The sequence below is a fragment of the Peromyscus eremicus genome, chromosome 6 (genome assembly GCF_949786415.1).
Source record: "Peromyscus eremicus chromosome 6, PerEre_H2_v1, whole genome shotgun sequence".
Classification (NCBI taxonomy): Eukaryota; Metazoa; Chordata; class Mammalia; order Rodentia; family Cricetidae; genus Peromyscus; species Peromyscus eremicus.
Window position 1 is genome coordinate 88,482,350 of NC_081421.1, and position 144,179 is coordinate 88,626,528.

Consider the following 144,179-nt stretch of genomic DNA (forward strand, 5'->3'; position numbering starts at 1 on the left):
GTGGATCTCTGTGAGTTCGAGGCCAGCCTGGGCTACAGAGCGAGATCCAGGACAGGCACCAACACCTACATAGAGAAACCCTGTCTGGAAAAACAAACAAACAAAAAGGCAAGGGGACAGTTTGTCTGGGAAGCCCTGACCTGTCCTGGCATCTTGCAGTGTGCATTCCAGCATCACTTGGTGGGTTTCTTGCTGACTTCTAAGTCAGAGAGAGATGGTGTTCAGCACTGTCCCTACACTGCCAGGAGCACAGACCTTTCCTAGATGTCTTCTAAGCCTTGCTAGCATTCTCCCATAATTAGTTCATTCTAGGTATGTGCGTGGTCAGGGCTCTTTGCAATGGTACCTAGACCAAACAGCAGCTGCGGTGGAGGTACTTAGGTCTCCTCGGGGTGTGTTGTTTCCCTTGGCCAAAGCCACACTGAGCTGTCTCCAGACTGTCTTCAGGCATTCAGTGTCTGCGAGACCTGGGATCTGAGGACCTGGAAGAACGGGGACGGACTACAGTCTACTGCTGCAGACAACTTGACTTCGGTTTCAGTGGACTTTTATCCACGGATGTAACAAAGAAAGCAACGGTCCAGGGAAGGTTGTTTGAGTTCAGGAAAACATGTAAATAAACACCCATAAGCACATACTAAATATGAACAGAGCAGCCCTTTCCCAGAACTTCTCAGGACAGACCAGTTTACACAATTGCCTGCCATGTACTCTAAATTATATCTGGGAAAGCACGAGAGCAAGGCAGAGGCCGTATGCACATTCAGGGCACACTGGGGACATGTCCTTTCACCAGATTGGGTTCTATAGCTGTGTTCCAACATGCAACAAGAATAAACATGCCTTGTAAACCCAATGCAAATGTTTAACGTGGGAGGCACAAAACCACATCCAAGAACAATCCCGGGAACAAAATACACCCTCCGCCTTTTTCCTGGATCCTCTCTCCCAGTTCCCCACGGCGTTGTTCACCACCTGCCATTCCTCTGACCGTGTTCTGACCTGTCGGTAACTTCATCCCCAACGTAAAGTGTTGGGAGGGAGGCCCTGGTAGGCGAGGTGCTTAGGTCACGAGGACGACACCCTTAGGAATGGATGAATGCAGACAGACTGTAGAAGGGTTGGAGCTGCGAGTTCTGTCTCTTGCTTCCTCTCCTAGGTGACATCTTCCACCGTGCTGTGATACAGCATAACGGGCCTCACCAGATGAGGCCCCAGGCGCTTGAGTTTCCCAGTCTCCTGAACTGTAGAGTAAATCTTTGCTCTTTAAAAGTCACCCAGTCTCAAGTATTCTGTTATAGCAACCCCAAACAGAAAGCAATGGTTTTGTTCCTTTCCTACACATGCTTTTTTAAAAACTAAGATCGGATCATTACGTCTTCCCTTAACTCTAGTCTACCTCATAAATCCTACCTTACAAACCATCTGACCTAATATTAGGACCTACTGTGTCCCAAGGCCTCAGAAATCCTCCATCCAAGCTCTTAGGAGATCTTTTTCCACCTTTACTTTTTCCCCCTAAATCCTACCAAAAAAAAAAAAAAAAAAATACAAAAAAAAAAAATTCGGGGTGCCGGAGGAGGGAGAACAGGGGAACCCGTGGCTGATATGTAGAACTGAATTGTATTGCAAAATAAAAATAAATAAATAAAAATTCAAGACAGTCCAAAGAAAAACCAGAAGGCTGGAGAGATTGCTCAGCGGTTAAGAGCACTAACTGCTCTTCCAGAGGACCCAGGTTCAAATCCCAGCACCCACATAACAGCTCTTGTTACTGTTACCACATGGCAGTTACTTTCTGTAACTCTAAGATATGACACCCTCACACAAATGTACATGCAATCAAAACACCACTGCACATAAGATCTAATATATATATTTAATTAAAAACTCCCCTGAAGTGTGACATGAACATGCACAGCTCTGTTAGGGAGGGGTCATCTATATCAGGCTTTTGCATGGTGTCATGAGAAATGTTACAATTCAAAGCACGGGCAGCAGCTGTCCTCGGTGGTAACAAGAGATGGGGAATGGAAGTGGGAGCCAGTGGACTTGCTAAAAGCAACTGCAAAGAAAGTTCTAAGAGCAACTGCAAAGAAAGTTCTCATGAACGAAAGAAGAAAAGTAAGAGGTTATACATGGGGTTCGCACATACTGGGTAGGTTGAGGCAATCTTCCAACAGACAGCATGAGTGGCAAACTATATAACTCAAAGTTTGCTTCAGGACTCTTTCATAATAGGTCTAAAATTACGATAAGCAAAGTCCAGAAAAACCAGGATTATAAAAAGGACTGGCAAGAATGGAATTAAATGGATGGTACCTGCAGGGTGGCAAGCTCTCTTAACCACTGAGCCATGACTCCAGCTCCCAAGAGCGTCATTTTGAAAAAACATTGACTACATCATTTCTCCCACAGTTTTGTGTCTATTACAAATGACCGTAAAAGCCAGGCCCGGTGGCATGCGTCCACAGTCCTGGCTGTGTAGAAGGCTGAGGAAGAGGAATGATTTGAGCCCAGGGGCTTCAGAACAAGCGGGACAACACAGGAGGACCCTCACCTGAAGAAATGAAAACCAGGGGGCTGGAGCAGCCATTCAGCAGTTAAGAGCACTTGTTCCTCTTGCAGAGGACCTGGGTTTGATTCTCAGGATTCACATGGTGTCTCACATCCATCTGCAACTCCAATTCCAGAAATCGGATGCCCTCTTCTGACCCCTGTGGGCACTGCCAACATACATGCACGCGACTCACTCATACACAAGAAAGAAAGAAAGAAAGAAAGAAAGAAAGAAAGAAAGAAAGAAAGAAAGAAAGAAAGAAAGAAAGAGAAAGAGGGAGGGAGGGAGGGAGGGAAGGAAGGAAGAAAGAAAGGAAGAGAAAACTAAATAGAGGAATGAAATGTGCTCCATCTTCAGTAGAATGGTATTTCTGGAACAAATTAAGATAAACTTTATGATGTTGAGTATAAAAATAAAATTCTCCTAACTTCTATTTTTATTAGATAGGAAAGTTCTCCATAGTGTTTTTGGAAATGTGAAACAACAACAACAACAACACTGTAGTTGTTTTTTGAAACTGATCATAAAATTTACTCAAAAGTTGGGTCAGTATCAGAAAGCGGTGTTACATAATTCACGCTGATTTTCTTGTGAAAGATTTTTAATTCCGTGGGGCTTTTATTTCCGTAGAACTGAAAGTAGCCCACTAATATAAAGCAGGATGAACATCCCTTTTGAATTTGCTAATACACGCAATACCTCATCAACATACGGGAAAGGGCAGGGGATGCAGTTCAGCCAATAGATTGCTTGCCTAGCATCCATGAAGCACCAGTAGAACCCAGTATGGTGGTACATGCCTGAATCCTAGCACTCAGGATGGATGCAGGAGGAGCAGACGAAAGGTAATTGATAAGTAAAAATATATACCCTGTTAGTGGGTAACTCCTCCGATTCCATAAGCCAATCAAGCCAAATTAATAAGTCCAGGTTTAATAAACAAAGCAAAACAACTCCAGGTAACTCTTGGAAACGCAGGAGAGAAAATCACATGGCAGATCTGGTGACCAGGTCTTAAATACCCTGTAGACGTGGTCTTGCGCAGCCCCAGGGGCGGGGCTGACCTTTGGCCAGCTTTCTTTGGGCGGGATCTTGAGAAGGCAGCTGCAGGGAACTGCTGCTTGACACACTGAGGGCGGGGCTTGGAATGTCGCCCCACCCCCCACCCCGCCGTTGGGGAGGATATAGAGAACACTGTGCATTAGTACAGCTTTTGGAAAATAATATGGGTATGTCTCAATCTCTCTCTGTCTCTGTCTCCAGGGTCTCATGTAGACTAGCTGGTCTCTAGGGAGGAAATAATGAAACCCATTATTTTGTCAAACAAACAAAGACAATATATGCTAACAAAACATGATAATATGTAGTTCTATAGAGCTATGGATGTAGCTCAGTGGTAGAGTGCTTGCCTAGTATATGCAAAGGCCTCTGCTCTAGCTCAGCACTAAAAAATTGTGCGTGTGTGCACACGTAGATATAATGTAAAATTGAGATTTGTTATCTTTTAAAATTTGTCACTGTATAGATGCATACAAAATTTAAAAACTAAATGTATACTTCTTAAGAACCTGAAATTAAGTCCTGTCTATGACAGCTGAGAGATAAACACTGAAAGCTAGTTAAATTTGAAGCTCCAGGCTTCAAATTACCTGAAAGGTAAGGGGATCAACATGACTTGACTCAGTTGCCAGCATGCTCCCAAACTGAAGCGTGGGTGCAGCATATTGGGGTTCCTCGACATACCTTCCTTGTTCATTTATCTGAAGCATTGGTGCCTTTAGTTCAACGTAGCGGCTTTGTTCTGTTGCACATCAGTGTATTGTGAGGTTGCTTCGCTTCAAACGGATCCATTACATTCTATTGAATACATATAAGCTATAAGTCATGAAAAGTGGGAAGACTTTTAGAAAGGGTGTTTTTCTAGTGCTTAGAAATAGTTCTCCCTCCATGGGGCTGAAGAGATGGTACAGTGGTTAAGAGCACTTGTTCTTCCTGCAGAAGATCCAGGGTCAATTCCCAGCATCCATATGGTGGCACACAACCATTCATAACTCCAGTTCCAGGGGATCCAACACCTTCTTCTGGCCTGCAGGACACTGCATTCATGTGGTGCACAGCCATACATGTACACAAAACACTCAAGCATAAAATTTTAAAATTAAATTTAAAAAAAGAAATAGTTCCCCCTGAAAGTTTCCTAATATTTCTACCACTGTCCACACACCACACTCACATACATTATCAGTTGAACCTTTACACAGAAGCTCCACGTGATTCTTGCTATTCTCAGCCTTGTCCGTGGGCTAAAATTAGAACAAGGCTGACATTGCTTCTCACTTCGTTACAGCCTGACAGAGGAGTTCAGTCATTTGGATCCACACTGGAAAGAAAATCACCTCGTGTTTCTAGCTGAAAATCAGGACCTCTGGGTATGTGTGTTGGCTGCAGCATCCCCCAACGGTGAGTGCTTTTCCAGAACAATTTTCCTCCGTTCCTTATGCATAAGTGAATTGCCAATGATGACTTCACTATGTGTGTAAGTGCACCCATGTAGTACTGGACTTGAGTTTAACTTATGAGTCCTTTAGGGGATTGTCCTCACTCACATATTGTCACTCTCTGGGACATAGGAGATAGGCTTCCCTGCAAGCAAGAATTTAAGATTGTATTTCCCTGACTCTTTTTTTTTTTTTTTTTTTTTAACTTTGGGAAGCAGACTCCCATCGTGGTATCAGCATGCTTACCTCACTGCTAGGCTAAGTGCTTTTCCTCACAAAGCAGTTAGATGCACAAATGTGTTATTATGAGCTTGTTTTCTGAATCTGTCATTTTAGGAAAATTAATATTAGAGATGAGTAGTATTTAATGTCAAACAATGAAATAAGTTAGCAAATGAGTGTTTATATATAATAAAACAATACATATATGGAGACTGGTGGATTCACAACATGCCCCCACGGTTGGGCATGTTTGCGCATGCCCGGCGGATCTAGACACTTCCGCCTAGCCAGTTCCAGGTCAAAATAGCCATTTCTGGGTCAAGGCGTCTCACGTGACCAGGACCCCGTGGCTTTGCATGGTTGCATAAGAGCGCGCAACACAACCATGTGATCTATGCGCATGCGTGGAGTAGCTACATCGACCTGTGTACGCATGTGCCACCCAGCCTTTATAAGCCGGCGCCATATTCCCGGCCTTCTCCTCCTTCTTCTTCCCCACACACGTGTCTCTCCGCAGGCCTGAGTACTCATCTGTCTCTTTCATCTTAATAAAACTCTTGTTAGTGGATTCTGTCGTGTTTTGTGACATTTCCTCGCAGGGTAAGAGCGCCACCAAATAACTAACAGAGACAGCGTGCATTCTTTAAATATTTTTATTTTATATTGTTGAAAGTATTTAGTACTCGCTTCAATTTTATTAACATCTGACACAATAAATTATAGGTCACATGCCCAGGCAATTAGGTCACTAGTCCATGTTCTCTATGGTGTCTTCCCCCACCATCTCTCCCTTTCTTCTTTTATCCATCTGTCCTTTCCTTCCTTCTCTCCCTCCCTCCCTCCCTCCCTCTCTCTCTCTCTCCCTCTCTCCCTCCCTCCCTCCTTCCTTCCTTCCTTCCTTCCCTCCCTCCCTCCCTCCCTCCTTCCTTTCTTCCTTCCTTCCTCCTTTCCTTCCTTCTTATTTTGGCAAGATGTTGTTATATATTCCAAGCTGGTCTCAAACTCACCATCCTCCTGCCTCAGCCCACCAACAGGCATGTACCATTATGCCTAACACCAAGGTTTATTTCCTGTAGAAAGATTTCACACTCAATTCCTGTCTGTGGGCTTCATGCATTCCTGAGAAATAGTACCCTATTAATCCTAGTAATTTTCTGCATATTTCTAATGACATAGCCACCCTAATTTTTTTCTTGTAACAGCTCTTCTCTGCTTCTTTTTCTGTCTACCCCCATGCACCTTGAGTAATTTTAATCCATGGAAAAGTAAATCTCCAGGAGGCATTCGTTATTTATTGTCGTCATCATCATCATTGTCATCATCATCTTGATACTTTGAAAAGTCACTGTTGGGGACTTGTTCACATTGCATAGTGAAGGCCTAGTCTACCTGTTACTGAGAGGGGATGTGTACACCTTGTGTATCACCTATGCTCTTCAGAGTAGTTACAGTCAATTTACATTCCCACCAACGCACAGCACTGGGGGAAATTCCTCACTCAAGCTTGTACCGATACTGGGTAGAGTCAGTCTGTTACTATCAGCCATTCTGACAGGATGTGTGTAGATAGTTTATTTTGGTTTAATCTACAGAATCCTAAAGCTAAGTACAATTTATGATTTTTTTTTTGTCATTTGGATTTCCAGGGTTTTTTTCCATCTTATTGTTCCTCTTTGATTGCTTTTTTTCTTTCCTCTTTTAGTACATGTTAAGTGTGAGCACTGGGTTTCACCACAACACGTTGATGCATACATGTAGCACACTCTGCTCACAGTTACACTTCTGTGGCCTTCTCTTGCTTCTGAACTTTCTATCTTCTCTGTGAGTCACTTTCTACTTCCTAATAGTTCTCCTACTCTTTCTCTTGAATTTTTAGAAAAGTTATTTATTTATTATATTATTTTTGAAACATATGTACATGTACATTTCTGTGAGCGGCCAGAAGATGGCATCAGACCCCCATGAACTAGAGTTACAGACAGTGGGGAGCCTCATGATGTGGGTGCTGAGAACCAAACGTCTGTCTTTGGGAAGAGGAGCAAATGCTCTTAATCACTGAGCTGTCTCTCTAGCCATCTTTAAAAACCATAGGTTTAACTAATCTCCTTGTGTGAAAGGCCTATGTGGTAGACACAGCTGGAGCCTGGACCCTCTGAGGTTGTCAGGCTTGGGGCAAGCACCTTTACCTGCTGGGCCATCTCGAGGGCCCTAGACTTATGTACCCGTTGTTTAATAACTTTCCCATGGTTGGATGCAAGTCTAGTCGTGGGTTTTCGTCCTTATGCATGACATGGTAGCAAAGCTCCTGCTCCTACCATGCGGGCTCTTCTAAGATTTGCTTTCCTCACGGGAATGTCAAAGGCAACAAAAATCCTCACATCGTGTCTTACATGGGTTTAAAATAAGATACGGTGTGCAAACACGGGGAGAACAGCTGGGCACACTGGTGTGCAAATATGGAGAACAGCTGGGCACGCTGGTGTGCAAACATGTGTAAAACTGGTGTGCAAACATGTGTAGAACAGCTGGGCACGCTGGCGTGCAAACACGTGGAGAACAGCTGGGCACGCTGGCGTGCAAACACATGGAGAACAGCTGGGTACGCTGGTGTGCAAACACGTGTAGAACAGCTGGGCATGCTGGTGTGCAAACACGTGTAGAACAGCTGGGCATGCTGGTGTGCAAACATGTGTAAAACTGGTGTGCAAACACGTGTAGAACAGCTGGGCACGCTGGTGTGCAAACATGTGTAGAACAGCTGGACACGCTGGTGTGCAAACACATGTAGAACAGCTGGGCACGCTGGTGTGCAAACACATGTAGAACAGCTGGGCACGCTGGTGTGCAAACACATGTAGAACAGCTGGGCACGCTGGTGTGCAAACACATGTAGAACAGCTGGGCACGCTGGTGTGCAAACACATGTAGAACAGCTGGGCACGCTGGTGTGCAAACACATGTAGAACAGCTGGGCACACTGGTGTGCACCTGTAGTGCCACCTATGTGGAAGCTGAAGTGAGAGGGCTGCTTCAGCCCAAGAGTCTGAGGCCAAACCGGGCAGCACGGTGGGCCTTGTCTGAATAAACTGTGAGTGGAGGAATGAATGAGTGAATGGATAAATAATAAACAGAGTTTGGGGAAGATAGAGGTGCTCAACAAACATTGCCTCTCATGATTGTGGTGGTGCTTGTGAGTATTCTGAAACATGATGCTTCTTCCCCTCTCTCATACTTAGGTCTTTCCTGGGTGGCCTGTGACTCAACTCTTCAGAACTTAAGGAAGTAGATGACTCGACTACAATGTGGAAAAATCATGACAGAAAATGCGGTTTGTACTGGGGCCGTCAATGCTGTCAAGGAAGTCTGGGAAGAAAGAATAAAGAAACACAATGAAGATGTGAAGCGGGAGAAGGAATTTCAGCACAAGTATGCTATGACTTTTTTTTCTTAGATTAGTGGAAACTTATAACTTCATCATTATAAAAAGGTCACTTAGTAAGAGCTCTGCTGAATTTGATAGATTTTTATTTACTGAGAACTCAAAATAATCTTCTTTAAGGTGCTTTATTTTTATTTTATGTATATGAGTGTTTGGCTGCAGGTAGGTCTGTCGACCACATGTGTGCAGTACCCATGGAGACCAGAAGAGGGCACTGGATCCCTAGGAACTGAAGTTACTGACAGCTGTGAGTTGCCATGTGGGTGCTGGGAACTGAATCCGGATCCTGTGGAAGAACATGAAATGCTCTTAACTACTGAACCATCTCCCCAGCCCTCAAAATAGTCTTTAATTTTTTTCTTTTTTTATTATTTTGCATGCATGAGTGTTTTGCCTGCCTGTATGTCTGTATTCCTCTCCCATGAAGTGCCCTCAGAGGCCAGTAGAGGGTGTCAGATCCCTTGGGACTGGAATTACAGATGGTTTCCAGCTGTCTTGTGAGTGCTGAAGAGTCAAACCCTGGTCCTCTGGAGAAGTAGCCAGTGCGCTTAACCACTGAGCCATTGCTCCAGCCCTCTCAAACTCTTCTTAAAGGAAATAATTGACTCAGATGGACTATGTGTTGAGAGTAACAAAAGGATGTTTGTGTGTGGAAACGGAGCCCTCCTTAACACCCATAGAAGTGTGGCTTGTATGACAGTCTAATTTTCAGGATTATATCCACTAGAAACCTAGCGTGCACCTGACAGGAGAAGACGGACATATTCCCCAACCTATCTGAATGGCCATGAGCTGTAGCCAGAGCCCCCCGGATCACATGATTTCTTAATAGAGGAGGGCTGTATTTTAATATTGGGCTCTCAGTGCTTCTGAAATCTTGACATTTGGCCTACTTTCCTGATTGGTTGCCTTCAACCTAATCTTGCAGGAATACCTCCTTTCTTTGTGAATACCAACATGGCTCCCTGCAGTTCTCATTCATGAAGCAAATGGCAAATAGCTAATAGCTACTGTCAATTAAAAAAAAAATAAGAGGAAGTTCAACTCCAGCGGCTCCAACTGGGGGGAAGGCAATTGCAAAAGTGTCCGAAGCACAGACTCCACATTGTTAGACTCTGCGCCCATTCACCTCCCTCTGCCAGTTCCCGTGTGTGGTTTGGCCCTCAGGTTAGCTTCCTTTATATCCTAGGCTACTGTGTGTGTGTGTGTGTGTGTGTGTGTGTGTGTGTGTGTGTGTATGTGTGTAAGAGAAAGAGAGAGAGAGGCACTGGCCTTGGACTCACAGAAGTCCATCTGCTTCTGTCTCCTAAGTGTTCAGATTATCCAGGAAATAAATAGCTAGATCTCAAAAGCAAAACAAAACAAAACAAAACAACAACAACAAAAAGAAAACTATGGGCTGGAGAGATGGCTCAGAGGTTAAGAGTACTGACTGGCTGTTCTTCCAGAGGTCCTGAGTTCAATTCCCAGCAACCACATGGTGACTCACAACCATCAATAATGAGATCTGGTGCCCTCTTTTGGCCTGAAGGGATATATGCAAGCAGAAGCAGAACACTGTATACATAATAAATAAATAAATGTTTAAAAAAAAAAAAGAAAACTACTTTCTATTAACCTTAAAAACAATTTCACTACAAAACCATCTCCTAGCATTATAAAACTCGGTTTTGCCAGGTGTGGTGGCACAGGCCTGTAATCCGAACTGTTGGGAAGCTGAAGCAGGGGGACGATGAGTTTGAGACCAACAAACACAGTGAGAAAGAGCTGTGGAGAGCAGGGAGTCAGACTGTGAAGCTGGGGCCATGCTGTTCTGTTGGTTCATTAGAAAGTTACAACATGAGAGAGAACACGAGGAGAGGAGGGAGGGGGAACTGGGGTTGGTATGTAAAATACATTTTTAAAAATTATAATAAAAAAAGAAAGTTATAATATGACGCCTCAGCAATTCTCCTAAGAATATAGCCCTAGAAATGAAAATATACCACCTGTGAAAGGTCAAATAGCAATTCATTTTAAAGATGTGTGTGTGTGTGTGTGTGTGTGTTTAGGTGTTCAGGTGGGTGTGTACATGGGCAAGTGTACATGTGAACACGCAAGTGGAGGCCAGAGGTAGATGTCAGCTCTCCTCCTCAGACACTCCCCACCTTATACATTTGCGTGTATGTGTGCATGTATGTATGAATGTGAGTGTGAGCATGCAAATGCATGTACAGGTTAGTGCTGGGTGCCTTTCTCAGTTACTGTCCACATTATTATATTATTATTATTATTATTATTATTATTATTATTATTATCATCACAGAATCTTTCACTGAACCCTGGGCATTCTCTCATCATCCCATCTCCCCTCCTCTGGGGTTACAGATGTGTCATGGGCTCACACTGGTGCTGGGGATCTGGACTCGGGTCCCCATTTTACTACCTCAGCTGTCTCCATAGCTCCTGTTTCAAAAGATCTTCAATAGGTGGAATGATGCTCCTAGGGTCAGGCGGCACTCGTTCTAAGAAGCCAAGTAAGAACAGATTTAAGAACAGAAAAGGGAAATAATAGAACATGAGGCAGCTTGGTCATTCCAAACTTACTTTTCTTATAAAACCAAGACAAGAAGACAGAACTATAAACATAAACAGCTATGTCACATCAGACTACCTCACGCTGCCTTTAGGATTAAGTTAGGATTACGTGTTAGGATTATGGCAGAGGGAAATTCATTACTAAACTAATTGGAACTATGTTGGTGGGGAAAGGGGCTGTCACCTGTCATGATTTTTCAGAAGGCCAGAGAACTCTTTTGTTCTTGTGACATGGAACTTGTCTTAGTCACTGTACTATTGCGGTGAAGAGACAACACGACCAAGACAACTCTTATAAGAGAAAGCATGTAATTGGAGCTTGCTTGAAGTTTCAGAGGTTTAGTCCATTATCATCATGGTGGGGAACAGTGTGCAGACAGGCATGGTGCTGGAGAAGGAGCTGAGAGTTCTACATCTGAATCTGCAGGCAGCAGGAAGAGAATGCCACACTGGGCCTGGCTTAAGCATCTGAAACCTCAAAGCCTATCCCCAGTGACACACTTCCTCCAACAAGGCCACCCTTACCTTCTCAAGTAGTGCCAATCCCTGATGACTAAGCATTCAAATATATGAGCTTACGGGGGAGGAGGCTTCTTATTCAGACCACCACAGAACTTTATTTTGATTTTTTCAGTCTGATTTGTTGAGGTCCAGTTTGGTCCAAAAGAATAGCTTTTTTTTGGCCGGGCGGTGGTGGCGCACGCCTTTAATCCCAGCACTCGGGAGGCAGAGCCAGGCGGATCTCTGTGAGTTCGAGGCCAGCCTGGACTACCAAGTGAGTCCCAGGAAAGGTGCAAAGCTACACAGAGAAACCCTGTCTCGGAAAAAAAAAAAAAAAAGAGGCTATTCTTTTTTTTTTTTTTTTTTTTTTTTTTTTTTTTTTGGTTTTTCGAGACAGGGTTTCTCTGTGTAGTTTTGCGCCTTTCCTGGAACTCGCTTTGGAGACCAGGCTGGCCTCGAACTCACAGAGATCCGCCTGGCTCTGCCTCCCGAGTGCTGGGATTAAAGGCGTGCGCCACCACTGCCCGGCAGAATAGCCTTTTATAATCGTTATTTATCAGTTAACAAAGAGACATGTACACAAAGGTTCTTAGCAATGTGATATAGAAGAGCCAAGACATACAATTTTTAGCTGATGGATGACCAAATGAATGTGATAGATTCGTACAGTAGCGCCATCCCACCATCAAAGGAAGTACATTGCTGATTTGTACTATACAATGTGGATGAACTTTGAATTGTGCTAAGGGGCCAGACACACTTATATATTGCCCTATTTGCATGAGACACAGAACAGGCAATTGTATAAGTACAAAAAAATAGTGATGATCAGGGAGGGAAAGAGGGGACGAGGAATGTCTGCTAATGAGGATTGAAGGGGACATTTTTTTTTTTTTTTTGAGCCAGGGTTTCTCCATGTAGTTTTTGGTGCCTGTCCTGGATCTCGCTCTGTAGACCAGGCTGGCCTCGAACTCACAGAGATCCACCTGGCTCTGCCTCCCGAGTGATGGGATTAAAGGTGTGCACCACTGCCACCTGGCTGAAGGGGATTTTTGAGTGATAAAATATTTTGGAATTAGATAGTGGAGACAGTTGCTTGATGTTGTGGATTTACATAGACAATCGTTGACTTGTACACTTGAAAAGGTTGAATTCTATAGCATGTGAATCATATCTTACTAATGCTATTAGAAGCAAAATACAGAGAGAATTGTGATACTTTTTAAAACCTTAGGACTGAGCTTAGTATGTGCAAGGCACTGTGCTAGCCCCAGCACCAAAACAAATAAACCAACCTTGAAGCAATAGTGTTAGTAAATCCAAGACACGGCCCACTCTCAAAGGCCAATACACGTGAGGAGAGCGCTAATGTGAAGAAATGCAGGGTTATTAAAGGGCCAGCACCTTCAGAAGATGGGAGGCTGTCATTGCCTCAAAAAAGACCATCTTAAGCAGCTCGGGGACACAAAAGAGATTTTAGAAGATGTGGTGGTTTGAATGAGAATGACCCCCGTCGGCTCATAAGTTCGAATGAGTGGCCCCAGTTAATAGAACTGATCGGGGGAATTAGGAGCCACTGCCATGCCTGTCTGCTTCCTGCCATGATGAGCACTGAGCCAACGGTACTGGAAATCAGATGAAAGGTTGTTGCACGGGTTAGCATTGGCTCCATGCAACATTTTTTCTTTTATGCAAAATCACATTTAATTACATTGTTTCCCCCTTGTCTATCTTCCCTTCAGCCCTTCCCATTTAGCCTTTGCTCTCTCTCTCAGATTCATGCACGGTCTCTGTTTCCTTCACTGTGTATCAGTGGTTTGGATGGACCTTTTGAACGCTACTTTTGCCATTACCTATGAATAAAAATGTGTCCTGTGTCTTAGGCTGGTGCGGATCTGGGAAGACCGGGTAAGCTTAACTAAGCTGAAAGAAAAGGTCACCAGGGAAGATGGGAGAGTCATTCTGAAGATAGAAAAAGAAGAGTGGAAGGTAAGAGCCCTAGAAGCAGTTCTTGATCACCCACACTCTGGACTGAGTGAAGGCCTGAGAGGATTGGAGACCGTCTTTAAGATCACGGGAGTTAAAAGTTCTATTAATAGCACAAGTGAATTTGGGCAACATGAACAATGGAAAAGAAATGTAAATGCATGATTTTTTTTCCCGAAGAGTTTCTTTGCTCCCACCCCACCTGAACTCAGATCCCTTGTGATATTATTCTCTAGATCCTTCTAATAAGCAGATAGCCCCTGTGCTCTACAACAGTGATGACCAGGCTAACACAAATCACATAGCTAAACTAGCAGTTTAGACTTCAAAATGGAAGGGGGCATTTCTTGTTAGGTATCCCCCTGATCGATATTTTTCTCTCCCTCATATGGGTATGAACACACATGCACAGCTGTGCTCAATTACATCAGATAGACTAATTTTTACAAGGGTTTCAAACCCCTGGATCAGTGTTTGTTTTTCATTCATGGAGGTATTGTTAGCTATGTGGTCAGTTTCCTAGTTCATTTTTTTATTTGGCTTGAAAGGAAAAGGCACAGAGTTCAGAGTTCAGAGTTAAAAAAAAAAAACTTTGAAAAACCTCATAAAATAGGCACACACCTTTAATCCTAGCACTTGGGAGGCAGAGGCAGGTGGATCTCTCTGAGTTCCAGGCCAGCCTGGTCTACATTGTGAGTTCTAGGACATCCAGGGCTCTGTAGAGAGACCCTCCCTCAAAACAAACAAATATCTAAAATACTTAATAAAAGAAGTGGAAGAGAAATTCAAATCACCAAAATGATTTTTTGGAATATTCTCATTTTCAATTATGTATGTGCTCTTGGATAGTCTAATAAGTACAACAGAATCATTCATTAGGACAGACATCTATGTGTGTCCATTACTGGCCAGAATATGATAGTTTTGTTTATTCTGCTATGGTTGAGACTTAAAGATTTAGCAATAATAACTTGTATAAAACTGAGAATAATTTTTGTTTGTTTGTTTCTTGAGACAGGGTTTCTCTGTGTAGCTTTGGAGCCTGTCCTGGAACTCGCTCTGTAGCCCAGGCTGGCCTCGAACTCACAGAGATCTGCCTGCCTCTGCCTCCCGAGTGCTGAGATTAAAGGCGTGCGCCAACACCGCCCGGCGAGAATAAATTTTTAACAATTAAAAAAATAATAAAAGCCAAGGTTTGAGTAGTAGAAGTAGGCCAAAGTGCTTGGAAATGTCACCAATTAAGGGAAAAGTATCCTCAAGTGCTTCTGCAAATCCCATGTCATCACAGCAGAGCAGAACAATGCTATAATACTCTAGGCCATATCATCACAGCAGAGCAGAACAGTGCTATAATACTCCAGGCCATGTCATCACAGCAGAGCAGAACAGTGCTATAATACTCCAGGCCATGTCATCACAGCAGAGCAGAACAGTGCTATAATACTCCAGGCCATGTCATCACAGCAGAGCAGAACAGTGCTATAATACTCCAGGCCATGTCATCACAGCAGAGCAGAACAGTGCTATAATACTCCAGGCCATGTTATCATAGCAGAGCAGAACAATGCTGGAATAACCCAGGCCATGTAATGATTGTACACTCATTTTACTTTAGATTCTCCCTTCTTCTTTACTGAAACTGAGTCAGCTACAAGAGTGGCAACTTCATCGGACGGGCTTGCTGAAAATCCCTGAATTCATTGGAAGATTCCAGAATCTCATTGTGCTAGACTTATCTCGAAACACGATTTCAGAGATCCCCCGAGGAATTGGTAAGTAAAATAATTGCTTTTATTCCTGTGCTATTTTATCTACCTGAAAAATGGACTGTTTTTCCTTTCACTTCCCTCCCCCCCTTAAAATATATAGAATAAAAATCTTATCCCTGAAGCCTCAGAAAGTTTTAAACATTTCATCTAACTCAACGCTTCAGGGGATTGAAACTCACACTGGGCAGTAGATAACATTTCAGTTGATAAAAGCTTTTGGGAATATCCTGTATATTTTGAAAACATTGCTGGTTTAACTATTTATCTTAGAACACACTTGCGGCAATAAAAGGGGAAAAAGATTCATTAGACGGTGGGAAAATGTTCCCAAATGAAAAATTGCTCAGGATGTAGTGTTCCGTTTGGGGGTTTGCGGTTGGAGATCAAGCCCAGTGAAGGGGACTCCCGCACAGCGATGGCTCTCTCCCGGACCCCGGATTAGGTACAAACTACACCCAATCACCTGTTTTCACAGACAGATCCTTCATTAAGTGGGGACTCAGGCAGAAAACAGCAGCAAATGGCCTTACAGGCATAATTTTTAAGAGAAAAAGGGGAGGTCTGTGTTTAGAATGGGCTAGGGTGTGGTGGGAGAGGGCTGAGGGAGAAGGGGAAGGGGGAGAGGGGAGGGGGGCAGGAGTGTTTGTCCTGGAGGAGCGAGGGGAAGGGGGGCAGGGGTGCTTGTCCTGGAGGGGCGAGGGGAGAGGAGCAGGGGTTTTTATCCTAGAGGGGTGAGGGGAATGGGGCAGAGGTGTTTGTCCTGGAGGGACACAGGACTGCCTCTGGATTGAGAGGAGACAGACGTGGCCCATAGGAAAATGGCGATTTGTAGAGGTAAAATGGGAAACCCCGTGTTAGGATGAGGTATTTAATTTTAATTGGGCATGTTAGTTAGGTGAACCAAAGTGGGTTTTTGATAGCTGGATTTCAGTAGTCAGCCTCGGGAAGAGGAAGTGGTCAAATAAGGGAACAGGCCTTGCTGGCTAGTTTTAGGAATGTAATCTGATGGGTTTTAGCAAGGCAGAGGGAATGGGGAGAAGGACAAGGCCTGCCAGAGCCACAAAGTGGGCGAGTGTCCCATTACCCAGGGTCTGGTACATGCTAGGCAGGGTCTGTACCATCCATAGCCACCTTGATCAAGGATATGGAGTCTAGATAAAGCAGAATAAAATACCACTGCCTTTCCTCCTACAACACGATAAACGTGCCCTGGTTTAAAGATGAGAAAAGGGAAGAAGGGAATAACTGAATTTGCCAATATGCAAGTAATTTAAGTATGTAAGCAGCACTTAGTGACAGGAAACACCAAGTCCACCTGCTTCCTATTGTGTATTGTTAGATTTATTGTTGTTGTTTTTAATTATGCAGGACTGCTCACTAGACTGCAGGAACTGATTCTTAGCTATAACAAAATCAAGACTGTCCCCAAAGAGCTGAGCAACTGTGCCAGCTTGGAGAAGCTGGAACTGGCTGTGAACAGAGATATAAGCGACCTCCCTCCGGAGGTCAGAAGGTCTAAATGTCTGTTTGGTTGGCATCTACTAACAGTTTGCTTCTCGGCCATGTGATTGTTGTGGGGAAAAACAGCAAACAAAAAACTTGTGAAGCAGTGTTATGAATTTTATTTTAGGAAAGAAATACGTAGTGAAAAGTAAGTCTTCTCTTAGAACCAACTCTCTACTTGGCATACAAGACTCCTCTCTTGCTGGCACTGTTCTGCATTATTTCTGGACTGGGTTTCTCTCTGTGGAGAGAAGACAGAACTTTATTTAATTTAATATTCCCATAATAAGGAGAAGCCTGGGTTCCTGTAGTGGTTATTCATACATGCTTGATTATTTTGGAACTGCTAGGGATTGAATCCAGGGTCGCATGCATGCTGAGCAGACACTCTGCTACTAAGCTATATCCCCAGCCCTTGAGGCTTTTTGTCTGTCTGTCTGTCTGTCTGTTTGTTGTGAGGCATAGTCTCATAGTGCAGCGTGTTGTGACCTTAAACTCCCTATTTAGTCTAGGCTGGCCTCGATCTCTCAATTCTTACTCCTTAGCTTTTTGAGTGCTGGGATTAGAGGTGTACGTGATGTCCGTGAATTAGAATCCACTTCATGCTTTTTTGAATGAATATGTATGTAATTGCTATGAAGAACAATGAGAGAATAGAAAATCTCTTTTCCTAGTTGATTTTTATAGCATGCTCACTCCTGAAATAGACAAAGAGTATGACATGAATTGTAGGAAGTGTGCTTCATGCTGACATCCTAGGCTTTTCCAAGTAAAAAGTAAGCTAGCAGGTTGGAAAGGCTCCTGCCTTTGACTTAGTGTCTTGTCATTGGTTCAATTAAACTGACAAAGACATCCGTGTTACCTTTCAAACAAACTAATGCTCTTAGAATCAGCAAGAAATGTCTACACTTTTTCTGCCTTGAAAACATGACTTTACAAGACCAAAGTTAAGAAAAATAATAAAATAAAACAGAAGGTACAGTTTCATTTTCTTACTTTATTTTTTGAGTGTATCAGACTTTTCTTTCCCAAACCACTGGGCATGTTACTAGTAATAGTCAGCTCCTCCCAGTTTGCTCTTGAAAACATAGCATATGTGTTTCATCACATTAGAATATTCTAATGAAAACATGAGGGAAATGGTGATAGGAACAATTTATACGTGTAGGAAGGCCAGAATGCATGTTTTCTAGAACATGTGATTTTGTTTCTAGGATAGACTCTGTCACTAACAAGCGATGTGAACTTGGACATGTCATTAACCATTCTCTTCACCTTAGATTCTCCAGGAGACAGGTCACTGTTGTATGACAAGACTTTTCCTGGGGAGACACAACACACATGTCTATTCACCCCAGAAAGGGAGCCCATGACAGACCAAAATATAGATAACACCATAGTCCAACTTGGTGAACCATGAGTTTTATTGGGGTTCCTTACAGGAATATGGATGAAAAGTTACTTACAGGAGCAGAAATGACTCCCAGACAGCTGCACCACCAAAGTTCATCCCTGCATGGGTGACAGCTCACAAAGCTGGGAACCTGGAGCACACTACATAGCCTGTAGGCCGCTCTACAAGTTGGAGTGTCCTTTCCAAGCGACAAATTTAGTCCAAACCTCTTCCAGGCAGCTGGTCTGGTCTCAGAGTCTTCCCTTCCTTGCCTCTTGGCTTGTCTCTGAGTGACTCTCAGCAGTCTCTGTAGTTCACTCTGGGGAAGAAGGACCCTAGTGAATCTGGTCAGTTTCAGGTACTTCCTGGAGCTAATTAGAGTTATTTACCTGGTGGCTTACAGAGCTTCCCTGCAGGATGGAATGTTTCAATTTCAGAGGAAACTGCTACTAAAATATTAGAAATACTATTCCGAGATCTGACCCAAAGACCATTTAATGCCACAGTGTGTCCTCTAAGTAGCTGTGTATCCTTGGACACACCCTCTAATATTGGATTTCTGTTTTCACATCTAAGGCTGTCAGACAGGTTTATTATCTTTCCCATGGTCTATAATGAAAAGAGTCTAGATAGTGTGCACTTGGGGGCAGAGGCAGGTAGAGTTCTTTGAGTTCTCAGCTAGCCTGGTCTACATAGCAAGTTGCAGGCTAGCCAAAGCTACAGAGTTCGAACATGCCTCAGAAAAAACAAAACAACAACAGAAAGGATTTTAGTACTACTGAGGGGTCAGCAACTGAAGATTTTTCTGTCAGACATTAAATTGTACCCACCTCATTCGTATATGTACCTGTTAACACAAACACTTTTTTATACTCCACATTGAATCATCTGAAAGTTTGAAAAGTCTGATAACAGTTTTCAGAAATGCATTTTTTTATTCATGGCTTGAATTAAAAAGCTGGAGAAACAGCATCGCCTACAAGATGGAATCATGCAGCTTCCTGTGTTTGTGTGCACGTGTGTGTGTGTGTGTGTGTGTGTGTGTGTGTGTATGTATGTATGTATGTATATATGTATAGGCCAGATGTCCTCAGGCATCTTTCCCAATCATGAGCCCCATGGACCCTTCTGTTTCTGTTTCCCAGCGCTGGGGTTTCAGATGTGCTACACATACAGCTTTTTACTCAAGTGCTGAGAATCCCAACTCAGGTCCTAACTCTTACCCACTAAGCCATCTCCTCAGCTCCTGCTTTTTTGCACTAACTACAAAACACTGTATTTGTGTACTTCTTGGTGCAGATGGTACAGAAGGAATTCAAAATACAGAACCGCTGGGCGGTGGTGGCTCATGCCTTTAATCCCAGCACTCAGGAGGAAGAGCCAGGCAGATCTCTGTGAGTTCGAGGCCAGCCTGGGCTACAGAGTGAGTTCCAGGAAAGGCGCAAAGCTACACAGAGAAACCCTGTCTCAAAAAACAACAACAACAAAAAAAAACAAAAAAAAAAACCCAAACAAAACAAAACCCAAAATACAGACCCTTGGCAGCCAAGTGGGTAGGCTGTTTAGTGTGTTTTGTAAATGTTAATTAAATTCTTATATCTTAAAGCTTCCAGTAGGATAAAGAGGAAGGAATTTTGTGGCTTTAGGTCTATAACAGCTTGAGTTCATCGAGTTACATGAACTCTCTGAGTGATTTTATTCATAAAACAGAAATAATGACACTGCCTTTGTGTGGTTGCTGTCATAATTATTCATTTATTTAAGTACAACCGGGGGCTAATCACATAATTAGTTTTCTCAAATAAAAGTGGAAAACAGAAATAACTTAATAGATACTATTTTTTACGTGCATTCGTGCTTTGCCTGTATGTATGTCTGTGTGTGAATGTCAGATGCCCTGGAACCGGAGTTACAGACAGTTGTGAGCTGACCTGTGGGTACTAGGAATTGAACCAGGGTCCTCTGGAAGAGCAGCTAGTGCTCTTAACTGCTGAGCCATCTCCAGCCTCAATAATAGATATTTTTAGATTTTTTTTAAAGGAGCTCTAAGCATTACCATGAATACATTTTAAAACTGATGAGAGAATCCAGGCATGGTGGCATACACCTTTAACCCCAGTGCCAGTCCAATATAATCCTCAAATGTGAGAACCATAAAATAATACATTCCATGAAAAAAATATTACTTAGAAAGGCAAATATTTCCATATAGTAACAAAATATAAAAGACGTGCATAGTCATGACAGATACGAAATTTGGGACAGGCACTAGCTCTGAGAAGCAGGGTGACAGGATTGCCACAGTAACACATTCTTCTTCTTCTGCTGAGCACAGTGCTGTGTGGTATAAGATCCGCAGTCACTCATTGCACTTTAAACCAGAATTATTATGGAGTGAGCTCGATGTTTGAGACAGTGAATGCGAGTAAGTCAGTAAGGCAACTGTTATCTTTTTTTTTTTTTTTTTTAGATTTATTTATTTATTATGTATACAGTATTCTGCCTGCATGTGTCCCTGCAGGCCAGAATAGGGCACCATATCTCATTACAGATGGTTGTGAGCCACCATGTGGTTGCTGGGAATTGAACTCAGGACCTCTGGAAGAGCAGTCGGTGCTCTTAACCACTGAGCCATCTCTCCAGCCCGCAACTGTTATCTTAAAGAGCAAGTTTTCCCTTATAATTCTCAGTTGCTGGCTGAAAATAAACATGAGAAATATGAGAAATGCTTCCTGGGGTGGAGGATACTTTTGCCACACAGGTCCTATTAACCCTGGAACTTGGTTATCTTGGAAGACAAATTGTCTTTGAATAAAAGATTTTCATTTCATTTTACTGGGAGCCCAGACTACCTAGTGTGTTGTTGTTTTTTTGAGACAGGGTCTATTGCATAGCTATGGCTGTCTTGGAACACACTGTGTAGACCACGATGGCCTTGAACTCAGAGAAATCCGCTGCCTTTGGCTCTAGTGCTGGGATTGAAGGCATGTACCACCACACCTGCCTTTTTTTTTTTTTTTTTTTTGAGAAAGTGTCTTTGTAGCCCAGGCTGCCCTCAGTCTCTGGGATTATAGGCATGTACCACCATGCCCAGCTTCCATTATCCTTCTATTTTATTTATTGTGGACTCCTGTGTCTAAGCAAAGCTCAAGTGTAATGCCAGAAGTTATTCAGTTTTATGTGTGATTTGTGGACTGCTAGTTATATAAAGCTCGTGCAATATGAACTTTTTATGTGAAATAGTTTACCAGTGTGAGTCTTCTAGTACTCTACATTGTGGACAACTATTTAAAAAGCCCACTTTCCTTTTTAGCTCAGCAAGCTGTTAAAACTCACCCACCTTGATCTGAGTATGAACCACTTCACCACAATCCCTCTTGCTGTGTTGAACATGCCTGCCCTTGAGTGGCTGGATATGGGAAGCAACAGCCTTCAACAACTTCCTGACAGTCTAGAAAGGTAAAATTGATGCTACCGGCAAGTCAAAGCCACCTATGAAAAAATAAGAAACAATATACCCGACAACTAGGAGCCCATAATAATCATAAAAGACCCAATTAGTTCAAAATGTATTCTTTCAGGGAGTTATTTACATTTATTTCAAATATGTAAGAGGATTTAGGGAAGGGAAAACTAATTGCTTTCAAGACATTACCAAGAACATGCCACAGTAATCACACCGCTTAGTGCATGCCAGGCACTTCTGCGTACACTACTAAAGGATGAGGGAACCGATGCAGAGATGTTTGTCACTTAGGCCCAAGGCTCAGTGAGTGACATTAACTGGATTTGAACCTAGGAATCTTGACCCAAGTCCATACTGCCTTGACCAGAATCAAATCAATTCTTGATTTTTAAGATTCATATTATGTGACATTTACAGCTGTTCATTTAGAAAACTATAAAAAACATGCAGTGTAAATGTTTTCATTTCTGCCCCTGCATGAAAGCTAGTCTTTAATCAATTCCCTGATGTAGTTTCCCTGGCAACATCAGGTAATGAGAAAGAATGAAGTCTGTCAAAAGAATAACTACATTTTTATTAAATGTTAAATAATTAATAACTAAATTATTAAATTAATTTTAAAAATTGAAGGTTAAATGATTTTTAACCTTCATAAATTGAAGGTTATGATACGATGAGGCCAGCTTTTCATATTCAAGGTGACTACTGATTGCAGCATTCTATTTTCCAGAATGCAAAGTTTACATACATTGTGGCTACAGAGGAATGAAATAACATGCCTGCCAGAAACAATCAGAAATATGAAAAACTTGGGGACTCTTGTTCTCAGCAACAATAAACTGCAAGATATTCCAGGCTGCATGGAAGAAATGACAAATCTGAGGTACAAGGGTGTGGTTACAGCATGGCACACTTACTCCTGGGAGCAGAATGACTACAGACCCTGACCGACACATTTGGGTTGTGATTTATATGACTGCATATTTGAGTATTTAAATTTTCCTTTTGTGTATGGGTGTTTTACCTGCACACCACTTGTTTGCCAGGTGCCCATGGAGGCCAGAGGAGAGCATTGGATCTCTTGGAACTGGAGTCACAGAGGGTTGGGCTGCCATGTGGGTGCCGGGAATTGAACTTAGGTCCTCTCTAAGAGCAGCCAGTGCTCTTAACTATTGAGCTATTTCTCCAGCTTGAGTGTATATATTTTAAACATATATTCTAATGCAATCCATTTTTGACCAATTTTACCCTGAAACATGGAATATCATACCATGTATTTAGACTTTAAAATTCTCTCAGCAGTGTTTTGTATTTTTCAGTCTGCAGGCTTTGCACATGTTTAAATTCCATGAATATTTCATGTCTTGTGTTATTATATACAGTCTTAAGTCCATTGTCTATGTCTTCATTCTTCATTATATTGCTCATCTCATTGGATAAAAATCCAATTGACTTTGTATATTAACATTATATCTCAGGAATCACCCAGTCCAAGGATCTTTTTTTTTTTTTTTTTTTTTTTTTTTGGCCCTTCAGGATTTTCTATGAATGCAATAACTTTTGCTGTGAATAAAGTCAATTTATTCCTTCATTCAAAAAAAAACCCCATATATTTTAAATTTTTAAACCCCAATGCTTTAAAAATTTCATGAGTGTGACTCACATAACACCAATCTAGCTTATTCAAGAAATAATTCTTGAAACTAAAATGGTACTGGGATTTATCAGTTTAAAGAATGTTCTTTTGTTGGTGACAATATCATGAAAATTCTCTTTATACTGCTAACCAACGCTTTGCAATACAAAAATCAAAAGAATAAAATAGTGACGTTTCCTTCTGAATAACTACAAATAGGCACAGGTAACTGTATTAGCCTATAGAAAGCAGACTTTTTTTTTTGCTACTTATTAGAACATGAATAAAATTCTCTCCAAAATGTAATTTTCTGATGGAATGAGGCAATGGATACCCAAATTGAGAACCTCCACAACAAAAACCATTCATACATTGACTTATCCAGCAACTTTAGCTTTGTACTTGATTAAGGCATCGATCCATAAAAACAGGCACAAACTATGTTCATAGCATTAGTCATAGATTTATGATACAACTTGCTCTCATCGCATTAACTACATGTTATGAACTACTAGTTCTCTTTGTAAGCTCTGGGGAGAAACACTGTCTCTTCTTGGGGTATATTAGATATACCCAGCAAGATAATCAGATATTGAAAGCAGTTGAAAATAGTAATTCTATAGACTGTCTCTTGATCTTTTCCCAGGGAAATAAATGTACATGCACTTCTATGGTACCTATAAAATACTGTTTTCTGGTCGACTGCTAGGTTTGTCAACTTCCGAGACAACCCGCTGAGACTGGAAGTGACGCTTCCTCCCAGTGACTGCGCAGAAGGAGAGGAGGAACAGGAGCTGTTTGGGCTTCAGTTCATGCGTGCATATATCCAAGAGTCACGGCGAACAGGTATGAGATTTATGTGTTGTGGGAGGCCGGCTTCCACCTCTTAAAACAGTTCCTATGAGGAGGAGAGAGGGATAAGAAACTTTTAGGTAGAAAGATATTGAAGAGGAGAAAGACAGAAATACAGGATAGCTTCGGGAGGACCTGGGTCAAAACCCAACGGCCCCTTCTATCTTTTCAAAAGGGACAGGGGCGGGGCAAAAGACCTCCCCCTTGCTAGATCAAAGCACACTGCACAACCAACCCTTCCAAACACCTGGTAACCACACCTGTGGTCAAATCATCCCTTTATGTAGCCCTTCTGGGTAAAGCAAGCTCAGATTCTCTGACTTTGAGTAATTTGGGCCTTCACAATATACAACACAGAGCTGGGTGGTGGTGGCACACGCCTTGTAATCCTAGAGGCAGGCGGATCTCTGTGAGTTCGAGACCATCCTGTTCTACAGAGTGAGTTCCAGGACAGGCTCCAAAGCTACACAGAGAAACCTTGTCTCGAAAAATAAAATATATATACAACACAGATTAAATATTTTGGGAAGAGAATGCATATACAATTAAGTTCTATCTTTCCATTAATTCTTTTATGGATTTCTTATTCTATCTTGTCTTTTCCATCAAACTGGCCAACACTTAAGAGGGGAAAATGAGTTTTGGCTCTGGTCATAATTTTGGTAACTACTAGGAGAGAAGCTGTAAAGATAGTCTTTCAAATGGAATCAAGGAAATACTTCCTCAGCTGCACTCGCTGCATAATCAAGGGAAGGAAACCGTACTTCTCCTTGTTTCCCTCTGTAAACATGATTCTCCAGTGCTGGGGCTCAAATCCACAGCTACACTCCTGGCCTAGATTTTAATTCATTGATTTTATGTGTGGGGGCATTTTGCCTGCATGTATGTCCGTGCAGCATGTGCATGCAGTACCTGCAGAATCCAGAAGAGGGCATCAGATCCCTTGGAACTGGAGTTAGAGAGTTGTTAGCTGCCATGTGGGTGTGGGGGAATTTAACTAGGTCCTGTGGAAAAGCAACCAGTGCTCTTAACCACTGAGCCATCTCTCCAGCCCCCCCAATTTTTTTCTTTATTAAGAACTTTTCTACTCACTCTACATACCACCCACAGATCCCATCTCCTCCCTCCTCCCACTCCCCAGCCCTCCCTCCCAAGCCACCCCACATCCCCACATCCCCACATCCCCGAAATCAAGGTCTCCCATGGGGAGTCAGCAGAGCCCAGCACACTGAGCCTAGGCAGGTCCAAGGCCCTCCCCACTGCACAAGACTGTGCAAGGTGTCACACCACAGGCACTGGGTTCCAGAAGCCTGCCCATGCACCAGGGATGGATCCCGATCCCCATGTCTGGGTGCCCCCCAAACTGTTCGAGCCAAACACCGTCTTCCATATCCAGTCTAGTCCGATTCCATGGGGGCTTCACAGCCACTAGTCTACTGTTCATGGGCTTCCACCAGTGTGGCCTGTCATCTCTGCATGTCTTCCCATTGTGATCTTGATGTCCTCCGCCTGAATCCCTCCTCTCTCTCTCATCGATTGGATTCCCAGAGCTCAGCCTGGTGCCTGACTGTGGATCTCTGCATCTGCCTCCATCAGTCACTGGACAAAGGCTTTATAATAAAGAAAATAGAGCCCCCAGATTCTTAAAGAATCATTACTTTTTTTCTTTTTAATCAAGTGGCAGACATGTCAGCTGGAGCATGAACACACCTTCCTCATCATTCTGTTTTTCTATAATCTACAAGGAATAATTAAAAAAAAATTTGACTTGGGGGTGAAAAACATTGAGAACATGGACTTTATTCCACAGTTGGAATATGAGGCATAATATACAGATTACAAACACTTCATCTCATAATTTAGAATTAAACATTTCTATAATCAAGAAAACCAGAGGAACAAGGCAAAGAACACTATCTTGTTAATAAAGGCAGTGAAATAACAGCATAGAAACAGAAAACCCTGGCTTTGTAATTAGTACAAATGGAAAGAGCTATGGATGCAAAAGGGAGATTTTAACTCACTCCATGTACCAGTCACTTTGAAAAGGAGTGCAACCACAGTGCTAGCCTTTCCTTTAGGGGACCCTCCCCGGTATCCAGAGGCTGCTTAGCAATGTTCTCTTCAGAAGGAGCCACTGGTGCTACTGTAGGTCGTGAAAACTCTATGCTTGGAACCATTCAAATTGGTTTACCTGTGATACCTCATGTGATATACACAACCTTGTGAGGTAGGTTTTATAACTGTTATCATCATCACTATTTTAAGAGGAGAAAATTGAGGCACAAAGAGATGAAGTAACTTGCCAGCTGAGGTGGTAGGGTTGGAATTTAAACCTAATTAAACACGAGATTCAATTAAAACAGAAAGGCCAGGAGGTAAGGGTGTTTGGCTTCTACTTAGTCATAGGCCCACCAAATACAGATAGTGATCCCAGTGTCATTCTAATATCTAAAGTCAGTGATTCTGAATCTTCGTCTTTGCATATTTACTAACAACTAAAATAATGTTTACAAATGTAGAAACAAATCCAAGGTAAGATGTGGAAGAGGAATATTCTTATGACATATATGGTTTAATATTTGCTTGGGCATAGAAACTACTTATCAGTTATGTAAAGCCTAAATGTGAGGTTTTGGTTTCATTATATAATTTGTACTTTAATCCAAATTACTTTTTCTGCTGGCATGGGCACATGATTTTAATCCCAGCACTTGGAAGGAAGAGGCAGGGGTATCTCTGAGTTCCAGGCTGGCCAAGGATTAGTAAATGAGACCCTGTCTCATACAAACAAAAACTAATTATTTTCCCAAACAGGAGAAAACCTACTTATTTTTTTATAGTTACATTTATACATAAGAGGCTGATAAAAGATACTGAATTAACTTTAGAAGCTACGTGCAACTTTCAAATTTGATTGGTGATTTGTTTACAAGCAACCTTCTCTAGAAGTTTGCACTAGCTAATTATCCATCAAAGACCTAAAGTAAGATTATTTTCCCCCTGAAATCATCTCTTCGGTTCTGGAGTCATGGACAGACTCTTGAGAGCACAAATCCAGGTATGGCTCTGGAACTTCAATGGTGATGTCATTTGCCAATTCCTACATTTCTAAATTTGTCTGCATTTGAGAAGATGGCAAGTATTCTTTCTAGACCCATTCTGAAAAAAGTCCCACACTCAGACTGACCCTTGTTGCAAAATGGCATTGGTTATTATAACTGGAGCTCAAAAAATAAAACATATCAAATAAAACCAAAGATAAATTTCCCAGAATACACATAGTTTATACTGTAATTATATGTTGATGTATTATATGTGTTTCAGATGACCAAGTCAACGGTCTGACTCTGCCAGTCTCTATACACTCTGATGGATAAAGTAATTCAAAGGGCCCTGCTGAAAAGGAATACTTGGTGAATCCTCTGTTTGGACTTTGGAAGAAAAAAAAAAAAAACACGCACACACAAAAAAAAGTTATTTATATTTTTGTGAATATAAAAATATAATTTAAAAGGAATGTAAATTTTTTGTTTGAGATGACAAGTGACGTTCACACTTCTTTTCTGTTACTGAGTTGCTTCCTGCGATGACAGATGAGCTGGTACAGCAGTTAGTAATACGTTCTCCAGAGACACCAACGGCTCTGTATAGTACTGTAAGGCAGGATGGAAGCCTTTCTGCTGTAAATACTGGAGTCGGCCTTGGTCAATCAGCAGTTTGCAAAGATGTCCTATATTCTTCTTTTCTTCAGCAGTAAGAGCTCTACGGTGAATAAACACACGGAGAGTTAAAGCTTGTAAAAGTTCCTGAGAAGCTTGGTCACTGCTGTCCCCTAGGAAGCTGCTAAGTAGGCGGCAGTACAGGTGCTGTGTCTGCTGCTTTCCAGACTTGTCAAGACAAGATGATCGCAATTCAAATGTGTTTTAGCCTACTCCAAAATTAGACTGTAAACTGTACTTCCTGGACTAAATTGTTGATAGCAGTCATCTGAAAAAAGAATCCTTCTTCCTAGTCAGTTTCACTTTCTATACTTGATCTTAGCCAAATGACTAAGAAGCAACAATTCAATTTCATTTTCTCTGGTATCTCTTGCCCAAGGCCTACCACAGTCTGAAAATATTAAAAGGAAAATTCCCAGAATGAACCACTGGCAACGCCATCCTTACCCAACTCCTTCCTACCTGGGGAATGATCATGTCTACAATATCCACACTGCATGTTACTCACTCACTAGTCACTGTGGAGCCATCTTGGTTATTAGATCAATGGGGAGGTAACTGCAATGCTAACACGCAGAGTTCTGTTTTATCTAAGGTTCTAGGCCTCTGTGGGAGGTCCTGAAATGCCACCCACAGGAGCCGACAAGGGGGCTCCTTTATGGTAATAAAATACTCACTCCCCTTCAGTGTGGTGCATTAGAAAAGTCGTCACTCACCCAGGCACACTATCAGTGCCGCCATCTGGGAGTCTGTCTCCTCTGTCATCATGCTCTTCGTTGTCATAATTCTGATCATCTTTTCTCTTTGTGGTGATATCTGAGGCTCCCAAAGATGTCCTTCTCATTCCACATGTTGCCCAACTACTCATTCTCTGGAAATAGTAGAACTCCTCCGGCCCAAGGCCCAGAGCCCTGAAATACTCTTTGCCCACATAGTGTCTCCAGTCACACCTGTGGTGACAGCAGAGCGCAATGACAATGCCAGCCACAGGGGCCCACGTCTCCGGGGCATTTGCTTCATTTTCTTCCTTGGACAAAGTGCTACTTTCCTTGTCTCTTTTATCGTTCTTTACGCGTTTGGCTAAAGGCTCTTCATTCCTTTCCTCAAAACTGGCAGCATAGGTTTCAACCAGACATCGTAATGCAAGATCTGCAAACACAATTATGCGGCCCCAAACCACGTCATCTTTAAGTGTTCTTCAGATTTCTTAAGCAGTATGGTTAAAAACAAAACACAACACAACAACAACACAAACCAGCAAAAATCTACTTAGCTATATATTGTAACAATTCTATCATATACTCTAAATTTTTCTCAAATTCGCCTTATCTTAATTTTTCTAGTGATTTATTTTTCATAAAGCCACTTTCTAATAAAATTAAAGCAAGCTTAAGCCTTATGATTTGAAATTTTTCTGTCCAACTATTTGCATTGTCTTTCCTTTCTCCCATCCCAGCTAAAGTTATGAGCTTAACAAACTCCAGAGAAAGAAACGAAGGAAGGGGCTTTCACTTAGAATCCTGACCCAGGTTCGAAAAGCTAGTTGTGTGTGTGTGTGTGTGTGTGTGTGTGTGTGTGTGTGTGTGTGTGTGTCTGTATCTGTTTTGTTTTGAGATAGGTCCTGTATAGCTGATGCTGGTCTCAATCTCCTGATCCTCTGCTTCTATCTCCTGGTGTTGCAGCTACAGGTGTGTGTCAACACACCTGGCTAAGATGCTAGTCTTGAAACGTAGGCTGGTCACAACAAGTAATGATGAATTGGAAGAAGAGCAAAGGAGATTCCAACGTGGAAAGCAGGCCAATAGCTTTCCTGTACAGAGGCATTTGTTCAGCAAATCTCTGCTAACTTCCGTGCATGTACACAACACTGAGGATGCAATGAATAAAACTGCCATACTAGGGGCCGAAGAGCCGGCTCAGTGGTTAAAAGCACTTGCTGCTCTTGCAGGGCATCTAGGTTCGGATTCCAGCACACACAGGGTGGCTTAAAATTGTCCATAACCCTAGTTCCAGGGGATCTAGCACCCTCTTCTGACCTCTGTGGGCACTGGGCATGCATGCATTATACTTTCATACATGCAGACAAATATTCATACACATAAAAATAAATAAAAAAAAAATAAGTCCCCCCCCCAAATTGCCGCACAGATAGCTGGCAATATGGGAAAGATCACAAATGTATGCTGTACAACTTATATTTTATCTGATTAGATTGTCTTATCATACTCTAATTAACTAAAAACAAATGCTATTCTAAAATTTGTTGCCCTGTGATATAAAAATGGATATACTTATGTATCTTTATAGTAAATTTTATTATGCCAATAAACATTACTGGTAACTATTATTTGGAAAAAGTGATAGCTAATTTGGTAGTTTCTGTTTTTTTCGAGACAGGGTTTCTCTGTGTAATAGCCCTGGCTGTCCTGGAACTTGCTGTCGACCAGGCTGGCCTCAAATTCACAGAGGGCCGGGATTAAAGGCATGCACCACCATCGCCCAGCTAACTTGATAATTTCACAGTCAGTCTGTGTCTCTCTGTCTCTGTCTTTCTCTCTTATACAAAAGAATGGGTCTCACTATGTTGCTCAGATCGTGGATGAACTCAAGTGATCATTTAACTCAAGTGATCCTTCTGCCTCAGCTTCCTGAGTACAGGTATGCCACTTCATCCAGGTCTGTCAACTTATTTTCTAACAAAATATATTTGCTGTTTTACTTACATTTGACATAATTTTAAGAATTATAATCAGAAAAATTATTAAAAAGATTAAGGTATTTCAGAAACAAAGAGAACATTAGCAGTCTCAAGCTCTTTCATAGTGACCTTAAGGACCTGCTTCTTAGAAGGAACAAGGAGGCAGCAAGCTGGTGGCCTAAAGATCATTCACTCAAATGTTCAGTGCTTGCTATGGAAGAGTCCTTCATTGTATTAGCATCTGCACTGACCTTGAAAGGAATCCCAGCACAGGGTGTAATTAGATATACAGACAGATAACTAGGAGACAAGGAAAAGCTATGCAGAGCATATCCTGATGACACTAAGGAAGCCCCAGAGACGTGGAGAAAGCTGAGCTCAAGGATGAGCAGACACTGGGCCAGTTCTTTCAAATGGCTGGAGCACAGAGAAAGTAGACATGGTCCATGTTGGTCAACAGTAAACCTAGACACAGACTGACAGAGAGTTCCAGGAAGGGGAAGGACACAGTGTCACAGAGGGTCTAGATATCAATTCTTCAAGCATAGGAGCAGAGAACGACGGGATGGACTGAAGGAACTGGTGAGGGGAAGCACTAAGAGAGAAGGACACTGAGTCTCAGGAAGAGAAGGCAACTGCAACAGTGGAGGATTCAGACCGAGTGAACAAAGGGAGAGCATATGGAAGGTGGGAAGCAGCCTCCACAGGGTTAGGTTTGGAGAAGCACAGGTTAGGTGGGAAGAGGCAGGATGTGTGCTTCCCTCCCACCCCAGGTTGAACTGGGTTACTCTGGAAAGCTTTTCCATGGGCTAAAAGAGAGGCCTAAGTGCCCCGCCCCAGGTGGTGGGGCCATCTAGGCTACAGCTCAGTGTACTAGTTTAGAGGTGACCGTGTGTCCAGCTCACCTGTTGCGACCCCACACAGATGCTTCCCAATTCCTACCACAGGCAGTCTTCCTTCTCTGAGCACAGGAACCCTGTCTGAGATAAAAAGAGTAAGAACTACATTAGCTGCTAATGATACCAAGTATTAATGTATCCTTCCAAAAGGACAGATTGTAGAATCTTTGGATTTTAGGGATGAAGGATGTGAAAACAAACAGTTCTCACAGAATCTAATATATATCCTAAGAATGTGTCTATGTTTAGCACGTGACATAGAAGAATATTCAGCTAAACAAACAAACAAATTTCCTGTCTCATTATGTAGTACTGGCTGGCCTGGAATTCACTTTGAAGTCTGGGTGATCTGCCTGCCTCAGCCTCCCAAGTGCTGGAAATACAGGAGTATATACCATACCTGGTTTCAGTTAAGCAGAAGAAAATACAATGATTTATATTAAACAAATGCTTGGTTGCTTCTCAAGACTAGAATAAAATTAGTGGATGGAAGTAATTGTAAATGTTTGCATTATTTTCTTTTTAAACATGAAAGAGCTAGGTGTGGGGGTGCACACCTTTAATTCCACCACTCAGGAGGTAGAGGTAGGCGGATCTCTTGTGAGTTTCAGGCCAGCCTGGTCTATAGTGAGTTCCAGGATAGCCAGGACTACATAGTAAGACTCTGTCTCAAAACACTAGAAAGAGAGGAAAAAAAAAGAAAAGAAAAATGTTAGAAAAAGTAAAAAGGCACAAAAGAGGATGACTGAAGGGCATGAGCATGTGTATGCATTTGTGTTCATGTGTGTTGGTGTGCATGCATGTGTGTGTGTACATTTGTGTTCGTGTTCGTGTGTGGGTGTGCATGTACGTGTGTCTGTATCGAATGTTAACTCCATAGCAATAAGTTACTTTCTTTGTGACACAATTCTGAGGACCTATCTTCTATATACTAGCTACACAGAGAATTTTCTCATTTCCTGTAATGATTTTGACAGTCATGTTAACTATAGTCCGAAGGCTAGTTCTGTATTTTAAAAATGGAGGGAAGGAGTCACACCATACAACAGGGCCCACTTGGGAGGTTTATTGAGGGGAGCGGAGAGAAGGGGGCAGAGACTGGTCCCCGGGGATGAGAGTGAAGGAAGAGAAAGAGAAAAAGACAGGAGGTGTACAAGGCCCGCCTTTTAGAAGGAAACGTAGCAAATGGGCACAGGGGTTGCTCTTAGTGGCTGTAGCGGAGGTATATCCTGTCAGGACCCTAAGGGCAGGCCAGTACAGATGTCTAAATGCTACCAAGTTTGAACACTCCAAGTCAATATTTTTAAGACAAGGTCTCACTATGCAGCCTTGGCTGGCCTGGACTGTACAGAGATCTGCCTGCCTCTGCATCTTGAGTGCTGGGATTAAAAGAGTGTACCATTAGCCGGGTAGCTGTAGTGCATGCCTTTAATCCCAGCACTCAGGAGGCAGAGCCAGGCGGATCTCTGAGTTTGAGGCCAGCCTGGTCTACAGAGCGAGATCCAGGACAGGACCAAAACCACACAGAGAAACCCTGTCTTGAAAAACAAAACAAAACAACAGCAACAAAAAGGGTGTACCATTATACCTGCCTTACTCAAAATTAATTTTTAAAAGTACAAGGAAGCAATATATAAGGATTTATCAAAAGTTTTGAACTTCCTGCATATCATACTACACTTATAGTTGATATAACAAAATAATTTTTTTTCTTTTTTGATACAGGGTTTCTCTATGTAACAGCCCTGGCTGTCCAGAAAAGAAATTCACTCTGTAGACCAGGCTGGCCTTGAACTCACAAAGATCCGTTTGCCTCTGCCTCCTGAGTGCTGGGATTAAAGGTCTATGCCCCTGCCACCACTGCCCTGCTGGCAACAAAGCAACTTTTAAGGTTTCAATCCTAACTCCATTTCTGTTTCCTTATTTACAAACACTTGTATTAACAAAACACTAGTGTTGTTTCTTCTTCCTGAAGCACGGGTCTGTGGGAACAGAATTCTAAGCGGCCCCAGAGTCTGAATGTCTGACCTATGACAGAGCAGAGGACAGATCTGTGACTTACTCAGACATAAGTGTTGAATATCGATCTGAAGTCTTTCAAACACTGAGCTCTCTTTTCTGTGTTTACCATCTACCTGCATAAACAGAACATTACTGAATCAGTACTCTCAATGTTGAAAAAAGCTTTATGAAAATGTTTCCATTTGTTTTCAAATTTCAGAGTAAATATACCTAATTTTTACAGTTAATGAACTGTAACTGTAAAAATGAATGAACAACAACTTAAAAGGTTTATATTTTGGATGAAAACTCAAAAATAACAACACCCATTTTATAAGGCTAGAAATTCTATCAGTTATTACTATTACATATACATATTATTTCTGTGTGTGTGTGTGTGTGTGTGTGTGTGTGTGTGTGTGTCTGTCTGTCTGTCTCTCTCTCTCTCTCTTTCTCTCCCTCTCTTTCCAGACAGGGTTTCTCTGTGTTGCCCTGGCTCTCCTCAAACTCACTCTAGGCCAGGCTGGCCTTGAACTCAGAGATTCACCTGTTTTTTTTCCTCAGGGCCTTATGAATACTAAACAAAATATCTCCCACTAAGCTACAGCCCCAAGCTCTCAGAAACATTCGGACAGGAAACTAAACAGACAAGAACTGAACTCATAGTTTTCCTCCTCAAGGATACCTTATCTGTGTCTAATTAGGCCAGAAACCATCCCAGAGTACTGTCTCTGAAAAACAATGAATAATAAATCAGCAAGTGCTATGACTCCCGACATTTTACATCTCTCATTCTTTCTTTCCTCTACAGCCCACAGAATGGCCTTTACTCTCCAGTACATTTCTTACTTGTATTATTGAATAAGAATTTTCATATTCTCAATCTTCCTATTTTTAGTCGAAAACTTCTGAAATAGTTTTACAGTGTTGTTAGGACAGCATATGGAATACATTTTTATATGTGTGTGCATGTGCCATCTGTGTGTGAGGAGGGTCAGAGGTGGTGTTGGATCTCCTAGAGCTGGAATTACAGGACGTTGTGAGCAGCCTGATATTGGTGCTGTGAATCAAACTCAGATCTTCTGGAAGTCCAATAAGCACGCTAAACCACTGAGCTCTATGGAAGGTTTTAAAATCATTTTTAAAAAACCTCCTCCATGACGACTCTCGACGACCGAGGTTAGTTCTCTACCTTCCTGCTCCTGCAGCACTGAGTACCGCTCAGTGGTATAACATACTTAGATGGAGAACTAAAATGCTGCATGGGCCGGGCAGTGGTGGCACACACCTTTAATCCCAGCACTCAGGAGGCAGAGGTAGGCGGATCTTTGTAAGTTCGAGGTCAGCCTGGTCTACAGAGCGAGATCCAGGAAAGGCACAAAGCTACACTGAGAAACCCTGTCTCGAAAAACCAAGAAAAAAAAGAAAAAGAAAAAGAAAAAGAAAATGCTGCATGGAAGCCTCTTTGAAGCAAAAACCAAGTCTTCCACTGTATCTCTAACACAGAACAGACAAAACGGACAACTTTCCACACCAGCTTTCTTTCCTGGTTCATATCGCCACATTCTACCTTATGCATTGTATTTCCATCATACAGAAATGCTTCCTGTTATTCTGGCCATGTGGTCACACTGTTCCTATTTCCCAGAACGCTTCTCACACTCTATCTAGCAAATGTTGATTCATTTTTCAAGATGGTCACAAGCACTGCCTTTTCTGCATGCTCGTTCTCCACTGCCTCTCTGTAATAAAGCCTATCAAGCCTTCCTTTGAACGCATACACACTCTGCAAAACGTCCCTTCTTCAACACTTTCCTTAGTATTCACCTAGCTCTCTTCTACACACACGCAAGAGCACAGCTGCCTCATCAGTATCTATCTGCATATACAAAGTGCCTATTGTGGTGTCCAAGAATATGTCTAAGAAGTGTATAATGAAGGAAGAGTCTGTCAGCAGTGGCAAATGTAAGGTTAGGACGTGGCTTAATTCCTAGCTGAAGCCTGGTTCTGCTCAGATTTTCTTGTCTCTGCAAACAATTTTAAGAACTCAGATCATGGACTATCAATATTTAAATTCAAAATTTTATCTTTAGTTTAACCAGTACAATTAGAACCAAACAAATAATAATAGTAAAAATTATAATCAAATATATAAAAAGGAAATTCATTTGAAGAGACAGGTTCCATCATTTTTTCCTACAGGAGACAATATGTTTGGTTATTCTGCTCCTACAGAGGCTTCACTTACCTTGAATCTTGTGGTCACTTTCTCTACCAGGATGAAGTGAACGTTTTCAGCATCTTTTAAGGCAATATCAACCCAGTGAGATAATTTCCCCTTTCCTGCTCCAAACTCAACAAAGCATCTTCTTGGACCAAGTAACTTTAATTTTTCAATGTTACCTAAAATAGAAGCCTGCAAACTCCATAGGATTACTTTATAAACTAAAGCAAAGGGATTTGACTCAAATTTGAAAACAGCAAGGTAATGTCTACACAAGGCAGAAAGTTTTCACTGATTTCTGAATGGTTAAGACATTTTTTTCTTTTTGCTTTAAAATAGTATCTGTTTTCAGGGTTATATCCACGCTGAAATTTTTCCTTTATGTTCACATATAATTTTGAATCAAGGTATTTTGGTCATTTTAAAAAAAACTAAGTAATTATACTCAGAAAAGAAGGTTATTATATATTTTTTAATTGGTGTTTTTCAAGACAAGTTTTCTGTGTTAGCTCTGGCTATTCTGGAACTCACTCTGTAGACCAGGCAGGCCCTGAACTCAGATCTGCCTGTCTCTGTCTCCTGTGTGCTAGGATTAATGGTATGTGCCACCACGCCTAGCTAGAATGTTAGCTTTTTAAAAATGACCTTTATTTGTTGTGAGCATATACACACTTGTATGCTGTAGAAGTCAGAGGACAGTTTGCAAGAACTGATTCTCTCCTGTCACCAGGTAGGTTCAGAAGACTGAACTCAGGTCATCAGACTTGGCAGCAAGTGCCTTTACCTGGTGAGCCATCTCATCAGCCCAGAATGTTAGCATTAAACACATGAACAAGAGTTGAGTTACTGTGGTCTAAGCTTACCTGCTGTTTCAGGTGCTTGACTGCACAGTCACCATTTTTAGGGTCATTAAGGGCATCATGTAATGCTGGATGGGACATAATGTGATCTTCAAGCGTAGAATTCAAGCCTGTGCCAAAAAGAAACATGATAGCTTAAGCAGCCAAACATGAACTATGGGACTCTGAACAACAGAACAGAAGCTTTCAATTCATATAGCACCTAGTGCTTCTCAAATAATTGAACTTGCAACTTTAGGCAAACTTACCTTCACTTGCTTTTCTCAATTTCTTAATTAAGTTTTCCAACTGCTCTTCAGATAGAGAAGAAAATGGAACCTGTATACAAAAATAAAACTAAATAATATAGCCAAAACATGCCTTAAAGTTCCATAACAGCGAATGAGTAGAAATGTAACACTGGGCAGGCCCCATTGCTGTGGAGTATTCCTTTATACTGTGTGAAGATGTGTCAGTGTGATTGGTTTAATAAGGAGCTGAATGGCCATTAGCTAGGCAGGAAGAGGTTAGGGGGACTTCTGGGAATACAGAGATCTGGGAAGAAGGGAGGGCCACCATCCAGATGGAGAGGAAGGAGGATGGGCAAATAGAGATGAGGTAACGAGCGTGTGGAAGAATGCAGATTAAAAATATGGGAGGCTGGAGAGATGGCTCAGAGGTTAAGAGCACTGGCTGCTCTTCCAGAGGACCTGAGTTCAATTCCCAGTACCCAAATGGTGGCTCCTGACCATTTATAATGAGATCTGGTGCCCTCTTCTGTCCTGCAAGCATACATGCAGACAGACTACTGTATATGCAATAAATTAAAAAAAAAAATCTTCAAAAAAAAAAGGGCTAATTTAAGTTATAAGAACTAGTTAGGAGTAAGCCTAAGCTGAGGCCATGCTTTTATAATTAATAAGTCTCTGTGTCATTTTTTAGTGAGCTGGCAGCCCAAAGAAAAATCTGCCAACACCCTATGGCAGTTTAAGACCTTCTTCCTGATAAGTCTTGGTTCCTAGGCTGCTATTGGAACTGCCCAACTGTGAGGGCATCACTCCGTCTCTGCCAATAACTCCCCCATTCCCTCAGAGTCAAGAAGTCGGGGCTCATAACAGAACCACATTGCTGTTTGCTATGGGACATATGCTGGTCTGGGAACTAAAGTCACTAACAACTGTGATTCTATAGAAAATACACCGTAACGTCAAAACAACAGATCTTTCCAAATGAAAGTGGGGAATGGTCAATGTACAAGGAGACAGCTTCGAAATATCACTTGGAGTTAAGTATTAAATAATATACTTACTAATTGCTCAGAAACTTCCATTTCTTCCTTTAATCCTGCATTTACATCTTGAGTAAAGAAATCCTTGACAAAAACAAAGTCATAACATGTTATTAATATGAAGTTCACAACAATTAAGCTAAGAACTGTTTCTTCCCTCATCCTCCTACACCGTCATCCTTGTCTCTCAGTCAGTCCCCCAATGTTACTGCACCAATACCATGGTGACTGGTGTGCTGGGTACCAGAGTTACAACAGAAGAGACCAATCTCTACCTTCATGGAGCTTCAAGAGAGGGAGTTGTACAAAGAAGCATTTACAATCTTTAATTTCAGTAGTTACCTGTTTACAGGACAGACTGAGGATTGTGCTAGTTTTGCCTTATGGCATTAAAATAAAAACAAGATTTTTTTATATATAAATAGTTACACTTTTATATTTGTATATAAACATACACACACATATATGTGTACATATATATTATATATATTGTCCATTGAGGACGCAGCCTAACCCCAAATGGACAAAACACAGCTATTCTAATGGTGTGTCTGATGTATTTTAAAATGTTAAATACCAGAAAAAAAAAATATCCTGTGACATTTAAACTAACCTAATGAGATCTTATTAGTCCACCTGCAAGTACAGGAATTTTAGGTGAAGATCCAGTCAACCCTGTCTACTAGAACTTCCTGTGATGATGGGAATGTTCTACATCTTCCCTGAGTGACATGGCAGTCAGTAGCTATAAAATATGGCTACTGTGGCTGAGAATTACACGTTCAATTTCATTTAGTTTTAATTATCTCAAATTCCAGTAGTCACTAGTAGCTAGTGGCTACCCTACTGGATGGTATGCACACACAGGCATGAAATATTATTATTTCTATAAACCTTGCTTTAAAGCATCTCTTGTGGACACTGTATTCCTAACAGTTACGGACTTTTATTAAAAAGATGGCAGAGGCTAGCATCTTGACTGCGTGAGGATATCTTTTTTTTCTTTCTTTTTTTGGTTTTTTTTCGACACAGGGTTTCTCTGTGCAGTTTTGGTGCCTGTCCTGGATCTCGCTCTGTAGACCAGGCTGGCCTCGAACTCACAGAGATCCACCTGGCTCTGCCTCCTGAGTGCTGGGATTAAAGACGTGTACCACCACCGCCCGACTCATGTTATAAGACTCTAGCAAAAGAACAGGCATTCACTAAATCACTGTTGAAAATGTAAAGGGTTCTAAATATTTCATTTCATAATTTTTTTTTCAAGACAGGGTTTCTCCATGTAGGTCTGACTGTCCTGGAACTTGTTCTGTAGACCAGGCCAGCCTCAAACTCATTGAGATCTACCTGCCTCTGCCTCTGAGTGCTGGGATTAAAGGTGTGCGCCAAAACTGCCCAGCTTTTTTTTTTTTAAAGACAGGGTTTCTCTGTGTAGTCCTTGCTGTCCTGGAACTTGCTCCGTAAACCAGGCTGGCCTCAAAATCCACCTGCCTCTGCCTCTGGGATTAAAGGCGTGCTCCACCACACCGGCCATGTAAGGACCCCTTTACTGGTATGTTTACAAGGGACACTGTTAACTGAGTGAAGAGGTGAAGCTGCAGTTATCACACTGTTTTGTGAGGGACTGACACAAATATAACAGAAAATTACCTCCAAGTATTATACTTTGAGGCACTCTTATCTTAAAAGGGTTTTGAAAAGTGCTAGGGGCAAGCTGTATTGTGGATTGGATTTTTCTTTTCTTTGTTTTTTGAGACAGGGTGGTCTCTCTATGTAGCTCCGACTAGGCTGGAACTTGCTTTGTAGAGCAGGCTGGCTGGAAACTCACAGTGATCTTTCTGCCTCTGCCTCCTGAGTGGTGGGATTAAAGGCCTGTGCCACCGTACCTGGGTTCAGTTTGGCTTTTTATAAGTTAAAATTATCTATACTATGGAGTAATTATCAAAAAACAACTTTTATTTGGTAAACAAAAATTTCATAAGCTAATAAAGAGCTTGCTAAACTCAAGCAAAACAATGCTAAGACCACCTAGACTCTGGGGTTCACATTGTCCAGGTGTACCAGACAGATAGACAACCACTGCTCTGCTACCCAGATCCCGGGGTTCTCATCATCCAGGTGTACCAGACAGACAGACAACCACTGCTCTGCCACCCAGAACCCGGGGTTCACATTATCTGGGTGTACCAGACAGACAGACAACCACTGCTCTGCCACCCAAATCCCGGGGTTCTCATCATCCAGGTGTACCAGACAGACAGACAACCACTGCTCTGCCACCCAGATCCCGGGGTTCTCATCATCCAGGTGTACCAGACAGACAGACAACCACTGCTCTGCCACCCAGACCCCGGGGTTCACATTAGTGAACTGCTCTCCTCTCAGCATTTTCCCAGAACACATACCCCATCCTTGCCTACTGAAACGTGACCCGTAGGTGAGGAATTACTTGAAGTAAAACCTTCTCACGCCCTCCAGGGCTGCTTGGGTGAAAGCACCAGCTCTTCATTGGGTCCACCAGAGGTCTGACGGGAACTGAAGCAGGATAAGACTTGCTGTCTCTGTTGTCTACTGCTCTCTCGGCCTGAGCTACTTTAAACTCTGGTAAGAGCCCTGCTAAACACGGACATGTTAATCATTCCGGGCTTTTTGCGGGCTTTTCAATCTATCTAATGTAAGGTTGCTTTACCTCATCTCTTTTTATTCCCCTCCAAGAATGAAGACACCAAGATAAAGTAAGATACAGTGAAAATCCCAGGAACAGGGAGTCCTGGAGGCAGGTTACTCTAAGGCAGCAAAGGAACATGATCTTACAGGGCCTAGGCTGGTGCCAGAACAGGACTACCAACAGTACTGCCTTCTTCAGGAATAAGATGTCCCCTGAGCCAGTGGGACCCACAGAAGCAGACCATAGGGAAGACCATGGTCCGCCCCGTCTGACTGAGCCTGCTTCTCGTCACTCCTGGTGCTCCTCCCCTATGTAATCCGAATTACCAGTACAGAACACAAGACAGGACCGTAATCTCGCTGCTTTTTTCATTAGGACCATACTAAAAAAAATTATTTTCTAACTTCATCATAACTTGATTGGCCTCTTGAGGTGGTGGATGGTTAGTCTGGTCCATTGGTCTCCCAGAGTTAGGCCTCTGTGATCAGTCTAACGTCTCTTTACTAAAAGAGCTAAGTCCTAAAGCACTGGACGAGGAGGCATTGTTTTTCTTGTATGTTAACTTAATGTTAAAATACCCTGTTTTTCCTTTCATAGAGGATGTCACACTGAAGCTCAATTGGTAGTGGAGGCTGGCCTAAAATTTATTATGTTGTCCAAGCTGGCTCTGAACTCATAGCCTCCCAGGTGCCAGGATTCCAGGTGTGCGCTGTCATCGACGGCTACAACACTTTTAGCTCATAACATGCAGCACAGTGGTTCTCAGCCGGGAGACATGGGACGATGCAGAAGGACAGCTGTTGCCAAATGACTGGGAAGAGGCTGGGAGCAGTGTGCAAGCCTGTGACCCCAGCACTCAGAAGACCCTTATCTGAGGCAGGTGGATCTCTATGAGTTTGAGGCCAGCCTAGTCTACATAGTAAGCTCCAGGTTTACACAGTGAGACCCATTTTGTTTTTGTTTTTTGTCCTCTAAAAAACAAAACAAAACAAAACAACCAAAACAAAACAAAGCTCAAAAGTGCTCCTGGGTGTCACTTCAGCTATGAGTAGTCTTTGGGTTTGCTACAAGTCTCATTGCACTCCAGACTATCCTTTTAAGAACAGCTGTAGACCAAGCACCTTAGAAGACAGAAATGGCATTTCCTTCTAGACCCCATGCAGGCTTACTTACTATACAGTATAATAAAGAAAAATGTCTACCTACGGAACACAGGGGAGGCAGGTTTGCTCACTGCCCCAGTTTTGGGGGGGAAAATTATTTCCTGAAGATGGGGTTCTTCAGCTTTAATATAAGTCACTGCATATGCAGTAGTCCCAGCAGAGCCCCAGAGCTGAGTCCACAGGCTTTGAGAGATAATGATAATTGACATGAGTAAGAAGCCCCTGATGCTTAGTAAGGTGAATATTAAAAATTCCAGACTCTGGTCGTAGCCTAGTGGTAGAGCCCCGGATTACAGGCATTTCAGCCTTTGTCTGTCTCTGACCCAGGAGTCTAATAACTTCTGCCAGCATCCATAAACCTGCGACAACTAACTCGTGACAAATATGGTATGTGCTCTTTGTTATTTACTCCCAATAAAATGAACACACTTTGTCTGACAACTTCTTTATCTTTAGATAGTTATAGATACATATCCATACACATGAATTTTATTGATCAGGTTGATAGCTGATGGCCAAATCATTACTCTATGTGTTCAACATTTCACTTTGTGAGTATCATTAAAATGTTTCTATTCTTATTTTAAATTTCTTTTAAAAAAATCAGTTTTCTATTATATACCTGAGGTTCACAACATGATACTGGGAAGTGCTGGCACATGCCTTTAATCCCAGCACTTGGGAGGCAGAGGGCAGCCTGGTCTACAGAGCGAGTTCTTAGACAGCCAGGGCTGCTACACAGAGAAACCCTGTCTCAAAAAACCAACACAACAACAACAACAAAAACCCAACATGATATCTTGGGGTACTCATTGTAAAATGCTTTGTATTACGAAGTAAATTAACATACTTACCATTCTATGTAGTTATATTCTCACCCTATTCTATTTTGTTACCAAACGGAAATCTATAGTTTTAGCCCTGGCTTGGGTGAACACCATGAAAGACTCATATGGACTGGTGCTAGCTCAAATTCACTATCTCTAAACTGAGTCTGAATCTCAAAGAGGCCCAGCAGTTAGTCTTTACAACCTTAATTCTAAACTTTTTTTTTTTTTTTTTTTTTTTTTGGTTTTTCGAGACAGGGTTTCTCTATGTAGCTTTGTGCCTTTCCTGGAACTCACTTGGTAGCCCAGGCTGGCCTCGAACTCACAAAGAGATCTGCCTGGCTCTGCCTCCCAAGTGCTGGGATTAAAGGCGTGCGCTACCACCGCCCCGCGTAATTCTAAACTTTTACCTCTGATTCCAAATCTCTTGCTGCACCATCACCCCCTGGATTCAGCTATTAAGCTGGGTGTGGTGGCATATACCTATCACCTTAGTACTTGGAAAGTAAGGCACAACAAATGTTTCAGATGGACTGAAGACCAGCCTGGGCAATACACCCCTACCTCAAAAGCAAATACACAACCAAAAATAAAATGTGACAAAATTCTGGGCTGGTCAGGGTGGTACACACCAGTAATCTCAGTACTTGAGAAGCTAAGGGAGGAGGGTCTCAAGTTTGAGGTCGGCCTGGGCTACAAAGTGAAAGCCTGTCTCTAATCTAACCAAAAAAAAAAAAAAAAAAAAAAAAAAACCACCCAAACAAACAAAACGCAAGAACAAAAAAGAAGAAAAGGGAAGGCAGAAGAAGAAGGGAAGAAAAGTACAGCTACCGAATGAGAACTTAATTACATTTGCCAAATTCAACCTGCACCCCATAATACTATGTAGTATGTGTATATAAACATCGCATAACACACATTTCCAACACTTACAGGCTTTGGCTTCTCTCTTGAGTTACATTTTTTTAAATGTTTTGCTAGTTGGTCTTCATATACTGTGCTAAATAAAGAGAAAAATTGAGAGAAGATCTTAAATGAGCCTTGTGAAGTTACTGTTTCTAGTACATCACACACACTCAGGCACACATGCACACACAGGTGCATACACACAACCCCAACAACAACAAAAACACTTGTCGGACCCCATACTTACTGTTTTGGATCTAAAGGACACAAGATTCTTTTCCGAGCATTTTCTTCCTAATAAATTAAAAAGGATACATTGATTTATATCAATGTTTATCACATTCAGATGTTAGATAAACCCACATCTCTATTCCCAAAACAAGGCAAGAAACTTTAAAAGGACATATTGAAAAATAAGCAAGATCAGGTCATGTTGGAAACAATAAAAAAAAAAATCTGTCACAGGTTTCTGTATAAGAGAACAAATACTGTTTTGGCCTACTTATATAATTTTGCATCAGAGATAACACCTGCTAAAAATGGGTGCAGTTATTATATGCACCACTAAGAAAAGATGTTAACCATTTACTTCAGATTAACTAATAAAATACTGTATAATATTCATCACGTACAAAATGATCTTTTGAAATACATATAAAATAGGTATCAATGCTAAATTGTGCTAACTAACATACATATTACTTGAATACTAATTCATTTTGGAAAATGTTGCCCATTTAAATTATGTTGATTTAAAAATGCATATTTACCTCTAGGTTGTTAAAATATGGGGAAAAGCTAGACATGGTGGAACATACTTTGAATCTCAGCACTCCAGAGGAGAGGCAGGCCGACTGCAAGTCAAAGGCCAGCCAGGGTTACATACTGAGACCTTGTCCCAATAAATATAGAAATAAAATATGGGAGAAAGTATGTCAGGAAAAATGAGGCATGGCACTTTAACATTTTAGAATGGGTTATATTCACTGGCTTTGCAACTTTTCAGTATGCTAGTTACAATATTCTGAGTTATACACATCTAACTATAGGTACTAGAAGAAAAGAAAGGAAACCAGTGAACATTGGCAGTTCTACTCTACAAACCCTATGAATGAAACATGATGGTACAATTATTAAAGCCAGAGGCCAGCAGGACTGCTTAGGTATGATTCTCAGTTCTGGCTATTGGCTGCTAGCTCTCCCTACAGGAACTCACTGCCTCATGTGAAAGATGAGAATAATAGTATCATTTACTTCCTAAGGTTTATGAAAATTGAATTTTTAAAAGCAAAATAACAGCCCTGCTTAGTATAGTGCTAGCCACACAGCAAAAGCTGAACAAGTATTTACTCTTATTTTTTCTCAATTTTATTTATTTCAATTAATTTCAGCATGTTCATGAATTTATGCACACTGAATTTTAGGGAAAGTTAAAATTATTCAGTATTTTAAAACTATTATTTCTTCCTCATCTACAGATTTTAAAACTTAATTTCCCTTTTGGTTCTTTGGTGACTAGCTACTTGGGAGGCTGAGGCAGAAGAATCTCTGAGATCAGGAGTTCAAGACCAACATGGGAAATATAGCAAGATTCCTGCCTTAAAAACAAACAGGAAGCCGGGCGGTGGTGGCGCATGCCTTTAATCCCAGCACTCGGGAGGCAGAGGCAGGCGGATCTCTGCGAGTTCCAGGCCAGCCTGGGTTGTAGCAAAGCTACACAGAGAAACCCTGTCTCGAAAAACCAAAAAAAAAAAAAACAACAAACAAACAAACAAAAAAAAAACAAACAGGAAAATTATCATTCAAACAGGAAAATTATCATTCAAAGTAAGTAGGACTCTATTCTAACTTGCAAAGCCCAATCACAGAACACACACACACACACACACACACACACACACACACACACACGCGCACACACACACACACACACACACACACGAGCATTTTTAAAATATATTATTTGAGTTTAGAAACAGTGTATATCATGTACTATTGTTATTGAGATGTTCTCTTTTTTGGTGTAGAGGGGGATGAGACTGTCCTGTGATTTGTAGGTTAGCAATGTCTGTTCTCTATCCACTAGAAGCCACTAATATATTGCACTTACACTCGAAATGTCTGTGACATTACCAAGTGTCTGCTGGGGACCTCCCCTCCACACACACACACACACACACACACACACACACACACACACACACACACGAGCATTTTTAAAATATATTATTTGAGTTTAGAAACAGTGTATATCATGTACTATTGTTATTGAGATGTTCTCTTTTTTGGTGTAGAGGGGGATGAGACTGTCCTGTGATTTGTAGGTTAGCAATATCTGTTCTCTATCCACTAGAAGCCACTAATATATTGCACTTACACTCGAAATGTCTGTGACATTACCAAGTGTCTGCTGGGGACCTCCCCTCCACACACACACACACACACACACACACACACACACACACACTACCAAAAACCAGTGCACTTTGCTTTCAACTTTAAAGTTAATTGTTATGTGCATTATTTTTTTTCCTTCTCCGTCCCAGAAAAATAATTAAGAGTCCATAAGGTACTTCTTGGTGAAGTCTAAATAAGAAAATTTCAAAGTTTCTTCCTGATGCATTCACAAGTGGTTATCGTTCACAAAACAATAACTAAAGCCCAGTTACTAAGACCTAGTGACTTCAAACACTACTCTGTAAAAATAATCACTTCCCAAGAGGACAAGGAAGAATGGGTATACAGATGTCTGGGAGAGCGAGCATCTCAGCGGGCGCCTTAGTTCAAGAAAACAATGCTCCCCAGGAGGGCTCATCACGGCTCCACGCGGAGGTCAGAACTGCCATTTACTTAAGGAAAAGCTGGGGAACCCATGGGACAGAAGCAGGGACCTGTCACAGGGGGGCGAGGCCGGGGTCCAGCACCCGCAGACCCGGAACCTCGCAGGAGGGTAGGGCGATACCGGACCTCCGCGGCTCCAGCGTGTTCACCACAGAACCTTTTCCCCGCGGCCGCCACCATCCTGCAGAAGCGCTTCTTCTTTTCCACAAAGTAGCTGCATCTGCCCTCGGTTGGAAAACCGGTCGCGTGCGAGGTCGGCGCAGGAGCCTCCATACCCCACGATCCTTCTGGCTGGAAGGCGTCCGGCCTTCAGCCCAAAGCTGTCACTTTCCTTTGGTCCCCTTCCCTTAACAAACATGGCCGCCCGAGGAATGTGTGTGGGCTTGTGTGTGTACATCCCACCCTACAGGTTAGTGACCGGAAATACGCCATCACCCTTGCGCGTTCGCTCCCCTGAACCGGAAGAGGTTATGGTGGCTGCCGAGGTCCACACCTCCTTCGTTCTCTGTGTTTATCGTTCCCCTCCTCCTCCTTCTCCGCGGGAGCTGAGCGCCAAACTCAAACTCTGTCAGGACCGGGACTTCTTTCAAGCTGGTACGAGGGCCCAGGCCTGTGGGGCTTTGTCGCACACCCGTCGGGGCAGCCGTCCGACATGAGCCAAGTTCTGTTCCAGCAGCTTGTCCCCTTGCAAGTGAAATGCAAAGACTGCGAGGAGAGGTGAGGTCCGCGTCTCCCGGTGCCGGCGGGTGGCGGTTGGTGTCGAGCCAATGTTGAAGATGGCGGCTGGGTTCAGTGGGGCTCGGGACGCGGGAAGGGACCGCGCTACGTCGGCGGGTCGGCCGTGGCGGAGGGGCCGCAAGGACGGGGAACGAGGAGATGGGAGCCCGACTCCGCTCACGTGATGTCCTGGCTCTGAGCGGGACGGAGCCCAGCCTGCCCTTTCTGGGTGCGAGCTCTGATCCTCTCCAGTCCGTGTCTGCACAGCTTCACGGGGACTCCAGGGAAGGGTCTGCCCAGCCCCTCGCTCATGCTCGCCTTTGAAGGGTATTGAGAGTGAAGCTTTAGAACTTGAACTAAAATAATAATAATAATAATAATAACAACAACAACCAAAACAACAATAATAGTAATTTCAGTGATACACTTCGGCCCATCTGCACATCAGTTAACAAAACAAAGATACATTTAATCAACCCCAAATACTGGAAAGTCAGGAACTCTGTTGATTCAATAAACACTGTGAACCCGTAAAGCACCTTGGACTCCTGGGGATCCCGTGGTCTTCATGGAGTTAACAGTACCATAGAGGACATTAAGTCTCTCTCACAGATAAATGCAAACTTGCAACTTTAATCACAGGTAATGCTATAATGGCTCAAATAGATTTGATTAGAAGTTAGGTCTGGGGCGGCGGTGGTGCACGCCATTAATCCCAGCCCTCAGGAGGCCGAGGCAGGCAGATTTCTGAGTTCGAGGCCAGTCTGGTCTACAGAGCAAGATCCAGGATGGGCACCTAAAGTACACAGAAAAACCCTGTCTCTAAAAACCAAAAAAAAAAAAAAAAAAAAGTTAGGTCTTACTTTTCCGTTTTACCAATACTTTTTTTTAGCTGTTATTTAGTTTCTGTGAATGTTGTTTACTCATTTGTAAAAGTGATTTAACACAGCCATCCATATGATTACAATGAAGACCAGGTGCGAAAGTGTATGTAGAAACTGAAGGGTGAAGAAATGTTGCATGAAAAAAAATGAAGACACTGATTTATTGAGTTGCTGGTACTGTTAAGCCACTGTACACAATTTAGAATTAGGTTCAGAATTAACTGGCAAAGCATTCAGAACGGACTGAGAACATCAGCCATATATGGGGATCTGTAGATGAATTGTCTTGTTGTTGTTGTTGACTTTGGCTGTTGAACTTATGCCCTCACTTAGCATTCTGTACACCGATCTATACCTCCCAGCCTGTAATTGGTGGTTGGTTGGTTTGTGCTGTCCAGTATAGTGGCCATTAGCCACATATAGTTACTGAATGTAGGCTAATCCAAACTTACATCTCTAAGTATAAAAATTTGTATTAGATTTTGAAGACATGCTAGTAACAAGAATGTAAATAATCTCAATTTTATGTTGATTATCTGTTACAGCTATTTTTAGGGTATATTGGGTTAAATGCTTTCAAGTTAATTTTACTTTCAAAGCTAGGGGTTTTCTAATGAGACTTTAGACAATTTAAAATGACATCTATGACTCACATTTATGGCTTTTGTTTTGCTTCTGTTGGGCAATATGGGACATTATTTGTGATTCCAAGCCTGACACTCCCAACTCTCCTCTGACATATTACTTATACTGTAATCAGAGTTAATCATGTTAAAACACAATTTCAACTTTTAAAATTTATTTAGAAGCCCGATATTCCTGTCACCTGTGGCAAGGATCAACCCACTGTTCATAAACCAAGTTTTGCTAGAACACAGCCATCCTTATTTGTTATCAACTGTCTGTGGTTGCTTCTGCACAAGAACATCAATGAGTAATTGTATGGGAGTATTGGCTGCGATGTAGCTCTGCGGTCTTTATGGTAGAGTGCGCGTCTATCCTCAGCACTCAATAGCAACAATGGGGCAGGGCAGTTGTGACAGAAACTCTATAGTCTTCAGAGTGTAAAATGTTTATACTCCCTGGCCCCTTGCGGAATAATTTTGATAACCCCTAACCTATAGGAAGAACAACCGAGATTCTTTAGCTAAGTATTCAAGACCAGTTTACCTCAATAAATACTTGCAAATGCCTACTGTGTACCAAGAACTATCCTAGGTGCTGAGGATGTGAAGCTTCCTTTCCTTTCCCCACCAACAGCAACAACAAAAACAACAGCCTTCACTGTGGTTCTCAGGGACCACACAGCCTCAGAACTGAGATTTCTCTGGGATGAGCAACTTAGCACAGGGTACAAGTTTAGGTCTGGAGTTAGATTGCCTGGGTTTAAGTTGTTCCAATTCTGCCACTGATTGGCTGATCTTGGACAGTTTATTTACTTACTGTGTGTGCCTTTCTGTGGATTGACTCATGTCCTTGCAACATGCTATCATGGACTTTACCACTGTACTGTACATCCAACCCCAAGTTTACACAGCTTATTAAAAAATTTTTGTCTCATCTTTAAATTCAAAATAATAGTACCTGCCTCATGGGATTATTATTGAAGATGAGATTGTTTAATACATACAAAGTGCTTAAAATAGTAACTAGTATAGATTAAATATTCCCTCAACCTTAGTTATTAGTGAGGTGTGATTGCATAAGTAGTATAAGAAAGGCATAGAGGAAGGGAAGGCAGTTGGATAGAGGATAGTGCAACTATCAGGGAACCCTACCTGGAAGAAAATGGTGAGATCTTTAAACCCAGGATTGGATAACCGCCTGCTCTTTTGTTTTGATCCCTAAGCTCTCTGTCCAGTAGTCAGACAAGAACTTAGTTCCTCTAAATGGCTCATATTCTCTGTACCAAAGCTCTACTCCTGCTCCTCCCTCTGCCTCAGATGTCCTTTCTTTCATGACTTCCAAGGTGTGTGTGTCTGTCTCTGGTGTGTGTGCATTGTGCAATGTGTGTGTTGATTTGTGCATGTGAGTATGAATGAGTGATGAGTGTGGAAGCCAGAGGTTGGCTTCAGGTATCTTTTTTTTTTTTTTTTTTTAAATTCTCTGCACTTAAAATCCTTTTCTTTAATGTGTGTGAAGAGGAGGTTATGTGTGTGCCACAGTGTGCTTGTGGAAGTCAGAGGACAACTTGGAGGAGTCTGTTCTCTTTTGGCCATGGGAGTTACGTGATTTCCAGGGATTGAATTTAGCCTATCAGGCTTGGGGGCAAGTGTCTTTCCCACTGAGTCATCTTGCTGACCCTCCACCTTATTTTTTGAGACATGGTCTCATGGAACACAGTGCCTTACAAATTAATTGGCTAGGCTGGCTAGCCTGTGAGCCCTGGGGATCTCCTGACACTACACTGTTCCACCCCCTAGGGTTACAGATGTATACAAATACATTGACCTAAAAATTACTTGTGTGTGTGTGTATGTGCTAGCATATGTAGTGTGTGTCTTAGCATATAGAGTGTGTATGTGTATGGATGTGTGTGTGTGTTTTAGCATATGTGGTGTGTGTCTTAGCGTGTTTGGTGTGTTTATGTCTTAGCATGTGGAGCGTGGTGTTGGGGGGATGTGAGCATACGTGCCCAGAGAGTGTCAGGTCTTTGGGAGCTGGAGTCAGGCCTTTGTGGGTGCTGGGGTACAAACTCTGAGAGAACAAGTATATGCTTTTAACCACTGAACTGTCTCTCTAGTCCCACACACAGCTTTTAATTTGGGTACTGGGGACTCAAATTCAGATGCTCATGCTTGTGTGGCAGGCACTTTACTGACTGTGCCATCTCCCTAGCCCCCCAAGGTATAGCTTAAATCCCTTGCCAATAAGAATCTTTTAAAGCTGCCCAAGAAGGCTAGGTGTGATGGAATTCCAGCACTCAGGCAGGGGTACATGACTCTCTGTGAGTTTGAGGCCAGCCTGGTCTACATAGTGACAACTACAAAAATAGGTGCCTAAGTAGAAATTAATTGTCATTGATCATATATTAGGTAGCATTATATAGGGAAGAGATGAGTTCAAGTTTGGGCATTGTAATATGCCTCAGGTTCTTCCTCTGTAAGAAAAATAACCATTAAGATTATTGTTGGCCAGGAGGTGGTAGCGCACACCTTTAATCTCAGCACTTGGGAGGCAGAACCAGGCGGGTCTCTGTGAGTTCGAGGCCAGCCTGGTCTATAGCGTGAGATCCAGGACAGGCACCAAAACTACACAGAGAAACCTTGTCTCAAAAAACCTAAATAAATAAATTATATATATATATAGTTGACTGGGGTAATATTCCCTCTCTTCCTCTTCCTCTTCCCTCTCCTCTCTCTCTCTCTCTCTCTCTCTCTCTCTCTCTCTCTCTCTCTCTCTCCCCCTCCCCTTTCTCTGTCTCTGTCTCCCCCACCCTCGGGTATCCAGCAGTGTAGGTACTCAGTAGACACTGATAGCTCTTCTTTTCCTTCTCTTGAGCTCTAAAACAATCAGATGCATCTACGTAAGAAGAACTTCGTCTGACTTCAGTTTGAGGAAATGAATCATGTTTACTTCTGTTTGTATCCTTAGCACCCAGCAGAGTACCTGGCTTACAGCAGCTTTTGTTTTTTTGCACTGAGAGGATAATAAGGTCACAGCTTCTAGATGGCAGCATTGGGCTGAAATCCAGCTCTGGTGTCTAAGTTTACTTAAAAATAAATAAATAAACCCACCTGACTGGATCTGACCGGCCTGGAGGGTGTTATCTGGTTACAAACAATGTTTAAGGTGTGACCTCGAGATAAGTAGTGTATTTCATTGGGATTTTGTTTGTTTTAATGCTCTTATCATGAATCTTTCTAATACAGAAAATAAGATTTGTGGTTTGAGATGATGTATCTGCAATCTCAGATTTTCCTACGACATATTTCTAGAGGGTTTTTCAAGACTGGGTTTCTCTGTGTAGCCCTGGCTGTCCTGGAATTTGCTTTGTAGACCAGGCTGGCCTTGAATGCAGAGATCTGCCTCTCTCTGCTGGGATTAAAGGTGTGAGCTACCACCGCCCTAGGGGTGTTTTTAAAGTAAATATAGGGAATATGCTTAGTTTAGGGCCTTGTTTTCTCTCAACATCTAATCCATTGTAGGTACTTTGAATGTGTGCAGCAGTATTATTAATATGAGTGGTGAATTATCATAGTCAAATAATTCTTAGGTAAAGAGCATTTTATTTCTCTCTGTTTTGTGGTGTGTGTGTGTTTCTGTTTTCTTACATATATACATTTTTGTTTTGGGCACTTTATTGAACTGATGATTCTTTAATTTTTCTAAATGAAGTTATGAAGTACAGGACTTTCCAAGCTGTAAGACACAATAAAAAATTAGATGTCAATTTAAATATCATATCACTATAGCAAATACCACTGTATAATTTTTCGATAAATACAAAAACAAGAAGCAAACCTCTATCTATTAGAGCCTATTTATCTCACAAACGAGGAAATTGGGGTGTTTTCTTTCAAAAAGAGCTTAAGTGAAGTTGGTCAGTCTGCTTCACACCCATTGCTCTAGGCACTAGAATCTGAGCATAATCCAGTGGCAGAGTGACTGTCTAGCATGCATAAGCCTCCAGCTTTCATCCCCAGCACCATGAAAACACTTGAACAAGAATAACAAAAGCTTTCCTATGTTTGTTGTATAGACAGCTTCTCCCTTTCAGCAGATGGGGTGATGCATTCAGCTTTCTCATATGAACTGAGATATAGCATCCAATTACATGATCAACAGGAAATTTAACTGAGCTGGGCCTGCTGGACACAACTTTAATCCCAGCACTTGGGAGGTAGAGGCAGTTGGATCTCTGTGAGTTTCAGGCCAGTCTGATCTACATAGAGAGCTCCAGAACAGTCAGGACAACATAAAAAAAGACCCTGCCTCAAAAGACAGACAAACAAATAAATTCACTAAAATGACCCATTTTAAAACAATATAAAATTGCAAGTCATAGCTTAAGAAAAGGATCTTAGCAGTTTAATCTTGTCCAGCTGTTTTCATTTTTCCCATCCATTCTCAGTTTCTGTGTCTATCCCTTTTTCTTCTGGTGTAGATAAGTAGAATATGGAGAAGATTTAAACCAAATCTTTAGAAGAATTTAAACCTGAACAGATTCAATTTAGTTTAGTTACTTTTCTATCGCTGTGATAAGAGACCGTGACTATGGTAACATGTAGAAGAAATGGCCTCTTTCAAGCTTAGAGATCAGAGTTAGGGTCCATGAGAGAGCACAGGCAGAATGGAGGGAGCAGACGACAGTGAAGGACCATTTGAGAGCAAGCAGGAGACCACCACACTGGGAATGGTCCAAGTCCTTTGAAACCTGAAAGCCCACCCCCAGTGACACACCCCTCCCCAAAGGCCACCTCTCCTCTTTCTCAAATTTCCAATTTGGAACTAAGTATTCAAACATAAGTACCCATGGGGGCCATTTGTATTCAAATCACCACAAATTTGTTTAATTCTATCCCCCCCACACATACACACACATATCAGAGAAAGGCCATTGCTACTGAATTTAGCAGAAAAGTTTTGAGATATGTAGACGTTTTCACTAATTTTATCTTTATTAGTTTTGTTCCTCAGTTTAATGTTATTGCTACTTGTAGTCTTTGTTCGTAATGGATACTGCATAGAATGTGGAGGGTTGTAGCTTCATTCTCTCAGTTACTTGTGAATGAGACAGATAATTGTAAACTTGTTGAAAATACTTGTATGAATATATTGCATAGAGAATATTTTATGTAGATTTGGCTTTGGCTTTAAAATACTTTATGTAACAAGATAGTGAGTGTCATTTCCTTGAGTCTAAAAATAATGTAAACATTGTAATATTTTTAAGTTTTAAAGATAGTATCTCTCTGTAAGTCAGTTTGATCATTGCAATGGTAATTTTCAGATTTAAAAGTTGTTACTAAATTGATGGTTTGTCTCTTAGTAGATGCTCTTTAGAATCTGGCAGTAAAGTTACTTACCAGAATACTAGCAATAGGCACCCTGATTGCTCACCCCATTTAGTCTACAGCATCTTCATTTTAAAAGTGACAAAAATTAAGCCTTCCATTAAGGATTACTTGGTTACTTATTAGAGAAACCTAGTCCAGTGTGCATTCTAAAATCTGTTCATAAGCTTGAGGGCACCTGTGGAGAGGCTTGCATTCTAAGATGGAAACTTGAACTAATGTACAGATAGTGTCGCATGTCACTTGAACAGTTCTGAGTTGGTCATGTCTTTTCCTCCAGGAGAGGAAGTGTTAGAGTGAGCATTGAACTACAATCACTTTCTAATCCAGTGCACAGAAAGGTTGGTATTGATTTCCTTTTGAAATACGATCATTTGTGTGTGATGTAATTATTGTTGTGCTCTGTCTGTTTTGTTTTTAGAAGATGAGATCTGTACTTCCCTACCCTCAGTCACACTGTAATCACTAAGGGGCTTTCACCAGGTGAGGCTTCGCCATTATAGTCCACATGCGCTGACTCCTGCAGTGTCCCCACATGGAGAAATTCTACTGTCCAGTTTGTGGTAGTGGTGGACTATTTGTACTCTTCTTGGTCTTTTTGGTACTATAATAAAATTACTGTTGTTGTTGTTTTTTAGGGTGACTCTTGTTAAATCCATTTTTAAAAATTTTGGGTTGTTTTATAACTATTGCAAGCCCAGGGTGTAGAATCAGTCAGCAATTTAAATATAATTATACCATGTATTACTAAGTCCAAGAAGAATTAGGGGTTGATGTAACAATCTGGGTTTGCTCTGAGCATTTAAAAGATTACCTTCACATTTTGATTTAGAGTGTGAATTCCATGTGAACTTCAAAATTAAATTTTATATGATGATACATGCCTTTAATCTCAGTATTCAAGAGGAGGAAGGAGGATTAAGAGTTCTTTGGTGTCCAACCTGGGCTACATAATTGATGCCTTGTCTTAAGAAAACCAAAACAAACAAACAACCAGCATTAAAGATATAGGCCATAGGAGTAAGTGTAGCATCTGTTCTCTGTGTTCAGCTCTCCCTGATCACATGCAAGCATCTTATAGTAGGCAGTAACTTTAGGTTTTGGCCTGTTGTTGGTTTTCAGTGGCACCTGAGGTGAATTCCAAGTACTTATGTAGCTATTACTGGACCACAGGCCCTTCCGAGGTAGAGCAAGACCCCGTTTCCTCGATTTTCCAGAACAGAGTATATAGTCTACATGTTAATCTTACATATGCTACCTCTGCATTTTTTTTTAGCCTCACTAATAAATTGCTTCAATGTTTCCAATCCCCCAGTAGCTCCTTAGAACTGAGTAGACTGTTCAGTTCTTTGTTAGTCCTGGCCCCTCTCACAATGTGCAGGTTTTCCTTGACCAGTGTTCTCTGAAGTCCATCATTGTTGTGAACTACCTGTCAGCTGTGGTGCTCTGTCACACTTTAACAACCTGCCAAGTGTCTTTATGAAGGAACCTATTTCCTTAGAAAATGAAACAGATGGTCCCTTCAGTGGTCAGCTGGAGTGGGAGATCTCCTGGGAAGCCCTGGAAACATGGCACCTGATACTTATCTTCAGTCTGAGCCACAAAAGCCCCTTCCTTTTCTTGAGTAATGAGTGTCAGTTTTGCTGCTTTTGAAATCCCAGAGCAGTTAATTTGAGGGAAACTGAAAATAATCACTGCGTCTTGCCCTGGTGCCACAGAGCACAAAGCTGGTCTGCACAGCTCTGGCCTCATAGAAGATGATGCTGTTGTTAACTTCCAGCATTTTGCTAGCTTCTTCACACATCTCTAACTAACGGAGCCGACTGTCTGCCCCTGTTTCAGGTGCTCACTCTCGCAAGGCTAATAAGCATAAGCAGTGCAGCAAACAGGACTCTGATGTACAACTGATATGTGGGTGTTGTTGAATAATTTCACTTTTACAAAAGATCTACTGGAAACATTTAAAAAAACCTAATCTTTTCTTTAGGATTTAGTCATCCGTCTGACTGATGATACAGATCCATTTTTTCTGTATAACCTTGTTATATCTGAGGAAGATTTTCAAAGGTAAGTACTTTCTTACTTGCTGGCCCTATATGTAGTCTAGGAATTACTTTCTGAATTTTATAATGTGTTTACACTGTCCTTTTTTGAAACATACACCTGTTCAGATGGCGAGTTATTCTGGGAATATTGACTGTCCTGTAATTGTTGACAGGATATTTTAAAAGATAAGGTTTATAGATTATCAGACTTTCACTTAAGCAGTCAGAAATTTGACACTTTGGCTGCATTTCTCAACTTCCATTAGGTAAGGATGATACAAATCAAAAGCTACCTGGTTTAGGTTTTTTGTTTTTGTTTTTTTAAATAATAATGACATTAGTAAGTAAAGAATATTTCAGTCTAAGAATGATAACTAAAGATAGTAATTAAGTTTCTGAAAAACTTTTTCTGTTTTCTGTATAGTTTAAAATTGCAGCAAGGTCTCCTGGTGGACTTCTTAGCTTTTCCACAGAAATTTATAGACCTTCTTCAGCAATGTACGCAGGAGCATGTGAAAGAGACTCCAAGGTGAGGCTTGGGAGTGCCATGGCACTAGACCTCTACACAGACTCCCCTTTGAAAGATGACTGATGACAGAATTATTTTCCATGTGTTACAAATACCCTGGCTTATTGTTGTTAAACTGGGATTAAAGGCTCAGTTAAACCCCAGATTTTAAGAAATCTTGACTCAAGGCTGGAGAGATGGCTCAATGGTTAAGAGCACTGGCTGCTCTTCCAGAGAACCTGAATTCAGTTCCCATCACCCACATGGTGACTCACAACTGTCTGTGACTCCAGTTTCAGGGGATCCAATACCCTCATACATACATATCAGCAGGCAAATCACCAGTGTACATAAAATAACATACAAAAAGAAATCCGCCGGGCGGTGGTGGCACACGCTTTTAATCCCAGCACTCAGGAGGCAGAGCCAGGCAGATCTTTGTGAGTTTGAGGCCAGCCTGGTCTACAGAGCGAGATCCAGGAAAGGCACAAAGCTACACAGAGAAACCCTGTCTCGAAAAACCAAAAAAAAAAAAAAAAAACCAAACAAACAAACAAAAAGAAATCTTGACTAAAATAAGGAATATTTGACCCTTAATTTACATGGTTTGATGTAGCTTTTAAAGTTAGTTGACTTAAAGAAAATGGTTTTCCTAAGATTTATCTCTTACTTATATGTTTGTGTGTGTATGCAGGGCCTTGGAGGCCAGCAGGTGACGCAATGGCAGATGTCGGGTTTGTGTGTGGTAATGTGACTTTTCTCTTCAAAGGTTTCTGCTGCAGCTTATGTCTTCAGCTGCTCTGTTGGATAACTTGCCGGTATTTTTAAATGTCGTGGAGACAAATCCCTTTAAGCACCTTATTCACCTGTCCCTAAAGCTTTTACCTGGAAATGATGTAGAGATAAAGAAATTTCTAGCAGGCTGTTTGAAATGCAGCAAGGTAAGATTCTAAATTTAAGTCACTCTTTTAAAGTATGCACCTAATTACTTTATAAATCGTTGTGGAGCCATACTGCTCTTTCTTCTTTTGTAGGGAACTTTATTGGTTTTCATTTAGCTACTGCCTATAGCTGTAAGTCTAGAACTAGACCAGCAGTTGAGAAACTTAAGGTTCAGATATTTACTACTTTGCTCTGGCCTTAGGCACCTAAATTCCATGTGGCCATTTTATCTTGCCAGCTGTTCTGAATATTGAAAAATGCTGCATAAAGTATGGAACACAAGGACAGTGTAGTGTTGCTGCTTAAGGAAAAAAGTTCAGGAGATGGGTGGTGGTGGCACATGTCCTTAATCCCAGCACTTGGCAGGCAGAGGCAGGTGGAACTCTTTGAGTTTGAGGCCAGCCTAGTCTACAGAATAAGTTCCAGGATAGCCAAGGCTACACAGAGAAACCCTGTATAAAACTCTGTCTCAAAAAACCAAAGATAAATAAATAAAAAGATAAAATTCAGGTAAGTTATTAGATCGTTTCTTAGCAAGTGCTCGTGGTGCATGGATCATCTGGGGTCTCATCCCAATGCAGGTTCTGTTTCAGAAGGCCTGAGTTTTTGCATGTCCAGCAGACTGTTCACATGATGATGATGATGTTGTATTTTGCTATACTTTGAATAGATTGGCTATGGATGATTGTATTAAATTGTAAGCTGCCTAATTTTGTTTTTGTAAATAGGAAGAAAAATTATCATTGACTAAATCACTAGATGATGTTACCAGGCAACTGCACATTACACAGGAGGTAATTCAAGTTTCATTTTGTCTTTGTAAGTCATCCAGATGTTGATTCTGAACTCCTTGAATTAAATCCAAGCCTTTGTGGATCTTCTTTCAAAGTATGTTGCCATGGAATCTCCTCTCTTTATCCTTTCCAACCAGTTAATTATCTTAAGTTGATGCTTTCTTTTAGATATTTAATCCCATCCAAACATCTCTGCCATCCCTAACATATGACACATTTTCTAAGTCATCGTTAAATAAGACAGTGCTTAGCATCTGTTGCTTATTCTTTTTCCTTTAAAGAAATTATTACATTTATTGTGTGTATGTGTGCTTCTGTTTGTGTGTGTAGGCATATGTGTACCATGGCATACAAGTGGAGATCAGAGGACAGCTTGTGGGAGTTGGTTTTTCTCCTCCTGCCATGGGTACCAGGAATCCAACTCAGGTCATCAGGCTTGGTGGACATGCTTGTTGGCCCTTTCATTTAATTCGTCTTGTTTGTCTGGCTTAAATGGCTTTATAGTTCCTATCTTCCTTTCCCTTCTCTTCTGTGTTAAGATTAGAATTAACCCTTTGGTGGACTTAGCATGGTTTTGGTCGGGGCCACTACACTTTTGCCTTTCACCTCTGAAATCTAGGGTGGAAGTACGTGTAAGCAACACGGCTGTAGGCAGAAATACTCCTGTGCAGCCTGGGCCCTTGTGGGGCGGGGCATGCTACTGTACTTATGTATAAGAGGTAAACTTAGGAGAGACTTAATATACCCAGGTTTCTTAATGTTAGAGGAAAGGATTTGGTGCTGAAGAACTAGGTGAAATTTTAAAAAGTGTAAGGCAGTTTAAGCTTGTCTGTAGACCTAAATTTAGCTCTAAAATTGTTTTTATTCTTATCTTTACTTACTTAATCTGTGGGAAGAACTTTGAGTATGTTTTGGAAAGCTGAAATTTTCTTTTCAGTATCCTTGTTAAGTACTTTGTGCTCTGGTCCAAAGTGTAGCATATTCAAGAGACTATCCTAATAACTTGTAATTGACCTCTAATATAGACGTTATCAGAAAAAACACAAGAATTAGATAAACTGCGGAGTGAATGGGCCTCACACACAGCATCGTTGACAAATAAGCATTCTCAGGAGTTAACAAATGAGAAGGAAAAAGCCTTGCAGGTAAGAACATTAAAGGTAATTGGAAAATGTCATTTTAAAAATTATTTTTAGCTATTTCATTAATTATAAAAGTAATAAATGCTTGCTTTAAATTTTTCAAACATTTAACAAGTCCATAAAATCAAAATTAAAAGCTTATTTTTCAGTCTTACTATGCAAAGACTATATAGTAATCCTGGGCATTTTATTCTTCTCGGCTTCCTAGCCGTCAGTCTCGCCCCTTGTGGGTGACCTGGAGGTCCTCCCTTAAGTCATCATATTGATTCTCAGCTCAGTGTAGATAATTTGATACCTTTTTCTAGACATTTCTCTATGTATATATGAGTGCTATGCAGTTTATAAGTATTTGTTTATAAATTCATAGCAATGTAAATTATAATTATAGATGACATTTTGGGTTTTATTCCATGCTAATAAAATTTTATTAGATATGTTGATTATAACTTTTCTTAAAAACTTAACATAAGATGTCACTCTCTATCAATTTAAATACTCCTTTTTAGTGCTACATAGCTATAATTTGTCATTCAGATACAATTTGAATTAACTACTTACCAAACTGGTAGACATTTAAATGCTTTGAAATTTTGGTTACTGTGAGCAATGAGTGAGCTTTCTGTTCACATTGTGACACATTCATATAAAATTTTATTGATACATACTTGTCACCTAAAAGGTTACATCACATGGGAATCCTGAAAGTCCTTATTTCCCTGTGTTCCTGATACTATTAATCATCTTTGTATTTGCCACCTGACAGGCATGAAAACTTTCATCACTTCCTGTCAGATCTTTGTGTGAAGTTAAGCATCTTTTCACATGACTTTTTGCCATTTTCATTTCTTCTGTGGACTATTTTTTGACCTTTACTCCATTTGCTCTTTTGTAGTGAGATTTCTTACCTTCTATTTTATAGCTTTAATAATAAATTTTAATGTACTTAATACTAGTTAGTTTTTTGCTGTTGGATTTTTTTTTTTTTTATAACTTTAACCCAAATTAAAATTTAGAATATTATGACACCCTTCAAGCCTCCTTTATGTGCTTTCCTGTCTGTCTGGTACTCTTATGGAGTGTCTTAGGGTTTCTGTTGCTGTGAAGAGATACCATAACCATAGCAGACTTATAAAGGAAAGCATTTAATTTGGACTGGATCACATTTCAGAGGTTCAGTCCATTATCAGCATGGCAGCATGCAGGCAGACATGGTGCTGGAGAGGTAGCTGAGAGTTCTATATCTGGATCCACAGGCAGCACGAAGAGAGAGTGAACCGCTGGGCATGGCTTGAGCATCTGAAACCTCAAAGTCCATCCCCAGTGACACACTTTCTCCAATAAGGCCACACCTCCTAATCCTTTCAAATGATGCCACTCCCTGTGAGCCTCCGGGGACCATTTTCATTTAAATTAGGACATGGAGTCATCTCCTCTTTGACTGCTGCCATCATTGCTTGGTTTTGTTTGTTCTTCAACGTAAGTTGAATCAAATAGTATGTTTCTGTATCATTTCCTTCCCTCAACATAACAGCTCTGAAATTCAATAGCATGATTCCTTTTATTATTGTATAGTATTCTATTTTATGACTAGACCATGATTTATTTATTTTGTTATATATTAAACTGATATGAGCAACCTACTACATGTCTTTTCGTGTAAGTGTACACTCTCTATTCTTGGGCACAATTTACTGTTGAAATGACTGGGTTCTCATAGAGGCATGTGTTTAGCTTTAGCAGGAACTGCCTGTTTTCCAGTGGAAGTTTACACTGCCACTCAGTGGGTTTATAACACTATCACATAATAATGAACTTTTTTCGTATACATATTGACCAGCTCGATTCTGCAGTGCCCATTCAACATGACCACTATTAAATTGACCTATTAGTATTTTTCGTATTTATTTTTAGGGATTATTTGTATATCCTAAACATAAATTTTTTTGTATAGGTGTCACTCAGTATCTATAAAGAAGTAATTCCAGGGGCTCTTCCTCAGGATACTGAAGTAGACAGAGGCTCAAAAGTCCCTTCTGTAAAGTGGTATACTATTTACATATAACATGCATATCTATACTTTGGATCATCTCTAGATTACTTATAATGTCTAACATAATATATATGCCATGTAAACAATTGTTGGACAGTGTTGTTTAGGGAATAATGGCAAGAAAAATCTGTACATCACAATATAGATAAAACTACATAGTACAGGATTGAACCATAGTGTAAAAGATACTCAAATGATGAGTTCTGAATGACTGAGACCTACTTACTAATGGCAGAGGGTTACAGCAGGGTGTCACTGCATACCTCTCTCTGTCTCTCTATGAGACATGGTTTGTCTGTATAACCCTGACTATCCTGGAATTCAGAGATTGGCTTGCCTTTACCTTCTGAATGCAGGATTAACTGTGTGTACCTCCGCACCTGGGTCCCGCCTTTTCTTTTTTCTTCTGCATTCTTATTAAACAGTATTTGTGACTGGAGATTTTATATTTTTACACTATCTACTTATCTGCCTCCACTACTCTGGTTACTCTGTTTTTTTAGATAGTCTCATGTAGCTATGTAGCAGAGAATGACTACAGGTCCGTCCGTCCCGTCCCGTCCCCCCCCACCCCCACCCCCACAGGGTTTCTCTGTGTACTTTTGGTGCCTGTCCTGGATCTTGCTCTGTAGACCAGGCTGGCTGGCCTCAAACTCACGAGATCCACCTGGCTCTGCCTCCCAAGTGCTGGTATTAAAGGCTAGCGCCACCACCACCCGGCTTGCTTGTTTTTTTTCAAGACGGGGTTTCTCTGTGTAGCTTTGGGGCTTGTCCTGGAACTCTCTCTGTAGACCATGCTGGCCTCAAACTCACAGATATCCCCCTGCCTCTGCCTCCCGAGTGCTGGGATTAGAGGCATATACCACCACCGCCCAGCTGATCCTCCGGTTTATACCTCCTGAATGTTGGGAGATTACTGACAAGACAATAGTGTTAAATATACCTTTGTTTGCTTTACTTGCTCTTTCATGAAATCTGTAATTGAAATAGACTTTTTCTAAATAGGGAAATCTGAAAATGATGAAGAAATGGTTGTTTTTCTTCTGACCTTTCCCTATTTATTTTCTGTTCTTTCTTCTTTGACATACCATTCTGTAATAGGCACAGGTTCAGTACCAGCAGCAGCACGAACAACAGAAAAAGGAGCTGGAAGCTCTCCACCAACGAAATGTCCACCAGCTTCAAAACAGATTGTCTGAATTAGAGGCCGCTAATAAAGACCTGACTGAGAAGAAATATAAAGGAGACGCCACGGCCAGAGAACTGAAAGCGAAGCTTGCTGGTGTGGAAGAGGTAGAGTGCCGGCTGCTTCACCCGTGGCACACTTGGGGACCGCTGGGTCGACTCGCTTGGTTTCCCGGTGGTCACTGCACTGCCGAGTAGATGGTGCTCCCTTGCGTGCTCTGCACTGTAATGATCATCTCAGTGCAAAGAAAACAGGGAATAGAAGATGTGATGAAAAGGAGGAACTGGGGTAGTGTAGTTTGGAGTTTGAATGTAAATATCGAGTAAAAGGGCATCTCTCAGATTCTTTCAGTGTATTTTTTAATATTAGTGCATTGTCCGGGTCTCACAAGGGCAGTGTTGACAAGTTTAGTCTAGCAGCTGTGAAGGTGAATGACCAGTGACAGTACCAGTGCTAGACAATAGCCAATGCTTACTGAGCATGTGCGAGGTGATGGCAGACACTGGAAGTGACTTGCAGAAACTCCCTCGTCCTTGGGTGCCATTATCCTCATTGCAGAGCTAAGTGGGCAGCACAGAGTTTTGTTGTCTGTCCTTTGCTTAAGATCCTACAGGCAACAAGGGGAAGAAGGTGGCTTGTAACCATTTGCTGTTTGCCTGTCTTTCTTTCCAGCACCAGGAATGTTTGTTTTGCATTGCTGGGATTTAACCCAGGGCCTCCTGCATACCTGGCACCTGCTCTGCGGTGAGCTTCATACCCTGCACATCAGAGCAGTTTAAACAGTGTTGGTGTTTGCCCCAGACAGTTGTGGGTGTGGTGGCACTAATGATAGTTTCTACTTAGCATTAGTAGAAGCTATTTTCAGACTTTTCTTTTGAGACAGTGTTTTCTCTGTTCCCCAGGTTGGCATCAGACTCCTGGTCTCAGTCTAGTACCTGACTCTGACTTTACCTTACGTAGTGGCTGGACTACAGGCGAACACACGATTTCTGATTTTTGTTTGTTTGCTTTGTCTTTTGAGATGGGGTTTCTCTGTGTAGCCCAGGCTGGCCTTGAACTCAGATCCACCTGCCTCTGCTTCCCTAGTGCTCAGATTAAAGGATGTGGTACCACGCCCAGCTTATTTCTGATTTTTAAGTTTATATATTTAACATTGGAGATCACCAAAGTTCCATTTCACTAGTGTTTAGAAGCTAAAGCTCCATCCATTTTATGTGTAGATCCTTGAAATATTCTGCATTGACAGTAGATGTGTACATTTATACCCTATACTCTTTGATGGTGGTTAGTGCAACATTTCTGACTTGGCGCATGGAATGGCTTCATAATAATGCTTTATGATATCTTCTATCTAAACCCCCAAATGGGTCAGTTTAACAGCCTTAACTATGTTGAGTTTTCTACAACTTCATTGTGTTAGTTATCTTTGTATCCGTGACAGAATATTGACATCAACAACTTAAGAGAGGGGGATTTATTTTGGCTCAGCATTTCAGAGGCCTTATTCTGGCTATAGTTTGAACTTGATGCAATGGGGTTAAGGGGGCTATTCATTTCACAGTGGACAGGAAGTGGGTAGGGAATGTGATACCACAGGAACATGATACAACACAGCTCTGAGGACGTGGTCCCTGTAACTTCTTCTGGTAAGCCCCACTTCATGTTTCCACAACCTCCCAATGTAGTGCCTTCAGCGGGAGATGAAGCCTCTGGGGACGTTTCATGTTTGAGCCATAACACCAAATTGATTCTTCTTAGATTTGCAGATCACCTGTAGAGTATAACTCCTTTGTTTTATCTCTCTGTGAGTGTTCAGTTTCATAATTACTTGAAGTTAAACACTGTAGGCATCCATGTCCTAAAGTGATTATCATTTATTGGATAGTTACTGTGTGCAGTCAATATGTTAGGCAATTTACATAAGGCTTTTGAAGTTCTTGGGGAACTTATGTTAGATCACAGTCCTTTTTCTAACAGATATCAGGCCACAAATCCCTACAGCTCTGTCTGTGATCAGAATAGATAAGGTGGCTGTGCTGTGGTCTTGCACCCCCGCCTTCCTATCTGTAGCTGTAAGATAAGTCATGATCTTCCCTAGTTCCTGCTTTCATGCACGTTGGCACATAGGCCAGGCCAGACTAGATCACATGGTATGACGTTTGCTCATCCTTTGAAAATCAGTAAGAGTCAGAACCTGCTTTGTTCTTAGAACTAAAGGGTCTGCGTCCTGTCAAGGCACCTATCATGCTGTCCCTGGCAGCCATCTCGTCCCAGCCCAGCTCCCCTCAGACTTCTGTACTGATTTCCTTCAGGACCTTGTTTCCCATGAAAGCTTTTTTGAAGAGTGATCTCATGTCAGCTCCTTCCCAGGAACCTGCATTATTTAAAATTTTATTTATTGGTCTGTGCATGTGTGTTTAAAAATGAGTGCACACATGTCAAGACAACTTTATAAATGAGGACACTAAAAGAAGTTCAGTATTTCCACAGTTGCCCTGTACATCTATTCTAATTTGAAGTCAAGTCTATCTGATATCAAAGTTTGCTCCAAAAACCATTGTTGTGTACTATAAAATTACCTTAAACACTTTTTGTTAAAACATTTCCCTAAGTATTACTTATTGGACTTAGAGCAGTTACATTTTGGTTGCTGTTATCTTACTGAGATGTAATTTATTCTAGATTTTTTTTTTTGAAATCCATTTTTAGTTAATAGTTATTATTTGCCTTTTTTCCTTGCTTTAAATATAATTCAAAGAGAAATTTAGAAATGTTAAGACATTTATTGATGTGGAAAATAATTGTAATATATTATAAGAAGTAGATAATAAAATTACACAGTATGGGGCTAGAGAGATGGTTCAGCAGTTAAGAGCACTTGTTGCTCTTGCAGGGGATCCAGGTTCGATTCCCAGCACCCACATGCTGGATTATAACCATCCATAACTATAGTTCCAAATCTGATGCCCTCTTCTGACCTTTACAAGCACCAGGCATGGATGTGGTGCACATATATACATGAGGCTCATACACATAAAAGAAAAAGTTGGCTTTTATTTTTGTTTTTTTCCATAAATCAGGATTGCTTTGTTTTCTCCTTGGTATAATTGAATTCAAAGTATATTTTAAAGTTGTGTCCAGATCTATAACTTACACACACCACTGGAGAGATTTTCATGGCTTTTAAAAAACATAATAGGACCCCAAATTACTAAAGACTATTTTTTGGCTTCAGATGAGCATTATGTAGCCCAGGCTAGCCTTGAAGTTACGCTGACTCTGCCTCAGCTCTGAGTGCTATGAAGATAGTCACTACTGCACCTGCCTTTGGGGACAGTTTTGGTGTTTAAGACCTCTTGGTTTTTTAGAAAGTTGTTGTTTTTGTTTTTTGGACAGGGTTTCTCTGTGTAACAGCCCTGGCTGTCCTGGAATTCGCTTTGTAGACCAGGCTAGCCTCAAACTCACAGAGATCTGCTTGCCTCTGCCTTCCCAGTGCTGGGATTAAAGGTGTGCGCCACTACCACCCAGCAGAATGTTTTTTTTTTTTTTAAGGTAATTAGTATTTTGTTTGTTTGCTTTTTAAATTTTCATTTATTTTTATGTGTATGGATGTTTTGCCTCTATGTATGCCTTTGCATGTCTGTACCCAGTATCTGTGGTGGCTAGAAGAAGGCATCAGATTTCCTGGGACTCGACAGAAACAGTTGTAAGCTGCCTTGTGGATGCTGGGAATTGAACCTGCCTCCTCTGGAGGGGAGCCAGTTCTTCTATCCATTGAATCATCTCTCTGACCCCTACACCTTAGTTTTAAATAACCAGCTGACTCATTTCCTTTACATATGCATAATAATTCCTTTCTCCAACCCCCCCCCCCCCCCCCCCAGGAGCTGCAGCGGACCAAGCAAGAGGTCCTTTCTCTGAGAAGAGAGAACTGTACTCTGGATGCTGAATGCCACGAGAAAGAAAAGCATATTAACCAGCTACAAACCAAAGTGGCAGTTTTGGAACAGGAAATCAAGGATAAAGACCAGCTTGTTCTGAGAACAAAAGAAGCATTCGATACAATCCAAGAACAAAAGGTCTTTTGTAAAAATTTAAAAATAAATGGATCACATTTCCTAGCGATGCTTCCCCTAAATAAACACAGTGTCTTCCTCATGCTTGTTTTTATGTCAGGTGGCTCTAGAAGAAAATGGTGAGAAGAATCAGGTGCAGCTGGGAAAACTTGAAGCTACAATAAAATCGTTATCAGCAGAGCTTCTGAAGGTTGGCTTTGAACTGTTTAGCAAAATGTTAATATCGCATTGGATTGCATAAATATTCATATGAGGCTCTCTTACAGGCAAATGAAATTATCAAGAAGTTACAAGGGGATCTTAAAACTCTCATGGGCAAAATGAAACTGAAGAATACAGTTACTATTCAGCAAGAAAAGCTATTGGCTGAGAAAGAGGAAATGCTCCAAAGGGAGCGAAAGGAATCGCAGGATGCTGGACAAGCTCTTCGAGCCAAAGAGCAAGAGGTGGTCACTGTCTCCTGCTTCTGGGTTGTGGGTCTTCATGTACATTCGTGAGCTTCCCCACGTACACATGGTGCTAAAACTTCAGCCTGGTTGGATGAAGACAGTTGCTTTGGCCTTTTTTCCTTAAACAAAACCCCACTAGATTAGGTAGATGTTAGTAACCCATTTAAGTCTGCAAAGTTATTTATCAGTACTCCAAAGCCTTGGTTCTCAGGATTACTTATTATGTACAGATAATCCGACTTCAGGGATTAAAGGGGTGCGACATCACCACCTGGCTTCATTTAGTGGTTTTAGTAGTAATCAGTTCATTAATAGTATAGTAGATTTCTTTAGTCTTCAGCTTTTATTGACTTGTGATGATTGACATATTTTAGGTATGCAAATTACAAGAGCAATTAGAAACTACAGTTCAGAAACTTGAAGAAAGTAAACAACTTTTAAAAAATAATGAAAAATGTAAGTAATGTTTTAGTTTTCTGTAAATAAGGCTCATAGTTTTATTGTTAACTTGAATTTTTATTTGAATTAGTAAAAGTGCAGGTAAATGAAAACATTGTTATGTACAAATAATTTCTGCTTTAAGTTTACTTTTTTGTTGTTATTTTGTTTTGGAGATGTGTAGCTCCACCTCCTCCTTGCCTCCTGAGTATTAAAGTCATGTGATGCCATGCCTGGTGAGGTTAAACTTTTCGTTGAACATTTTCTCAGTTCTAAGAACTAGGCATCAGACATAGAATTATGAACTTTAAATATCTAACAGCTACTGTTCTAGAAACAAAAGCTGTCAGATTTTGAGTTGTAGAAGTATGTGCTTCGGAAAGCAATAGGATAAGAAGTCCCATGCAGCAGTTGCTCAAGTAAGCATCTCTAACTACAAACATGTGTCAAGCTTGTATGTGTGCCTGGTGTAAAGCAGCTTAGAAACTGAGTATTACAAAACTATAGTTAGTGTGCACCTGCACACTTGTAATCTGAGCCCTTGAGAGACCGAGGCAGAAAGAGCAACAATTGTGGGCCTGTCTGGCTACAGTGAAACCTGTTTGAAAAAAAGCCAAAGAGAGAAAAGTATTATCATTTAATTGTGTTAAATTATTCAAAAAATTAACACTAAAATGAAATTCTGTTCTGCTTCTTATTCTCCTATTTAAGTAATCACGTGGCTAAACAAAGAATTAAATGAAAACCAGCTGGTAAGAAAGCAAGACACATTGGGCCCCTCTTCCACTCCACCTGTGCATTCCAGCAGCAACCCCATCAGAAGTGGGATCTCTCCCAACCTGAATGTGGTAAGAGTTGAGACGAGATGTGAGTGATGTTCCTAGAGTGCACAGTCACTCAGTAGGAGTCCGGACATACTGCCCTTGGAGGTGCAGCTCAGACATACATGATCTTAACGCAGAGGCTGTATTTCAAGGGCACTCTTCATGCCTCTGTGTGATTGTGAATATGTGGACTATGTGTGTATATACTTACATGTGTGCATGAAGGGCATACTTCATAACCTTTTCTATAGAAATCATTATTCAATGTACTGAAACTTATACACATGAACACACACAGAGAAAGATTGTTTAGAAAACTTCAAGCAGAGAAAGTTGAGGATTTGGACTCAGTTTGGAAGTACTATGGAGAAAAGCCTGCACTGATTTGGTCAGCAAGCAAAGTGGGGAGGCAGCTTTATTAACAGATTTGTTGGTTCTAGAGTCTGAGCATCGTGAGAGACATTTCTAGCTTTTTCCTTACAAGGAATGGGAGGAGAAGAAAGACAGCTCTTAGGATCAGGAGGTGGCCTGGTGTTAGGAAAGAGCAAGGCTGAGAGGACTAGCACTTGCTCATTACAGTTAAAGACTTAGGCTCTCCTCTTGAACATAACAATTACACAGAGTGTCATCATCAGATGTGCTCTCTTGATGAATCAACACAAAACAAGAGCTCTTCAATCATATCTGAACACAGACAGAAGTCTGCTAGGCTACAGAAAGGGCTAGACAGCCTTCTGTCCTGGCTGACGTTCGTAGTTGTGGCCTCTCTAACCACTAACAGTTCTGGCCTTAACACACGCCCCTGGCTTAATCAGTAAGACTCAGACACTTATTTCTACTTCCTAGTAGCTTGTAATCAGTCAATGGTAAAGTTCCACTTTCTTTAATCTTTCCCTCAAATACTCTGACATGACTAAATTCAGCCTGTCTGTCCCTTTAACCACTTGCTGAGACTCCTTAGGGTCCCTCATAGTTTGCAGGCCGCATCACATGGAGCAGTAATCCCAGCTGGACATCAGAGGGATGTTGCTGGCTAAGAGTGGTTGCCACTGATTTTTAATCTACTGTGATAAACTGTAGATAAACATTGTGGAAAACTTGGAAAAGAGTGCTGCTAAGTTGGAATGGGGTACAAAAAGAGAAACAGTTGAATCCTCACTGAGTGCTGTCAAACAGCTGTGTAAAGGGTATCTCTAGTGCCGCCACTGGCTTCAGAGGCAACACAAGTGGCCTCTTTTAAGAAACTTGGTTCTCATGATATTGGTTAATGCTGGTGCCATGATATTAAAATTAGTACAAAGCATTTCTTTCAGCTTGTCTGCTAAAAGACAATAGTCTTAATTTTTATTCAATCTGACAAAATTATTTATCTCTGAATGGACTGTTGATGACCCCAAATCTTCCTTATACCTTCTCTGTCAGTAGGGCTAGGTAAACAAGGTGCCTTGGCAGTCTTTGTTTTAACCCCATTCAAAGGCAAACCCAGTAATTTCTTTGAACCATAATAGCTAGTCTGGAGGACCCTCTAGGTGGACCAAAGAGGTTCCACCCTCTGGTTACTAAAAAGCAACATTTTGTGGTGTCTTCTAGAGAAAATTGGCCCCTGAGATATCGCTGTTAACTAGTAATGATTACTAGCAGACATTTTGCTTTCTGGGTCAGATATTTCTCATCTGCAATCATTTTATATTTTGGTTTTTAGGTTGATAATAGACTAAATTACCCGACCTGTGGAATTGGCTATCCTGTCTCCTCTGCGTTTGCATTCCAGAATGTTTTTCCTCATGTAGTATCTGCCAAAAACACCAGCCATCCAATTTCAGGACCAAAGGTAGCCAAATGAACTGTTCTGGAAAATTACAGAAACTTGTTGGCATATAAATATGTTTCGCCTTTTAAAAGTGTGTTTGTTGCTCAGCTGCTAACTAGTAGGTAATGTATTAGATGATTACTGAATATCTAGCATATGCTTAAAGGAAATACAAGTACCAAGTGTGTGCAGAATCACTGCAGTTTGTAAAGCCTAGATTGTTGTGGACTATTACTTTAACTAGGCAAAGATGTGTTACTTTTGTTTATACTGTGGAATATTTATTACTTTAACTGTGTAAAGGTGTGTTGTATTTGTTTATGCTGCATTTGTATAATTATGTAAAGATGTGTTGCATTTGTTTCACCTTGCCTGTCTAAGGCACCTGATTGGTCTAATAAAAAGCTGAATGGCCAATAGCTAGGCAGGAGAGGGATAGGCGGGGCTGGCAGACAGAGAGAATAAGTGGGAGGAGAAATCTAGGTTTGAGAGGAGGAGGAGGAGGAGGAGGAGGAGGAGGAGGAGGAGGAGGAGGAGGAGGAGGAGGAGGAGGAGGAGGAGAATGAGGGAGAAAGAGAGGGAGATGCCTGCCTGGGGCCAGCCAGCCAGGGAACCACAGCCAGCTAGATGGAGTGGGACATAGATAAAGAAAGGTAAAAAGCCCTGAGGCAAAATGTAGATGAAGAGAAATAGGTTAATTTAAGATAAAGAAAAAAAGCTGACCAGAAACAAGCATACGCTAAGGCTGAGCATTCCTAACTAATTAAAAAGTCTCTGTGTCATGATTTGGGAGCTGGTTGGTGGCCCAAAAAGAAAAAGCCTGGTACACTAGAGATCAGTCTATGGAATCTTGGCTTATTTCTTCTCATCTCTCCATTTTTATTCATTGTTTTACCGAGTCAACAAGCTGAAGAAAGATTGCTAACATCATGCTACTAGCATACTCAGTTTTCTTACTCTCTTGTCAGAGTTTTTATGTCTAGGGCAGGCTGATAGCCAGCAAATTCTGAAATGCAGTTTGGGTGACATTGTCACAAGTGGTGTATGAGAAATAATCAATCTTCTCATACTTGATTTATTAGCAAAGATTTTTTTCTGTCCAGTTTATTTCTTGATCATCATTATTATAACTAATATTTTGGTGCTTATATGGTGTCCTTAAATATATGGGCAGTCTTTGTTTTTGATTTTTCATTATTGCTTTGTTGTTGAGATGGGTCTTACTATGTTGTCCTAGGTAGCATCTTCCTGCTTCTGCTCCAAGTAGCCGGAATTACAGGGACACAACACTGTTCCAGGCTTCTCTCTCTGTCTGTCTGTCTGTCGCTCTCCCTCTGTTGTGTGTGGGGGTCACTTGGGAATGGGAAGGAGGCCTCAGAGTACAGCCTGTAGAAGTCACTTCCCTCCATCTGTTACTTAGGTGCCACTGGCTGAGCTCAGGCCCTCAGCCTTAGCCACAGAGCTTAGTCTGTCCTGTGAGCTGTCTCACTGCCCACCTCTCCTCCATGGTTTGCTTCTCAGAACCCCGTTTCATGATTGCTGTAGTTTCTTTTTTTTTTTTTTTTTTTTTTTTTTTTTGGTTTTTCGAGACAGGGTTTCTCTGTGTAGCTTTGCGCCTTTCCTGGGACTCACTTGGTAGCCCAGGCTGGCCTCGAACTCACAGAGATCCGCCTGGCTCTGCCTCCCGAGTGCTGGGATTAAAGGCGTGCGCCACCACCGCCCGGCTTGTATTTTCTTTTTAAAAGATTCATTGTGGGCCTGGAGAGATGGCTCAGAGGTTAAGAGCACCGACTGCTCTTCCAGAGGTCCTGAGTTCAATTCCCAGCACCCACATGGTGGCTCACAACCATCTGTAATGAGATCTGGTGCCCTCTTCTGTATACATAATAAATAAATAAATCTTAAAAAAAAAAAAAAGATTCATTGTGAGCGTGTGCCACATGTGTGCCAGTGCCTGTGGGGGCCAGAAGAGGGTGTCCCTCCCTAGAGCTAGAGTTAACAGGAGGGTGTGAGCTACCGGACATGGGTGCCAGGAACCAGATTGTGAACCTCTGCAGTAGCATCCAGTGCTGTTAACTGCTGAGCCATTTACTCCAGTCCTTCCATATTTTTTGATCATATTTTACCCTCAGCAGTAAAAACAAACAAGAAAAGCACAGAACTTAAATATTCAGTAAGGGATATATCTTTCTTTGTGAGTTGTACTCATACACTTTGAAGTGACTGTTATTTACAGTATAATTTAGTGGTTTAGGAAAATAGAGCTGAGCGGTGGTGGCCATGCCTTTAATCCCAGCACTCAGGAGGCAGAGGCAGGGGGATTCTCTGAGTTCAAGGCCAGCCTGGTCTACAGAGCAAGTTCCAGGACAGCCAGGGTTACACAGAGAAACCCTGACCCAGAAAACTAAAAGCGAAAATAGGATCTGGGTGGGCATTGCAGCGAATTCCTATAATCCAGAGGCTGAAGCAGAATGCTCAAAGCCAGCTTGGGCTGAGCATCGTGGCACACATCTTTTCTTTTTTCTTTTTTAATTAATTTATTTATTGTGTATGCAGTTGGGAGTTGCTTCTCTCCACCGTTTGAACTTAGGTCATCAGACTAGGCAGTAAGCGCCCCAACCTACTGAGCCCCATTTCCAAATTTATAAACAATTTACTATGAGATGATTCGTGTGTATTCTAGACTACGTCCTCCATCAGATGTATGATCGGGACATGTTTTCTGTCAGTTCGTAGCTTCTCCTTTTCTCTCATCTATTTTCCTTCCTTTCTCCGCCGCCCCCATGCCTTTCTCCCTTCCTTCCTTCCCTCCCTCCCTCCCTCCCCTTTTGTTTTGTGACTGAGTCTCCGTATGTAGCCTGGACGGTCCTTGAACTCGTGTTTCTCGTCCCTTAGTCTTCCTGAGTGCTGGGATTGCAGGTGTGAACCACCTTACCTGCTGGCTCCTTTTTATATTGTTGATAGCTTTTTGAGTCATGGGACTTTGAAAATTAAAAGAAAAAAAAATAGATTTATTTTATGTGTGTGGATATTTTTGCCTGCTAGGCAAGCCCTTTGCCACTGAGCTGCATCCTCAGCACCTTAGTCTGTTTGTAGAGAGGGCCTCGCTCTGTACTCACACTGGCCTTAAGTCCATTCTCCTACCTTCGGCTTTCCAAATGCTAACGTTAGATCTGCATGTACCACTGTGCTCTGCTAAGATTACTGATCTCTCTCTGCTGGCTCCATTCTACTGTAGAACCTATCATTTGTTTGTTTTTTCTTTCTTCAGTTTTTAAATTCTTACTTGTTTCCTTTTCTTTTCTTCTTCCCCTTCCCTCAGTGCCAAGGACAGAATCTAGAGCCTTATGTATGCCAGGTGTTAAGTTTCAGACCCTAGACAAACAGCTGAGGTGCCTATTTAACATAGCAAAGTTAGACCTGGCCACCAGGTTCTCCCAGCATCCCTTAGTCCCTACCTGTTACAGGGTATGGCTGGCATACCCAACCCTTACCCTGAACTTTCCAGCCCAGGGGCTGAGCTGCCCTGCCCCCAGAGGCTCTTCCCTATATAATGCAGATATTTGGGTTCCCCGCCTCTTCTCTCTTGGACCTCTGGCCTCCTGGCTGCTGCACCTAGTCTCCTCTCCCTTTCTCCCTTCCCCTCCCACGCTCCCACACGGCCCAGCTCAGCCTGCTCATGTCCACTCTGGACTCTCCCTCTGCCTATGCTCTTCCACACATCTACAATAAACTTTCTCCTCCACCATACCTAGGAGCAGTCATGCCCTTTCCTCTTTATTTCTTTTTTCATTCACCAGGCAGGTGACCTACCACCAAGTTATATACCCTCAAGCCCTACGTTTTTTTAATATTTGTTTCATGAGTGTTCTGCTTAAAGCATGGTTATAATGGGTGCTTTAAAGCGTTTTCCTGCAATCTGATGTTCGTTAGCCTATGGCGGTGTCTTTTGAGTTCTTTTTTCAATACACCTAGTTGCTTCGATTTTCCTGGTTCTTTGTTAAATAGTTAGGACTGTATTCTGGATAGTGTATTGTGAGATTCTAGAGTCTGTTTAAATTGTAAAGAAGAAACTTTTTAAAAAAGATTCTTACTCAGGCTGGAGAGATGGCTGCCCACCCAGAGCACCCAGATTGATTTCCCAGCACCCACATGGCAGCTCACAACTGTCTGTAACTCTATTTCCAGGGGATCTGACATCCTCACACAGACATACATGCAAGCAAAATACCAATGCACATAAAAAAATAAATAAAAGGAATCATCAAAATAATTAAAAAAGATTCTTTGCTGTGGGATGTCATGTATGCTGTGAATATATGTTGCTATGATTGATTGATAAATAAAACGTTGATTGGCCAGTAGCCAGGCAGGAAATATAGTATAGGCGGGACAAGCAGGGAAGAGAATGCTGGAAGCCGAGGAGAGACACCAGCCTGCCGTCCAGGGAGCAACATGTAAAGCCACGGAACACGTGGTGACATATCAATGAACAGAAATGGGCTGAGTTTAAGTGTAAGAGCTAGACAATGGTAGGCCTGAGCTAATGGCTGAGTAGTTTAATATGAGCTTCTGAGTGATTATTTTATAAGTGGTTGTGGGGTCCGAGGGGCTGGGCAGGACTGGAGAAAACTCCAGCTACAGATTCTTAGTTGAAGTTTCAAGGTCTGATCTGTTTCTATAGACTGTGTTTTCTGTGTCAGCTGTTTTTATAGGATTTGCTGTACCATTTGTATCTATCCCAAATGTGCAACATCCAGCGACCATTCTGTGACCTGTCAGCAGAACCCCTTTGATTCTTTGGTTGGAGTCAGATTGTGCATGTGTTGCTCCTAAGATAGTTTTGTAATTTGTATTTGGTGCTGAGAATCATAGCTTGTTTCTTAAATGTGCTCTGCCCACAGGCTGGCAGTTTTAACATCATTGTGTTTGATCTCAAGGTTTGCCTGTTCCTATTTGCTTCCTGTATTTTGTATCTTTTCCTTGTCTTGATTTTGGGGACTGTTGGTGATACTTTCACAAATGAGAGAAAATGTGCAATAGGATACTTGTATTTGGCTATTTTGTTTAATGTGATGCCCTCCATTTCCATCAATATTGCTGCAAATGATTTGAATACTTCAGTGTGTAGTGTGTATATGTGTATGTACACACACTGTATTTTCCTTTTATATTTTAATGGGCATCCAGGCTGATTCTGTGTTAGCTGCAGTGAACTGTGATGTGGCGAACATGGGTGTACATTTATCTCCTTTGTATTCTGGCTTTTATTCCTTTGGGTGTACACCCAAGAGTGAAGTGAATTCATACAAAACCCATGGATAGTGTTTTGAGGACCATCTGTATCGATCTTTACAGTAACTGTGTTTATTTACATCCTCACCAACAGGGTATGACTCCTTTTTGCCAAATCCTCACCAGCATTTGCTAATTTGTTTTTATTTTGATAATTCTACCTGGGGCAAGAAGTTACTTCATTGTAATTTTGTTTTCTATTTCCCTGGTGGCTAAAATCATTGAGCAGTTTTTCCATATTTTTATTTTTTTGGGAAAGTATCCATTTAAATCATTGGCATATTTTAAAATAGATTCCTTGTTTTGTGAATTTTTTTGGTTTGTGTATTCTGGACATGAATTCTCTGTTGGATATGTGATCGCAGATATTCTCTCCCATTCTGTAGATTGTCTCTTCGATGATTGTGTCTTTTTCCATTTGTTATTTTTTGCTTTTCTTTCCCATGCTTTTGTGGTTCTGTCCAGAAATCATCGCCAGTCTACTGTCTTTTTGAAATGTTTTCCCTTTAGTAGTTTCAGAGTTGCTGGTCTTCCATTAAGGACTTTTCATCCATTTTGAGTTGATTTTTATACAAGGCAAGAGGGTAAGTTCAGTCTTTGGCGAGTAGATATCCACATGCCCAGCCCTGTTTGCTGACAAGGCTGTTCTTTCTCTAATGTATGTTTTTGGTACCTTTGCAAGAGGTGGTTGACTGTAGTATCATGGGTTTACCTCTGGGTTCTGCCCTCTGTTCCATCGGAATGTGCATCTATCTCCATTCGAGCCAGCCTACCGATACGTTGGTTATGGTGGCTCTGGAGTGTACCTTGGAATCAAGTATAATGACACCTCCAGCTTTGCTCTGGGCTCCAGATTGCATTCTCTGCTGGGTCTTTTGTGCTTCTGTATACATTTTAGAATTTTTTTTTTTTCTATTTCTTGGAAGAATGTCTTTGGGCTTTTGATGGGAAATTCATTGAGTTTGCCAATGAATGAGTAGAATGGATATCTTAACTATATTAACTTGTTCAATACTTTTCATGTTTTAATTTCTTTCTTCAGTGCTTTCAAGTTTCACTGTAATTTTGTACTTCTTAAGTATTATTCCTTGGTAGTGTTTGTTTTTTCGTATTTATTATTTTTGGTTATTTTAAAATCTAAATTCAAATGCTTTACTTAGAATTTTTAAGTAAGTGTAGCAGTCCTTTGAAAGCCTTTTAAAAGGCATGGTTTTCAGAATACACAAGGTAAATCTATTGTTGTGGTAATAGGTTTTTTTTGTTTTGTTTTGTTTTTTGTGTATTTTTGAGACAGAGCCTTGCTGTGTAGCCCAAGCTCTCTTCAAAGTCTTGATCGTTCCAGCACATGGGGTATGGGCACTTGCTACCAGGCCAGCCAAGCGTTGGCTGTTCAGTCCTGCAGTTGACCTGAGTGTGTTAGTGTCCATGTTCAAGTTCCCGTCGGCAGTCACTCTTACTCACTCTTCTCTCACTTCCGTCATGTGAGCTTTTTTTGTGAGGAAAAGTCAGGTTCTCTTAAGTATCAACAGAGTGTAAAATATAGGCAAAACCTTTCATTTTATTGTTGAGACTAACCAAGAAGTAAAACCTAAGCTCTCAGCTCAGCCTGGAACTGCCTCAGTTCCGAGTTCATGAGCTATGTTCTCCCCACAGGTTCAGTTTAACTTGCAGCTTACAAAACCAAGCACATCAATAGACGCACAGCCAGGAACAGCTGCTAGCAGGCCTTGTTCAACTGATAAGGAAAAGTAAGTACTCAGTGAGCTACTCTTGGCTGTGAAAAAGGAACTCTCTTGTATATGCTTTTAAATTATAGGATCCTGCTTAGATGTATGGTATAAGACTTTGTTAAACGTAGACTGTTCTTGTAAACATTTGGATATGTGTATAGACATCCTTTTTAAAGCTAGGTATAGCGGCACATGCCTTTAATTCTGCCACTCAAGTGGTAGAGATGGGCAGATCTCTGAGTGCAAAAGCCAAGACCTTGTCTCAGAAAGAGAGGGTTACAGAGATGGTTCAGTGATGCTCTTCCTGGGTTTGATTCCCACACCCACATGGCTGCCCACAACGCTTTGTAACTCCAAGGGAGATCTGAAGCCTTTTCCTGGCCTCCAGGGCCACTGCACACATGTGCAGACATAAATGCAGGCAAAGCACCCATACACATAAAAGTAAACAAAATACATGCACAGAACTTTTTGGATTAATGATATTCTCAAGTCAATTACATATTTTTTTTATCATGTGTCACTTACATACTTTTGTTCTAGTAGTATATTTTATTGTCTTCAATAAACTGAAGATAATATTCTCAGTGTATATTGTTTCTCTTGTGTTTTCTCATCCCTCTGTGTGTGTTTGCCATGATATAAAATCTTATGGTACTTAGAGAGTTTTCATTTCTTGTATAGTCCTTATCCCAGTTTTTAGTATAAGTTTAATACTTGTTTAGAAGGAATTTATTTTATATATAGATACATTTATTTGCTTAAAAAACCAGTGAGGAGTACACAGGTTAAGTGTCCTTTATTCGAAACATTTGAGACCAGCGGTACTTCAAGTTTTTGGAATATTTGCATATATATACTCAGTTATCTTAGGATGGCACCTAAGCCGGAAAGAAAAGATGGCTGCTTCTCCTACACAGCCTGCAGGGATATTATGTACTTGGTTCGTCGTCGTTGTTTCTGGTGCACTTTCTCATCTGAGCCATCCATCAAATGGGGTCAACAGATGTTGGAGTTGACAACTTGTGGTTATCATGTGGGTGGTCAAAAAAATATAGAACATTTTGAATTTGTCGACTAGGGACATTCAACACACACACATAGAAAATGAACAATAAAATGAAATTTAAGACCTAAAGATTACTTTTTTTTTTTTAAGTAGTGAAAATTTAGGACTGGAATCCAAATACTTGAAGAAAAGAGAAGATAGCATTCCTTTACGTGGACTCAGCCAGAATCTATTTAGTACTTCAGGTGAGAAGACGCTACACTGGGTATGGTAAAGTTTCATTAACTGTGTCTAAGACAGCAGTAGTAACAGGCTGTGTGTTTGTTCTCTTTTGCAGACCATCAGAAAGAAGGCATGCTGGGAGCATCGCAGACATCCTCCAAACCCACAGTTCTCCCCTCTTCCTCTTCAGCATATTTCCCTGGGCAGTTGCCAACTAGTTAACCCAACACCTTTTATTTCTCACTCCTCATTCCTGGTAGCTCATCTGGATCCTGTTATACTGCTGCCATTTACAAACTTAGGAGATTGTTAAAGATTCTGAGTAAATGGTATTTTATTCTGTAAACAGAATGCTTCAAAAATATCACTGAATTTTATCAGATTAACAGTTGGTCTGAGTAAGAAACACCCTAATGAGAAATGCACCCTGCAAGGGAATAATAACAAGCTGAAGAAAGCTTGTGACTCATACTATCACGTTTATTAGCAAAACATCCTTAATTTGCCACCTGAGTATTGGGAGAAATAGCTTCAGCCTCTGATTTTTGATCTGTACACTCAAGTCCTTACACTTTTAAAGTTTGTTGTTTTGGTTTGTTTTTTCTTCCATTTTTTATACATATATAAAAATGGACATATAAAAAAAGAGACAGTAATTTTTTGTTTGCTTGTTTTTCAAGACAGGGTTTTTCTATGTAGCCCTGGCTATCCTGGAACTCGCTCTATAGACTAGGCTGGCCTTGAACTCAGGAGATCTGCCTGCCTCTGTCTCCCAAATGCTGAGACTAAAGGTGTGTACCACCATGCCTGACTCATCCAACATATTTGGACTTCTTTCCCCTCCCATCTCCACCCAGGTGGTCTACACCTCCCTACCCACATAATTTCATGTTTTTTTCTCCCTCAAAAAGAAAAACAAACCAACAGTAAAACAAAAAATACCAAACCAAAACAGTGAAGTCCATTTTGTGCTAGCCAACTATTCCTGGGTATGGGCCCTGCCCTGGAGTTTGGTTGAAATATCCGGTGACTCTTAAGTACTTTAAATCGCTAGAATGAATTAAGTATTTATAGTGAATAAATTATTTTCCCTGAAACATCTGATCTATGAAATAATTTTTATATAAAAATAATTTGGACATTGTATTTACATGGCTAAAATGCTTTAGTCATCTGGGCTGAGCTTAGAATACAAAAAAACCTTCAGGGTAATGGCATCATGAATATTCATGGTATTTTTATAGATTCAAAATTTGCACTCAGTGTTAATAAAGAAAAATTAACTATAGGAATTTACAACTTTCTTTCTCACTACTAAAACTTCTAAGAACTATTCCTTAGAAATTAAGTAGTTTATAAACCTCCACCATGGGGGCTGGATAGATGGTTCAGTGGTTAAGACCTTGCACTGCTTTAGTGGAGGACCTGAGTTCAGTTCCCAACACACATGTTGGAGTGGTTTAAAATAGCCTGGAACTCTTGCTTCTACAGATCCACGGTCCTCGGCATACACCATACTCTTGTGCAAATAAATATCACAAAATTTCCTACATCTTTAACCTTAAGGGTCCCATTTTGTTTTCTTTCTTTTTTTTTTTGGTTTTTCAAGACAGGGTTTCTCTGTACAGCTTTGCGCCTTTCCTGGATGTCGCTCTGTAGACCAGGCTGGCCTCGAACTCACAGAGATCCGCCTAGCTCTGCTTCCCAAGTGCTGGGATTAAAGGCGTCAGCCACCATCGCCCGGCCCATTTTGTTTTCTTATTTACAACTACCCAAAGGAAATTAAAATCCTCCTAAGACCCCCCAAATCTTATTTGTAAAATGCTAACAATCATGTGATAGTCTTAACAGTTTCAGAGGGCTGACGAAATGGCTCAGCGGTTGATGGCTGCTCTTGCAGAGGAATAGGTTCTAGTCCTAGCACCCACACGACAGCTCACAACTGTGTCAATAGAAACCCAAGAGACCTGTTGCCCTCCTTACGTCTCTGAGTACATCAGGCATACACATGGTGTATAGATATACATGCAGGCAAGACATTCATACACATTAAAAAACAATTTTTTTAAAGTACATCAAGGTAGTGCCAACTTTACTAGGGCCACAGGAAGACAAGGATCTTTCATCTCATTTTCAAGATGCTGCCAACTGCCAGCTACCTTCAACAAGAGGTGTAATGAAAAGTTCAGTGATGGGTAAGAATATCACCACCAAAACTACACAGAGAAACCCTGTCTCGAAAAACCAAAAAAAAAAAAAAAAGAGTATTGTTAAGAAGTCTGGACAATGCGGGACTGTTGTAAATACTGTGTAATGTACATAAGGGTTGTGGCAGGCTTTGGAAGGGATATATGACATATGTAGCTTTTTAAAAAAGATACTCCTACCCTTACTATTTATAAACACACATTTCCAAGATAGGCCAGCACATTTCACAGCAGCTATCTACCCGAGTGTCTCTGTGCCAAGTGTCCATGCACACAGACCATGCTAATTCTTTGCTCTACCTCTTCACCTTTGGCTTGAAATTGTTTTGTGGTGTATAACTGTACATGTGTTTATAATCAAAATGTTGCTGTTAGTGTTATTTCTAAAAACTGTGACCTTTGTTAATAAAGTACAAACTTGAGAGTTCCATATGCCAGAAGCATGTTTAGAAAATAAAAAAACTGACTTGCATCTTCTGTGGTTAGGAAATCAAGTATTTCCAGTTGATTTGCAAATGTTGCATTTTTATCTTCAGGGGTTTTTGGTTAGGTGAGGGCAAACGAATGGACTGCAGGAGGTAAGTTAAGGTAAGACTTGTTTCTGTAAAAATGCTTATGGTAACAAATAAAGCCCAAACAGGCCTTACAGGGACTCACAGATCAAGACTTGTTTAAAAAGAAAAAAATCATTAAAATATTTAATTTTATTAACAGAATATTTACATTTTGAGACCTTATTTAATCATAGTGAATGCTCCAAGTTTAAAAAGCATTAGGCAGTAACCACACACAAGATGAAAACAGTGTAAACTATACAATACTTTATGTACAATTTTTACAAAGTAACACTTTTTTAAATAATATAACTGGACACAAAAATATACACTTTAGAGAAATTCACATCAGTAATTGTATAAAGCTCTCTTCTAGGGTCCTGAAAATTTAGGACAAACATTAGCTCTGTAAATAAAGTGTTACTGCGACAGTCCTGAAAGGCCACTATATATATTTATCTACATAGAGATATCACATTGACATTTTCAAGGCTACCAGCTTTACTCTATAATTTTTAGACTATGTATTCAAGTGTTGAGGTCCTTATGAGTATGCAAACATCAAAAGGATAGTGGTGTAAGAAGCAGAACACAGATGTATAGGCTCTGACCACCCCAATTTAAATTCTAAGTGGCTGATATTTCCATACTTCAAAACAGTAGTGAATAATGTTTTAAATAAAATTATGGCAAACAAGCTTGGAACATGATTCTGGTTTTCTACAATTTTCACAAGTTTTTGTTGTTTTAAATGCAAACAATTCTTTACCATTTCTTTATTCTAGTGCATCTGCATTAAGGCTTTGAATTATTTGACCCAAGATTTTACAATATTAAAATCTGACTCAGGCTTTTACAATGTTAAAGCGAACAGGTCCACAACCATACTACCTACCATGTCACTGAGTCAGCATGAACAGAGGTAAAAGCTCAACACCTTAAGGAAATGGTAGCAGAGACGTGCTAACAGCGGAGTTACATATATAGCTTTTAATTAAAGATGTATAATAAAACAGTTTAGTGGCAAGAGATTGGTGCTAATAAACAAAAGGTTTCTTTTAGAAAGAAAGAAATTGTAACATCTTTGGAAAACTGTCCGTTTCTTTCTTTAGTTCCCACGGAGTTCATGCAGGTATTTCTTAAGACAATCTTAAAAGTACATTGTAGATGGAAATGGAATGTACATCCAGAACTATAGGTGAAAACTAAGACCTGGGTGTTGAGAGAAAAGTCTTCCTGATTCCGGTCCTCACACATTTGTGTCCTGGAGTAAAGGTTCTTTGGCCTCTCCTGGTGCTTGTGTACTGTGAGGATGGCTGTGACCACCACAGTGCTTTCTCCAACTGCTGGACCTTAAACTTAAATTAGTATGTTCCGGAATAAACAAGGCAACGAGCAGAGCCAGCAGTACCGAACAGGCTCCAAAGAGGAAGGGGGGACCAGGGATGATGGAGTTCTGAGGAAGAAACAATAGTTAGGGAGTTTGCACAGATACTTTCCCCCTAAAATTGCTTAGCAACTGTTTTTCCTCGGATTTTTTGTTGTTTTGTTTTTTGAGACAGGGGTTCTCTATATACAGCTCTGGCTGTCCTGGTGGCCTCCAACTCACAGAGATCCTCCTATGGGATTAAAGGCGTGTACAACCACCACCCAGATTTTTTCTAAGCCAATGACTCCATTGAAGCAAGTTATAAAATACTTCACATTCTTACTGTAAAGTCCTGCACACAGACTTACGATTATCTAGACAACTGTGCATTGCTTTCAGCACAGCACCTGAAAACAGGTCTTCATGCACCTCCACTCAATCTGCTAGTCCCAAGAGGAAGACAGGAACCTCAGAGTCAAGCAAAGCTGCACATACTGACACCTATAGAATCAATACCTTTTTTTGTTTGTTTCAAAAACACAACATTGCTAACCACAGAAAAAACAGGTAAACAGATTTTATTTTAGCCCCAGATCACATTCATTCTGACACAGAAGCCTGCATGGTCAGGTTTTGTTTATGTGGCCCACTTTTTTTTTTTTCTTTTAAATTTGGAAATAGGCTTGGCTGGGGAAAACTCTTGCTAAATCAAGGAAACCGAAGAGCTGTTTGCATTGGCTCAATGGTTCATGTGGCTTGGCGTTGGTAATGTCAGTTACAAGGAGGGAAATAAAGCAAGCACATCAACAAACGCATGCATAACCGCCTCCATCTGGAGACGGGTGACAGCTGTGATACAGAAAAGCAGCAGCATGGAATGCAGAAAGAGCTGACATGCCATTACATACAAACGGACAGTGGCTTTGAAATGATTCTTCATTCTTAGAGGAAAAGGATGCACAGACAATTCTGCAGTAAGGTACTCGGAAGAAAAGTTTCTTGGACTTTAAAGATTAACTTTTGTTTTAACAATGTCGGGCTGAATGGAGGGCCCATTGATGCTAGGCAAGCTCTCCAGCAGGGCTAAAGCCCCAATCCATTGGGGTTTCATCTGACCGAAAGTACACTAAGCACTTCAGGTGGGCATCACTGGCTGCTCTGTGTAATCTCAGTATTCAGAAGGCTGGGGCAGAAGCATCAGCACAGGCCACACAGTGAGTTCCTGGAACTACAGTGGGCTCTGTCTCAGAAAACCAGAAACAGTTTTACAGTAAAGCTTTCGTTTTCAAAACTATCCTGTAGTCCAGCCAAATAAATGGGACATTTTACCATGCAAATGAAGAATTACCTGTTCAAAGTGGTGCTGAGGACTTGTGTTTGTCCCCAGGTCTGCTGAACCTGTGATTGGCAGTTCTTTAAGTTCCACATGGAATATGTAGAAAATGAACCCATAAAGGGCTGGTCCCAGACCATTGCACAATCCTCGGATTCCTGTTATCATTCCTTGAACAACACCTACATGTTTAAAGAAATCATTTAGCACATTGTCCTCTTTCCTACTCTAAAAAACTACAAACATGCAATCAATCTAAATTGAGACGGTTAGCAGAAACTAGCAACTTACTCTACCAGATGTCATCAGTAGTTACTGCCCTACATTCTGTACATGCAAGCCCAGACATTACAGGAGGAATTCTGGGTAGCAAATGGACATCAGCCAGGAACTCAGAAGTACATTAAAACTGTCACACACAGTTTGCTACTCAGTCAACTATATACTACTGAGTTTGATTTCAGTTTCTTTAGGATCATCTTGTAAATAAAAATGCAACTTGTTTTTAACCACAGGCCTTTCCTTTCTAAGTGACCATTTTACTAAGTGACCACTGCCACTGTTCTACCCTCTCTTCTCTCATAGCCAGGTACACGAAGGACCCTGTTCATCTGTTAGCATGCCAACAGCTAAATGTTCCTACCACAAAACCCTTTTATATTTACTCATGTCTTGTATCTATACTAAGGTACTATCACAATAGCAATATGACAGTGAAACTTCATTAGGAAATCAGGACATGAATGTGCACTGTCCCTCACAGGCTCAGGTGTTGAATTTCAGTCCCTATTAGTAGTGCTATTCAGGGAGGCCCAAGAACCAGAATGCTGGGGTGACTTCTTGCAAACATAGCTTGTTCCTGGCTTCTTCCTATCTACTTTCTCAACCACTATGGTGAGTAGCTTCTACCACATGCTTGCCCTTGCTGACATATTCCTCCCTCTGGGCCTACAAACAATGAGGCCAAGCAACCATGGACTGAACCCTTTAAAAACTCTACAACCAGAGCTGGAGAGATGGCTCAGAGGTTAAAAGCACTGACTGCTCTTCCAGAGAACCAGGGTTCAATTCCCAGCACCCACAAACAGCTCATAACTGTCTATAACTCTAGTTCCAGGGTATCCCACAACCTCACACAGACATACAAGTAGGCAAAACACCAATACACATTAAAAATAAATCATTAAAAAAACAAAAAACTCTACAACCAATATAAATCCAGTAAGCTGTTTCTGTCAGGCACTTTATCACAGTGATGCAAACGTGCTAACAGCCAAACAGTCAATATTTAAGACAAGGGACGACTAGCCACCTCAGAACCTGCTTTCCCACAGGCAGCAAACGTTCCTATCCACTCACCCTGTTGATCGGCATCAGCAGTCCGTGAAACAAGGGCACTAACAGCTGGAAAGGTAATGCTAGACATGGCTGCCACTGCCCCAGCAGCCCACATCATCCTGTAATCAGAGCAGCAAAACAAAAATTAATACCGCTTCTCCATTTTACCTGTCCAATCAAACCAAGTCATCCTGACTGTGCAATGGCTGTGGTACAGAAAAGAGAAGTGTACTTTCTCTGTTCCTCTAATTGGCTCTGGACAAGTCATTTAAAGGTATATATATCCCTGTGTACTCTGGAAACAGTAAGTACTTGTTCACAAAGATGGTGTGTTTGTAAAACTCGGTTGTCAAGTTCCAAACCATGATGTACATGGAATATTCTGTGGGAAGTTGAGAGGCTATGTGGAGGATTAGACATACAATTAGTAAGAAACATCAAGTGTATTTAAACATTGAGGCCAGTAATCATCCAAAGTTCCCATGGATTTGTGTTTCAGTTTAAGAGCACTGACTGGATATAATCTTGAAAGTATAAAGGGAAGTAAGCTGGATGTTCCTGGCTTCTTGTTTGAAATACTTCACATATGTGAAAAAAAATACTTCACCTCTGCAAAAGCTGCACTGGAAAATACATCACCCACTAAAACACATTCTTAGTGTTCACTAATAATACCCAAACCCAAAGAGGTGGGCAGCCCACCCACCCATCAACAGGAGCCTGCAGGAAGCATCCTGTAAGATAAGCTGGGCCTGGTCGTGAGCCAGGATGGGAGAAGTGGACTGTGCCCACTCACCCTGCCAGGGAGGAACACTAGTAAACTTTCCCTCCCAACTAAAAAGACAAAACAGATGTAAGGCTTTGCCCCAGAATCCCATGCTATTTCCTAGTAACAAACGGATTAGATTAAATGCACCTAACAGATTCAATAGCTTAATCATCTCAGGTCAAAAACAAACAAACAAAATCCTGCCACTATTTAGCCTTAAGCCAGTCTAGAACATACAAATGTGGAAAATTATACTATGCATGCTCTAAAGCCCAGCAAGAAGCAGGCTGAAGTCAGTCAATGGCTTAGCTGAGAAGGCTGGACATGGTTGTGCACACCTGTAGTCCCAGCACTCGGGAGGCTTAGGCAGCCTTAGCTTACAAGGAAAGAAGAAAAAAGGGAACATGTCTCAAAAACAAAAAAACACACAGAAAAAAAAATTTTTGATGGGGGTGTGGCTATAAGTAGGCTGCCCATGCCCCACACCACACCATGCATACATGGATAGTACTAATTGGATTCTGGATTAAATTCACACATGTCTATGAGGTTGGGAGAGATATATATTACTGGGGAGTCGGAAGAGGATTGGCAGGCAGGTAGTAAAGGGCTAATGTAATCAAAAGACATTATACAAGTAAATGAAAATTTCTAAGAATATAAAAAAAATTAAGAAAATGAACATTACAATATTATACCTACCAAGGTTCTGAACCAAAGCCATACCATGCCAGCTGCAATATCTGAAATCCCAGACCCAATAAGATGGTGTTCTTATTTCCAATTGACCTCATGAGTAAACTCAAGACTATGGTCTAGAAGACAAACACACACACACACACAATTATCACAAAGTTTTGTTTTGTTTTTTGTAATTGCATCTATCTATCTATCTATCTATCTATCTATCTATCTATCTATCTATCTATCTATCTATCGGAATTGGTTCTCTCTTCCCACATAAGGGTCCCAAGGATTGAACTCAGGTATTCAGGCTTGGTGGCAAGTACCTTTACCCACTGAGCCATCTCGCTGGGCTATATCACAAAAGTTTTTTTTTAAAAAGGTGGTTTCTTTCACTTTGATAAAGGTCCTTTAACACAGTGTGGTTTTTCAGCATTAACTGCCCCAACTAGTTCAGAGCTCAGTGTTCATGCTGCCACCAGCCACCACCATGCTCCCTGCCATGACAGTCATCTACTCCAACCCTCTGGAACTGTGAACCCCAGAGTAAACTTTCTTCTATAAGTTGGCTTGGTCATGGTGTCTTATCACAGCAATACAAAATTAACTAAAACAGACCTCAATGCTATCCAATAGCCCAGTGAGCACCCACAACTTCCTCTATACCTGCTGCTGAAACTATGAAGATTCTATGAAATATATAGGAGTTTATTAAGTATGATCTAGGAAATTTTTATTTAAGAGCACAGACTGAAAAACAGGCTGGATCATGATCTCTGAGACCCTGGAAAAATCTACTTCAGTCTTCTCTTACCAAGTGGAGCTAAGAGCAGTTTCAGACCTCAACAGTGGATGAAATGAGGCATTTACACAAAGTGCTGAGAGCTCCTGGCACATAGGAAGCATTTAATAAACGGTTTTGTGAGTTGATGGACATTCCTCTATTTCAAATCTAAATGAAACTCAGCATGGATTGGGGCATCAAAAATAATTTTGCTATTCTAACTAAATGTGAACACACCACACAAAATAGCTAATAAGTCTGTAGAAGTGGTACCAATGATCACTCTCATTACTTCCTCACACATCAAATAATTGCAAAGTGTAAGTTGAAATTTAATCATTTGACATTTTATGAGGTTTGGTAACAAATATGCCTGTAAAAAGTAAAGAAAGCTGCTTTTATGTCTAGGTGTGGTGACTCAGGAGAACTCACCTGTGTTTGAGGCCAGCCTAGGCTAGAGTTGAGTTCTAGGCTAGCCATGAGTTAGAATGAGTACTTGCCTCAAAATAGGTTCCTAGAAGGATTTCAAGTGACAACCCACTACTACCAGACCAAGCTCCTAGAGGATCTGAGCTCTCAGCTCTCTCTAAGACTAGTAAAAGTGAAAAGCATACAGGACTGAGTCCCCTGCCACCTTGTGGGATTAGACTCTTTGGGAGCCAATCCACAAAATTTGCTGAGCGGCAGTCTGCCAGAAGTTCAACTCACTAAAAAAACAACTGGGTAAAGCTAGTATTTCCCAGTCTAACAAGTATGTGAAATTTTCAATTTTTATTTCCTTGAATAAGATTTTATTGTTATTTCCTTTTAAGGCAATACATCCCTAATACTTGTGTGTGGGGCATGGTAGACAGTATTACAGACAACTTACATACTGGAAGGACTAGAATGCAAGAATTTCTGCTTTACTTATAGAATGTATCAGAGACAGACTTCAGTTAGTCAAAAGAAAACTTGAATATACTCAAAACTCTGTTAGGTCTCAGGAAGTCCGTATGTCCAGAAATGATAGTCTTGGCTCAATTCAAGCTGGACTATAAAAGGATTTCTGGTCATTAGATAAAAGCCAGCTTTCCTCAGGAACTTGTAAAAGTTCATCTGCCAAAGGAGTCATTTCCCTCACCTCTGGCAGAAGGGACATATGGTTCACCATTGACATACACCTGTGATTGCATATCAAAGCTCACACTCCAGGCTCCCTCAGTCCCTATTCACAAGTATCCTTGTAAGTTTCAAATTCCATATTAGCTTCCTGGCCCTTCCCTCCCCACCCCAAGCTACTTATCCTCCTTACAACCACTTTTTCTATTCCCTCTCTGGCTATCTCTTGCTATTCCCACTTCCCAAGCCCTGGCCATGTTCAGTCTGTTTCTCTCTGCTCTGGACTCTTCCAAATACCTTTGGCTGTTCTCTCTCTTATCTACAATAAAGACTGTCCCCCTTTCTTTGTGAAGAAACTATTTCAGTAGTTTCTTTACTACACCCCTTTGCATACACTGTGGCATCCAATTTCTGGGAAGAATGAGGATGCAAAGCTTAAAGAATTTGGGAAAGTGTGCTGGGCGGTAGTGGCACATGCCTTTAATCCCAGCACTTGGGAGGCAGAGCCAGGCGGGTCTCTGTGAGTTCGAGGCCAGCCTGGTCTACAAAGCAGATCCAGGAATGGCGCAAAGCTACACAGAGAAATCCTGTCTCGAAAAACTTAAAAAAAAAAAAAAAAAAAGAATTTGGGAAAGTTGACTCAAGACTACCCCCAAACATAGCATTTGCATCTCAAAAACCTTGCTTCCTCTTAAGGCTCTAAAGCAGTGGGTCTCAACCTTCTTAGTGCTGTGACCCTTTAATACAATTCCTCAAAGTTGTGGTGACCTCCAACCATACAATTATTTTCATTGCTACTTCATAACTGTAATTTTGCCACTGCTATGAATCGTAATGTAAATATCTGATATGCCAGATATCTGATATGCAATCCCCAAAGAGGTGGCAACCCGTGGGTTGAGAACCACTGCTCTAGAGGTTCACAGGGTCTCATCACTGATGCACCCCAGAGGAAAAGCACTGCTAAAACCAGATTCACCTTGATGAAATCCCTGCTGCCTCAGGTAAGAACACAGGAGGCTGGCCCCTATACACAGTTGGCAGCTGAAGGGCCAGCCATGGGCAGAGGTATGCACTCTTGGGAATGTGAGGCTAAGAAAGCTAGAGCTTTCCAAACACAGATCACAACTACACAAAACCTGCCTGTAAAGCAGCACCTCACAGCCCTTCACTCAGCACAATCAACTAGTAATTGTTGACGTATAGAATTCGGGTTTCTCAATTTAAGAAGCCAGGGACCAGTAAGTCCTAATTCAGGAAAGGGTAGAAAGAGAGAGCCTGGGTTCACCTCTGCTCACAACCAAACATCTCCTTGTGCATTGCTGGCCTCTTTACAGGCTTGCAAGTGGGAACAAAGGGTAAATGTACTTTCTTAAGGCCACGAGGAGACAGTCAAGTCAGAACAGAAGCCAGAAACACAGGTCTCCTCCCTTCCTGAGGTCACATCCTGTGCACAATTATCCAGGCTCACCGCTGCTGAGAATCTCTCACACAAGACTACAGGACCCCAGCATCAACAAGCACTGTTCACCTCCTGGGCTGACCAAGGCTTCCAGGAGCCCCTTGGGATTTACTTGCTAGCCTGCCTTCCTTCCCTTATCCACAGCAGCAGGACCAAACAGGCCTCTGCTTTCTTACTGGACCCCGACCATTCTCACCCTTGGGGCATTATTCCCATCATCCAACCACTTACAATTCTCTTCCACTAGCTATTTCTATAGCTTATTCTGCATATCCTTGGCCAAGTGCCACCTTGTACATCAAGCACTTCCCAGACCCTGCTTACTAATAAAACCTTTCCCCATGTTTCTCTACCACTTCTCCCCTTCTTTGAAGTTTTCATCCTAACTGATGTTTCCAACAATTTCCCTACATCATGTTTCAGTCTCTAGAACATAAACTCTACACAGCAAGGATCAACACCACTGTTTTATCTACAGTGCCTGCTGTACTATAGACATTCAGTGAATACTTGTTGATGAGGACTTCACAGAACAAGGTCTGATATACATCAATAAACTGTCATTCTTGTTATACATCACATATTCACTACTGTGTATCCATCCTAAAAATCGGATCAATTACCTGCTATATTAACATAAGTTTTTTAATAGATCAGAGACTCTTGTCATGTCTTGTCAGGCACGGTGGCACATGCCTTTAATCCCAGTACTCGCGAAGTAGAAGCAGGAGGATCTCTGTGAGTTCAAGGCCAGCTGGGTCTACATGGTGACCCCCGGAAGAGTCAGGACTACACACAGAGACCCCATCTCCCATCACTGTATGAGGCCTCATTTGGAAGGGCTGCCCTCTATGACCTCACTCCAGCAGAAACTCACCTGTGCAATAATGGACAGAATCCCAAGTACTGCTATAAAGGCCGCAACACTCTCTGGAGAAAATTTCATTATCTAGAAGGTTTCCAAAACAAGTAAAATTAATGAAAAAAGAAGCACAGAAAACACCAAGTTAGTGTAACTACTTGAACATTAATAGTAAATGGCTAGAAAAATGCGTTATCAAGACTTTTCATTCTAATTTTAAATTATTTATACACAAAGGATTCTACAGAAAAATGACTTATATGAAAAATTCCTTCTTTTTTTTTTGGTTTTTCGAGACAGGGTTTCTCTGTGTAGCTTTGAGCCTTTCCTAGAACTCACTTGGTAGCCCAGGCTGGCCTCGAACTCACAGAGATTCGCCTGGCTCTGCCTCCCGAGTGCTGGGATTAAAGGCGTGCACCACCACCACCCAGTGAAAAATTCCTTCTTATACTTAACAAATCCCTTTTATTTGGCTACACTATGCTATCAAGCAACCAAAATCACTTTACAAATAACTGCAACACAAGGTCTTGGGTTTCACCTACAGTACCAAAGATGGGGAGCAGAAATGGGTACTCTGAACAGGAGGTTAAATCCTTGGTTACTACACAGAAATCCTATCTTGAAAAACAAAAATTCTTGTTGGCTATTGTTTATAAGATAGCTTTTTTTTTTTTTTTTTTTTTTTTGCTTTTTGAGATAGGGTTTCTCGTGTAGTTTTGCGCCTTTCCTGGATCTCATTCTGTAGCCCAGGCTGGCCTCGAACTCACAGAGATGCGCCTGCCTCTGCCTTCCGAGAGCTGGGATTAAAGGCATGCGCCAACACCACCAGGCTAAAATAGTATTCTCTTGTTTTTTGATGTGTGTGTGTGTCAACTTGACACAAACTAAGAGTCATCCAGGAAGAGAAAACCATAATTGAGAAATGTCTCCATCAGACTGGCCTCTAGGCAAGTCTGTGGGGACACTTTTGTGATTATTGACTGATGTAGGAGGGCCCAGGACACTAGAGATGGTGCCACCCTGGGGCAAGGTGGTCCTGGGAGGTGAGACAGGCAGCTGAACATGCACTGGAGGAGCATGGCAATAAGCAGCATTCCCGCACGGCGTCTGCTGCAGTCCCTGGCCTGCTCCTTCAATGATGGACCGAAACATGGAAGTAGAAGGCAAACATACACTCTCTTCCCTGAGCTGCTCTGGGCAAGAGTGTTTTATCCGAGCAGCAGAAAACACACTAGGGCCGGGCGGTGGTGGCGCACGCCTTTAATCCCAGCACTCAGGAGGCAGAGCCAGGCGGATCTCTGTGAGTTCGAGGCCAGCCTGGGCTACCAAGTGAGTTCCAGGAAAGGCGCAAAGCTACACAGAGAAACCTTGTCTCAAAAAAACAAACAAACAAAAAAAAAAAAAAAAAAAAAAAAACAAAAAACACCAAAAAAAACCACACTAGGGCGAGCATTCATTTTACACGTGAGCACAGCTCCCTGAGAAAGAAATCCTGTGCTTAGAGCGCTAACCCTGACAAGCTACTATGGCGGGACCTTACCTGTCTGAGGTACAGGAAGAAGCTGGAGTACTGGCCTGCCTCCGGTAGGTAGGAGAGAAACACCGTGATACAGATCAGCAGCACTATGGAATCTTGGCCCACTTTTTTTAAAGACTAGAACAGGAGGAGAAACATCAAGGCACATCTACGTTAAAAACTCACAACTAGTTTTCTCTTTACTTAATCCTTCCGAAACTAGTCTAAAAATAAAAAATAAAAAAATCGGGCTGGAGAGATGGCTCAGAGGTTAAGAGTGCTGACTGTTCTTCCAGAGGACCTGGGTTCAATTCCCAGCACCCACATGGTGGCTCACAACTGTCTGTAATGAGATCTGGCTCCCTCTTCTGGCCTGCAGGGATACATGCAGACAGAACACTGTATACATAATAAATAAATAAATCTTTAAAAAAAATCTTTAGCCTTGTATGGTGGTTCATGCTTATAATTGCAGAACTCAGGAGAATGATGCAGAATGATCAAGTAACGGGCCAGCTTGGGCTACACAGTGAGACCCTGATTATAATAAATATATAAATATACTTTAAGATGCTTTCCCCGATGAAGCAGGAATCTTAAAGAGTCTTATCAATAAAACAAACCCAGAGCCAAGTATTGGGGTGAAGCTGGAAGATCAGAGAGACAGAACAAGCCACAGCTAACCTCACCTGGCCAACTTCTCAGCTGATCTTATTTCCTCAGACTGGAGGCCTCTGTGTCCTCATATCTGAATGGCTCTCAGCTGAACTGTGCTGCTAGGAGCTTGAAAGCTTAACCAGCTAAATGCTTCTAGTTTCTGGTCTTCACACCTTATATACCTTTCTGCTTTCTACCACCACTCTCTGGGATTAAAGGCTCGCTTTCTGGGATTAAAGGCGTGAGTCACCATGCTTGGCTGTATCCTTGAACAGATGGATTTCTGCCTCTGGAATGTGAGGATTAAAGGCGTGTGCTACCACTGCCTATCCTCTATGTTTAATATTGTGGCTGTTCTGTCTCTGACCCCAGATAAGTTTATTAGGGTGCACAATATTTTGGGGAACACAATACCACCACACTCCGAAAAACATCCAGAGAGAAGTAATCACACTCCACTGCATCAGGTATTCACTCTTTTGCCAAGGAGGAACTTACTGCAAAGGGGTCAGCCTGTTCCCAGGAAATGGGAGCTCCCCACGACGCTGGCCGCATCTTCTCAGGCAATGACTCTGGCACAGCGACGAGGATAAAACAAATGTCTAGCAGAGCTATTGCTGTAGCAAGGACCACCACTAAGCTGTCCCCATACACTCGTCCAAGGTAAGCTCCAATCGCAGGACTGGTGACTAAACTGGCGGCAAACGTCGCTGAAACCTGCAATCAAACACAGAGAGGGGGTTATCTGGGACCCCCTGCCAGCACCAGTCACCATTCCCCTTCACCTGCACTCTTCCTGTACCGCCTGCAGGAAAATCAGCACCTCAGATGCTTGTCCGAGGAGATGTGCTAGCCTCTTAAACTATCTTAAACTTGGAAGCCTTTTGTACTCAAACATCTTACAGACAAATTCATAGGAAAACAGACCTGCAAACCACCAAGAAACTACAAGCTGATTTAGCTGAGGAAAAGTGAGGACCCAGAGAACTTCACGAATGCCCCTTCCTGTCTGTCAGTCATGCTAGTCCTCGCTCAGGACGCTTTCTATAAACAGTCTAAAGTCACTCATTGCTACAAGGAGATTCAATGTCGTTGTGATTTCTCTCATCAAAATTAAATAGATAATTAAATGCTTATCATGATACATACTCAGAGCTACCTGAAATCAAACTTAAAGACTTAGAACAGCAGGACTGCAAACAAAATTACCTGGCACTGAGACCCTCTCTCGACCCCTGAGGAAGTGGGGACAAGCAGAGATAAGATTAGCGAGAAGAGGGTAACCCCACACAATGCCACTTTATACCACACCCATGAGCTGCAAATCGGCACATGTGAAAGCAGATAATGCCTAATCAAAACCATACTCTTCGAGGGAACTAGAAAGTAAAGCCCTGTGTTCACTCTCCAGCACTCAGAGGAGAAAGACAGAAGAAATCAAACTGGGATCTTTACTGTTTCTATGCCATTTGGACTTTTAAATGTAGTTATTCAATAGTTTATTTGCACTTTATGAATAATGGTTAAAATGAATACAGGCTTTTTAATTTTTTTACATTTATTTATTAGGCATTCATTCATTTATTTGTGTGTGCTTGTGCACATATACAGAGGTCAGAGGACACCTTGTCACACTTGGTTCTCTATTTTTGACTATGTGGGACCCAGGAATCAAACCAGATCATCATCCCTTCTTATGTTCACAGACAAAGCACTAACACACATAAAATGAAATGAAATGAAACCTAAAAGCTGCTGCTCATCAAGGGCCTAAGTCCTCACAACTAAACTTTAGAAAGGTCTCTCTCTTAACCCAAGCACCATCAAGAGGCAGTCACCTCCGGTCTGTCCCAAACAAACAGCGCACAGCAAGCACGGATGGATCCGGTAAACCTCAAGATGCGCTAAGTGAAAGATCCCAGACACGAAGACTGTCTTACACTATGTAATTTGTAGGAAATGTCTACCAAAGGCAAAAGCCGAGACAGAGTGTGCAGATTGCTGTCTGGGCTCAGGGTGGAGGGAGGACAGATGATAAATGGGTATCTCATTAGGGAGCCAGAGCACAGCGGGAGCAAACTCCAACACTGTGGGCCAAGGCACTTACTTTCACTGGGCTGTCAGATGAGCTCACACTTGCAAAGCAGCAAAGGCCCAATCAGGGTCTGTCTGTGTTTTATACCTCTCGATTCTACCAGCTTGTAACCACTTCTTTCTGGCAGAAAGAGAAAGGACTACCAAGGTCACTTTCTCCTTTCTCTAAATCTACATTATTTCTATGTTAGTATCATTTGCTGAGTTATGCCTTTAAAGGCGGGAAATTCTTCACTTGATCTTAGCCAAAACTAAGAAGTGACTAGACTGGAAAATTCTTCTTGTTGTTTTTTTCTTTGCAAAGGGTCTTAATATGTAGCTCTGGCTGGCCTGGAAATTGCTATGTAGACCAGGCTGGCCTCAAACTCAGACACCTGTCTACCTGTCTGAGTCCTGGGATTAAAGGTGTTCATGACCATACCAGGCTTGTGAAATTCTTAATTAAAAGTTATGATTAGCCTTGTGCAGTGGTTTTTGTCTATAATCCCAGCACAGAGGCAGAAGCAAGCCAGCCTGGGCACAGTTAGGACCTATCTGAAAAAGCAAAGGGCTTGGCTAGGAAAATCGAGTTACTTCCATATGACCTCAACCTCCAACTAGATTACAGTGGTGGTTGCACACCTGTACAAGCTTACTAAAATCCACTGACTAGACACATAAAATGGATGACTTTTAAGTAGACTCCAATAAAGCTGGTTTTTTGTTTTGTTTGGTTTTGTTTGTTTGTTTGTTTGTTTTTTGAGACAGAGTTTCTCTGTGCAGCTTTGGAGCTTGTCCTGGAACTCACTCTGTAGCCCAGGCTGGCCTTGAACTCACAGAGATCCGCCTGCCTCAGCCTCCTGAGTGCTGGGATTAAAGGCGTGCGCCACCACCTCTGGCTCTTGTTTGTTTTTTAATCCTGACTATCATCAGCCTCATTACCATTTTTAAAGGTTTAATCCTCCAATATAACCATTAGTATTTTTTAGGAGTTTCCCCCTAAATACTCCCTACACCTCCTCTACCAAAGCCTGCCAACATCATAATTTTTTGTAGTCCCTTTGAATCAGAAATCAGTCTTTCGTGGAACTAAGAGTCAATCAGATACAATACCCAGTCCTTATTTATCACACATATATCTCGTATTTGCTGAAACTCATCCCTGCCCCACTTCTGGCTATTTAAGCAACAATACATTAGTATGGCTAAGGTAGCCATTTTTCCTGGATTTGAGAGGAGAGCAGACTATACTGCACCAGTCACTACACCTATGCAGGTATTGGCGACCAACTGCCTGTGAGTCACATGAGCTAAGAAGGTATTACATTCCTTCTTTTCTTCGATTTATAAAGTATGCGTATGTGTGTGTGTGTGTGTGTGTGTGTGTGTGTGTGTGTGTGTGTGTGTGTAGGGAGGATGTACCATGGCACACAGGTGGAGGTCAGAGGAAAACTTGCAGGAGTTGGTTCTTTCCTATCATGTGGGTTCTGGAGATGAAACCCACAAGTCATCAGGTGTGGTAGCAAGCTCGCTTACCTGCTGAGCCATCTCTCCAGGTCTGGTGAGTACATTCTTAGAGTTGTCAATACACACACTAACAATGGGATAGAGACTGTAAATGGCTCACAAAGACTCAGAAAAGATTTACTGAACCCTGACCTAGATGTCAGCCTCTTATATTTTAGATTAATTCAGTGAGTTATTAAATGAGTAGTAATTTACTTCCTTATTTTTAGGATTCCAATAAAAAAATCCGACAAGATATACAATCATTTAAATTATGGTACCACTTATAGATATATTCCTGAATGGTAACTATCAAAGCTTATATGGCTCTAGGCTTTCATGTGGTCTGTTTAACTAGCATAGATTAATTAAGTAATACGTGTTAGCTTCCTAATTCTGAGATTACAGGCATGTACCATAGCAACTTTGAAAAGACTCTGAAATGCAATCTAATGAAGGATTATACATTAGCACTTCTTGCAGAAAGGGGCACTTAACACTTAATACAAGGCATTCTGCAGTAGGCACAAAGACTGCTGGAAGCAATGAGTATACATACCAGCCCATAAGCCATACTTCTTTCATGTTCTTGAGTTATATCTGCTACATATGCAAATACCACAGAGAATGTCACTGCAAAAACCCCAGAAACAGAGATAACAGCAAAGTACCACCTAAGAATGAAAAGCAAGCAAGAAAGAATGATTAGAACAATCATCAGTACTTAAAATGTTCCTTCATGTCTATTAGTTACAGTAAGAACAACTCATTTCAGCCAAGAACTTTCTAGGACAATACATGAATTAACACATCCAAAAGTCCTAGGCCAGTTACGGTGAAAGCAATGAAGAGTAACAAGCTAAAAACTACGTATGCTTCTTCACTCATTACGACTTTCCATCCAAGTACTGTACAGAAACAAAATCGAGCAAAAAACCCGAAATGACAATAAGCACAAGTGACAGACAAGCCACTGCATGTTCACAGCGAGCCTGTACAGAGCTGCATGTTCACAGTGAGCCTGTACAGAGCTGCATGTTCACAGCGAGCCTGTACAGTTGCATGTTCACAGAGAGCCTGTGAGTTGCATGTTTCCTTTCAGTTGTTTTTGGCTCTTCAACTGTTAGCCAAACAAACTCTTCACACTGGAGAAATCTGAATGGCAGTGTCCATAGAATCAAGACAGTTACTGTAAAGAAAAAACAAAGGGCTGGGGAGGTGGCCTGGTGGGAACTAACCTGCTGCACCAGCATAAGGACTGAGTGCAGACCCCGAGAGCACCTATGTAAATGTAAAAAGCTGGGCGTAGAAGGGAGGGTCTATACCCCAGCAATGGAGCATGGAGAAAGGCAGATCCCGGGAGCACCACAGCCAGTCAAGTCTAGCATAAAGAGCATGCTCTCTAGGTTCAGTGAAAGGCTCTGCCTCAGAAAACAAGGTAGAGAAATAATGACACTAACAGCCTAATATTAACCTCTGGCTTCCACATGAACCCAGATATCTCTATCTATATAGATACACACACTCAGGACAGGGTTTCTCCGTGTAACCCTGCTTGTTCTGGAACTCACTCTGTAGACCAGGCTGGCCAAGAAATCGGGAGATTCACCTGCCTCTGCCTGCCGAGTACTAAAGGTGTGCCATTATCCTGACTCTCACCCTAATTTTTACCCCAGTGGCTAGGAATGCTCTTCCAACAGAAGCACCCACAGACCTGAAGTCTGACTGGGTTTAGGAGCTGGTGGTTCTGCAGGCCGCTGTGCATGTGACACAGCATCCCTGGGGCTGGGCAGCATTCAGAGTCCAGTCCAGTTTGTGCTACTGCCAAACAAAACAAAACACACCACCCCAAGAATCAAAAGGACTGGCAGCCATACTTTCCACAGTGCCACCTGAGGTGGCCACGCTGGCTGGGGCTTCAGTATGGCTACAACAGCTAGAACAGAAGAGCAGCAAGATGAAGAAGCCTTGTTCACTATAACTTACACTCAAGCTCTAGACTGTGGAACTCCAGAATCTTTTGATATGAAAACTAAGAAACAGATTTTGAGCAACTATCATTTTGGGCGTTCCTGATAAATCCATTCCTAATTAATGCGGACAGTGATGAACTATACAAAATCCCTATTTAAGAAAATAATTAGCACCTCTCTCCAGTCTCCAAAATATTGTTTTGAAATTTGGGCTAAGAAATCCAAAAGCAGGTTTTCTGATGGTCTAGATGCTTCCAACAGTAGCATCTAATTCCAAATCTTCATGACCATTACTCAGGTTCTGTTTTTTTTCCCCTTGAGCCTTATCTGTGTCAAAGAATAAATGTACTAAAGAATAAAATTAAAATCTACACTGATAAGTAAACTGGCCAAGAAAAGTAAATAAAAAAGCAGTGAGAAAGCAATAACAAGCCCGGCAGTGGTGACACACACCTTTAATCATAGCACTCAGGAAGCAGAGGCAGTGCATTTACATAGGTGCTCAGGGTCTGCACTCAGTCCTCACGCTGGTGCAGCAGGTTAGTTCCCACCAGGCCACCTCCCCAGCCCTTTGTTTAGTCTTGATTTTATGGACACTGCCATTCAGATTTCTTCAGTGTGAAGAGTTTGTTTGGCTAACAGTTGAAGAGCCAAACAAACTCTGTGAGTTCAAGGCCAGCCTGGTCTACAGAGCTAGTTCCAAGGTAGGCAGGGCTACATAGAGAAACCCTGTCTCGAGAAACCAAAAGAGGAAGAAAAGACAGCAGTTCCAGAAAGAGTTGTACACAGAAAGAACTGAGCACATACGTACCAGGGGCTGATCTTCATTAGAGGAATGGGGGCACAGGTGAAGAACACTGTTAGCAGCAAGAAGGATTTCCGGCCCCAAACATCAGAAAGAGCACCAATAAGTGGGGCACTGAGGAAGGACAGCAAACCCTACAAGTTCAAGTTAAAAAGGATGCTGTATACGCAGGAGCCAAACATGAACCACTCTGCTATAACAACAAAATTAAAGCAACTTTACTTCTAGAATAAATAAACCATTAAGCTTTCAATAAACTAACTTATTTCTTGCCTACACATTGTTTTAAAATTTCCATCGGTTGGCTAGGTCATCTGTTGGCCTCTGCCTGAGCATTAGCCAACAAATGCTAATGTACATCCAACTACAGGAACTAAAGCAGCAATTCTAGGAAACTATTACAGGCTAGTTATCTGTTTTATACTGGTAAGCAGACTATCTGTTTACAAAAAGATTGTATTGATGAAGAGTTTGGAGTAAATTTTTTTCTTTTTCATAGCTATCCTTATTGCTTTATTTTGTCTTGCTATAAGACCACTGAAACCTCTGGAACAAGAATTCTATTATAAGACAGGAAATATAAAATGATTACACATAGCTGCCTATATCTGAGTCAAATCTTATGTAAAACCCAGAGTCCAAAAAGAATTAAGTAATACCTCAAATTATATTCTATCTAGTTATAAAAACTTGGACCTTGGGGATTAGGCAATCAGCATACAAAATTATATATACAAAAGTATGTATGTATATACATGTGTACATGTGTATACACACATGATCATACCTTTACTCCTTGAATTAGGCCATTCATCAGAAATGTATGCTTAGGGAAGGTTTCATGCAATACCTTAAAAAATAAAAAGTACATGTTATATTTTAGTCTCGGTAAAATTTCTACACTAATATTTTCAAACAACTCCCTCTTCGGTTTTTAAAGAAAGGGTTTCTCTGGGTAGCTGTCCTGGAACTTGCTCTGTAGACCAGGCCTTGAACTAAGAGATCCACCTGCTTCTGCCTCTAAAGTGCTGGGATTAAAGGTATGTGCCACCATCGCCCAGCTCGAACAACCTTTCCTAATACCATCTAGTTCTATTTCCTATGAATTTCCATTTAGCATAGTGCTGTGCAATCTTACAGAGGAGCCACTGAGCTCTCAACCTGACTCGGAAGCCAGTGCTTCTGCCACTCACGGGTCTGCCTGTCTCTGTAAAGACATGGGGATGGCCACGGGGGAAGAAACACTGTTGCGTGTATAGACATCATGCAAGAACTAGAAATCTTCCCTTCCCTTCAGTTCCTCTTCTTGCCAACAAGAAAGCTTAGAAAACGTACTCATTGTAAATGAAATGAGAGACAACTTGGAGAGGAGTAGGAGGGAAGAAACTAGCAGCATCTCCTGAGTCAGCAACACCGCTATGCAACCTCCTATGCACAGGCAGCTCCCCAGTGTTTGCTGGGGATAATAAGAATTATCTGGCTTCAAAATAGCAAAGTCACAACTGAAGGTTGCAGGGCTCTTGATTAGTATGCATGAGGCCCTACACCAATCCCCCTGTATGGGAGGGAGGAGGGAGGGAGGGAGGAAATGATAGCTTGAGGTATCTTTTTCCTTTTTTATGTGTATGTGTTTGTCACATGCTTGGGGGTACCTATGGAGTCCAAAGGAGAATGTCAGGTCCCTTGAAGCTGGAATTGCAGGTGGTTTTGAAGTGCCCAACATAGGTGCTGGGAACCAAACTCGGGTCCTCTGGATGAGCAGCAAGTGCTCTGAACCACCGAACCCTAGCTCCAGCTTCTGAGCTATCTTTCTGTGAGTTCCAATGAAGCAGGGATTCTACGTAAGTCCTGTCAATATGTTATACTTCGGATTGGGGATTTAGCTCAGTGGTAGAGTGCTTGCCTAGCAAGCACAAGGCCCTGGGTTCGGTCCTCAGCGGGGGGGGGCGGGGGGGGGGGGGAATGTTATACTTCAGCCCTTAATCCACATTATCAGGACTGGGAATAGTACAGAGCACTTCCTTAGCTTGCTTGAAGAACTAATGATACATTTAGGTAAATTAGTTGTACTTTTTAAAAGGAAAAGGATCTCAATCAAAATGTACCAAATTGGCATTATTGTAACTCTAAGTACATTATTGAGAGAACTGTTCTAACTTTAAATAAATGACAGTTTATTATAAACAAAAACCAATAATTGAAGATGATTATGGCCTGTGTATTCAAAGTAGCTGTGTGAAACATCAATTTTTTTTTTTTTTTTTTTTTTTGGTTTTTCAAGACAGGGTTTCTCTGTGTAGCTTTGTGCCTTTCCTGGAACTCACTTGGTAGCCCAGGCTGGCCTCGAACTCACAGAGATCCGCCTGCCTCTGCCTCCCGAGTGCTGGGATTAAAGGCGTGCGCCACCACCGCCCGGCTTTTTTTTTTTTTTTTTTTTTTAAGATTTATTTATTTATTATGTATATACAGTATTCTGTTTTGCATGTATCCCTGCAGGCCAGAAGAGGGAGCCAGATCTCATTACAGATAGTTGTGAGCCACCATGTGGTTGCTGGGAATTGAACTCAGGACCTCTGGAAGAGCAGCCAGTAGCCCGAAACATCAATATTTTATACACAAAAAGCAACTGTTATTTAGGTGTAGATAAATCTGCCAAACAATATGGATTGTAAACATTTTTAGACTCTTGCAATCTCTTTACACGGTCATCTAATTTTTCCATGAACAATCTTTGAAGCCAACTGCTTTAAAGTGCTCTTCTAGTGGGCCGGAGGGATGACTCAATGGTTAAGAGCATCCACTGGCTGCTCTTCCAGGGAGCCAGAATGGATACCCAGCACCCAATGGTGGCTCACAACCATCTGGAGATTCACTTCCAGCAGAGCTTTATCTCCACAGGCACCAGGCATGCACGTGGTGCACATACACTCATTCAGCCAAAACACCCATACACCCAATACTAAACAAAAAATTCCCCTCTGAGACTCTGTAAGCGATCCACTTAAACTAATCACTCCTTTCTAGATACAGACTGCTCCACAGATGGGAAGGAACCTCATTCTAGTTCCTTTGCCTGCACTGACAGGAGGAGATTAACCATCATCTGAGCTCTCTGGTTTAGTCAGTCTTCTACCATTCCAAAGCTAGGAAAACGTAGGTAACATTACTTTTAGTCTTTGTATGTTCTGAGCTCAAATGAAAAGAAACCTGTCTTGGGAAAAGTTATACAATTTCCCTCAAAGTAATTATGTTGAGTAATAAGGGCCCTAAATTTCACCTTCCCTAAACCTATCAGTGGAAAGATCCCTCCCCTCTATCCAACAGTGGTGATTAAGCAGAGGCTTGGACACAGCCAATGACAGGCCCATTCACTCACCAGGTCACTTCTGGAGAAATGACCAGTCAGTATTGGTTAACCATGGAAAGAAAAACAGGCCATCTTTCCTGCCATAGAAAAAGAGGTATGTACATTAAAGATTACTTACCACCAATGTGGGTGCTGTCAGTAGTCCCCAAGCAAAAAACTCCAAAAAGATGACAATAACCGCATGATAAACACTAGGGGAGCCTATTCCTTGAGGCTGTAGAAAGACATTATTTTCAAAAGTTAAAAGAGTAATCGTGTACTCCTGACTAACTAACAATGATGGTGATGGTCACACTCACTAAGGACACACAAGCATGCACTACCTGACATGGATGGGGATAGTCACACTAAGGACACACAAGCATGCACTACCTGACATGGATGGGGATAGTCACACTCACTAAGGACACACAAGCATGCACTACCTGACATGGATGGTGATAGTCACACTCACTAAGGACACACAAGCATGCACTACCTGACATGGATGGTGATAGTCACACTCACTAAGGACACACAAGCATGCACTACCTGACATGGATGGTGATAGTCACACTCACTAAGGACACACAAGCATGCACTACCTGACATTGGGGATAGCTAGTCTAAACTGCTGTTTGGACTCTTCAACCAACTTTAATATTTCAGATGAGGATTTGCATGCAAACAAACATATGCCACTTTTCAGGCTTTCAAACATATTTAACAGCCTTATGCAAAAGTAGGAAAAGTGTTTGGATTTTTGTACATGCTGAGATGTTGCCCTGCTCTTGAAACTGTCACCAAGTGTCATCATTAAAACAGTATCTCCCAAACCGACAGAACTGAAGTGCTTACACCCCCATCCCAAGCGTGAAATCAGAGGAACCTGAAATTTGGGGCAGAGGTATTGAAGACCATGGCTGGGAACCAATTTACGTAAGGTCTCATTTGTTCACCAAACATCATGGTGCATATTCTATGCAGAAGTTCTATGACTACAAAAACTCCCAGTTCTCAAAGGTCACAGCCTAGAAAAGACAAATCTGATTGTATGCATTGGCTTATGGGTAACTTAGAGAGAGATGAGCAGGGTTAGGCTGAGGTACGACATACCCCTGCAAGGCTCATGAACTGAAGACCTGGTCCACAGCTAGTAGTCATACTTCGAGGGAAACCAGTTCCTGATCTTCATCATCAGTACGTCAGTCCATTGTTGAGTCAATGGTGAACAGGCCATATGAGGAAGTGGGACTTGGCTGGGGAAACTAAGCCATTATGTCACTGATGGGAACACCAGCCCCTTCCTGTCTCTCTGTCTCTCTCTGCCTCCTGTAAACCTAAGGTGAGCTGCTTTGCTGTACCACCTAAGCCCAGCTATGATGTTTCACTAATCACGTGGGCCCCAATGCAACAGAGCTCCTGACTATGGGCTGAAGCCTCTGACACTGTAAGAGAAAAAAAATCATCAAGTTGTTTTCGGAGGCAGTTTGTCACAAGAAAGACAAGTTAACACACACACAGGTTAAGGAGAAACTCCAGGGGCTGGAGAGATGGCTCAGAGGTTAACTGAACTGGTTATACTTCCAGGTGACCTGGGTTTGATTCCCAGCGCCCACATGGCAGCTCACAACCATCTGTAACTCCAGTTCTAGGGGATCTCTTCTGGCTTCTGCAGGCACCAGGCACACATGTGGTGCAAGCATGCATACAGGAAAAACACCCATACACATAAAATAAAAATAAATAAATCTTTAAAAAAAAAAAAAGTAGCCAGGAAGTGCTGGTTCATGCCTTTCCTCCCAGCACTGGGGAAGCAGAGGCAGGTGGATCTCTGTGAGTTCAAGGCCAGCCTACAGAGCAAGTTACAGTATAGCCAGTGCTACATAGAGAAACTCTGTCTTGAAGAACCAAAAAAAGGTGTGTGTGGGGAAACAACTCCAGAGCCCAAGTGGGCATACAATGAATGCCACAGAATATTGCTTTCTTAGGTATAGAAATTACATCTTTTTTTTTTCTTTTTGTATCCTAAGGCACAGCAGAGTGGCCGGCACATAATAACATCTAATACCTATGACTTGATATCCCTACTGACAACTGTCATGTGGTTGCTAGGTGACTTAGGGTAGCCTACACACAGTCCTGGACCAACAATGACTCAAGTGGTTGCTAGGTGACTTAGGGTAGCCTACACACAGACCTGGACCAACAATGGCTCAACTTACTGTTCTCAACTTTCCAACAGAACAAAGGCACTCTACAATCAGAAGAAACCAGCCTTCAAATTTTGATTTCTCTCCAGGGTTTGTGATAGACAGCACAACAACCTCAGGACCCTGGGTAGTGGCGGTAAGCCGCAGCTCCCCAGCCAGCCCTGTACTCTCAAGGGCTAACAACCAAAGTTGTCGCACACCGGGTGCTGCTGCCCTGGATGACAGACCCTGCATCCAAGCCCGTGGCTCAGTTCCTCAACTGTGTTAGGAACCACAGTGCTTTCTGCTCTTACAGAAAACACTGGTTAATTACGGAAAACAAACACTTCACTGTTTAGTTCCATCTTTCCTTTATATACTTGTGTATTCAGGGTTACAGAAAAATTCCTCAGGAGAAAAGGGGTCTCAAGTGGAAATGGTTTATTGTGGGGGGACTCATCTAATGAACCCCTTTCTACTCTTAGTGGGAAATGTGTGGCTATTCCATCAAGTTAAGTAGCAATGTTATGTTACTGGAATGCCTACAAACTGAACTCGTTACGAAAAATAACTAAAATTTATAAACAGCTAACTAAATCCAAGTGGTCATCAATATCTAGGATGGAGCCTAACTTCAAGATTTGTCTTAGTGTCACAACATCTCGCTCATTATTTTAAAATTAGAATTTAACCAAAAATACTTCACATAATTCCTAACCTTGAGGTATAGAAGGATAAGAAACGACATCTGCTTCCAAAAGACAAAACTGATTTTGGGGATCTTGAGCACCCTAGCTAAAAGCACCACCACCAACTTGTTAGTTTTGAAGCCATTGTTGACCTCAGATCCCTGCACATGCTGGACAAGTGCTTTGCCACCATGCTAGTGACAATGTGTGCTTTTAAATAACTGAAAAATTAGAACATATGTACTTGTCAGAAGACCACTTCAGAAAAGCTATTTGTTTTACTCAAACATCAAACTTTTGGCAACTACAAACAAGTTACACTATAATCTGCAATTTTTGGCAGAAATCATGATTATATTAGTAAGAGTATTCCTAACGATATTTGTTTGAACAAAATACATAATCTGAGAAAACTGCTTGTTAATTTATCCACGTTCACTCATCTAAAGCAAATGCTGAAGCATAAGCTACGGAGGTGCTGCCTGCCACACACCTACCAAAGACAGCGCAGCTGGTACTCCACAGCCAAAGGTTCTGCAGCCTGAGTCAACCAACTGCACATCTAAACTAATGTTCATATTGAACATGTGAGGATGTCTTGTCATCATTCCCTGAGCACTGTAGTATACCAACCACTGGACATCCCAGTAGTCTGGAGATGAAGAAAGCACACAGGAGGCTGTGGATCTATTATATACAAATAACATGCCATTTTATCTAAGTGCCTTGAGCATTAGCATCTTCTGGCATCAGAGGAGTCTTGGAACCAATCCCGAGGCTATGGAATAGAAAAGGAAATATAGCACCTTACAGCTGTTTAAGAGATGTCTGGATCTATCAAGACCCTCTGTCCTTGGGCCATGTTTCTAGGTAGACAGAAAGCATTGGAGACTGGGTCTAGACACTGACTACTGAGTCTCTAAGGCAGAAAAAAAAAAGGGGAGGACCTAGTTCAGTGGCAGTCCTGGCATATGTGAGGCCCTGGGTTCATTCCTCCACAGAAGGTAGAGGAGTTAGGAGGATGGGTGCTCTGCTTCTCTGGGCACAGTTCATTTTGCAAACGATATAGCAACTACTTTTTTAAAGCTATTTCCAACCAAGCAATTTCTATGAGCCACCACACGAAGGCTAACAATTGTTCCTAACTCCAATTTCAGGAAACCCAGGACCCTCCTTTGGCCTCCATGGGCAAAGAATGAATGTAGTGCACGGATACATGCAGGAAAACACTCATACACATTAATTGTTTTATTTTTTTGAGACAGGGTTTCTCCCTGGAACAGCCCTGGCTGTTGTGGAACTTGCTTTGTAGACCAGGCTGGCCTTGAACTCACAGAGATCCTCTTCCTTCTGCCTCCTGAGTGCTAGAACTAAAAGCATCCATATTAAATTTTTAAAAATAAATCTCTAAAGTAGTCTGGCACAGTGGTACACCTCTAGAATCCCAGCATTTGATATAAACAAAAGGATTGGGAGTTCTAGGCCATCCTCACCTACATAGTGAAGTTCCTGGCCAGCCTGGGCTACATGAGACTCTATCCTTAAAAAAAAAAAAAAAAAAAAAAAAAGCCTATCTTCCTAAGTTACTATACAGAACTATACATTTTCATGTATACATATATGCATTATAGGCTAGATCTGCATGACAGAAAATGTACATTTTTTTTTTCTCCTGAGTTTGGGTTGCCTCTCAATATACTTTCTGGTCCTTCTATTTTCCTACAAACTTCATAATTCCTTTTTTTTTTTTTTTTTTATATAGTAGAACATTCCGCTTTGTACATGTGCCACATCTCTCTTATCCTTTCCCCTGCCGGTGGACATCCAGGTTGGTCCCATTTCTCTGCTATCAAGAATGTGCAAGTTTACAGTGTAAGTCAGTCAGTAGAGCATAACACTTAGAAAGGGGACTTGATGGTGTCTTTCTGATAGTGAGTGAGGCTAAGGAAAAAAAAAAAAAAAAAAGGCGGATCTCTGTGAGTTCAAGGCCAGCCTGGACTACCAAGTAAGTTCCAGGAAAGGTGCAAAGCTACACAGAGAAACCCTGTCTCGAAAAACCAAAAAAAAAAAAAAAAAAAAAGGAAGGGGATTTGGAGAAGGTAATGTTAGGTGATGAGGAAACAATTAAACGCGGGCAAAGGGATACAGGAGTCACACAAGAGGATATAAAGCTACTTTTCTTCTAGTGTCAACTGTCAGGTTGGTTTTTTTGTTTGTTTTTCTTTTTCATTTTTCTGAGGCAACGAATGGCATTAAAATGTGACAGACAGGTTCAGCTGGTAAAAACACCTACTGCATCAAGCCTCGAGGCCTGAGTTCAATCCCCAGGAGCCATGTAAAGATGGAAGGAGAGGTAAAAGTGGAAGAACTGACTCCCGAGGTTGCCCTCTGATCCCCACACGTGTGTACTCTGTCCATCTGTACCCCACATATGTGTACTCACACTCACACATTCATTAATGATAATGATAACAATAATAATGTAGTAGATAGTAAAACAATGGACACTCCCTGGCTTCAGAAGGGCCACGCTAACTGTACAGAAAGTCCCCAAGGATGTGCAGAGCTATAACTGGACACACATTTGAATGGCTACCTTAACTTTGCTGTGTAATGATTTCCTGTGTGGATTCACTACAATGAAGTGATTTTATTTAATACAAAGAACTATCTAGTTTATCAGTGGTATAATCCCATGCCTGTGTTAAAAAAACTGATTAAGATCTTATAAAGACAAGTCAACTTGGGTTGGAGCGATAGGTCAGTGGTTAAGAGAATTTGCTTTTCTTCCAGAGGACCTGGGTTATATTCCCAGAACCCACACAATGGCTCACAACCATCTGTAACTCTGTAGCTCCAGTTCCAGGAAAATCCAATCCCCTCTCTGGCCTCTCAGGGCAAAGCATATAGCATAGAGACATACATGCAAGGATACAGACATACAACAGAGTAAACATAAATAAGGCTAAATAATTAACAAGTGTACTTTAAAAATTAGATTTCGCCGGGCGGTGGTGGTGCACGCCTTTAATCCCAGCACTCGGGAGGCAGAGCCAGGTGGATCTCTGTGAGTTCGAGGCCAGCCTGGTCTCCAAAGCGAGTTCCAGGAAAGGCGCAAAGCTACACAGAGAAACCCTGTCTCGAAAAACCAAAAAAAAAAAAAAAAAAAAAAAAAAAATTAGATTTCAATAAAATATATAAATCATTTTAATAGCTGTAGCTCACATCCTTTAACAAGGTGTTATTAACTATAACTATTTCACAGAAGATAATGATTTAACAATAACAGGATGTATTCTGAAAAGTCACAAGCTGATTTTAATCCAATCATCTTTCTTTTCCTCTGTCTCTTTGAGACAAGGTTCCACAGAGCTCAAGCTATCCTGGAATCTGCTGTGTAGCCCAGACTAACCCTCTACTTTACAAGCCTCCTGCCTCACCCCCCTGAGCAATGCCACCATTCTCAGCCTTACTTCTTAATTTTAGAAACTTTAACATAGCCGCCATGTCTTTATATGCAATAAAATAGAGCTAAATAGAGCTACAATTTTGACTGCTACGTGCAGACCCTTCAAAATCAAATTCACCTGTGCCGTCACTGCTTTCATTGGTGAAATGGCGGTCAATAGATTACACAGACATAATCTAACACACAGTAACTTAGTCTACAGTTACTTATGCTGCTCTGAAACAGAGCTACTCTTAAATTTGAATACTAAACAGAGAAAAACTCCAAAGTGTTTCTACTAAAATCCAAACAAGAAAAGGGTGTCTCCTTCCTTCACCTCTTTAATATAGTGCTTGAAGTCTTAGCTAGAGTATTAAGGTAAGCAAAAGGGATAAAAATAGGAAAGGAAAAAGTCAAATATTCCTACTTGCAGATTATATAATTCTTTAAATTAGGCCCTAGAGGCAAAACTCAGTGCTGACAAATACTTTCATTAACATACAAAAATTAGTAACCTTCCTATTTATAAATAATAATGTTCTGAGAAAGAAAGCAGGAAAACAATTCCATTTACTATTGTCTTTAAATAAATATATAGAGCTGGAGAGAAGAATTAGCAAGTAAAATTACTAGCTGCTCTTGCAGAGAATCCAGGTTTAATTCCCAGCACCCATATAGCAGCTCACAACCACCTGGAATTCTCAGGAGATCTGGTGTTCTCTTCTGTAAACAAATTGCTAAACATTCTTATTAATAAAAAACATGGAGCCAGAAATTGGGGTTAAAGCTGAGAAATCAGAGGAACAGGACATTCCACAAGTCAACCTCACCTTCGGACCTTCAGTCTTCAAAGAGACCTACTTCCTGTATATTCCTTTCTGTTCTGCTAACTCATTTCCTCTCTCTGCCCAGCTCTGTCACTTCCTGTCTGTCTGTACAGACCTCCAGACCTTTATGGTTAACTAGTGTTGGAATTTAAGGTGTGTGCCACCACACCTGGCTCTGTTCCCAGGGTGACCTTGAATTCACAGAGATCTAGACAGATCCCTGCCTCCCGAGTGATATGATTAAAGGTGTGTGCTACCACTGCCTGACTTCTGTTTACTATAGTGGCTGGCTTTGTCCTCTGATCCTCAGAGAAACTCTATTGGGGACACAGGTAAAATATCACCACACTCTTCTGGCCTCTGAGGACACCAGCAGGAATGTGGTGCATAGACATACATGCAGGTAAAACATCTATACACATAAAATAAATGCCTTGGAGTAAACCTAACTAAAGAAGTAAAAGAAATCTATAACACTAGAAAAGAGAATGGCACCTCAAGTTCACAGATTAGAAGAATTAATATTGTGAAAATGCCCATCCTATAAAAAGCCATCTACAGGATTCATCGCACTCCCCATTAAAATTCCAGTGCCATTCTTGAAACGAGAAAGACCAATGCTAGGATATAACAATACCTGATCTCACACTATATGACAGAGACACAGTTAACAAAAACCAGGCATGGAGTTATACAGAAATGAGAGCCCAGGAATAAACCCACACAGTTACAGCCATCTAACTTCTGACAGATCCATAAAAATATGTATCGGAGAAAGGAGAGCCTCTCTCAACAGACGGTGTTGGAGTTCCAAATCTAGAAGAATGAAACTAGATCCCTAAGATCTCACCTTGCCCCAAAATCAATTCAAATGGATCAGAGACCAGAACCCATGACTGAACCCTCCAGGGAAAGCACTTCAACACAGAAGTGTAGGCAGGGATTCTCTAAAAAGGACACCAATAGCACAGGGAGAAACTGTCAAGAATTGATGAATGGGTTTATATTAAATCAAGACGCTTCTGTACGGCAAGGAAAGAATCAGGGTGGACACAGCCTAAAGAATGGGAAAAAATTCTTGCTAACTGTAATCTGACAGATGAGTAACATGTAAAATACACGAAGAATTCAGAAACCTAAACAGTAAATCTGTTGTGGGATATTTGTACATGGTGTGAAGATGTGTTGCTGTAATTGGTGTAATAAAGAGCTGAATGGTCAATAGCTAGGCAGGAGAGGACAGGCAGGACTTCTGGGGAAAGAGAGAACTCTGGGAAGAAGAGAGGCGGGACACTAGCGAGACCAGGAGAAGAAATAGGAGATGCGATATGGAAGAGAGGCAGCGCCATGTGGCAGAACACAGATTAATATAAATGGTTAATTGAAGTTATAAGAGCTAATTGAGACAAGCCTAAGCTAAAGGCCAAACTTTCATAATTAATAAGTCTTCAAGTCGTTATTTGGGGGCTGGTGATCCAAAGATAGTTTGACAAGAAAGATTACTATACAAGTCAAACAACCTAATCAATAACTGGGCAAATGAAATGAAGTCAGTGTCAGAAGATGACATTCAATAAACAAATGAAAAAAATGCTAAATCTCATGAATCACCAGAGAAACGCAAATTTGAACTACATTGAAATTCCATCTCACCTCACTCAAACTGACACTCATTGGGGGGGGGGGGGGGGACGACAAACCAAAACAAATGCTGGCTAGGAAGCCACCAAAAGGGAATCCTTATATACTGCTGGTGGAAATGTAAGGTACTCCAACCACTATGGACATCAGTATAGAGATTTCTTAAAACACTAAAAGCAGATCTGCCACAAGACCGGTCTACCACTCCTTGTTATTACCCAGAGGATCCCACACCAGCACATCACAGACACTTGCACATTAGTGCTTAATGCAACATTGTTCACATTAGTTAAGTTATGGGAACCTAGGTATCCCTTAGTAGAGGAGTGAATAAAGAAAACATAATGTATATACACAGTGCAATTATTTTCAGCCATAAAGAACAATTAATATGGCCAGGCAGTGTAGTGCACACCTTTGATCCTAACACTGGGGAGGCAGAGGCAGGAGGATCTCTGAGTTTGAGGCCAGACCAGTCTACAGAGCGAGATCTAGGAGTACAAAGAGAAACCCCATTTCAAAAACCTAAAAAATAAAACAAAACAAAAACAACAACAACAAAAAGTAACTAAAATGGTTTGCATTTAAAAAAAGGTACAACTGGAGACATTAAGTGAATGAAATGAATATCAGGAAGACAAGCTATCTTTTCTCTGATGTATAATTCCTTAACTTTATAGATACACAAAACCATGGATGTATTTATGACATAAAAGTAGAATTAAACTGACCAAAGACTGCGAGATGACAAAAAGGGAAGCCAGAGTATAGGAGCAATGTCAAAGTACATTCCATACCGAATGAAAATGCTGTCACGTAACACAGTAATGGATACAATGCAATAAACATTTTTTAAAAGGTAAAGTTGTATGTCTAAATAAAAAAGAACTTCATAGTCTTAATGTATCCCACATGAACAAAACAGTGATTTTACTTCTGTGCTTGCCTGATAATCTTTTGCTTTCTATTCATAGGCTGACACATTGCTTATTAATATATACTTCATATATACTTGATATATTTGGCAACATTATATTTATATAAATTTATCCTAAATACATGTAATATAAATATTAAATATATCTTCCATTAGCTTAATAAACTTAGTTAACTATTTAAAAAAAACAGAGGAGGTATAAAATCTGCCAAGAAAAATATACCAAGAAAATTTTGCAAACACTTTCAGAGTGAACTGATCCAGTTAAAATTCCTGATACACACTGGGGACTGTCAGTTGACCGGAAAGTGCTTGTTTAGCATTTGTGAAAACCTGGGTTCATTTCGAGCAACCTCAACAAAACTTCTCATACATACCATCACACAACTTAATGTGATTTAACCCTTGTTCTGCACCACTTAAAGCTGCAACAAATAAGCCTCATCCAGACCTCAGAGCAAACTGAATACAATTTCAAGAGGAAATAAATTAGCAACACACCATTAGGGTACTGCTTAATGGTAGTGCACCTGCCTAGCATGTGTGAGGTCATGAGTTCAGTATCCAGCACAAGTAAGTTATAACTAGCCTAGTTCATTCAGAAGGATTCATTTCTTCAATTGATAACTGTAAATCTACTCTTCATTTTTGCCAAAAGTCACTGGCGACTTTTGGTTTCAACAATGTTAAAATTGGTTGAACAAACTGACAACATTAACCCTAAAAAGGAAAAAGAGAAATCAGACCAATCATTGATCGGCTATTTCAATACTGTTCAGAGATCGTCACAGACTGACCATAGTCTCATATACCTAGCTGCCTCTGAAGGAATCCATCTTTAAAGGCTGAAACTGTAATGTCAAGAGCAAGAGCTCTACAACAGTCCACAACAAAACACACAAGGGAAAACCAAAAGGTAATTTTCCCCTTGAAAAACAACAACAAAAAACAGAGGTGGGGTAGAGTCGGGAGGACTGGAAAGACGCCCCAGTGGTTAGAATCAGCTCTCCGGAGGACCCTGGTTTCATTTCCAGCACCCACAAGGTGGCTAACTACCAACAATAACCCCAGTTCCAGGGGATCTGATGGCCTCTTCTGGCCTCCCAAGTCACTGCACTCACATGGTGAGACATACATGCAGGCCAAGCACCGACACGTCAAATAAAAGTAAATCTTAATGTTCACAACAGTAGTCTAACTTACATGTAGAGGCAGAAAAGCAATGCTATCTTAAACAAAACTCTCATGTGTATGAGAGAGAAAAAGTATATATATATATATATATATATATATATATATATATATATATATATATATATCCATCCATCCATCTACCCACATCCTAGAGGTCCAGTGGGACTCAAGGATGAAAACAAAGCTCTTACTCTAGAGACAGTACCAGTGCTCTTAAGAATGGAAACTAGATACGGCTTAGCCATTATGAGCACTTGCTGCTCTTTCAGAGGACCCATGTTCAGTTCCCAGCACTCACATGGCAGTGAAAAGTCATCTGCAACCCAGGTTCCAGAGGATGTGACCACCTCTTCTGACCTCCTCAGGCACTAGGCATGCACGTTAAGCACATACATACATTCAGGAAAAAATACCCATAAATATAAAAGTTTTAAAAAATAATCTTTTTCTTTTTTCTTTCTTCTTGTTTCTCTGTGCAGCCCTGGCTGTCCTGCAACTCAGAGATCCTCCTGTCTCTGCCTCAGGAGTGCTGGGGTTAAAGGCGTGCACCACCACCTCTAGGCTCATAATCTTTCTTTAAAAAAGACTGGACTGGGTGGAGGTGGCACACGCCTTTAATCCCAGCACTCAGGAGGCAGACACAGGTGGATCTTTGGGAGTTCGAGGCCAGCCTGGTCTAGAGAGTGAGTTCCAGGAAAGGCACCAAAACTGCACAGAGAAACCCTGTCTCAAAAAAAGACTGGAAAGGAAAACAAAGTACAGTAAGATGGGAAAGGACAATGCTCTAAGACTTCAGCCCTCAAGAAAAGATGTCATTGATTTAGTGTACCATCAAGACATTATATTGTTACTAGTGAAAAGTGATATTTTGTGTACTAAAGCAAACTATAAATTTGCTGTATCTTTATAAATAGCAAAAAGATTTAAACAAACAAACCAAACAAACAAGACCCTCTTCTTGCCAGGCCTGGTAGCACATACCTATAATCCCAGCACTTGGTAGGCACAAGTGGGATCATAAATTTGAAGTCATTCAGAGCTACATGAGATCTTTTCTAACGCTAAGAATTTGGAATGAACATACTGTAAGGCTGGCATAGGCTATGAGTTTGATCCCCAGTATATCTCATTAAAACAACAACAAAACTTTTACAGAGCAAACCACACAAAAATCGGTCAAAGAGACAATAAAACTACAATTTAAGAGGTGTATTTCTTAATCTTCCGTTCTTGTCTTTTGCAAAGAATATTGATCTTAAGTATCATCTGGCTTTATAAAATGTACTTCGTTAAAATTCCGTCTTTCATCAGGCAGTGGTGGTGCATGCCTTTAATTCTTAGCGCTTAGGAGGCAGAGGCAGGCGGATCTCTGAGTTGGAGGCCAGCCTGGTCTACGGGGGTGAGTTCGGGGACTGCCAAGGTTACACAAAGAAACTCTGTCTCCAAAAACAAAAACAAAGTCTTTCTATAGTTCACAACAATATCCTTTTCTCCCAATATAGTTCCTACCAACTTGGTCAAAATGGCTAATGTGAATTCATCAGATCAAAGTAATATTTTAATCAGGTACAGTAACAAGGATCTGAGGAACATCGAACTTTCTTTTTTCAATAAATGTCAAAGCTATGACAACTAATAAATCTGACAGTTAACCGAACCTATTCTGAAATCGTTCCATATGTCCCAAGCTTTCTATATTTTGGCAGTTGGACTAGGCCATGTTCTGAAATGTCAAAAGAAAGTTGTCATTTATTTCAAACTGAATTCAGCAAATCCTCAGTGGTGCCCTACTTACATATTTAGTGCTTTGCTCGCATTGATCGAGGCTCCATTAAATTACAAACAAATGGAACCACAGGAACCATGCCTGCAACTTCATGGGAAAGAGACACCTCTTATTTTTCCATTCTATTTCCGAACGTGATACCAGAGGATTCAGCAAAGAAATCTCAGCACAACGAAAGTGTAAGCTCGTTTTCCAATTACAAACCCTACGTCCACGTCTGGTAACCCACTGCACGCTGCATAAAGTTTCCTGCGAATAACGACTGTCTAAAAGGCACATTTTTTTTTTTTTTGAGCCTCAGCCTGCCTGCCTTTCAAAGAGTCTTTCCCTGATCCTCACGCCACGACAAATTAAAGACTGTTATTTGGAGGCACAAGGTGTGACGGCTTGTCTAAAGGAGAGTATGTGTAGGCCCCAGGTGGTCAGGTCAGGCTTCCGACGCCGGGAGCGGAGGCGAGCCCACCCCCGGGACAGGGTCACCGAGCCCAGGACAGCTCAGAGCCGCCGCTCCGGCTCCCGGCGACCACGATGGGAACAACGCACGCACGTACCCTGGCCCAGCGGGCCGCGGCGGCGGCGGCGGCGGCGGCCACCCGCCACAGCATATGGAGCGCCAGGCTGCCCGGCCTCCCCGCGCCGCGCTGGGCCTGGCTCGGCTGCCGAGGGGCTGAAACCTCCTCCCCGCGGCCGGCTGCACGTGGGCCGAGGCCGCAGGCTCCCGAGACCCCGCGATCGGCCGAAGAAGCCAGGCCGCGGAGGCCCGCAGGGCGAGACGGCGGCAGCGCCAGCACTGCGGGAAGGCCGGGTGCTCCCGGCCCGGCGAAGGCGGAAGCAGGGGGAAGAGGGAGCTGGGCCCGCGCCGGGGCCGCCCTGCGGCGCCGCACCGAGACTCACCGTGCCTCCGTCTTTAATGATGATCTTTTTGGCCAGCATGATACTGCGGTTCGCGGCCCGTTTCTTTTTCTTCCCCTGGGTCATTTTACCATCCTCGACTCCCGGCGCTGCAGCAGCCACTCAGGGGGCGGGCGGCCCCAGCGGCGAGTGCGGTCCCGCCACTACTGCCGGGCCGAGCCGCTCCGGGCGCACGCCGCCATCTTGAGGGCCCGGCCTGCCTCCGGCGGCGCGTCACATCGTGCGATGGGCTGAGTCGCCCGCCCCGCCCCGCCCCCGTGACGCAGCCCCGCCCCCGCAGTCCGGCCACGCCCCTCAAAGCGGCACCTGCGGAGAAGGCAGGGCGGCGCCCTGGGGCCGGGTGGAGTCAGGTCCCTTGCACTAGCTAGCTGGTTCCTTCCTTCTAAGGTGCTGAGCAGTGGGTATGCTGTGTTTCTCCTCCGACAGATGAAGGAACTCAAGTTTCAAAAAGTTATTACCTGCTCATATCTGACAAAGAGTTTCTCAGAAGCTCTAACCAGGCGTCCCAAACTATCAGCATCCACGTTAACTGCTTCCCCATCAAAATAAACTAAAGGGAACCAAACAGTTTTATGGTCGGTAGCAGGTAGAGGGCTTTATTTTTGTTTGTTTTTTTTTGTTTTGTTTTGTTTTGTTTTTTGTTTTTTTAAGCTGTTGACTGAGTTTGATGCTCAGCTAGGTCATGCTGGCTTACAGATCCCCCTAGTCCCAGGACATTTTACCAGCCCCCTCCCCCAGCCCTGCCTATCTAAAGATATATCACACTTCGGAGGCTTTTGTTTAAAGAAATCAGTTTGACTAGAGGACTATTAGAAAGAGCATGAGCACAAGTGGAATATGAAATATCAAGTATTACCACAGTGCTAACTTTTTTTTTTCTTTTTGAGACAGGGGCTCATTATGTAGACCAAGCTGGCCTCAAACTCAGATCTCCTCCTGCCTGCCTCCCATGCTGTGGTCAAAGGCATGTGCCACCATGCCCGGCAAAATTTTGATTTTAGTAATTGTTTGGAAAACCTTTTAAAGTATACCGTCAGTGTTAGGGAGTGGAAGGGCAAGAGGCATGCTGTCTACCCTCCAACTGCCCGATGACAGGAAGCTGGGGACAAAGCAATGGGCAAGCAGTGAACCTGGATGTGGCAAGGTCTGTTCACAAACTCACTGTTCCTCCCTGGAACATGCGCATTAGGCTCCTTCTCCTGGCTTGTGGCCTGGTTAATGATGTCCCTCTGTTTTCACAGGGCCAAGCAGAAGTGAAAGTGACTTCAGAGGCTAGGTCATAAAAGGCACTGCATGGTTTTGCTAAGATTTTCATTCACCCCAAGTCATCGGATGTCACTTGCTATGCCATGGTACTAGAGGGACTACGGAGAGGTCCTGGTGAAGAGCTGAAACCTCCAATAAAGCTTTGTGGATCATCTTGGAAGGAAATCTCTAGGCCTGGTCAAGCCTTGAGCTGACTGTAGACAACCTGACTACAACTTTATGATATGGTGATATTTTATTTGTACTGAAATGTGATTTTATTTGTATGTTAATAAATAAAGTTGCCTGGGGGTCAGAGCAAGCCATAGCAGAGCTGGGCGTTCCTGGCGCCTGCCTTTAATCCCAACACTTGGTAGGCAGAGCTAGGTAGATCTCTGTGTGGTCAAGGATACAGCCAGGCTTGGAGACACACGCCTTTAATCTCAATGCCAACCACAGAAGATCTGGAAGTCTGTACAAACAGGCAGTGAGGAGGCGGTCATGTGGTAGGGTTTACAACCAATGAGAAAGCAGAACAGAAAGTCTATATAAAGACAAACACTCAGGAAGTAGGTCTCTCTTGGCTGAAGAGGCTAGCTGCAGCAGATGGGTAAGGCTCTTAGCTCTGATCTCTTGGCTTTCTTCTTTGCATTGGTTCTGTGTTTCTTATTTAATAAGACGGTTGGTTACATCTACATTTGGCGCCCAATGTGGGGCAAGAGTTTCCACCTAAAACCTAAGGAAAAAGATTCTAAAATGGAGCTAAAAACAGTTCCTAGTTGTCTCTTTCAAGTTAGTGGCAGCCTGCTTGTTTAAGCTACTATGGCAGGTTCCTGGTGTGCATGCTCGACCTGCAGTATGGCGGGAATGAGGCCTCTGCAAGTGGCACACTAAGCTGCGTGGTAGATTTAGCCTTTGCTAGCACAAAACAAAAAAAGAGGTTTCTGGGCTACACGCTGCTTTGAGAGAAGCATAGACCCACTATTTCTGAGAGTTGATGGCTCCCAGAGTTGGTGGAAAACGTACCACTGCCATGTTGGGAAGCTGAAGTGGGTGGAGCCAGCAGCCACAGTGCCGTTTCAGTCTTGGAATGCTGCAGTTTAAAGCAATAGGCTCACGGTAATATAAAAAATAAGCCATGTAAAGATGGCTACCACACAGAGAATCTGGATTATGTTCTCTTTGATATCCGTAACTGAAGAAAAACATTTGATTGCAAAAGCTATTGAGTTATGCCAAAATGTATATTTTAAAGGTACCTTGACTTCAAAATTTGGATGTAAGGATATATTGCCTTGGAAAGGAGGCTCTGCTTTTGTTTCCACAGAAAGCAAGAGGCTATGGATTTGTTCCAGATTAAGATACATCAGGTTTGACCAGCCAAGACCACCTGAAAGGTCTCCAATGACACCATGGCCCAGATGATCCAACATCCAGAATGGTTTAGAGGCAACTGGCTTAGACAACACAGCCTCATGGACTACTCCATAATCCTAAAATTTTCTTTGTGTCCCCATAAGATACAGCATACCCCTCCAGCAGGAAGTAGTAAGAGAAGCTACGCCCAAATTCCCAAATTATATATAATTTTACTATGTTAAAGTTAAAACCTTCCTTTTTGAAAAAAAAGAAAAGGGGAAGTGCTGTGGATATCATTCTGTGTAAATAAAACAGATTGGCCAGTGGCCAGGCAGGAAGTATAGGCGGGACAAGGAGAGAGGAAAGTTCTGGGAAGTGGAAGGCTGAATGAGAGACTACCAGCCGCCGCCATGACAAGCAGCATGTGAAGATGCCGGTAAGCCACGAATTATGTGGCAAGGTATAGATTTGTGGAAATGGATTAATTTAAGCTATAAGAACAGTTAGCAAGAAGCCTGCCATGGCCATACAGTTTGTAAGCAATGTAAGTTTCTGTGTTTACTTGGTTGGGTCTGAGCGGCTGTGGGACTGGCAGGTGACAGAGATTTGTCCTGACTGTGGGCAAGGTAGGAAAACTCTAGCTACATTATGAGACCTTCAGCTAGGACCACCCAGCTTAGCCACAGTACCGGGCCAGGGAGGTAGTTCTTTTGGAGTGCCTGTCCTGTAAGCACAGGGCTGCGGATTCCACCCCCAACAATGAATAAACCCAGCATGGAAGTGCATGCCTGAACCCTGGAACTCAGGAGGTGGGAGCAGCAGGATGAGAGACTCAAGGACAAATGTGAGACCAGCCTGGGATCCATGAAACCCTGTCTTAAAAACGGGTGAGGGGTCGATGTTTCAGGCCACCAAATTTTGGGGCTATTTTTTTACATGGCTATAAATAACTAATGGACAAGGAAAAGGAGAAAGGACAAGGTCCAAGTGAATGTGTACATTACTGTAGCTTTTCTGTAAATTTCAAAATAAAAAGTTAAGAATAAACTTGTTCCTTCTACTTCTCTGACAAGAAACCAAACCAATCTTCATTGGTGAGAGAAGAAAATATCTTGACCTGATGAGTAAGAATTTATCATCCTTGCTGGGTGGTGGTGGTGGCGTCGGCCACGGCGGCGGCAACACCTTTAATCCCAGCACTCGGGAGGTAGAGCCAGGCAGATCTCTGTGAGTTCAAGGCCAGCCTGTTCTACAAAGTGAGGACAGGCACCAAAACACCACAGAGAAACTCTGTCTTGAAAAACCAAAAAAAAAAAAAAAAAAAAAAACCTTACTTGAAAAATAAAATTCTCACATAGAAATTGTCGAAATCCAATTTGAAGCTGTTGAGAGTAGGACAAGACTTCCTAACTAAATTCCAGGAAGTTATTTTGGATGGGTGTAAGGAGCTGAGAAGATTATTGTTGTAAGATAGGTGTGGTGGTGCACACCTGGGATCCTAGTATTTGTGAGGACTGATTCCAAGTTCAAGGCTGGCCAATATAGCAAGTTAAGGCTAGCTATGGGCGGCATGAGAGCCCGTCTGAAAAAAAAAATATTATTGCATGGTTACTCCAACTTTCATAACCTCTAAAAATCATACTTCAGCTATACCAGAGCTACTGGTCAGTTACTCAAAGCTGAGTATAATAATGCTCATTCGCTTTTTTTAGACTAGGGTTAAAAAAAGTGTGTCTATATGTTCCCATCGCATAAAGTAACACAACTAGGGTGGTGGTGCACACCTTTAATCCCAGCGCTTGGAGGCAGAGGCAGGAGAATTTCTGTTGAGTTCAAGGCCAGGTCTACAGAGTTAGCTCCAGGACAGCTTGGGCTGTTACACAGAGAAATCCTGTCGCCGGAAAAAAGAAATACCACAACTAAAAAGATCTGACAGGATAGAACTGGGGGTGAGGGAAAGGGTGTAAAAGTGCTCACTGAATTCAGGCACACACACAATTAGGTGAGGGTCAACGTGAAGTAGAAGCTTAGACAACAACAAAAGGAGCCCTGGAAGCAAAGTGAACAGGCGTAGAGGTGATCACTAAGAATGGACAGACCTCCTCTGTAAGGAAACCTTACAGAACAGAGAACATGATCGTGAAGAAAAGAGCCACAGCAGATGTACTGGCATACATATGTTCACCTTTCAGCAACAGAACTATAAACTGATGGAAATTATTCCCCACAGAACAGAGTTATGGAGACATGAGAGCTAAGCGGACTTCTCTATGAACTATGATTTTTCCCTCATATATGTTTAACCTTTGAATCAGGTAAAATGGTTTATATATTCAATAATAAAAGCTTAAATTTACAAAACTGAATACAAATAAAAATCATTTATGTTACACTAATAACCAGCAGAGAAGACCTGAATTCCATTAACTCCCCTTGCTCCCTCTCGAGACAGGGTCTCACTGGAGGTCTGGCTGGCCGGAACTCATTATGTAGTTCCAATCCCCCCCCAGAACTCACAAAGATCCTCCTGCCTTTACCTAAGTCCTGGAATCAAAAGTGTGTGCTACCACTTACTTTTACATTTACTTTTTTTTTTTTTCCCGGAGCTGAGGACCAAACCCAGGGCCTTGTGCTTGCTAGGCAAGCGCTCTACCACTGAGCTAAATCCCCAACCCCTTACATTTACTTTTAAATGCATACTTTGAATATACATCTTTAGTTGACAGGCTACATTCTAATAATAAAACGCAAATAAATTTTGAATTTCGCAGAGCATGTTTGCCATTAGAATACTGGTACTGTAGTATTTAAACTCATAATAAGACACAAGTATGTTAATATTAGAAGCCAAGTTGTTTCACTGTAAGAGGATAGTCAGATATAACTAAAAACATGATAATAAATTTTAATGCCTGTAATCCCAGCATTCAGGAAGCTGAGGCAGACGGAACACATGCTTAAGGCCTACCTTGGCTGCTTGGAGAGCTCCAGGCTAGCCTAGGCTACAATTTGTCGTTTCTAAAAATAAAAACAAAGAAACCTACCGCACAATTCAGTTGGAAATACTGATTGGAATGCATAGTTTTAAAAAGACAAATTGTAGCTGAGCATGGTGGCTTATGACCTTTGAACTCAGAAACAGAGGCAGTGGATCTCTGCGAGTTCCAGGCCAACCTGGTCTACATAGTGAGCTCCAGTATAGCCAGGACTACATAGAAAGACCCTGTGTTTAAAAGAATAAAAAAGTAAACTATCCTTGCCTAAGACATTAACTTAGAGAGCTAACTTAGCCTATGACCTGGCTTCAAGCTAAAGAGAAACAAAGTAGAGGAACAGTCAAAGGACATCCACACAAGAAGTAGTACCGGGGCTTCGAAAGGCTTGTCCTGTGGAGAGCAACAGAGATTGGAGAACAGTGTTTTAGACCAAAAAGAAAATACAAACTTCAACTGTATCCTCGTTTAAGCCAAAAATCCATAAAAAGCCATTTTTAAGACAAGTGGAACTATTTTGGTATGAACTTGAGTTTTCTTAAGTGTGATCAATGACTGAGGAAAACAAAGAAAAGGTTATTTTGGAGGTAAACACACTGAAAAATGTAGGGGTCGTGTCCTGACCATAGGCGAAGCTCTAAGAGCTGCTAGTTGTTAAATTTGGGTGGTATGTTACCCTTTCTGCCTTTATGTCTGCTTCAAAATAAAAAGCTAGTTAATATTTAATTTTAAAAAAATGGGGCTAGAGACATGGCTCAGTGGTTAAGGGTGCTTAGCTATTCCTGAGAAGACCTGAGTCTGGCTCCTAGCAACCACATCTGGCAGCTTACAACCACCAGTAATTCCAACTTCATGGTATCTGACACTCTCTTCAGGGCTCCACGGGCACCCACACTCATGTACACTTATCCATACACAGACATACACTCATATACAGAATTAAAACATCTTGAAAATGTTTACGGGGGACAGATGAAATGTCTCAGATGGTAAAGGTGCTTGCTGCCAAGCCTAATGATCTAAATTTGATCCCAGAACCCAACCACAAATTGTCCTCTGAATTCCACATCAAAACCATGGCACACCCCTCACACACACACTAAATGTTTTTAAGGGGGCTGGAGAGAAGGCTCAGTGGCTAAGAGCACTGACTAGGACTAAGGTTCAATTCCAAGAACCCACCATTACAGTTCACAACTATCTGTATGTAAATTCAGTTCCTCGGGGTCCAATACCTTCTTTTGGCCTCCTTGGGCACCAGGTATGAAAGTGGTGCACAGATCTACATGCAGGCAAAATATCATACACATAAAATAAAAAAAAAATGTAATTAAAAAAAATTCTTGCTGGGCGTGGTGGCGCACGCCTTTAATCCCAGCACTCGGGAAAGCAGAGGCAGGCGGATCTCTGTGAATTCAAGGCCAGCCTGGTCTACAGAATGAGTTCCAGGACAGGCTCCGAAGCTACAACAGAGAAACCCTGTCTTGAAAAAAACAAACAAACAAAAAAACCCAAAAATTATTTTAAATGTTCTGCCAGGTGTGATGGAGAAAGTCTGGCGCCCAGGAGGCTATGGCAGCAGGAAACGTTTAAAGTCAGCCTTTGCTACTACATAGCTTTAAGACAACCCAAGCTAGACATGACATACTGTCTCAATACTAAAATCAATCTTTAACAATACTATCTCTGTGAGTTGACAAATACAGCCCATGAAATTTTCACATCCACACTAGCACAGTCCATCACAACATGACTAAAGCTACTGAAGTAACAAATGTCACATGTAGCCAAAATATTTCATACAAGATCAAATTTAACTGACAAGGAAAATGGAGACCAATAACATAAATAAATGGGAAATGAAATTCTGAAAGATATAAGTCAAAAGAAAGTAGAAAGGAAAGGAGGGAGGGAGGAGGAGAAAAGAGAGAAAGGAAAAGGAAGAGAAAGAAGCAGGGAGGGGGATGAGGCGGGTCCACTGCGAGACGCAGGCTGACTGACCTTCAGACTCTCTTGGAGCCCATAGACCTCAAGTAACCCTACTGCCTCAGCCTCCTGAGTGCTTGGATTACAGGGCTGCACCAACACATCCAGCTTGGGATGTGCTTCCAGCAAAAGAGGCATTCCTTTTTCAAGACTGTTTTTTGGACAGTCTCAGTACATAGCCCTGGCTGTGCTATAACTCCTTATGTGGACCAGCATGTCTCAAACCCAAGAGAACTGCCTGCTTCTGCATGCCACCATGCCTGGCAAACTTTTTATTTCTTCCTTTTTTTCTTTACTTATTCATTTGAGACAGGATCTCACTATGTAGACCAGGCTGGCCTCAAACTCAAAGAGATCCATCTGTTTCTGCCTCCCAAGTCCTGGGAATAAAGGCATGTGTCACCATGCCTAGCTTTCATGATTTTAAATTGTGTGTGTGTGTGTGTGTGTGTGTGTGTGTGTGTGTGTGTGTACACACGAGTACAACAGCTGGTGGAGAACAGAAGTCTCAGATCCCCTAGAGCTGGAGTTATAGATGGCTGAGGGCCTCCTTATGTGAGTGCTGGGAACGAAATGTAGGTCCTCTGGGACAGCAGTAAGTGCTCTTAACCATTGAGCTATTTCTCCAGTCTCAAAAGAAACACTCTAACACAGAAAATAACACTGGAGTTTCAGTTAGTGTTTTTCATGAGGACTTAGTAAAAATATCTTTGTTTGTAAACTACTGAGATGTTATCCTTTCTGGGCTCTTCGAGTATTCCATGTGTGGCTACACCAGGGTAGAAGTGAGGATAAATGTGGGTGCATGTCACAACAGAAGCAATTACACTCAGGCAGTGAAGGAAAGGTCCTGAGTAACTACTGAACCTGGCCAGCAGCAAAGAAGCATTTTATTCCAAACAAAATCCTTTTGGGCTGTGATCACTATATAGGCAGAGAAATTCTAACCACTCTGGCTAAAACAAAGAAAAGGAAGCAAAATTACATGTGATACAAAATTACCGAGAGATAAAAATGAGCAATTCATTCCTGAAATATAAAAATAGGAAATTAATCCACAGATTAAATCAGACACAGGTTAAAAGGGAAAGTAGAAATATAGGAAAAAATATATATAGTTATTTATGAAAATAATCTATTTCCCTTATCTATTAAATATAGGTAATAATGGATACCAAAAAACTGCCATGAGGAATTTATCATATAAAAAAACCACTTAATAAAAGACCAGTTTATACATTCCTTTGAATTATATTCATAAAAATTTAAACATACAAATCACATTCCCAAACCCCAAAGAATCACTTTATATAAATTGAAGTACAGACATAGATCAATTTAGGGTCAAAATCATTTTTAAAATTTTGTTTTAAATCACAACAAATTATGTCTTACAAGAAAAGAAACAACAAACAGACATTTATATACAGTTGTTAAAGTCTCCAACCTGAATCATGGTGCAGATGTCACAAGTTACTTAAACAAGTGCTAGTTGTAGATACTTTGATAGGATACTTAGTATCAGTTTGCTAGATGATGGATTTAAAGAGCAAATGTCAAAACAACCAAAAGCTAGAATTGTAGTTAGTTATTCTTTAAAAAAAAAAATTCCCAATTTCAAGTATGTGTTTAAAGTTGTAAATTACAGAAATATTCTCCATAAAAGTCAGGTATTTATTTGGTAAAGCAAGGCACATAGGACCAGATAGTGGTAAAGGTGCATTTTCTTTGGCCCTATAACTACTTTAAATATCTTGGAGATTCAATATAACATAAATACTTTTTCTAAATTCCATGTAAAGATACATCTATACAAATCAAATCTTTTTACAATGAATGTTTAAATAGAATGAATGATGCCAAAGCCTTTCTTTACAAACAAAACAAAACTCAAATGGGAGTGATAGCACACACCTTCAATCTCAGGACTTGGAAGGCAGAGGCAGGCAGATTTTTGTCAATTCAAGGCCAGCCTGCTCTGCATAGCAAGTTCCAGGCCAGCCAGGGCCACAGAGTAAGACCCTGCCTCAAAAAGAAACGAAAACAAAACACCTAAATGATTGTATAAATGACAATTAAAGTCTACTAGCTTGATTTGTAAGAATAGTCAGCATTCTACTTAAGTGTTCAGAGCAGAATGTCAATTTCCTCTTGGAATTTCTTAATAGACTCTGGCTTAAATATCAAACTGCCTTTTCTTTACAGGAAATTCTGTGGCATTTCATAGAAACTGATGTAAACACTGAATTCTGCATTTTAAAACTATATATTCCATTATAAAAGTAACTTACAACTTGGAAACCATTCAGGAAAGAGCTGCTATGCTGCACTGAGGGCCTGCTGTTGCATCCAGCTTTCTGCCAACTTTAGTGCTGTGCCTAACTTTACTGCGGCTCTCAGCTGGCACTCTTCCTCTATGAATTCACACAGTCCATATCAGTGAAAAGAGAAACAACAAATACACTCTAAAAGCACAAAATTTAAATAATCCAAAAGTTACTTGAAAAGCATGACACAGCCACAGTTTTGAACATTATCAAAACAAACCATGTAACACAAAGTTTCAGTATCAATATATACGACACAACGTAGACTACAAGCCCATTTTCCCCCAAATGTGATTATTTCCTTATAAATTTTAAACTATACATTCAGCCCAATAACATTTTTAACTGACTAGAAAAAAAAGTATAAATGACACCTAATACAAATTTCTGTAGGGTTAAGTCAGGGACAGACTAGATTTAAGTAACCATTAACTGTGAATTCACACTGTATTAGCACAGTTACCCACCCAATGCTTCAATGTGAGCTGAACATGAATCTGTATTCATAAATTTTGAACATCTCCAAGATCTAGGTTGCATTTAGTCATAGGTCCTAGGACATAGCTTGAATGCTGTGGTGGCCATACACTTGGTCAAATGGAGTTATTCAATCTCTGTAAGTTATTCAATCACTGAAAAACCACAAACCTGGCATTCAGAAAACCTGGTATCACTCTGTCATCGCTGGTGCAATGATTTTAAACACTCTTTAATTTTCAGTACTTTGAAACTCTGAATGGAATTGGTTAGGCGTGTACACTGTTAAGAGTACATGTGCATTAACAAGATCAAACAGCCGGTCCAAGTTAGCCAAGGGTACCTTACAGGTCTTAACAACAGTTCTTTTGAGTACTATTGAACAAAACTCCATTAACAAAATCTATTAAAACTACATAAAAAATAGTCATCTTCTTATAGGTTTGTATTAAAACAAACTTTTAAAATATATACAAGATAAATGAAAAAATAAAGTAAAATACATCTTATATTCAATAGGTAATTCTGCATATAGTCAATAATTAAATAAATTATATTCCAAATATAGAATGTATTTTTGCCTCTCACTTTGTTTTACTATTTCTAATATATTCTCTCTTTTGAATCAGCTTATTAAATAACTCGTAATTTATATCCTCAACTCCAGTGTTAAAAAGAGACAAAAATTGCTATTTTAAAGCAAATGGTGGCTCCTTCCAGCAGCACTCATGGGGACATAGAAAGGGAAATCAGAATGCCACCACCTCTTCCAGACACATGATCAGAGTATTCCTAGGGATAATGAGCTTTTAAGACCTAAAAACTTCTAAACAGCCTTTGAATTTAAATTAGAGTACCACTTAAAATAATGTAGTGAGCTGGGCAGGGTGGCCTATACCCTTAATCCCAGCACTCAGGAGGCAGAGGCTGGTAGATGCCTGTAAGCTGGAGGCTAGCCTGGTCTACGTAAGGAAGCCCTGCCTTAAAAAAAAAAAAAGCAATAATATGACAGTAGGGGATGTCTATAAGGAAGTCAGCTTGTTCTTGGCCCACTGATATGACTAATACTATTTTTTCGATTGTTGCTTCTGTCAACAGAAATTCCTACTGCAGAATAAGAGGAAAATTCTCCATTTCAAAACTATATACAGTATATGTTTCATAGTTCAGATGTCTCCACATGGAGAGTGGACAGTAATCACTCTTTTATTTTCAATTATTAAATAAGTACTTAATCCCTTTAAATCATTAAAAAGTTTTAATGGCAACACACACAAATTCAATTTAAGGTAATAATAAGAATTTCTCTTCTATATGGAAAATAAATACAGCTGGAAAATGATGGTAAAACGTCCTCAGTGTCAAAGTCCCCGGCTCCTCTAGCATGTGATGAAGCAAACTGCATTCAGCTGACTCAAAGCAGTAAATGGTCTAAAGATATACAGAGAAATATATCTCTCTACACTAACGTTAAATATGAATCAAACTCAGACTACTACTTCATCAAGTTTTATGTAATTGAACAAGTAACATTTAGCAATCCTTTGCTTAGCAATCTTCTGTATGAATATAAAAATCCCAGATACATGAAAATGGTTTTAAATTATATTTGCTTGTTCACAGCTTTATAGGCAATTATACTTTTCCAACTTTGAATAGTTCATGTAATTTGATATATCTGTGCAGAAAGAGTAAGACTGAGAACATGTGATAAGAGGAAGTAGGTCTACCTTGCAAACATTGGTATTTGCATTTGTGTGCTCTTGCAAAGGCTGCACTGGACAGTTCTGCAGCAACCAAAAGGGTGAGGTCATTATGAGCTCGGACTTCAGACCTCCTCCCGTATTCCTCTAATGCTACGCCCTGGACACACTTCCAAGTTTGGGTTTCCACATGATATACATGTTTCATCCTGACGTGTACACATTTTCAAACCATTTCAACAGTATGATCAGATTTAGCATGATGATATCTTCACAGAATCTGCAGAAGTCCTCTGTGCAAGATTAATTTTGTTGAGATTCCTCCTAGGGCACCATCGTGAAAAACCAGTTAAAGATAGCACGTGACTATGCTTTAGTGGGATTTCCTGCAGGTTTGGGGTCATAACCATACAAGAAAGTAGCTGCTATCACAAGGACGGCTCCAAGGAAAAAGACACTAAATAGGATGGAGAGAAAGAGAAAGAAAAGTCAGGTTAAAAGCAAATTACGTTCTTTCTATATATGTAATATAAAAACAATTGCAATCTGGGAAAGAAACATTTCCATAACATAGAGGTAAACGCTGAGTACGTTCTATGCTCCAGGAGCTTGGCTAAGCACTTCGTGCCTTTGGGGAGAGGGTTGTAAGCAGGAGGTAGGACGCAGTGAGACACTGGCTGAGCTGGCACCCTCGCCTACCGCACCATCTTCAGGGCTCTACCTCATCTAAACGTGCACTCTCTGTGGGACTCGTTCAGCAGTAAAATGCCTGAAGCTTTAAAACATGCAAAACGGAGAAGGAAAAGTTCATTCTTTTATGCTAAACCTAGGTGAACTCAGTCCAAAATCCAAAGCAATAATAACCAAAGCTCAGGACCAATATTTACAGGATGTTTCACGGAAAGGAATCAGACCACAAGTTTTCCTAATGCTTCGATGTATGGAGAGGTACAATCTACTTCATAAAAACTGGACATAAGCCAGACTAGCAATCTTAACTTGTTACATACATATTTTCTAAATACCGCCAGAGGCATGGATTAGTTTTGGCTTTAAGATCTCTATTAATGGTTCGAAGTCATTACCCTCAACCTAAAAAATAAAAACTGAAAAGAACAGGAATCACCAGTCTTTTCCCTGCCTATAAAAACAGAGGCTTGGCTTTACTTGTTACAGGACTTCACTGTGTGGGTAAGCTGGCCTCAAAGCTCCTGTTGGACTTCATGTTAAAGACATGCCAGTGTGGTCCATCCAATCATCCTCCACACTCTTCCCTTCCATCCATTCCTTTGTTTTTTTTTGTTTTTTGTTTTTTGGCTTTTTGAGACAAGGTTTCTCTGTGTAGCCCTGGCTATTCTGGACCTTGCTCTGGAGACCAGGCTAACTTCGAACTCACAGAGATCAGCCTGCCTCTGACTCCCAAGCGCTGGGATTAAAGGCGTGCGCCACCACCGCCCGGCCCCATCCATTGTACAAATGTGAGCCCTTGACTCCTTGTACTTGTCCATGACACTGTCATGGTTGGCACTAGTCCTCAGCCACAATTCCCTTTCTATCAACAAGTGTTTATTGACAATGTTTTTGGTCTACTGTCCAAGATTCACTCCCCTAGAGTGAGCTACTCTAATGCTTATCACATGTGATTAATTAATACACTATCTGCATATTTGTTCCTCTGCTCAGTTATGTACTCTTCATTGATTACAAAGAGAAAAGCTATCATACTATGATTATTTCAATGATTTGAGCCCCCTCTTTAATAAGGACTACCCATACTTCCACTGAACCTCATGTTATAATTTATCTTGTGTCTGGTTTTCTAGTCACTGTGACTTTCTTGAACATAACTGTCTCATTCGTATGCTTCTTTTTTCCAGAATCCAACAGAGTGATTGCAGGCACAGGGTGGCCATTTAACAAACTTTTGGAAAATGAATAAGCAAACCTACGCAGAATCATAGTGATACGAACAACAAAATAAGACATTCAGGAAGAAGCAAGAATGGGAAAAAATAAATAAAAATGAATATTTACCTGGTTGGCACAAAATCTTGCAACCAAAAATAGGATATAATTGTTGACAATATTATGGATAAGGAGGTCGCGAATCCTTTTAAAATATTATCGGCATACTTAATGACAGCAGCTATTACAAGGCCTCCAAGTGCCTGTAGAAGTTTTAAGAGAACAATTTTTAAATGAACATGAAACTGCTTTTCAAAACAATTTCACCTCTCAGGAAAGGTTTGTTCTATGTAATTATATCCAGGCAAATGGTTCATATGAACATAAAAACAAGACGTCCAGTTTTGTTTCCTAGCCCTCAACATAATCATCAAAGCAATCTAAAGTTTGCTGTAACCAAATATGATCAGATTACAAAAAGTCTATTTTCACCAAATTCAATAATTAAACACTTGTTGTGTGGACAGCTGAAGGACAATGCATACGAGGTTTAACTCTGAATCAAAAAAAACCTTTTTTTACAACCTTTCCAACAGTCTTCTCACTTTGCCTTCTTTAATTTTCTCTCCATTCTATTTTCGTTTTGTTTGTTTTGTTTTGTTTTTGGAGACAGAGTTTCTCTGTAAATCAGTCCTGGCTGTCCTGGATCTTACTTTGTAGACCATGTTGGCCTCAAACTCAGAGATCCGCTTGCCTCTGCCTCCCGAGCACTAGGATTAAAGGTGTGTGCCACCACTGCCCGGCTTCTCTCCATTCTAATCTATCTCTTATGGTTGTCAGGGTGTACAGTTTGGTTTCGATTTTTGCAGTACTGGAGATTGAATCCCAAACCCTATCACATGGTAGGTAAGTTCTCAACCACTGAGCTATCCCCACAGCTTATAAAGAACCTTCGACCAAATCATTCTCAAATTCTAGACTGTGGTTACCTACAAACGGGAGATGGGGAAAGCTGGAGAGGTGACTGAGTTGTTAAAGGTGCTTGCTGCTCTTGTAGAAGACTTAAGTTTAGTTCCCAGCACCCATGTCAGGCAGCGCACAACCACCTGTAACTCCAGTTCCAAGGGTTCTGATGCCTCTTCTGACCTCCGCAGGCATTGCATGTACACGGTGCACACACATACACATAAAATTAAATACGTTAAAAAAACGAAAACAAAAACAAACCATAAGAGTGATGGGTAGCTCAGTAGCAAAGTACTTGCCTAGTAGGTATGAGGGCCCTGGGCTCAACCTCAGCAACTCACCAGACTTTACTATACAAAAACCCAAAATCCTGCAAAAACCCAAAATGCTCCCAAACCCAACACTTCTTTGAGCACTGACATGAAGCACAGATGGAAAAGTCCACCTGCCTCATTTCCTGAGTTAGTCACACAATGCAGGTGTATTCTAAACTGCACTAATTTTACTTCCGGGCTATGTGAATTTTAATAAATAAAACAAAACATACATAAAACAAAAGTTTGTTTAGACTCGAGTCACAGTCACAAGATATCTCATTATGTGTATGCAAAAGTCCCAAATCTCCTACCCTTAATGAAAATCCAAAACAGTTCTCAAACAGATAATGGACACTCAATCTGTCTGGCCTGGGTTTGTCTCCTACCAGACCCTCCATATCTGTCCAAATCAGGGAGCCACTCTGCCTTTCTTGAATGATGGAAGTCCAATTCATAAAATGTCATAAGTTATGCCCATTTGGCTTACTATAAATTATGTTTGAATTGATATTTTGGGGAAATACTGTTATTCATCTATTTATTCCCTGTTAGATCCTTCATATCAGTTACATCACAGTTTTTTAACTGTTGCTCTTGGATAGGCATGGTGGCACAAGCCTTTAATTCCAACGGTCAGAAAGGCAGAGGCAAACAGATCTCTGTGGCTTTGAGGCTAGCCTTGTCTGCATAGTTAGTTCCAGCCAGAGCTATGTAGAGAGACCTTGTCTCAAAACACAAAGCTAAATATATTTTAAAAAATTTTTTCTCTTATCTTTTAGCCCTTTCTTGAAGGACAGCTTCCTCATAACTGGATAAAATATATCACATATAAGTATATAAGTTCTCTATGTTTACTATACTTCCACTTTAAATTTTCTCTAAATTTCTCCTCTGTGTCCTTTCCTCCTTTTATAAAAATGGAAATACCCTTCCTATTTATTTATTTATTTATTTATTTGGAGACCGGGTTTCTCTGTGTAGCCCTGGCTGTCCTGGAATTCTAGCCCAGGCTGGCCTTGAACTCACAGAGATCCGCCCGCCTCTGCCTCCCGAGTGCTGGGATTATCAATGTGCACCCCCCGCCCTGCTTCTTACATCTGAAGAACCATTCACTATCTTTGGACACTTCCCTACTTTTCAGGCCCTGTTACTTCAAATGCCTCTAGGAGAGTAGGCACTGAGGAAAATGACTTCTTCCTTCATTTTCATATTTTCAGAATGTCAAGATGTACTTCTGGAGATGAAATTATTCAACTCTTAAACAATTCAAGCCATATTCACACTGAAGAAATTTGACAGAAACGTTCTAACATGTAAATATGAAATGAAACTTATAAACTTGCATAATTATCTCAAGTGGCTCCTTCCATCTTTAAAGGGCTGACCACAGCTTTTCTATGCAATGATAATTGCAGCAGAAAATTTGAAAGTTATAGTTACTCTTAGTTGTGACTTTTTTTTTTTTTGAGACAGGTTTTCTATGTAAACCTGGCCTTCCTGGAGTTTGCCATGTAGACCAGGCTGACCTTGAACTCAAGAGATTCACCTGCCTCCACCATCTGAGCGGTGGGATTAAAAGGTGTACACCACTATTTAACTCTTAAACATTTTCATGGAGCTTGAAAGATGATTCAGTGACTAAGAGCACTGGCTACTCTTCCAGAGGACCTGGGTTGGTTACCAACACTCACTCACTTTGGTGGTACACAACCATCTGTAACTCCAGTTCCAGGGGACCTGACCCTTCTTCTAACTAAAATGGGCACCACGCACATAACTGGTTAACATACATACATGCAGACAAAACAATGATACACATAAAAGTAAATAAACCTGAAAGTAACATCAACAACAATAATAAAACACTTATATTTTCATGGCACTGAACTTAAATACAATGGAGTTTTTATTCATGACCCTTTTCCAAAATCAGTTTTCATTAGGGCATTAAGAACAGTTGTATTTTAACTTCCCTGAACAAAGTAAATATGATGAGAACAGGAAGGACCCTGCCCCTTAAACACCAGCACACCAGTACCCAGTACTTTAATTCTCTGTACAGAAGCAATACTCAGTAGCATTAATAGAAGACTTAAATGCTTTACCTGCAGAATCACAACTATCCATGTCAGTTGACTATATCCCTGAAAAAATCCATTCTTTGATACCAATTCTCCATCATAAACGTATACACCCATTAATCCAAATATACTCCCAAAGAAACCTAAGAGAAAGTAAAACATGGGTCAGATGGCAGTTTTTCTGGAGAAATATTTTTCTGTTGACAATCCTGTCTCCTCCGCCTGCTCCAATTGGCAGGGTCCTGGTTTACACTGAGACTAACTCAGCATGTAGCACAAGCTGGGTTGGAACTCCTGGTCCTCTTGCCTCAGACTCCCAAGTACTGGGGCTACAGGCCTGCACCACCCTGCACAACTTAAATTTCCTTTTTTTTTTTTTTTTTTTTTTTTTGGTTTTTCGAGACAGGGTTTCTCTGTGTAGCTTTGCGCCTTTCCTGGAACTCACTTGGTAGCCCAGGCTAGCCTCGAACTCACAGAGATCCGCCTGGCTCTGCCTCCCGAGTGCTGGGATTAAAGGCGTGCGCCACACGAAATCTGAATACTTAAAAAATATTTCACTCAGCCGGGTGGTGGTGACACATGCCTTTAATTCCAAAACTCAGGAGGCAGAGGCAGGCAGATCTTTGTGACTTCGAGGCCAGCCTGGTTTATAGAGCTAGTTCCAGGACAGCCAGGGCTACATAGAGAAACCCTGTCTCAGAAAACCAAAAGAAAAAAAAATTCACTTGATTTATATATAAGCAACAAAAGTATGCATATTACTATATGATGCCTACAAAACAAATATATAAGCAGATAGGCATAAGACTATTTTAAAAAATAATTTAACAACCTTCAAACAGTACAATAATATTTATATTACAGGATTAGACTGCTGATTCATTCAAATATTTATAACATGCCTGCCTTTAGCATTCCATTGTATCTTGAATTTTCCTATTGCTATGACCACATTTTATGAGTTACATTCATAATTACATATATGAAAGCTCATATATAAGACTCAGAATTTCTTTTGTATTCACAAGTTTGAATGAATACAGGCAATGAAAACAAGTTATGAAAGAGGACATAAAGCTAAATATTTTTCTACTTCTAACTTAGTCATGGATTTTTGTTTGTTTGTTTTGTTTTGGTAGTGGATACATACATAAAAATATACTTGAGGGGCTGGAGAGATGGCTCAGTGATTGAGAGCACTATCTGCTCTTCCAGAAGACCTGGATCTAATTCTCAGCACCCACAGGGCAGTTCACAACTGTCTGTAACTACAGTTCCAGGGCTTTTGACATCCTCACACAGATATACATGTAGGCAAAACACCAATGAACACAAAATAAAAGTAAATTATATAGATTAAGAAATACATATATTTGAGCCGGCGGTGGTGGCGCACGCCTTTAATCCCAGCACTCGGGAGGCAGAGCCAGGCGGATCTCTGTGAGTTCAAGGCCAGCCTGGACTACCAAGTGAGTTCCAGGAAAGGCGCAAAGCTACACAGAGAAACTCTGTCAAGGAAAATAAAAAAAAAAGAAATACATATATTTGATAGTAAAAGTGTAAAATCCAATGCAAAGCACCACAGCTTCTGTTCCAAATGCCTACTCTACTCTAACTGTACATAAGTTCACTGAGTTGTATAGTCTTTGGCCTGATTACTTTCCATGTGTGATGTTATTTGGAACTATTTTTCAAGTAATAAACTTTTTTAAAAGGTATTTTTAAAATACAATACTTGTTAACTAAAACTTCCAGCTAAAAACTGGTCAAACCCAGCATCAGATTCTGTATTTACTAATGAAGTCTCACTGATAAAGAAAATTGGCTCAGTGAAATTCACTGCTAAATTCCATTCCAGACCCTGAGCTAAGATTTCCTGGAGTGCTGTTGGCCTATAGGAACCTACAAGGACCACAAATCTTATGGTACAGCTTTAGAAGAGGGTACAGGGGATAGTTTTTAAACAAAACCACAGCTAGGTAGAGTGTGAAGAACATGAAAAGTGCATTTGTACAAGCCCTAACCTTTTAATGTGTCTCATTGTGAGTATAAAATTAACCATGGCATGTGACTTTAAAAATATGCCCGAAGGCATATATTTTAATATTTAATTTACAAAATTAAAATTTGGCAATTACTAAAACATATATTTAGTACTTGTTAGAGCTCAAATGCCCTCTAAAACCCCCAAGTGTTAAAGAACTGTTCTCTCTCTTAGGCACTACTAAGTGTAAGGTCTTAGGTCATTGGAGCATGCCCATGATCAGGACTGTGGATCCCTAGTCTCGTCCCCTCTATCTTTGTTTCTTGGCCAATTATGAAATATATAGTTTCCTCTGCTTTGCACATCCTGATATACTGTCCTGCCTTGCCACAGACCCAAAGTCAATGGACCATCAGCTAGAAGCCCCAAATTTTAAGACAAAGCAAACTTGATCTCTTTATACACTGACCTCTCTTGGGTGTTGGTTAGTGACAGAAAGCTATCTAACACACACTAGGACATGTATTATGTCCATATATATAAACAGACCTACTACATTCTAACAGTGGTCGGACAGTCCACTGTCTAAACGATATTATCACATATGTATGTAACACTTGGTGTTCCAAATGCTTTATGGACACTAACATACCACAAGCCTCTAAAGTAGATACTTGCAAGCTCATTTTTATTGATTAAGGAACTTCCCCAAGTTCACATATGGAATAGACTCAATAGTTGAGTTCGGGAAGTGTGGCTCTGGATCTTCTTTTATTTCACATTTTCTATCTTCTGAAGCACAACCTTAATTATACTATCTAATCAAAACAATAATTCATTCAATCAGTCTTATTTTCTGCATTTGTTTGGTTTTTACATCTGCAACCAATGCTAAAGGTAATAGCAGTGGCATCTATGTTTTTTTTCTATAGGGTAAATTCTTACTCAAACATGGAATTATTGTTTCAAAGCATATATTGTTTCAAAGCGTGCGTGCGTGCGTGCGTGCGTGTGTGTGTGTGTGTGTGTGTGTGTGTGTGTGTGTATCTTGTAGGCATTACCAAATTGAGATCCAAGGTTCTAGCAATATTTTCTCTTAGCAGGCACAGATACGAAGATTTTTGTTTTCTTCTCACTGGCTGACACTTGTAGTCTTTTATTATTGAAATATTACAGTTTCAAATTTTTATTTTATGATCCTAAATTGTTTATAACTTATAAAGATTCTTTCTAAACTCACTTTAGCTTACCATTTTTTCTTTTCTTTCTGTTTGGTTTTTTTTTTTTTGTTTGTTTTGTTTTGTTTTTGGTTTTTCGAGACAGGGTTTCTCTGTGTAGCTTTGCTCCTTTCCTGGATCTCGCTCTGTAGACCAGGCTGGCCTCAAACTCACAGAGATCCACCTGCCTCTGCCTCCTGAGTACTGGGATTAAAGGCGTGCGCCACCATCGCCCGGTTAGCTTACCATTTTTTTTCATTGAGTATTGTACTATCAAAGAGTAAGATATCAAAAAATATCCTAGAACTATAAATTCTGACTTGTCTTCCACTTTTATCACATAATTCAACAAACTTTTAGGCAACCCACAGAGACCGTGACTATTTCCTCTTTTCTTTTTGCAGATATATATGAATAGCTTACTACGTACATAAGGTACTTCATTCTAAATACATGAATTCTCCGATTTACCCCTCACAGAAACATATGAGGTAGGTACAAAAACTAAGAACTACATTTTATTGATGAGGAAAGCGAAGCACAAAAAGTTGAGTAACATTTCGGTGGTCACATGGATGATAATTGATGAACTTAAGATTTGAGCAGTATACCCTGAGAACCAAGGTTTTTAAGCACTCTGCTATAGATGTACTCTTTAGGAAATGGCAAATCAAACTGCTTGATATTTTCAAACCTGTGAATGTGTCTTCTTGACAAGAAGAACAATTAAATTTTGCTTTACAAATATTTACATTCAATATTTCTCATATTTACAACAATATTTCAATATGTTCTCATAAGAAACATAGCTTTCTACAAATTTTGTAGAAAATATGACAAAATCAAGTTTTGGGTTTTTGTTACTGTATTTACTTGAAAACAGTTGGACTTGTGGACTTTAATCAAACTTGGAAGTGTTGACATGAAATACTAGGCCATTAAAAAGTACAACTTACTGTGTAGGACCTAGAGAGGTCCATATGTCTGATGATCAAGAGAGACATGGTATATCTCTTAAGTTGATGTCAACTGTGGGGGAAAAACATCTTTGGGTGTTTGGGGAAAAATGCCAAAGTCCCAAGGAAAAAGAAATACAATAGAACATTCTGATTTACAAATAAGCCACACTTACATACACAATTTTACATGTAGCATTATCCAAGATATAAGCCAGGATAATAATTAATGTCCAAATCCTTACTCAAGAACTTAATAACAGTATCATAAATAATTTAAGTATTTGTTCAAAGGGAATCCTATCATAAAGGAGGTTTTTTGTTTGGTTGGCTGGTTGCTTTTTTCCCTTTCTAAGCTGTTTACCATCAATCAGGAAAAGGGTACAGGAAAAGGCCAAAACATTACACTGAAATAAAACATCATGTTATGACTTTAAAAGAGATGAAAATTGCTTCATTTCCAACTCCTTCCATTTTAGGAGTAAAATGAGTAAGTTATTTGTAGCATCTTCACAAAGGAAGAGGCAATAAGGACAAACACACTAAGACTCCATAATTGAGGACAGGAGCAAGCTACACTCTCAGATCATCAACTTAACTTTTCCATATCATGAGGCAAGGCATTCATTTCAAATATAACTTTCTAAGGGCAAGATCATTACCAGGTCCTTGTATCAACAGCACATTTGCATTCAAGGCCTAGGCACTTCAAGACTTAGGGAAATATACAAATGTAGAACATAAGTCCTTGTTCAGTTTCTTTTTAAGATAGGTCTCCTTATGTGGGCTGGTTGGTTTCAAACTCATGCTGACACTGCCTCAGCCTCCTGAGTGCTGGGGTTAGAGGTGTGGGCTAGTCAGCTAAATACTGTAACTCCGGTTAGGATAGCAGCACCAGACATGACTGGTGTAGTTATTTAGAAATACGTATTAGAATAACACCAGTAGCACAGACACTGAGAGCAACAATTAATAAATGTGACCTCCTGAAACCGTAAGGCAAAGGACATAGTAAAGAAGACAAAATGACAGCCTACAGAATGGGAAAAGATCTTCACCAACCCCACATCTGACAGTTGATCTGATCTCCAAAATATATAAAGAACTCAAAAAGCTAGACATCTCCTGAGTGAGGTAACCCAAACCCAGAAGGACAAACATGGTATGTAATCACCCATAAGTGGATTCTAGATATAAAGTAAAGAACAATCAGACTGCAACCCACAGAACCAGGGAGGCTATATAGCAGGGGGACCCTAGGATGACTGTGGCTTATAATAAGTTTTGGTTTTACTCAATTACTGGGCAAGCCTCAATGAAACATTTCACAATTAGGATAAGAATTTATACTGTATCAAGCTGATAATAGAAAAATAAAATTTAAAAAAGTGAAAACAAAACAAAAATAAATAAATAAAAAGATATAGATAGAAGAAAAAAAAGAAAAATGAGATAATCGATTAAAAATATATCCTTCTAGAGATGTATAGTGGTGACAATTGCACAGAGATAAATGTTTTTAATGCGACTGAAGTATATACTTTAAAATGGTTGAAATGACAAAAATTCTTTGCTGTGGGATGTCTTTCTGTACACTGTGAATATGTGTTGATCTGATTGGTTGATAAATAAAGCTGCATGGCAGGGCAGGATGGAGCCAGGAGGGAACATCTAAGAGAGATAGGAGGAAGAGAAAGAAGAAGCAGAGAGACACTATCCCACCGTCCAGGGAGCAGCATATAATGGCACACAGGTAAATCCACAGAACATGTGGCGACATACAGATTAATAGAAATGGGCTAAGTTTAGTTATAAGAGCTAGCTACCAAGAAAATTGAGCCATAGGCCATGGCCATGTAATTTATAATTGAAACAAAAAAAAAGCTAGACATCAAAATACCAAATAATTCAATTTTAAAAAGGGGTACTAATCTAAACAGAATTCTCAACAGAAGAATCTCAAATGGCCGAAAGAAATTTAAGGAATTGTTCAACATCCTTAGTCATCAGGAAAATGCAAATCAAAATGACTCTGAGATACCATCTTACACCTGTCAGAATGGCTAAGATCAAAAACATTGATGACAGCTTATGTTGGAGAGGATGTGGAGCAAGGGGAACACTCCTCCTCTGTTGGTGGGAGTGCAAACTTGTACAGCCACTTGGAAAATCAGTGTGACGCTTTCTCAGAAAATTGGGAATCAATCTACCTCAAGACTCAGCTATACCAAACTTGGGCATATGCCCAAATGATGCTCAAGCATACCACAAGGACATCTGCTCAATTATGCTCATAGCAGCATTATTCGTAATAGCCAGAACCTGGAAACAACCTAGATGCCCCTTAACCAAAGAATGTATAAGAAAAATATGGCACATTTACACAATGGAGTATTACTCACTGTGAAAAAACAATGACATAAGAAAATTTGTAGGCAAATGGATGGAACTAGAAAAAAAATCATCCTGAATGAGTTAACCCAGACCCAGAAAGACAAACACAGTACATACTCACTTATAAATGGATATTAGGTGTAAAGTAAAGGATAATCAGGTTACAATCCACAGTTCCCAGAGAGGCTAGGAACAAGGAGGGCCTAAAGAAGGAGGCATGGATTTCCCTGGGAATAGGAAACAGAAGAGATCTCCTGGGCAAACAGGGCTGGGGAGGGTGCTGGAACATGAGGGATTGAGTTGGGCAGGATGGGAGTGGGGCAGAGGGGGAGAGTAATGAGAGAGACATCTTGATAGAGGGGCCATTATGGGGTTAGGGGGAACCTGGTGCCAGGGAAACTCCAGGCATCCTCAAGGATGACCTCAGCTGAGACTCCTAGCAACAGTGGAGAGGGTGCCTGAACTGGCCTTCTCCTGTAATCAGATTGGTGACTACCCTAATTTTCATCACAGAGCCTTCATCCAGTAATTGATAGAAGCAGATACAGAGACCCACAGCCAAGCACTGGGCCAAGCTCTGGGAGTCCTGTTGAAGTAAGGGAGAGGGATTGTAGAGCCAGGGTGGTCAAGGTCATGACAGGGGAAAACACAAAAACAGCTGACGTAAGCTCCTGGGAGCTCACAAACTCTGGATCAACAGCTAGGGAACCTACATGGGACTGGCATGTGTGTGACAGCTGTGTAGCTTGGTTTGTTCGTCAGGCTCCCAGCAGTGGCATCAGGACCTGTCCCTGGCATTTGAACTGGCTTTTGGGAACCTATTTCCCGTGCTGGGTTGCCTTACCCAGTCTTGATGCAGGGGAGGAGCTTGGTCCTGCCTCAACTTGGTGTGCCATACTTTGTTGATGCCCATGGGAGGCCTGCCCCTTTCTGAACTGAGATGAAGAGTGGATGGGGGGATAAATAGAGCACAGGAGGAGAGGAGGGAGGGGAAACTGTGGTCGATATGTAAAGTAAACGGAAAAAAATACGTATTAGAAAGCCTTTAAAACTTACCAAGTTGAATGTTTCTTATCCATACTGATTGTTTTGTTTCTTTTAAGATTTTCTCAAAATAAACTCCAGCAAAGCCACTTGAAAAACACGCTGTTAGAACCGCCATGAGGCCTACAAACTGCGAGCCAGTTGAAAGTTCCTTAGAATCCAGCGCTTGAGAATCTGAAGGCCACTGAGTAAAAAGAAAAACAACACTGAGGAGGGCAGTGACATGGTTCAGGGGGTAGGGACGTTTGCTGCCACGACTGACAACCACACGGTGGCTAGAGAGAACAAGTTGTCCCCTGACCTCCACAAGCACACCACGATGCTGGCCCAGTAAACGCACATACAAATGGAAGAAGTTAAGCCCCATCAAGCACAGCTCAAAGAGAAGCTGGTGGGAAGAGAAACACAACACTGCAGGGAAGATACAGTCCATCAGAAATGAAGGACTGTAAAGTCCACGTACCAGGCATGGTTCCCAAATGATCTGGATATTACTGACCATGGTGTATCAACTGACAACTTTTAACTGTTGTAACCCACTATCTGTGTGTCCCCACTGGTCCCCTTCTTCTTTAAACTAGCCCCTGTCTATTTTCATATCATTTTTTTAATCTACATTTCTCTCTCTCTCTCTTTTTTTTTTTTGTTTTGTTTTTTTTTTTGTTTTTCAAGACAGGGTTTCTCTGTGTAGCTTTGCGCCTTTCCTGGAACTTGCTTGGTAGCCCAGGCTGGCCTCGAACTCACAGAGATCCGCCTGGCTCTGCCTCCCGAGTGCTGGGATTAAAGGCGTGCGCCACCACCGCCCAGCCTCTCTCTCTATTTTTTAAGACTGGGTTTCTCTATGTATCCCTGAGTGTACTAGACTCACTCTGTAGACAACGCTGGCCTCAAACTCAGGGATCCACTTGCCTCTGTCTCCCTATTACTGGGATTGAAGGTATGCACCACCAGGCACAGCCCTTAATCTACATTTTTCAAATTCAAAATTATATTGTTTGTTTGAGTCTACTCTAATTTGCTTAACACAATGATCTTCAGCTGTACATTTTTCTATAAATGATGTAATTTCCTTCTTTATGGATAAATAAAACTCCATTGTGTATATATACCACATTTACATTACCCATTCACACACTGATGGGCATCTACCTTGATTCCATAACTACTGTGAACAATCTTGCAAAAAATAATATTTCTGTCAAGCATCTACTTTGAAATGGTATAGCTGGATCATAGTATTCTTACTAACTGAACAAAATGGCTTGGTGGAGAATGTGCTCACTACACAAGCCCGACAACCTCAGCTCAATCTCTGTACTCCACATAAAGGTGGAAGGAGAGAACTGACTCCATAAAGTTGTCCTTTGACCTCCACATGTGCTCTGTGATATGCATGGGCCCACACATCACACACACACACACACACACACACACACACACACACACACACACACACAAAATTAAAATCTTCCCATGGAGGAATCTCTATACTATTTTCCAATTGGCTGCTTTCAGTTATATTCCAACCAGAGGTGTATAAAGATTGATTTCCCCACCATCCCTACCAACATTCGTTGTTTATTTTCCTGATAATAGCCATTCTGATTAGGGTGAAATGGAATCTCAGTGTAGTTTTGATTTACATTTCCCTAACAGCTAAAGACGCTGAACATAGCTGGGTGGTGGAGGTGCACACACCTTTAATCCCAGCACTCAGGCAGAGACAGGTGGATCTCTGTGAGTTCGAGGCCAGCCTGGTTGAGAGAACAGTTCCAGAACAGCCAAGATACACAGAGAAACCCTGTCTCAAAACAAAACAAAACAAAACATAAAAAGATGCTTATCATTTTAGGTACATTTATTAGCTATTTGTATTTCTTCTTTTGAGAACTATCTGGTGAGTTCATTTGCCTGATTATTGGTAGTCTTGGGACTTTGGGTTGGCTGGTTGGTTGTTTTTTGAGTTCTTTATATAACTGGATGCTAATCCTGTCAGATGAAGAACTAGCAAACACCCACTCCCCCTTCAAAGGTTATTTCTTCCGTCTGTTGTTTTCCTTGTCATGCAGCCTTCACATTTCAAGCAATCATATTTGTCAGTTCTTGCTACTGTTTCCTGGTATCGGGATCTATCAAAAAGTCCATGCCACTAGCTATCTCTTAAGTGCTGTCCCTGTTCCCTTTTAGAGTCTCCAAGGGTTCAAGGTTTAGGTTAAAGTCTTCAGTCCATTGGGAACTGAGCTCTGTGCTGGCTGACAGTCTCAGTCTTGTGCTGTGGGTGCATACGCATAGCTTTTGAGCACCATTTGCTGAAGAGGCTCTGTTCTCCAATGTATGCTCTAATCACCTTTGTCAAAAACCAAGTAGCTGTAGCTGCATGCATTTATTTCTGATGCCCCTGTTCTCATCCCTTAGCCTACAAGTCTGTTTTTGGCCAGTACCATGCTGTTTTTATTGCCACCGCTCTAAAGCATAATTTGAAATCAGCTACTGTGACTCCTCCAGCATTGCTTTGTGGGTGCGGTGGAGAGCAGATTGGTGCCTGCCGTCAGGCATTGATCTACATAGACCTGATAAAGATTAAAAAGGATCCTTAATGCACAGAAACGGAGCCGCACTAGGCTTCCTGGTCTTGCAGTCTCCC

General features: G+C 41.3%; 5 protein-coding genes across 19 annotated transcripts in view; 2 read left to right on the forward strand and 3 right to left on the reverse strand.

Annotated features, from left to right (window-relative positions):
* The first annotated feature begins 4,890 nt into the window (after positions 1 to 4,890).
* Lrrc39 (leucine rich repeat containing 39) lies at positions 4,891 to 27,872 on the forward strand. The gene is made up of 9 exons (XM_059266151.1): positions 4,891 to 5,020; positions 8,517 to 8,706; positions 13,681 to 13,786; positions 15,399 to 15,555; positions 16,921 to 17,057; positions 21,762 to 21,907; positions 22,645 to 22,797; positions 24,260 to 24,396; positions 27,730 to 27,872. Exons 2-9 carry the CDS (start codon positions 8,567 to 8,569, stop codon positions 27,780 to 27,782), a joined length of 1,029 nt encoding a protein of 342 aa, XP_059122134.1. The 5' UTR covers positions 4,891 to 5,020; positions 8,517 to 8,566; the 3' UTR covers positions 27,783 to 27,872.
* Trmt13 (tRNA methyltransferase 13 homolog) lies at positions 26,187 to 46,894 on the reverse strand. Of its 3 annotated transcripts, none has more exons than XM_059266148.1 (11): positions 46,602 to 46,894; positions 43,882 to 43,928; positions 43,662 to 43,728; positions 38,095 to 38,157; positions 37,055 to 37,124; positions 36,810 to 36,916; positions 35,971 to 36,138; positions 33,784 to 33,856; positions 31,728 to 31,802; positions 28,841 to 29,273; positions 26,187 to 28,167 (listed from the first exon to the last, which is right to left on the reverse strand). In XM_059266148.1, exons 1-11 carry the CDS (start codon positions 46,746 to 46,748, stop codon positions 27,972 to 27,974), a joined length of 1,446 nt encoding a protein of 481 aa, XP_059122131.1. In that variant the 5' UTR covers positions 46,749 to 46,894; the 3' UTR covers positions 26,187 to 27,971. The 3 variants fall into 3 exon arrangements, with proteins under 3 accessions (XP_059122131.1, XP_059122132.1, XP_059122133.1); XM_059266149.1 differs by lacking the exon at positions 46,602 to 46,894 and adding an exon at positions 44,405 to 45,033; XM_059266150.1 differs by lacking the exon at positions 35,971 to 36,138.
* Positions 46,895 to 46,937: 43 nt separating this feature from the next.
* Positions 46,938 to 79,060, forward strand: Sass6 (SAS-6 centriolar assembly protein). 3 transcript variants are annotated; one of them, XM_059266138.1, is made up of 17 exons: positions 46,938 to 47,192; positions 54,374 to 54,434; positions 56,081 to 56,160; positions 56,563 to 56,667; positions 57,416 to 57,587; positions 58,317 to 58,382; positions 59,408 to 59,527; positions 62,676 to 62,867; positions 66,645 to 66,839; positions 66,937 to 67,026; positions 67,103 to 67,282; positions 67,660 to 67,741; positions 68,435 to 68,571; positions 70,250 to 70,378; positions 77,306 to 77,400; positions 78,545 to 78,636; positions 78,729 to 79,060. In XM_059266138.1, the coding sequence occupies exons 1-17, from the start codon at positions 47,128 to 47,130 to the stop codon at positions 78,833 to 78,835; spliced, it is 1,968 nt and encodes a 655-aa protein (XP_059122121.1). In that variant the 5' UTR covers positions 46,938 to 47,127; the 3' UTR covers positions 78,836 to 79,060. The 3 variants fall into 3 exon arrangements, with proteins under 3 accessions (XP_059122121.1, XP_059122120.1, XP_059122123.1); XM_059266137.1 differs by having other exon boundaries at positions 46,939 to 47,192; positions 78,542 to 78,636; XM_059266140.1 differs by lacking the exon at positions 54,374 to 54,434 and having other exon boundaries at positions 46,940 to 47,192; positions 78,542 to 78,636.
* Positions 52,286 to 117,806, reverse strand: Mfsd14a (major facilitator superfamily domain containing 14A). Of its 8 annotated transcripts, XR_009379902.1 has the most exons (13): positions 117,744 to 117,806; positions 103,095 to 103,190; positions 100,397 to 100,459; positions 99,616 to 99,743; positions 97,391 to 97,505; positions 93,751 to 93,969; positions 92,620 to 92,733; positions 91,092 to 91,163; positions 86,886 to 86,998; positions 85,436 to 85,533; positions 84,092 to 84,258; positions 70,276 to 70,396; positions 67,845 to 68,321 (listed from the first exon to the last, which is right to left on the reverse strand). XR_009379902.1 is itself a non-coding variant. In XM_059266146.1 (12 exons), the coding sequence occupies exons 1-12, from the start codon at positions 117,765 to 117,767 to the stop codon at positions 52,415 to 52,417; spliced, it is 1,233 nt and encodes a 410-aa protein (XP_059122129.1). In that variant the 5' UTR covers positions 117,768 to 117,806; the 3' UTR covers positions 52,286 to 52,414. The 8 variants fall into 8 exon arrangements, 7 of the variants coding, with proteins under 7 accessions (XP_059122129.1, XP_059122128.1, XP_059122124.1 ...); XM_059266146.1 differs by lacking the exons at positions 67,845 to 68,321; positions 70,276 to 70,396 and adding an exon at positions 52,286 to 52,438; XM_059266145.1 differs by lacking the exons at positions 67,845 to 68,321; positions 70,276 to 70,396 and adding an exon at positions 78,114 to 78,404.
* A 7,224-nt stretch (positions 117,807 to 125,030) lies between these two features.
* Positions 125,031 to 144,179, reverse strand: part of Slc35a3 (solute carrier family 35 member A3) — a 66,870-nt gene continuing 47,721 nt past the window's right edge. For all 4 annotated transcript variants that reach the window (XM_059266154.1, XM_059266155.1, XM_059266156.1 and 1 more), the window contains 4 exons: positions 141,548 to 141,719; positions 133,965 to 134,083; positions 130,706 to 130,839; positions 125,031 to 129,128 (listed from right to left, as the gene is read on the reverse strand). In XM_059266154.1, coding sequence (XP_059122137.1) covers positions 129,038 to 129,128; positions 130,706 to 130,839; positions 133,965 to 134,083; positions 141,548 to 141,719 — 516 coding nt within the window. In that variant the 3' untranslated portion in view covers positions 125,031 to 129,037. The remainder of the gene's footprint in view (positions 129,129 to 130,705; positions 130,840 to 133,964; positions 134,084 to 141,547; positions 141,720 to 144,179) is intronic.

Bases quoted from the DNA above. Each gene is read 5' to 3' on its own strand.
- Lrrc39 (XM_059266151.1), top strand. From the start codon at position 8,567: ATGACTCGACTACAATGTGGAAAAATCATGACAGAAAATGCGGTTTGT. The intron at 22,798-24,259 runs GTACAAGGGTGT...GTCGACTGCTAG, and splicing joins GAAGAAATGACAAATCTGAG to GTTTGTCAACTTCCGAGACA. The intron at 24,397-27,729 runs GTATGAGATTTA...TATGTGTTTCAG, and splicing joins CCAAGAGTCACGGCGAACAG to ATGACCAAGTCAACGGTCTG.
- Trmt13 (XM_059266148.1), bottom strand. From the start codon at position 46,748: ATGGAGGCTCCTGCGCCGACCTCGCACGCGACCGGTTTTCCAACCGAG. The intron at 43,729-43,881 runs GTAAGTATGGGG...CTCTTTATTTAG, and splicing joins TGTCCTTTAGATCCAAAACA to CACAGTATATGAAGACCAAC. The intron at 31,803-33,783 runs GTAAGTCACAGA...TTTTTATCTCAG, and splicing joins TATTCAACACTTATGTCTGA to ACAGGGTTCCTGTGCTCAGA.
- Sass6 (XM_059266137.1), top strand. From the start codon at position 47,128: ATGAGCCAAGTTCTGTTCCAGCAGCTTGTCCCCTTGCAAGTGAAATGC. The intron at 47,193-54,373 runs GTGAGGTCCGCG...CTTTTCCTCCAG, and splicing joins TGCAAAGACTGCGAGGAGAG to GAGAGGAAGTGTTAGAGTGA. The intron at 57,588-58,316 runs GTAAGATTCTAA...TTTTGTAAATAG, and splicing joins GCTGTTTGAAATGCAGCAAG to GAAGAAAAATTATCATTGAC.
- Mfsd14a (XM_059266142.1), bottom strand. From the start codon at position 116,647: ATGACCCAGGGGAAGAAAAAGAAACGGGCCGCGAACCGCAGTATCATG. The intron at 91,164-92,619 runs GTAAGGTCCCGC...GAAACCTTCTAG, and splicing joins TCTTCCTGTACCTCAGACAG to ATAATGAAATTTTCTCCAGA. The intron at 86,999-91,091 runs GTGAGTTTCTGC...TTTGTCTTCTAG, and splicing joins TTCTGTCCATTATTGCACAG to ACCATAGTCTTGAGTTTACT.